Source organism: Homalodisca vitripennis, chromosome X, assembly GCF_021130785.1.
Source record: "Homalodisca vitripennis isolate AUS2020 chromosome X, UT_GWSS_2.1, whole genome shotgun sequence".
Taxonomy (NCBI): Eukaryota; Metazoa; Arthropoda; class Insecta; order Hemiptera; family Cicadellidae; genus Homalodisca; species Homalodisca vitripennis.
This window is the reverse complement of record NC_060215.1, coordinates 153167904-153312082: the sequence shown is the minus strand read 5'-3', so window position 1 is coordinate 153312082 and position 144179 is coordinate 153167904.

The following is a 144179-nucleotide window of genomic DNA, read 5'->3' as shown; positions in this document are numbered from 1 at the left end:
GTTATGTTAACATATCAAGTTTTGTCTTCTGTAAAATACTATGCAATTGATTTATGCTTAGTATTGACAAGGTTGATATGGTCACATATCATGTTTTTGCTTTTGGACAAACATATGGTTTCAAAAAAGCTATACTTTCACAACATGTGTTAGGTGGTTGTATACAATCAGCATCATTAATCTATGTCAGTTTTTATCATTTTATTATAATGCCGTGGAATTGTAGTAAATGTGGTGAGACGCCGTAGAATCGTCAAGGACAGTGATTGTAAAATTGCTGATGATTCAGATGACTCTGATTTTCCGGAAGAACTAGCTGTTGAACAGGCCGGTTGAAGTGAGTTTGCAGTTGGAGACAAAACTACAGGGACACCTGAGCCAGGTAATAAAGAAGCTAATGTTAACAGCAGTTGTGCCTCGTCTAAAAAAAGAAAGAAAGGTGTTAGAGTTCGAGAAGTAGAAAAATCAAAAAAAAAGATCAAGGTTTAAGCTACACAACTCGTACAGGAAAAATAAAACATCCACCGACATTTCACGCTGTTCACGCGTGTTGCAAGAAAAATAAATGTTATAATGTAGTAAAGTCTGAAATCCAAAAAGAAATATTTAATAATTTATATTCCAGTAAGTGTTCGTGACCAAACATTATGTGAAAGAATGGCTATATTACATACAAAACAAGTTACCCAGGCAGACTGAGGTAAAAGTTGTGCTACTCATAACAGGCTTATTACTGTCTCATACTCTGTAATCGTTGATGGTAAAAAAGAAAATTTGTGCAAAACTATGTTTATGGGTGTTTATGAAGTAACAAGAGGAAAAGTAGATATTCTTGCAGAAAAGATTAGGGCTTCTTCTCACGGCATAATTGAAACTGACATGAGAGGTCACCACCAACCACCAAACAAAACTAGTGATGATGAAATTAGTGGCATTCATCAGTTCATTGATATTTACCCAAAGCACAAAAGTCATTATGCAAGACGAGATAGTTCATCAGAAAAATTTTCTTAGCGAGTCATTTAAGTGTAAAAATGTATAGTGAGTATCTGAAAATGCGAGATGAGAATGGCAATGTAAAGTCTGTCTGTTATGACATTTTTCGGAAAGTTTTTAACACCAAAGGGTATAAGTTTAAACAACCTTACATTGATACCTGTAAAACTTGCGATGCTCTCAATGTCAGTAGAAGACATGCTTCAAATATGTTAGAACGTGACTCAATAGATGACAGCCATAAATTACATGTCTTAGAAGCACAGGAAGGTTACGACAAAAAGAGAGAAGACAAAGCTAATGCTAAAGAAAGCGAAAATCAACTAGTCTAAGTATTTGATTTACACCAAGTACTTCCTGTGCCTTACCTTACTACAAATATTGCATATTACAAGAGGTTATTGGCAATGTATAATCTTACAATCCGCGAATGCTCTCTTAATGAATCATCTGAGTGTTATATGTGGAGCGAACTAACGGGTGGTCTGAGCAAATCGCATCCTGCATTTTTAAAAAGATCATAGATCTACCTGATAGTGTTAAGCAAATAGTTACTTACTCAGACACATTTGGCGGCCAAAACCGCTACATAAACAGATCAGTTATGTTTATGTATGCTGTGGCTAAGAAAGATACCCTCAAGGTAATTGATCAAAGGTTTCTTTTACCTGGTCACACACGGCATGAATGTGACAGAGACCATGCATGAATTGAAAGGTCAAAAAAGTGTCTGGCATCATCTGGGACAAAAAGTAACTCAGAAGAAAAGTTGAGAATTATGGTACCCCGAGACTGGTGTCAGTTTGTTAGATCCCTTCCTGGTAAAAAAGTTTTAAAGTGGTTAAAATGAATCGTGATGATTTCAAAGCATTCTCTGCACTTTTGAAGAATAATGTCTTGGTTCATGGAACCACAGACACAGAAAAAAATCCTGTAAACTGGCATAGAATTAAGTGGTTGAGATACACAAAAGAATTTGGTATTGTGTACTTCAAGTACGAACTAAACCCTTTTTCTCCGTTTCGGAAACTGAACCTAATTAGGGACCGAAAAGGCAGGAAGGTTATTGAAGCAGCAGGTCTAACAACACCAAACTGTTATTCAAAAACTCTGGGTATAAACCTGAAGAAAAAGAAAGATCTACTGTCTATATTGGACCTAATAGACAAAGATGTCAACCCTTTTACAGGAATTTACCGACTAATTCACAAGCACGTGAGTTTGACGAGCTTGATGATGAAGACCCTGAAAGTGAATTCGACATTAGCGACCAAAATAAAGGGTGAAGGCTGATTGACCTAGTTCTTTAGGTCAACTAGGAAAGGTTTACTTTAACTGGTTATAGTGTTGTTTTTCATACATTTAATTGACTAATCCGTGAACTTTTAATTTTGAAAATTATATTTAGTAATAGCGTAACGTTTTTCCTTCTTCAGATAAAAGACTGATCCATGACTACTTATTATTCAAATAAGATATTTTTATGACTTTTTATACTCTTATTACATGTTGGCTAACTTACAAAAAAGATCCCATAAAAATATTATAAAAAAGTTTGTTTGTAGCTTATAATACTAATTTTGTTCCTTGAAGTAAGTGTTAAGACTGATTCACTAAGACCTTATATACAAGACAATAAAAAAATGGTATTTTATTTGAATAAACATGCTTTTTATAATTTTGAATTGAGTGTTTTATTGATATTCCTGATTTGCCACTAGTATTAATGTTTATTTTTACAGTTGGCAAAACCTGTTATGTAAACCTTTTTAATATAAACCGTAATTATCTCAGATTATTTTGCATATTTCAGTTAAATTTTGATAACATTAAAAGTGCAATGTGTAAGATACCAAAAAACCACTAAATTTATAAATTTGGGCCAATTTCAGATTTGATTCAGTTATCCAAACTTGAAATGACTCTCCTGTAAAGTTTAATAAAGTCGACATATCAAGCTATGGCTTCTACCCACATAAATATTTTACTAGTGATTTGTGACTACTTTTATGTAACATATATTTTTTCAACAAAAATAAAAATATCATGCAAAGTATTGTTAAAACCGGTAAATTATAAACCAAATTTAAATCAAGTTAATGTATCGATAAATTCCTGATGTCGCAAGGAATGGGCTATATACTTCCATTCAATATCAAAATATTATTTCCTAGTCATTATATATTCAGCATGAAAATAATTTAAACTCATTTATAATAATGTACATTTTGTATTTAATAGTTTTTAACTTGCGGCATCACAAATTACAATATTTTTTCTCGCACTCAATAAAAACCATATGGTTTGGTAATGCAATAATTGTTATAATATACTAAAGATAATATATACTTCAAGTTTGAAAAAGGTATAAATTGATTCTTCTTAACGAATAATAATTCGTACAATTAATCTCTTATCCCAAATACATAGGCTTGGAACTAACATACACGAACAAAAATAAAATTATGACGATAATCATTTCAGATACAAGTACGTAATTAGATTGCGTAACTTGAGCGTTTACTCGTATTAGATAGATTGAAGCCGGAAATCTGATCAAGTTGGCTGTGTCCTATCGGTTTGGTTCAATCCACTCTATCAGCCAGTCAGTGGAGTTTTATTGAGAGTCCAATTTAGTATTAATTAAACCACGGACTGTTAAATTAAACTACAACCTTTACATTCTGTGTTTTTACTAATTATTGACTAAAGAATTGAAACCTAATCATGTAAAAATTAGAAAGTTAATAGTCTGGCGGTTAAATAAATAATGCAGTAAAAACATGGTCCATCTTCTTTTAAAATGGTCGATCCGAATATTGGAACTTACAAGTAAGTAAAATACAACATTGTAATTTTAATTATTATATGACTTGCCTGTAAATAAAGAAAGAACTTATTTTTTCTAGAATTGAACTTGACTTCATTGTTTTTTTTAATCATTATAATATATAAGAATTATTCTTTCGGCTTGTCAAGGTAATCTGTCAGTCTTCCTATAAAACAATAATTTGGACTGAAATGGAGGTCTTACATTAAGTTTGTTTCCTTGGATATAATTGGATTAATCTCAATAAACTTTTAATTTAAATTGTCACTTAACAGGTGGAAACATTTTCCAATTGTAACTGTGAAATTTGCCAAACACCACTTCTCGCCGTATTGTTACTGGTAAACGTTTAGAAGTTTAATTTGCTTTAACTTCGGGAGGTTTGAAACCATTAGAAAACATTTATAAAAACGTCGGAGCAATATAAAGAATGCGGGCAAAAGTAAGCAAACAAATAAATTTTGTCAACTTTAAATTCTCAACTTTTACTAGAACAAATAAGGCATCTCTTTATTTCTGTCAACAAAGTAGTCGACATTACTCATTTGTTTTATTATTTGTTCTATGTATAATTATTGAAAGAGAAATGAGTTATTAGAATGAGTATACATGTGCACAGATATATAAAGGTACGCAATACTCGGTAACTAATTTCCCATAATTGTTTCTACTTAATCAATTTCATTGATGTCATGATAACTAAATATTTACTATCATAATTGAAAACCCTTTCTCTGTAAAAATGAATTAGTAAAGCGGCCTTTTATAATAATTAGTCGAGACATTCAGAGGGAAATACGATACAAGAGCAGTCGTTTAGGGGCCGAGAACCAGTTTGCACTATAAAAGATCACATTCTAGATTATCTTGAAATCGTTAAAGAAATATTTCCTAACAACAAAATCGATCTTCAGCTATATTAGTTTTTGGAAGATCGAAACGGGAGAGTATCAAAATACATAATAAAAATATGAAAAGTTAGTTTTTTTCTAAGATTATATTATCCTAGATAAATACACGAGCCGTTAGGCACATAATAGTTATATCACCGACAGATAACTAGATACTGGGATCGAAAGTCGCCAATTCATGGTCTGTGTACGGCAAGCTGACTTAAAATTAAGTTAATAAGTTGTCTGACGGTTGATAGTAAGCGTGTAAAGATAAGAAAAATATATTCTGAGAAAAAAGATATCTCATACTTGTAACACTTCTGATATCCTCCCATCCTGACCTCCGCCAAAATTAGCTGGTCTAAAGATCAATTTATTTCTTAGAGGAACATGTCTCTATTGATTGCAAGACTAACCACGTTGTGTGTTTATACAATGCAAATTTCTCTCGGCTCCTGGTCTGTTATGTAAGAGTTAAACAATAATAGTTTCAGTAGATTGTTGGTATCATATATTTAGCTTCTCATATAAACCACTTTATAGTTAAATTAATCTATTCATATTGCTAGTAATCAGATCTGTCATAGAAACAAATAAACTGTCGTAAAATAACAATTTAGTTTTGATGTAAGTTTGCGATGACCTAAGCCTTGTTTTTTGCGAAAGTGCGTTCTAGGGCCCAAGAATAGAGTTAATTTGTTTGCGCCTTCTTTCCACAGTTATGAACTTAAGGTCATTCACATTTTTTTTTTATTACTCATCCAAAACTTTAATAGGCTTTTGATTCTAAATTAGTACGTTAAGCAGATAATTACCAGGAATATGAAACTTTATAAATGTCGTTTTATATTTAAATTTTCAAAAACATATTTTGTGTTTTATAAAAATTACCAAGTTACTTTTCAATTTTAATTGAAGTTCTAAAATAGTCCTAAGAATTCTTGTCTTCTTCTTCTCTAACTGAAAAATAGGTGTAGGCCCCTAGTTGAAAATTCCTGGAAATTCAGTCACCAATGCTCGAACGGATAAATAGACACCCTGTATATCTGTATACCGTACCAAATTTATCATCTAACAAAACTTTTGTCATTTTTAAAAACTTTATCTTTGATACAATAATGTTTTTTCTAAAAATTACTGTTAGTTAGAATTCAAGGTCACTCCTCACAGCTTTCATTCATCATATAAAAACAGTTTTAATTTTAAACTGTTTTGTTTTACTCTATCGGTGAAAAGAGCAAGAAATTAAGAACTTTGTCAATTATCATTCCAAACCGGCATGATGCATGCCATAAAAGTATACAAGTTTTGTGTTTATATTTCTACATCATTGAGAACAATATAACCATCCTGTGAAATGCCAGGAAATCATACGACATGGCGGCACTGAGTTCTTTGGCAGTGCTTCACCTTCGTTAGTGCGGGAGTGACGTGTTGTTTGTGCTCGTGACTTCTGTATAGTGACATCGCTTGGGCCATTCTCTCCAGTCTGGACTTCACGCAGTTCGTCATGTATCACTAAATAATTATTTTAACTTCGAGTGTCAGTCCATTGATATATTCTTAGTTTTTATATCGTAGTGTCGTTTTTGCATCTAAAGAAGAGGGTCCATTTCAATCCTATATACGTAGTGATAGACCTTTTTGTGCTGTAACGATGGCAAATGTCCGAAATCCTATTACCCTTTCAATACAATCGACTGCGACACAAAAACGCAATAAACCAATTTGTAAATGTTTCCAGTGGTAAATAGCGTAGCGCGTACAAGCCAGGGTTATTGATGCCGATATAACCGGTTTAGGTGATACATAGCAGAGAGATAAGTCAACTAAGATTAAGTGTTGCAATGTTCACAGTTTGTTTTTATGAAGAGTACTGGAAACCACTTCTTCTGCATCAATATAATCAGCCTACTCCAATTTGAGTTTACCGGAGTTTATGGCTACGTATGAAATATATTATTTAGTTCTATTCTTCTACAAAATATCGACGTAGGCATAAAAACATGTACTATATTAAATTTAGTTTCATTGTAATGTGTTTCACGTTGAAAAGGTGTTCTATTGCGAATGAATTTGAAACGCAGGAAGTAAATGATCAACCTGCACGTCCAGTTGTACAATATCTTTTTACTTTTGGTGATCGCTGTCGAGTTATGTAATGTTGATGAGGTTATGTTTGTGTTTTCAAATACACAAACATAACCTACTAGTTATGTATTACTATTATGTTATAATAGTAATACATAACTTATGTATTACTATTATAAGTTATATTATTCATAAACCTGCTGCTGGCTGTTAAGATTATTTTTAAGTAAATATTCTAAATAAGTTGTACTCCATAAAAATAGCAAAATTCAGCTGAAGTGTACTAACTATGCAAATACTACAAGACGACTTTAGCCTGTTAAAATAAAACAAAACGGGTATGGGGAAAAATCACATAACTGCCGTTTTAAGAAGAAAACGCTAAATAAAACCAAAAGTTATTTTTAATTTTGAAAGATCAATTAGAGAAAGGTTTTATTTCTTAATTTGACATCAAAAGTTTGGAGGTTTGAACCTCTCTCAGTACAAATTAGAGTACGCTCAGAGACAATTTTTAAATTATGTTTTTATGCCATGTTTACTATCAACCTTGAAACTAGTAGGTATAACTTGAAAGTAAAATACATTGGAATACTAGTACTTCCTGAGCTTACGAAGGTGAAAACATTCACTGACGTCAAATATAATGTTATAAACAATATCTTCCTTTCAACCATACTTTTTTGTTTGGAGTGGCCAGATAAAATTCACTAGATATCAGTGAAGTAAGAATTATTATGACGGTTCGTGAGAAGAGATTAAGAGTATATAATCGCAGTAACAAGAATATTGTTTTTTCTTACTGATTTAACTTGGTTTCATGATCCTGTAATTAAAGATGTAATATAACTTATAGGTTACCGGTCTTAACTTGCTAATTGTTTTAATGTACGATAATTCAGAAGTGAAAATACGAGAATCTTGTACTAGCTAATCTATTCAATACCTGTGGTGTCTCAATTCTTGGGGCATAGAACTGAATATTCATATTATTTAAAAAGTTTTATACTGCAGTGCCCTCCACTATCGCTGTGGCATTTCAATTAATTAAAATATTGAAACAGTATTTTTTCCATCATTTGTGCCTTTATTTGGGTGATTAAGAAGGAAGTGTTTCTCCAGCGAAAAAAATACGAGAATAAACCTTGAACTATCATAACCTAAAGCGTCTTTTACTGCCCATGCCAAAACAGAAAAAGGAAGGTCTTGGTTAAATTAAAAGAGATTTCTTTTAATGCTTTAGTGCATATAGTAAAATAAAGCTCTAATTACATTAGCGTAACCGCAATTGATTTCTTGGGTTGCTTTAGTAGATGCAATAAAATAAAACTCTGATAATAATAAATCTTTATTGTGTTCACAATTTAAGCAAATTGTATACAATCGTCAATATACATGTATTAAAATGAATTAAACTAATTAAAATAAATCAATTCAAATGCAAGTAAATTCAGTCATTAAAAAGTTTTCAGGTATGCTGATTACAATTTAGAACAGAACTAAAGGACTAGCCAATTTATTTCAATTAACTTCAAATTTAATCCCAGCGGCTCATCATAAACTCTTCAAACAGAGTAGAAACACTCCTCGACACCAATAGGTTTCTCAATCGAGCTTTGAATTTTTTAGGATCATTTAAATTTTTTATCTCATCAGGGAGCTTATTTATGAACCTTACGCCAACCTCGGATGGTAGACGTTCGAACATGGCAGTTCTGTGCTGTTGAATACGGAAATTGTCCCGGCCTCTAGTCCCGTATTGGTGAACGTCCCTGCCTTGGACCAACTCACACTTGAATCGGCAGTACAGAGCAACCTCAAGGATATAGAGACAGGGCAAAGTCAGTAATTAAAGCTCCCTAAAGGAATTTTTACATGAATCTCTGAATTTCAATTTTGAAATTAGTCGGACCGCTTTCTTTTGAATTCTAAATACTCTTTCAAATTTGTATTTAGAACAGCTGCCCCACAGTCTCAGCCCGTATGTTATATGAGGATATACAAGGCCAAAATAGGCCGTTCTTAGTAAGTCCAAGGAGCAAACTTGGAGAGATTTCGTAAAGCATAAATGCCCGAAGAAACCTTTGAACAGATGCTTTCTATGTGATCGTCCCATGTCAGGCCTCGATCAAGGCAACATCCCTAGGAACTTGGTAGAATCATTTTCCTCTAGGAGGACATCATCCACCATCACAGCAACGCAATCCTCGGGCTCATATTGTCGAAGGCAAAAATTTAACACATTTGATTGGAAACTGTTCGCTCTCAGATTCAATGTTGAGAAATACTGAATACATGAATTCAGTTCTAAAAAAGTATTGATTTCTAATTGGTTCTTTGTTTTAGCTTTGAAACAGAGCGTTGTATCGTCAGCGTATTGAACCATTTTACCTGTTAGGAGCGACGACGAATTCAACCCGTTGACGTACACAAAGAAATAGTACTGGTCCAAGGACAGATCCTTGCGGGACACCATAGGCCATTTTTACCTCTTTTGACAGGGAATTCGCAATCTGCACACACTGGCTCCTATCTCTGAGATAAGGACGAAAGCCATTCGTGCGGCAGACCTCGAACACCACATGTCTTCAACTGGCACAACAATGTCTCATGATGTACACAGCTCGAATGCTTTTGGAAAGATCAAGGAATATGCTTAGCACATGTTCCCGTCTCTCCAGTCCATCGACAACGGTTTCGATTAAAATTTGTGACGGCATCGATAGTGGATTTGTTTTTTCTGGAAGCCGAATTGATGAGAACAAAGAACATCAAAACGCTCAAAGAACCCCTCTAATCTCGACAGAAAAAGCTTTTCAAAATTTTGCTTATGACTGGAAGGATTGAAATAGGACGATAGTTGCTTGCAAGGCAAGGATCGTCTTTTTTGAAAATTGGCGTGACTTTCGCTGTTTTCAGGGTGGAAGGAAAAATGCCTTGAGCGAAAGACATGTTGATCAAATTTTTCAGTGGAGTCAAAATGTGCTTAAAGCAGCGTTTGAGCAGCCACATAGACATGCCGTTAATGTCACATGAATGTTTTGGTTTGCATCTCTGTATCAGACGAGACACCTCCTCCTCACTCACTGGAGACAGTGCCATGGAAGAGACCGGTCCCACGAATGACACTTGGTTGGAGCATTTGAAAGATGGATCGGATAACGCAACCGACGAAAAAAAGCGTTGAATTCACCTGCTACTTTTAATGGATCTGTAATTAATTCATTCTGTATTAAGAGTTTTGGAATTTTATATTGTTTTGATTCATTGGGCTGTGTCGTTAAATTTTTTATGATGCTCCAAGCAGTTGATTATATTACCGTACAAGCAGCTGAGATCCAGGTACAGTGATCCATCCCTTTAATGGGTGCAGTAAAAGAAAACTCTGATTTCATAGGATTCTTTACATAAACTGTACAGAATCGGATAATGTTTGCTGTATAAAATATTAATTATGCTGCCTCGAAACCGCATTAGAAAAAAAAAACTTTCGTTAATACATTTACGCTGCGCAACAATGTCACGCCTGCAATCCGGTTACAGACGATATACGTGCCAAAGTTTTGTTTGTCGGGGATTATGTGGTGTTAACCTCCACACCCAAAACATACATGATCGGCGTATCAGATGTGTACGTTTGAGGTAAAACTAATCTTTTCCCTTTAAAACGTAATTTACCCTCTCCGTACAGTCTCGTACATTGACTAACTGTTATAGACTCTTTGTAAAACCCCACAAGTAATTGTATCTGTAAGGATACATACGTAGCCCTATGATCTATGAACCACATCAAAATTAAATAAATTACAGTTACTGTAAATTACTTTACTGTTTTTATAGATAGCACTTTAACAGTCGATCTAATTACCATCCAATAAATGGTTATAAGTGCATGCATGAGGAGCCTTGTACAGTCATACATTGAAACTAGCCCCGACTCATCAATAAGTTAACTACAGTAGTAAAGCTGTTATGCTGGTTTTTGTAGAATTTAGTACTCGAATAAGTAAACTGGTGTTTTAAATATTCATAAGAAGATATATAATATTATAAACCTCCGGTGCAAACAAGATGATTCAACTTATTGTTTACAATTAAACAAAGTAAGCCAAATGCTGTTCTGTTGTTGATAGTAAATACTAAGGTTTCCTTATTTTGGTTCACAACAACTTATAGAACAAAAAATACCAAACCACAGTGACGCACGTTATTAACGAAACGATCTAATATGAGTATAAAATGCCCTGATTTGATGTAATCCCCCCCCCCCCCGCAGAAACTAATTTGAATCTCATAATGCACAATGTACGATTTCTGTAATCAGATAATATTGTTACCCAATACAGCATTCATTACTGAATACGTACATTTTCACTTTCATCTTTGACATGTGATTGCTTAATGGGAAATGTACATACTCAAACCTTTGAGTGAGTGAATTTACTAAGTTTTTGAACGATTGGCGTAATACAATATATTAAGTAGATATCATGTTTATTTTAGAAAGAGAAAAAGAATTTTTATTTCAATAAAACTTTATTAATGTTAGGTTTAAGAAGTGGCAATGGTAATAGTTTTTAAAATTTTTTGTATACCGTAAATTTTAATTTTGTAATTACAGCTTGTTATGAATCAGATTAGAATTATAGACATTTTAAACATTAATTTAAATAACATACACTAATTACGTACTTTGAATATGTGTTTATAAGGAACTGTACTAGTTGCAGGGGTACTGACCGATATTACTAGACCATTCAACGAAGAAGGGAGATTTATCTTATTATATTTAGCCTACACCATTGAAACTGGCATGGTAAAAGTTTAGGCTTCTGCTTATAAAGTTTTCTTTATGTGGGGATAACAAGAATGGAAACCAACAGTTAACCACAACTTTTATGTGAGCTTTCGAAAATCCTTAAACTTTCTACCTCTAGTAATATGTCTCCGTTTCTACATAACTTCAAATTCGTGTGGTGATGACAGGAACATGAATTTGTATTTGTACCACTGAGGGAGTGTTCAGATAGTCACTTCATATATTTTTATTGCATATTTCCTCTAGAAAGTTAGTCATGAAATATATAAAATTGTAGAATATGTCCGTAGCTCACCAAAATATCATTTCAAATGACTCGAGTGTTAAAACGAACACTAATACACGTTGGTACTAATACTCTATTTTTACGTCGGACCAATTCATCCATTATTATATGTTTTTATAAAGAGGAAATACCATTACATTGAAAGCGCACATCTCCGTTCGCACACCCAAAATATACAATTAGGAAGCGAGCCCCCATGGTGGCGAACGGTATGGCGGATCAGAATTAAACCTAGCAGGAAAGAAAACACCGTGGATGGCGTGCTCAGATTCATTCACTCAACATTCATTTACTTTAGATATTTACCACCAACACAGAGTAGAAAAAATTACATCTTTAACCAAGATAATAAACTTATTTCAATTAATACAACTAAAAAAACTAATTACTACAATTAACCCCAAAATTTCTGTCGACTGTCTCAGGTGCACCTAGATAAATAAAAAAAATTGGAACAGCCATAATTTAAAACAATAACTGCTAATTCCACCCGGTATCCTTCGGCCAAAGGCGGGCTCCTAATGAAAACCAAGAAATAAGACTAAATAGCAATTAAACTAAACTTAAAAACTAAATAACAAAATATAAACTATAATATATGGCAACAATAAAAAAATGCATAAACTAAACAAATACCAGGGTATCACAGATGTTGACTAGGTATTCAGGTCATCATGGAGGCCAGTTTTCCAGCAGATCAGGGGAAACTCTGGAAACAGATGTCTGCGACCACCCATGATGATAAAGCATTAGGAGGGAAGAGTTTACGCCAGCATGTTAGTGGGAAACATAAGAAGGAATAACATTAAAAACTTAAAAAGGTTAAAATTGTATTACAAGCTCTTCCACTAACGTGCAAACATTTCTGAAGTTCCTTGCCACTCTGAAGAGGATGTGCAGAGTGCTCTGAAACAGCACAGTCAGTGCCTTCTGCAGCCACAACTAACAACACTTACATATACTATATAAATACACAACATGAACCAGGGAGAACCGAGCTCAAGACTTAGAACCGACCCAACACCTAGAAGTGTTTATATTGAATAACATTTACAGTAATACTTACAACACTAAGCTTTTCATGTTTCAACGTAAAAACTTACACATTTTCAAAATTTACATTACGTGGAAAATTAAGACATATATCTGTTCCCTAATTGAAATTGTACACAACATCCCTGCAGACAACATTCACGAAAAATCTTAAGAGTCAAATATGTCACGTTCATTTCTGTGAATTCGTTAATACGCTGTAATTTTCTTTTAATGCTCTGTAATTCTCCTTTGGTAATTACAACGTTTTAATTTTATTTCCCTTCCTCCATTTGAATTTTTATACACGTTTTTGGTTTAAAGCCTAGTACACTGACTCGCTGGGACTACCATGTATTCTGAGCGAGTTATCTGACTGATAATACTACTGCTTCCCAGATACAAAAATGATATATGTCGCGTTAAATTTACCATGAATTTCTGAAAATTGTACACTGATGTGCCTTACCTTGTCAGAAGCGTATGGATGTCTCCAGGCCTTTCACAAGTAGGATACTTTTTATTTACAGTGTGTTATTGCCAATTGATTATTTGAAGGGATTGAACTATTTGTAACATTTGGCATCGTTATATGTTGGAAAAATCTTACAAAACTCGGGTATTGAAATCTGTCCTCTTCTTTAGGCTTAAAAAACAAAATACATAAAAAACTGAAATTTAGTTTAATAGAATGCCACTGAAAGGTTTAAGTCATACCTCATTGGTGCAATAATAGCATAAATTACATTCTGGAGAAAGAACTGAAAATATGCTAATGCACAGGAGCCGAGAGCATAAACAACTTATCAAACACATACACATTTAAATCAATTTATATTAAATTAAATTACATAGAGTATGCCCCGCTAGGTAGACCACTACTTATCAGCATGGTCATATTCTAACTAAATAATAGATTTATACGAGCAAGAGCTGTGGAGAAATATTCTACAACTAAAGACACTACGGTGGGGTACTTACCTATAATCATGAATAGTGTAAAAAGCAACAATATAACATATTTTACATATTATGATTCTCTACATAAATTATGTACTACAATAATAACTTATTAATCCTTAATAGTTTATGTTTTAAAAGTAAACAACTGCACACAGTCAGGCCTGGATTAAAACCTTTTTGCGCAGTAGGCCACATTTTTTAATTACGCTCATCAACCTCTACCGAACACCCCCCCCCCTCTATCACTCAGACCCACACTAAAAATAAAATCTTATCTTAACTTTTGATTTTTAAAGCGCGTATTGCTAATATTTTTGAAAGAAACAAATAATTAGTAAGTAGTCTCCGATATCAGGTTGTTGTTAACCCTTACCGTACCAACATTCGGCATCGAGACAGCCCCGGAAGTGATACAGTAGTGTAAACTACCGGCACTGAGAGCGTTAAAAAATAAGGGAATAACGAATATTATAACGAAGATACCATGTACAGTAAATAATGTGTTATTAATCACAATAAATACAATTTGACTTAATCATTGCACTTTAAAATAATATAAAACAAGTACAAACTCAAAACACTTTCTGAGAAGTTTCAAAATTTCTTCTTCTGTGTTATGGTTCACGCAAATAAGTCCATAATTTGGTTGAAGACAACACTTTTGTTATATCGTGTTCGGTGGAAAGGAGAGCGAGAGAATTAGGTTGCGGCTGTTGCATCGTTGACCCGTAATAATTATTATCCTCAACAGGAAAATTACCTTAAACTAAAGAAAAGTTTGTTAAAAACGATTGGAAGAATTTTAAAAATATTGATAATATAAGACTAGTAATAAAAAAAAATTAATTTAATGTTACAATAAAAACTGGGTAAGTTACTTTAGGCTACAATTTATTATTACACTGCATTAATGTCAATTGACAATTAAGTCGTTATCATCATATTTCTCCGTGAACTAAACTTAATATAAATATTAACTTAGGCTGTTCGTATTTTGTTACAGGTCTCTCAGCTAATGCGTTCGTTACTTGGGTAGAGAGAAACGTCCCCAGCAAAATTTCTACATTAGTATAAATTTCCTGTAAGACACTTTCTTTAAGCCATTTGAAGATAGACAGTGGATTTTTTAGTTTCGTTGTTTTTGGTCAAGTATGATTTCAGATGACCAATACTTCAAAACTCAATATTTCAACTATTATGTAAAACATCAACAAGTTGTTTACTCTCAATTTCTAGTTTTTTATCGTTAAAGTCCACAATATTTTGATTGCTCGAAACTTTCTGTAAACTTCTTGTAGACAATCGAACTCATTTTGACCTCGTTGAGTTACCAATTATGGATAAGACTGTATTCAATCTGAAGTTATCTGTTACGGAAAAGCAAACTTCGCCGGCTCGGAACTCCTCACCTTCAAGTTTTCTGGTTGTTTTACGCTTTTCGTAAGGTCATACGTTTTTGTTTTGAAAACGTCTAGTTCTTTGCTTTCATACATATCAAACCTCTGCCTGAGATCTCCAAAGAAATTCATTGGTGACTTGAAAACTTTTTTGACGACTACTAATAACGTCTTCACTTTGAAAACATTTGTTAACTTTATGAGGACTACGGAGAATAGTTCCCAATAACTATGCCATTACAGGTGTTTCTAACTGCATCAATATTTTTACCAGATCTTTTGTTTCCCCCGGGTACGAGTTTCATTTTTTCTATGCCACTCTCCAATTTTTCAAGAGCTTGCATGAATTCAAACAGTTCTTCTTGTAAACCTCTCACAGCGTTATACCTAGCAGATCACCTTGGCGTAGAAAGACTTTTTTTATTAATTTAGTATCTTTGTACTTATCTAATATTGTCCATCTATACGTTGAGCTACAAAAAATTATGCAACTCTAGAAGAAGATTATAGAACTGTACCGCTTCATGGCAGGATCTACTGTGTGAGTACCCACAACGTTTAGAGAATGGGTTTCACAAGGGGCATATGATGCAAGTGGACTGACTTCAAGAATTACTTGTAGACCAGAGCAAATCCAAGATAGGTTTAATGTGATGTCGTAAGATTGCCCGTGGCACTTTAATATGTCCAATCCAAACTATTTACAATAAAACTCCAAGAACCGTTACCATACAAATTATTTGTTTTTGAAAATCTGCGTGTTTATTTGAACTAACCCATTTGTAGATAAGTAATCACGCAATTCATTATTTACAACCTAGTTCGCCGGATCAGGACCATAGAAACATTTTTCGGGATCTAAACTTGTTCCAAGTCTTCATTTTTCTAGGTACTGGAGGAAGATACTTCATCAGTAGAGATGCCACTACTACTTGCACAGATTAAAGTAACAGATTATGTTTAGGTTTGTCCTCTTGTGGTTATAAAGAGTTTTTCAAATGTTCACTGCACTGTTTGAACTCTTCAGATTTAAGTGGGTGAAATGCACTTTTTATGAGCATTACATTTATTTAAAAAGTTTAGCACTCGATAAAGAAGAGTCTCTGAAATAATTACATTTGGTTATTCTAAAGAAGTCATGGGATTACATGCCATCGTACAGAAAGGCTGTGTCAGACCTGTTGTAGAACTAGCTTTTCAGTACATACGGTAGTAGACTGTAACCTATTTTAACAAGTTTAGTAACTGAAAACAAGTTTCAACTTAATTCGCTATAATTATTTTATGAAAAGAAAATTAAAATTTCCAAAATGTAATGTTACGATACGCATTATTTACAATATTATCTAATGTGAATGCGATAGGTAATTATTATCAAAATTAATGGTTATAATTATTGTCATATCATACAACACAAATTCACATACAAATTCATTAAATTGGCCCATAGCTACATCTCTGGTTATCAGTAATATCAAAATAAACCAACAGCAACCTAGAAGAAAATATCAACAATTCACAGAAACAATAATAGTGACACTTCAAGGGACAAAACCATCTGCTAGGTAAAGGGATTTCGATGGCTCGTCTAGTCCCATACCAGTTACCTTCCCCCCTTCATATTGCAGACTACGCAATTCAACTAAACTGCGTAATTCTGCTCTAAAGACAGAGATCAATCCGTTCACTTACTTGTATTAACACTATTTGCCGTGATCTGCGTCCCCCTCGGCTTGCGCCACCCTAGGCCATGGCCTAGGTTGGCCTTATGGGTAATTCGGGCCTTTCCCAAAGAATGTTAATTCTATTGGGTTATATTGTATTCAATTTAATTGTTATGATTATATGGCTATCTATAATAATTTATTCTCTTCGTTTATTGTGAGTGCCAAAATTGATTAAAGTGTATCTCAGTCGTACTTCGTTTTGCACTATAATAAAAATATAATTAAATAAAAAACAAAGCAAACCCAACATGGAAACCAGTTTATTGAAATAGATCGGACAATAATTACGTCGTATCATTAAATGCAAAGACTCCAATATTTATACCTACGTAGAATATACAATTTGCGTTAATGAGAGCCAAACGCTTGTTTCGGAAGATGTCTTGAAATGCTTTAACGGTTCTGAACCTCCAGTCTCAAACGCCAAACCCTGAGATCCACAAAGAAGGAGTCTGGATCCAACCATTTGTCAATGAATACAGGTTAGACCCACGTTTAAAACGTATAAACACGTTGAAACTTTATTTTAATCACTTTTGGATCTACATCTGGTTTAAAGGCCAATATCCAAGGGCAGTACATTTCGGGAGACGGGAAGTTGTGGATAGGGGGACTTCTGAAATATCATTAAGTTTGAAATTACATAGTTTAATTGAAAGGGATATATTACAGTAGAATCTATTACGTCGCACCATTGATGCATCTACTCTACATTCCAGTGTAATTCTCTACACACTGTGCAACCATCTCACACACACCGCCGCACCGCATGATCGACGTCGCACGATTTTGGACAGGCCTATACGATGCTCTAATAGCTAATAGCGATAGCTATTGCAATGAATTTCCGGTGCCAGCAAGCATTCTCCACGCAACTCTTCGGTTCTAATTTACATTTTGAAGTATTTAGTGACGAATTTAATATAGGGTCTCCCTAATTTATTGATTCCTCTATGTGTTCCTTGGGAACACAAATGGCCTCACAAAAATAAGATTAAATGATTATTTAAATGTGTCTTATTGGATTTAGTAGGAAATTACATTAACTTTATTAATTAGCGATGTATTAAGTAAGTTAGAAAACCTTACAAACTGTTTATCAGCCAAACAGTTTTTCCTGAGCCTCAACCTTATTTATTTACTACAGACAACTTTTATACGACCCATATAAGTTATGACCAGGGGCTGCAGTTTTTAGGAGCAAGGAGGTAACAATGACAGTGTAGTTAGAAAATGTTATTTTGCCAAGTTGATCAAATATAAAATTTAGGTGTTGCTGTAGTGGCCATCTAAAATTAGCTGAACGGGCTTTTTACAGTAGGAATAGAGTATTTCCATCTAAAAGATTGTAGAATTTCTCTGTTTTTTCCTTGCTAAACCCAAGAGCCCTTCTGTAAAAAGTTTTAGAAAGCTTCCTTTCAGACATTTGTGACATGTGCCTTGAAGAAAACCCCTAATAAATTTCTATTCAGCAACATCGTTTTTGAAAGAGTTGCAAGCAAACCTCTGTGAGTCACCCATGGTAAACCCACAAATGAAGATTCAATTATTAGACAGTGGTTGAAAAAAATATCTACTGGTTCTTTACTTAAAGCTTTGGGCCTTCCTCTTTTTACATTTACTGCTTCCTGGGACATTCTGTACATTACTTCTGAAAGCCTCATTACGCGTTATTTTGGGACACTAAACTCTCTACTAGCTTTCTTCCACCTTACATTGAATAGCTTTTGCCATTTATTCTGGCTCCAAACTCATTGTTTGCTCATCGTCTTTGCCATACTCTTAAATCATCTTGGATTCTGTAACAGAATACTAAAAGCATAAACAAGCCTTTTCGAGAAAAACAAACTTAAAATTTGGTTGAAAACGAGTAGTCCAGTTTGGGAAACAGTTGGCGATCCAGTTTGAGGCACCTACGTCCTTATTTTACAGTCAGGATATTTACTTAATTTTAACACTGAAACAAACTGGTTTATCCATAAAAAATAACCTTAAACCTTACCTTAAGGAATATACGAGGTATATGTTATTATATAATTACCTTTTTATTTGTACGTAAAGGGTTTAAATAAATGAAGCTCTGAAGCTCACTAATAATTTTGGAACTCACTAAAACAAGTAAAAGCGAACTGGCCGCTGATAACTGAGGCTGGTGATGCGAGCGATCTACTACACAGCGGCAAAACCATAAACTACAATCTGAACCTGTTCCCACTAAAGTTCTGAACACTCCAGAGCCAGGAAGCCAGGGGACGACTTTAGGGTCAGGGGTCCAAATTTGGGTACTCTCGTCTAGTTGTCGCCGGTGACGTTATTAGCGGGGTAACGGTCACGTGACACGAATCACTAGAATAAGAGTTGTAACACAGCACCGCTTAGAGTGGGTAAGCGTTGTTTGCCAGAGTAACCACTCTCCACCACACCTGTTGCGCTGTAACCATTATACTACTACTAGTTGTCGCCGGTGACGTTATTAGCGGGGTAACGGTCACGTGACACGGATCACTAGAATAAGAGTTGTAACACAGCACCGCTTAGAGTGGGTAAGCGTTGTTTAATGCCAGAGTAACCACTCTCCACCGCACTTGTTGCGCTGTAACCATTACACTACTACTAGTTGTCGCCGGTGACGTCATTAGCGGGGTAACGGTCACGTGACACAAACCACTAATGACGTGCTTCAGAGGTAAATGTTTTCGTGATGCACGATGTGAACCGTCCACGTGTAAATACACAATTTATGTAAATAGTGAATAGCTTTCAACAGTTTCTGGAATTTTGAGTGTAGTTGTTTGTTTATACAGGGCGTCAATAAAGTCTCGGAACGGCTTATTATTACTTTAACCATTAAAAATAGAGCTACAAACTTTTAATGTTCCAGGCGAACATAAAAACCATTTAACACCTATTCAGTGGGCTACTATACTCCCACGGGGGTGGTCCGCAGGATGTCAGAGGAAAAGTTTTAATATGAGCATAGGTCGAGTAGCAATTCCACAAACCTGACCTCAAAGGACTGACCCTAACCTAAACGGTGGCTTATTGAAGTTTCAAAACATCGTTAGTAAGAGCGTTTGTATTACTTTCATATTATCTCTAATGAGCAAGTAAAACTATGGCAGAACAAACTTTCACACCAAATTACATTATGTTTATCAACAAAACACAATGTATGAATAATTATTTATTTTTAAGACGCTTTCAGTCAAGTAATGTTCTTTCACAAGTTTATATCCCCCTGGGAGCGTAGCGGTCAACTGAATACGTGTTATAATAGTGATTCGTGTGCATTAACAACATGTAAATCTTCACACTTCTATTTATAATAATTTAAATAATATTAACCTATTACCGACTTTATTGAGACCGTAGGAAACACTTCAGATTTCGTTTTCAAAATATTATGTTGGGTAGTTTATTTCATTTTAAAATAAAAAATTCAATTTTAATAAGTATATTTGAACGTGTACATTTTTGCATATTATACTTAAAGGCTCTATGTCTTTGATGCAAATGTCTAAGCTTTAATTTTATTTATTTATGATGAAATCCAAGGATATGAATATCATTAGTCCATCTTATTACAACTCTTACAACTAAATTAGAAGAATCCATTATGGGATTGATTAGACATTGATAATAATAAGTTTATAAAGTACAAGGATTGGTACTTAAAACTTACACGGTCACAGACAGAATTTGACCCGTCCTGACGCTTTAGATCGTACGGCAATTGGCTCTACAAAAATCAGAGTCATCACTAAAACTATATAATGACGAATACAGAATGAACGCCGAAGGAGTGTAGAATACGATTTATTGCCGATTAAAGCCCATCGACAATTTTATTGGCGGTAAATTCCCCACAGTAAATGTCCTACAGGTAAATAACCGATAAATGCTTCGAATGGCAGACCAATACCGAGACTGTCAATACATACCAAGTTGCTTTGTTACATAAAACTTGTAGTAAAAGTTACAATTTATGATATAGTCAATTTGAAATATTTAGTTTTTATCTCATTGCAAAATGTTTTGTGGTTTCCGTAATTTTACACCCGTGACAGTTAAGAAGAATTTTTTCCTTTCAAACCTAAGATTCATTAATGTAGCTGCAAAGAACATTTAAACAGGCGCTTTTCAGGTGGCATATTAAATATTTGTACGGCTTCTATGCTGTTTTATTACTGTTCTATGGCTTGGAGCAAAATAAATTAGAATGAAGAACCTGCTTTTATTGATGTACTTGCTATAATCGGACTATATTTTATAATATTAAAATTTGACTTGGATTTATAATTTTTAAATCTAAAATTCGTTCTGGGTATGTTCTTTGCTTTTTGTACTAACATGGACCAAACAGAATAGAATTCATATTGCGATTTTACTGCTGTAACTCTATTGAAATACGAACAAATAAATATATTTAACACATGGAGACCATTAATTTATAAGCAATGGGCTTTAGAAATTGAAATTGTTTAATTATTTATTATTCGAACGATGATTTAACCAAACAACAAAATTGACACAGTTAGGGTGTCATGTCCACCCATAAGTCATTCCAACAGTCCTAAGCCTCAGTGGAGTTCTTGTAAAGTAACAACATTTTTTGTTTTCTTCAACCCGATTACTCTTCCTAACATATAGTGTAAATAATAAAATATAATAGACTTTTCTATGCTACCCAAATTCAAATGCAGTGCCTCAGCTATCAGCTAGCGTGGAGATCATAAAGATTCGACAAAATTTGATGAAAGGCATGGAAATGCATTTTTCTTAGTGTCACCCCACCCCACTAGCCTGGGTCAGTGAGGTCTGTGTTTGCTACAGAGAGATTTGAATTTAGTCATTCTTGAGAATATTAGATGTGCAATCATAGGTCTATCGGGTTAAAATTTCGTTTAATTTTACCAAACAAATAAAATTATTTGTTTCAATTCTTATACATTTCTTGCGGAAGCGCTCAAACCGCCTGCCTGCATTTCATGTTCATTAGATATTTAAAAGTGATGGGTGGCATGGTTTTGATATTCTATAACCATAATATATCTTATATGTCTCGTAAAATCTATTTTCTATTTTCATGTTCAGATTTTCTAGACTTTTAGCTCCTTTAAATATAGGTTCCGTTAAAGCAACAGCTTTTTGTAATTAAATAGTAATTATAATGGTCGCTCCAGCTGTTACTCAAATTTAAATCAATCGAGCGAATAAAACCTTTTTAGGATGTATTAAAATTGTTAATCTATGTAACTAACAGTTACGAATAGGGTATTGTAAAGTGCTGTTTTTTCAGCTTGTTCGTATACAAGGGTTTTGTAATGATGTAACTACTGCGAATCCTATTAGACTGCATATAAATGTGTGGTAAACGAGTCAAACTAGTAAGTCATGATTAGTCTCTTCAGAACCATAATTAGCAATTACGCCACCATTTTCCTAATAACACTCTAAACAAACAATTTGGAAATAGCTCACTTAAACTCTAAAGTTCAGAATGTCCTGTATACTTGGTACTCTTTACACGTTTATGAGCAGTATCATTTTTAATACTTTGAACATACATTTCATCCCCTACGATACACACATTTCTTAGCAATATGGTCAATAGCAGTCAAACGGACCGAATGGTGACGACCTTCAGTTCCAAATGAACAATGAGAGATTGCCCGAAATAAACAGTTACTATCACTAATAATGGAAATCACTTCAAAATTGTTGATGGTTGAAGATCCACACTTCATCAAATTAGGATTAGCTGGTGGAGCTACCAGTCGTCTTCTTTTAGAGAAAGAGGGATCAGATATCAGGAAATCAGCATCATCAGGGACAAGTAATTAAATTAGTTCCTTCACTCTACAATTTCAGTTTTTTTACTAAAAAGCGAGCGTCTTTTGTTTTTCTCCAAAACTCATCATTCAAAGTAAAATTTTCACAAAACTTTCTAACCAACTAAAGAAACGTATAAAGTGGCGAGATCACCAACTACATTAAGCTTACATGAATAGCTATTTTAGCTGTATTTCTAAATTTAAAACTTATTGTTTTGTAGTTTGAGGTGTTTAGAAGAAACACTGCCAGAAGATAAACTGGTGCCGTTCTACGGGAAGTGGAAGCGTGGTGAACGAGGCAATTAGCGGAAGTGTTGTGTATGAGCAATCTTTTCCGCTTTTGTTTGCGAAAACCCGATTTTGTTTTATGATTTGCGATCATTTTCCTCGGCGCAGCGTTTATTTATACACAAAGAGATACGTACAATCCACAAACATTCCGACTTTTATGGTTCACAGGCTGGTGAAAGAGAAGTTTTAATTTATGTTCACTCGCAGACAGTCAATTTCACAGTTTAAAAAGACAGACATATGCATATGAATTTATGTAAATAAGTAAATAAATATAACGACATGTTTCGGAAAAAATATAGTAATGGCTAAAGGTTTAATTAGCTTCTACACAAAACCGTGAAGTTCAACATTATACATAAAATAGTAAAGCGAGCAAATACTAATGTATCATATAATTATCTACATATAGTAGTACTTAAGTGAGGGAATATAGTTTTACACAAGCAATAAAAGAACAATAAACTTGCACCATTTGTTCTCGAACATAATTTTCCTAAATATATTTATTTGTAAATAAATTTTTCATCACTACATCAATAACGTTTAAGCATACGTTGGCATTGTCTCTAGCCAATTAAATAATATTCGATTTCAAGCCAATATTTTAAAATTGAAAATAATGATTGTCATTACTAAAGCCAAAGTGGGACAAAATATACATAAACTATTGAGCATGGCATTACCTCGTTTGTGTACAACGGGCGAACCTTTGAGAAGTCTAATTTTTTTACGGTAACCGTCAAAATATTTAAGACCTATAAAGTAATGGAATGTTGTGTTTGGAGTGAAAATTATAATTATTTGTAGAAACCGTGTCACAAATATACAAGGTATATGATGAAATTTAGTATCTCTTTGTGAAGCCGCTCTATTTCTTTGTTAAAGTTTTGTTAGTAACGATGGGAAATTAGAAAGGATTGTAGGATTTTGGACGTTTGCCATTGTTATATGTCTAAACAGTTCAGTACTACATCTCTAGAATTTAAATATATCCTCTTCTTCAGGTTTATACAAGACCCAAAACAATAAAAATCTAAAATTGGAAACATAGGAAATTCCAAGATTCAGTTCCTTATTAGTGCATCACCGGAAGTGACGTGTTGTGACGCTCTTGGCTTCTGTGCAGTGACCTCACTTGCGTTCATTTTTCAGTCTGGACTTCTAGCAGTTAGTTACTTACTAATCATTTTAAGTCTGAGTAGCAATTCGTTTCCACATTTTTTAGGTTTAATGTCTTGGGACATTTTTATCCTGAGGAAGAGGGTACATGAACCCCAGAAACATAGAGTTATAGGTTTGTTTACGTATAACGATCAAATATAACCAATTTTTTACTAAGATTACTTGTGAAAACTTTGCCTAGGGTAAGAATATTAAACAATGTAGTACTGTTACTTATGTTATACAAATAATTTTAACCGTGTTGCGATTTCCTTCCCCAAAAAAATGCCAGGAACCCTAAAGTCCATCAAAACACAAAAAATTTAGGTATTATACGTTTCGACTACAGTTCAGTCATCACAGAGTAAGAAAGTTTAGATGTATCACTTGACACTAGGAAGATACAGAATTTGTTGTTAGCACAACAAATATATATTTTGAATTAATAATTTTAGTTGTTGATATGGCAATTCGTATTATTTATACAAGCCGAAAGCTAAGGCGACGGCGATACAAATGTTCGGAGCTAATTTAAATCACGATTCTTGTTATCTTTTGTTTACAGGTTGAATATATTATTTATTTCAATTAAAAAATCTTTAGAAAATTTACAAATTCTGACTGTTTATATTCTGATTTAATTCTGTATAATTACTCCTATATTTTTAAATCATTATAAATGATAAAATATTGTACTTCGAATACGAACTCATGGAAACGGAACTCGCCGCCATGTTCCCTTTGTAATCCCTAAACAACGTCACTTACAATAATATTTTTTTGAAATCTCAACACGATTTGCTTGTAGGATGAAGATGAAACGCATCTAAGGGCTGTTGTTTGCAGCAGAGTTATGGTACTTAAGGACAAAGTTTGCCTCAAAGCCACTGTGAGTGGACGAAAACTATTGACACAAACGTTAAGCTTCAGAGAAGCCGCATATTTGAGCTTAGCGTTAAGCTGTATAATTTGTCCACTGACTTCTATAAACAAGTGGTCTTCTTATTTAAGCGATAACTTAGTATTTTATAATTACAATAAAATACTGTAATGTTAAATGTATTATTAACTATGCAAAAATTCGTATTACTGTATTAAACTTATCTTTTTTATTGTACCTCAAAATAGTTCTTATTTTTTAAATTAAATGTTATATATACGGTATGTTATGAGTTTGAGTTGATTTTTATTAACACGTTCGCTACCAGGCGGCGCATATTTGCCTACAAGAATTTTAATTTTAGAAATTAAAAAAGTAGAATATAAGAAAATTAAGTAGAAATAAAGTTTATTTTATTTCATGGTACAAAAACACAAATGGGATTCTTTTTACTCTACAAGACATAATACACGACTGTTAACCCATATGTCATAACTATTTTACAAAATAAGTGAACAATTATATAAGTTATTAAATTTACACAAATATTCAGAATGTTCCACGTTACATTATATTTAAGTGCTCACACATTCATAGTCTAATTATTGTGCCACTGGTTATAACAAGTTGGCATGCATAGGCCAAACGGTTTGTTATTTGAGTCTCTGCCAACGGAGCAGGTAGAAAATGTTTGCTTCCTCTTCTGGTTTCTCTCTCTGCAAACATATCTCAGACGTATTTCCAGCTTCACGGGAGTATGGGCAGACTGGGAAGAGTAGCTGGAGCGAGGAATCCTTGGCATGGGCTCTATCTGAATGTAATTTTTTATTACGATGTCCCTGAACTTCAGGTAGATTGTTTTGGTGGCAAGCCTTGAGAAAATGTAGACACCGTTCCACAGGGAGACGTTTAGCAGGTGGAAAAAAAATTTGACGTACCATCGCAGAGACTTTCTGGGAGTGGAATAATACGAGACAATTTGCTCACTGCGATCGATCCCACTCATGCTTTTATTGTAACGGACAACCATGCTAGGCTTCATTGTTTGTTCCCCTCTTTTGTTTGTTACCAACTCCATCTCAGGGCCATTCGATGTTGAAATAGTTAACACATTTCTTTTGTCACGCCACTTCATAACTGAAACATCTCCCTTTTGGCGACTGATAGACTCCCCTTTTCTCAACTTTGTTTGAACCACAACCTCCGGATTACCAGCTCTAGTTGACCTCAAAGTACCACTCATGTTGGTCTTGTTGTTCATGAGATACTCCGCTAACTCAACGCTATTGTAAAAGTTGTCAAGAAAAAGTGTGTGGCCTTTGCCAATGTGGTCTTTCATTAACTTTTTGACCACTTTAAAGGAGTGGCCTTTATCTGTGTCCATCAGAGTCCACTTTTCTTGATAAATTATAATATTTTTAATGTATCCTTTTGATGTAGTCAGCTCTTAAAGTCTTATCCCATATGTTGTTGCTTTATTTTTTATATACTGCCGAAACGACAGTCTTCCTCTAAAGAGGACCATAGCTTCATTCATACAATGAAAGCGACTTACCAGGGCTGTAAACTCTAGTACAGTTTGCTAAGATATGGTTTACTACGTTTTCAATGTTATGCATTCTGTTGTCTGTGTTGTCGGTGTCTGGGTCATAAAACCGTAAGCATCTTAAAATGCATTCAAAACGGTTACGGGACATTGTCCGCCCAAAAGTAGGATGTTCGTATAGGATATCTTTGGACCAATAGTGCTTTATTGACGGTAAGTTTACATTACCCATCAACATGCACAAACCCAAAAACTTTTGCCGAAGCAGCGTCGGTCCACTGGGACAGAAGCATGGTATTACAGAAAATAATACAATCGCTGCCTACGTCACATTGTGTCGAAGCAGCGTCGGTCCACTGGGACAGAAGCATGGTATTACAGCAAATAATACAATAGCTGCCTACGTCACATTGTGTCGAAGCAGCGTCGGTCCACTGGGACAGAAGCATGGTATTACAGCAAATAATACAATCGCTGCCTACGTCACATTGTGTCGAAGCAGCGTCGGTCCACTGGGACAGAAGCATGGTATTACAGAAAATAATACAATCGCTGCCTACGTCACATTGTGTCGAAGCAGCGTCGGTCCACTGGGACAGAAGCATGGTATTACAGCAAATAATACAATAGCTGCCTACGTCACATTGTGCCGAAGCAGCGTCGGTCCACTGGGACAGAAGCATGGCATTACAGCAAATAATACAATCGCTGCCTACGTCACATTGTGTCGAAGCAGCGTCGGTCCACTGGGACAGAAGCATGGTATTACAGAAAATAATACAATCGCTGCCTACGTCACATTGTGTCGAAGCAGCGTCGGTCCACTGGGACAGAAGCATGGTATTACAGCAAATAATACAATAGCTGCCTACGTCACATTGTGCCGAAGCAGCGTCGGTCCACTGGGACAGAAGCATGGCATTAGACCAAATAATAAAACCGCTGCCTACGTCACATCGTGTCGTATTTAACAATTCATCTTTGCGATTGTGTGTATTTTACGCTGATTTAGGTACATAGTGCGATTACATCATATTAGGAGCATATTACATCAAATAATGTTAATTCTTAATTAATGAATTTGAGGGAAAATGCATAAATACACACAAACTTACAGAAACTTTTACTACAAATGTAAATTTGCAGGTAGATAACGTAATATTGTGTCACCGATTGCACGACCTGACTAAGTCCTGACTAAACGTTAAAAGTGGGCAGAATAAATGTAAATTGCAGGTAGATAACGAAGTGTTCTGTTACCGATTGCACGACCTGACTAAGTCCTGACTAAACGTTTAAAATCGGCAGAATAAATATAAATTGCAGGTAGATAACGAAGTGTTCTGTTACCGATTGCACGACCTGACTAAGTCCTGACTAAACGTTTAAAATCGGCAGAATAAATATAAATTGCAGGTAGATAACGAAGTGTTCTGTTACCGATTGCACGACGTGACTAAATTCTGAACGCAAAAAGTAGTCAGACTAAAGATAAATTGCAGGTAGATAACGTAATATACTTTAACTGATTACACTACGTAGCTGGTACCAAGTTCCGATTGAATCTTGAAAAGTTAATTATTGACTTCTCGAAAACTCCACTGATGTCAAATAGGATATCTTTGTTGTCAAGTTTAATCCCCTCTTCACCTCTATTGGACCGGTTTATCTTGTTAATAATTTTTCATTCGTACACTGCTTTACTTCTATATTATTCACCATTATTTTATGAAAACTCATGCTACCTGAATCTAGTTCTAAATTCAGGCTAAATGTACTCGTGAAATTCTGTATCTACGCTTAAAATTTACGTTGAGTATTCGCTTTATTCCGTAACCAAACTTATGACTTTCATCGCAAGGCTCCTTGTTTTGGCCTTAAACAGTATTGAATAAAAATTACTTATTTTACTAGTAAGCTTTAAAGTAATATTAATTCAGAGTTAAAATAATTTGTTCTCAGTGGAAGTTTACTCTGCCAGATTTATAGAATAACAATAACAGCCAGAGTTTATTGACATAATGCATTCATACCCTCCACAATTTGTTAAAAATTCGATCTGCTTCACTGTAGTGATTTGTTTTAAATGGTTAGTTGGATTTATTATCTAAATATGGCTTACATGGTTAAATTAGACATGATATTCTATTGTAATGCAGCGGGAGCAATATAATTGTGTTAGCTAGGACATTAGTATTGAAATCATTTGTAAACAATCACTATGAAATGACTATTAATAATGATACACATTCGTTAAGTAGATCTATCTTGTTTATTTTCATCTAAGAATTAAGGGTTACAAAATAATTTACTGCCATTTTCAAAAGCCTACTAATCTCAGCAAGACAAATATGTTTGAAAGATGAATCTTCTCTGGCGCAAATCTAAAGAAAATATATTTGACAAAATGTGATATTCCTAGGCCACACTTCACATCAATATTCGTGTTTGGTATTTTTTCTTATTTTCTTAACTTGTTCAAAACTTATAATGTACGAATGTAATTTAGATCGTGAACAAATAGACATTACTCGAATTCAATATTTATTTGTAAACTATAAAGTTACAAGTATAACTTAGGGTTAAATAAATATATTAATTTTGATCCATCAAGTAGGTTGTAATTGTAAGAATTTGGAGCAGAAAAGCTAATAAGTTGCTTTTGAGTTTATAAAAGTACCCTTTGTAAAGAGTTCTTTTAATAAAACAGAAATGTAATAAGGACAACACCAGTAAAAGAGACAAGCACATGGAAACAACTCACTCGCTTGTGATGTTTATGAGGATGTTTGAGACAGCGACATCGAGCAGTCCTCATTGTGGATTCAAGTTTCTTCTCTCTTGACTTTTTAATCATTAAGACTGAAAAATTTTCACGACTGAAACATTAATATAAATCTTGTATGTACAATCAGTGTAACTTTAAGGGTGTCCGTCTAGGGAAAATATTTTTTAAATTTTTTTATGTATTCGTGGCTACCAGTTAATTATGATTGATTTGATACATAGTGTCACAATATCCATGTAATACAAATGCTTTTATTTGGCATTTAATACTTAGATGTCACGTCGGTCAACGAAACATGTCCTCCTAACGTTATTGACTGAGTAATATTTTTTAAATATAAATAAACAAATATATATATTTAATGTAGTTATATAGAAATAGTGGAAGATTTAACAAAGAAATGCTATTAAAATGCTTGTGCGTTTACTAGTAAAGAGGTAGGTTGACTTCAAATGCTTTTTACCGAAATATTTATATTTATTAACGTACGCACTCTTCTCTTTAACTAAAATACATGTAGATAAGAATAATATATATCTCAGTTTTTTATTTATGTTCGTACGGCAGTAGTATCTTTCAAAGGGAGGAATGCAAAGTATATACCCTAAAACCTGAACTATAAACAAAAATCTCCTTTACAATTATTTAATTTTATTAAAAACCAATAGATGAGATTCTAACAGAAATAATGTGTCTTCATTGTGTTAAAATTATTAAAATTACATCATACCTGATAAGAACTAAAAAAAGCTTTTTATGTCAAGTAACTACTATTTCTACAAAAGAACAATGAGCATTAATAAAATAACATGCCTTAAATAGCCCTGGCCGAATCATCTTATCTAGTTATTACACTCAGTTACGCTTGGATGTATATTAACTAAAACAACATCTATAAATTTTTGTACTTTATTATAACAGATTTTTCTTGAATATATATTTGTATCACTGAACAAAGAAAAGTCCTATTCTTTTACATTATTTGTGTAAATTTTTTATACGGCTAGCACAGTTAACAACCTAAATATCTATTTTATTTTCCTAGAAACTATTATCACAAGTAATGTTCTCTGATTGTACTTGATAATGGAGCAACTGCGTTACAGTGCCCACATTTAGTCGAGCTCAGATATGGTCTGACTGCATTATAACCTATTTCAATGTTGATAATTGTGTTCTATACTATAATCTTGATGGCACTAGATTTTGATATGCGATGACGGTCGAGTTGTAATATATACAACATTTAAGCAAATTACATTATACCCCAGTGCACAAGGTGTGCGCCTGAGAGGTTAAACATTATCAGACTTCAAGAAAATGACTGTTAAACAGATCAGTTTTGTCACTGCCGAAAGGTCAGTAATATGTTGTCCTGTTGGATATAATTAACATAATGTTTAGTGGGTTACAAAAGATCCGAGTCCTGTCAAGGTCAAATTAACTATGAAAGTTATATTTATCAAAGATATTGAAGACGACACGTACAAATATTCATCGTATTGCTGGACATCTACCTTAATATTGCGAACAAAGAACACACATACTAGTTCTATCGTGTAAGTAAAAGGTTTGATGTAGTTACTATTGAATTATATAAAGTATCATGTATGTCGGAGAAGATGTAAAGTAGGATAAAAGGACCTCGACCCTCAGTGTAACTTCAGTTGAAGAGAACAGTACATTCAGCTAATACCCCAGAGACCGTCTCACCCATAAATACATGGGTTAGGCTAACTATGTCTGTCTCGTGTCCGTCATATTTCAAATAAGAATACACAGTGAAAGGTTTACTCAAATCTGAATTATTGTTGTGTTACAATCAGTTATGTTATTTCACTATATAGCTTTCAAATAGTATTGATTGGTAGAAAACGCATTTTCTTAATAAGGTTTGTGATAATTAAAATAACGATGTTCTTTTAGAGAATTTAAAAACCTAACAAACATAAAACAACTCTGATTTCTATTCTAGGTGAGTGCTAATGAACATTGTACTTGATAATTCACTTTGAACAATAGGTCTGGAATGGATCTGGCTAACTAAGCCACCTTGAACTTTATGAAATTACGATTATCGTAGGTTTTAAAATGTAAAAAAATAACACTTTCTGGAAATGAAGTAATATTACATTTATTTAATTAAGTATAGCAAATTTATATATTATGAGACAAAATTTACAAATATTTCTTGAAGGTTGAGGTAATTATTGCCCAATACGAACGTATACTGTATATATACTTATACTGATGCATTACCTTCCTATTTTATAATAGAAATATAGTTTTCTAAATACAATATTTAACAAAGAAAGTCGGGGACTAGTCAAGAACCCTGTAATCCAAACAAAAAAAGAGATTTATATTGTAGTTAGTTAATAAGGTATCCTCTTTTGAATTATTAACAGAATATGTTGTTTCTAAAACAATCTCTCCAATATTATACATTATATGCAATCAAAGAAGGTAAATACGTGCAATTTAAAAACTTTGTTATTAAATAACCATTGTAAAACAGCAAGTAATTCTACAAAATTTGGTTTTAAAAGTACGATTGTTTCCTACTAATTATGTTTAAAGCAAAATTAAATTCCTAAAAATGTTATTCTTATGAATACTAATGATTTATTAAGTGAAAAATACAATTTTATATTCTTTATATATGTATACAAATCAACATTAAAAGGCTACGTTTACTTTCGGTTGATAAATCAAGCGTTTTTTTTATATATTCACATGACAAAAATATTAGTTTTTAATTTTCTGGTGATGCACCAGAATTCACTCACTCCATTTCAATGATAATTTTCTACATTTAAGGTGGTTTCATTGCATTTTAAATACGTTGTAAGTCATCCGGTAGATAGAATTTACATAGTTTCCCCTGTAAAATAAATAATATTTTTATTACTGCCCATAAAAAACAGAAGGAGTATCACGGTGGTGCGCTAAGTAAAGTCCAACAATGTCTTCTTGGAAAGGGTCGATTATTCTGAGTGTGGTTAAGAGAGTCTAGTTTAGTTTCTATGAACAGGTGTTCTCGTTGTCTCATCAAGTGCACTAGTGAAGACCTCTGTAATTAGACAACTTTGGATAACTGTTGAGTAACCAGACTGAGCTCCTTTGTAGTTCATGTTTCTTTGATGTTGAAGTGATGCAAAGAAATATTATTTGCCAAGTTTTTTGGAGCTCCAGACAGAATTGGACTCCAGATTCTAGGAGTTAATCTGTGCCAGTGTCAGATTTCAAACGCTGCGATGACCGGAAGATAAATTGTAGCCTGACTCAATATTCACATTGATCAGCCCCACACATCACAGCTACGTTATGTGTAGAGTGTCCGGTTTGATTTTATGTTTGCACACTTTTAGATTGTCCTTCTAATACTACCGGAAATTACCCATAAAGGGATATAAGTACTTAAGGTACAGGCTATAAAACCCTAATGCCAGCGTCTGGTAATCAGACCAGAGTGTGCATTTGCCCGCCTTGTCAAAAACTTCCAGACAAGGCAATAAAAGGATTTTCCCTTGTAAGTTATACGAGACGACAGTAATCGTCAGAGTGTTGGTATATCGTTTAGTAAAATCTTATATGCTGTTACAGCAGCTATTATACTATATATAAACCTTTGCAATGCCAGTGTCTGGTCTGATTAGAGATTTAACGTTGATAAAGTGGTGTTTTATCGCTGCTGGACAAGGCACATGCGTTCCGTCTAATTAAGCACAAGTACTCCTGATGGTACTAGGATGTCGTTTCCTCCCTTAATAGTCAACCCACATTCCTACCCTCACAAACTCTATTGCATCACTCAAATATTTCCACCTTTATAAATCTTAAAATTTTAATTTAATCTATTTCTTTAATATTTTTAATTTAATATTTGATTTGAAAGTTTTTGTCATGAAAATATAACAATATGGTGAAGATTATTGGCTTTTATATAATTTATAATGTGATCAAAATTTAACGTCCAAATAACATGTGTGGAATAAAATATCCTTATTGTACAAGAGACGGCTATTTAACATATGCTTAAAATTGCCATTCATAATAACATAACTGATCAGGGTAGGTTCGGTATCAATAAGGTTATAATAATAGTAAGAAAACATTGGCATAATCCTGTCCAATAATATTGGAATGTACACATAGTATAGCTATTAACAGTAAAAGACTAATTAACAATGTGGTGCTTATTAATTGAGCATAAGGCCTAAAAATAGTTTTATTAACTATGAAAAAATGCATTCTTTGAATAATTTCTCTAACATTACATCAAAAAGAAGGCAGGAATTCAGAAGATTGCCATCGTTAACAAAGCAGCGAAGCCAAAGGTTCTAAATCCTTTTTTCCTTTAAATAAAATTTCAGTTTCGTTTTTTTATATACGAGGGCTGATTGTATTGATGTATTTGTTTTATATAATTATAATTATTAATATTGTGTGTGTGTGTGTTTGTGTACGCGCACAAGTGTATATTCACATAATAAACTTTAGAAACCAGACGAATGAAAATAAAATAATGATACAGTATTCATCCCAGCGACCCGTCGTAAACTAATAGACATATTAAAATGTCTTAATTAAGGTTTACACTGTTGGGTCTGTTGACTCACCTGAGATCTCCAGGGAGGTTATTGATTAGCTAAGTGCCTACTTGAGACGGCAAGTGCTTGCAAGCAGTCATTCTATGCTTGTCAGTCATGACGTCATCGGCAGTACAGGATGACATAGAGAATACAGAGGCTGGGTAACGTCAGCAATCCAAGCCCCCGTAGGCAATTGACACAACTCTCTGAGTGTTGACTTGAAAGGATTCTATCAGCTTTCTTTTTTGTATTTCACTTCTACCTCATAGTCTTAAACCGTACACCAGATGAGGATGTTAAGACTGGATAGGCTGGTCCATATACCCAGAGCAGCTTTCTACTATATTGCCTATATTAAAACACGTTCTCAGGTAACTTACGCATTTTCAAGCTTAAAGTGTTTTTTTAGAGGAAGTAACTTTAACAGCATAACATTTGTGTTTTATGTGACTTACTACACATTACAAACGTTTAATTGACCCAATTATTTTGATTTTCTTTGATTTGAACGAAGTGGTTGTTATTGATTTAAATTCCGACGAGTAATAATTATGTCGGGCTCCGGATAATAATAAAATATATAATTTAATATGAAACGATGTGAGTATATATTAAACTACATTTATATTACACTACTGACTTTTCACTTGCATTCGCACAGACATCACGTATATCTTTTATAGTATCATTTATAACTAAGCTGTAGAGGTAGGACGGAATACATTATTACCTATCTCGTTTGGTATTTGGAAATATAACATTGAAAGTAGAAATGCAATCAACAGTACAATACCATATGTTTTATTCTTGGAACTGTTAAATAGCAGAAATTGATGCAGTGTAATGCTTAGTTTAAACAGAGTAGGGAATAATGAATCTTGAGTAGGTAAACAGTCAAACTAGTTTTGTCAGTTTAATTAACAACGATGTGTAATTAGTAGCATACAAGTACCAATTAGTTCATATTCATGCAATAGTTCTGTGGTGTTTTCTTAACGTAAGTTGTGTTTGTGTTCCTTTTATGACTTCTGTGCTGCAATCTATTTTGGGCTTGAAAAATATATTTTTATGTTACATTCATGGACTGTTAAGATACCATCTCTGAATGCATAAACTGTAAAAAATATATCATCATAAAGTGAAACCACAAGCATGGCAATGTTAGGTTTGTAGAGAATTTGTACAAGTTATAGCTTCAGAGATTGAACTGTGGTTTTTAATATAATAAGTAAATGACGTTGCGAGAAATAATATTGAAATACAATTTTTGTAAATTGTTTGTAAATTAAAAAATATAGTGACATTAAGCACACAAGACGGAATTTCAGGGATTTTCCTGGATCGTGTACCTTAGAAAATCATCATGTACCCTAGTACCGAAAAATAACCATATTACGAAAATATATATTTATGTATAGGCATATGCAATATAGCTTGAGCTTGTGCAATATAACACGTAAACTGCCTTAATTTGTAAATTATTCACACAACTTGTCACAAAAGTAGTACTTTCACATAGCTTTTATACGTTTGTTAGGCAGTAAACAACGATAAGTTTAAGATAACGGCCATTCTCATTATATAAAACGTTTTAACTCAAATAACTTCTAAAACAGCTCATACCGATACATGTTCTACATAAACAATAAAATTGTAAAAATTAATAAGTCTACGATTTAAAAAAAGCATTTGTATGGTTGAAAACATTTTTGTCAAAAAAAGTTTTCAAGATTATAGACTCTCTAAATGCTTGAAAGCGTTACAATTGTATTTTAATGCCATCATTTACATTTATTGTAACGTCGGAGTTGTACAAATAAAATACCATAAGTAATAATGGATCTCCAGTTGACATTTATAGATGACAGCCTCTTGTAAAATATATAAGAATTCCTTAATTCCGACTTTGACGGAAGATATATTTTAAATTGGGCCTGGATACAAACTCGCTTAAGTCGTCTACATGAAATGCCAGTAATTTCACATGAAACTTGTTTTATATTCATGGAAGTCTTAAGGGGCTATGAATGTCATATAACCGAAAAGCCCACCAAATATATTTACATAATTATTTTATTAGGTTATATGCACGTATGTTTCCAGTTTTGATTTTTTAATAGCAGTTAAAGCTAAAGTTAGAGGGAATAATACTTTCTAAAATGTCTTTAAAAAATAATTGATTGTTAAAATTTCAAAATTTAGACTGGCGATCAAAAATTATTTTAATACAATAATCTAAATGTTTTGAATTATTCACCAATTCCTTACATAGCACCATATTTATTTGAAACATTTTCTCAAACAATCTATTGTTTTAAATGAAATAAATTAAATTAAATTAATAAATAAAGAACGAGACTATTAAAAGCTTATTGTAATAAAATATTTACACTACTTTTATCTGTTTACAATTTTTTATACTAGAACAACTATTAACATTACTTAAGTTGTTTTCCAGGAAACGTGATTTATATAAAAGCTCTTGACCCTTAAGATCCCAAACAAAACAGTATTTCAAAACCAGAAGCAAAATCTCTGTTGGCCTTTTGGCCAGAATCCAATACTTTCATTTCGTTTGTTCTGTTTTGTTATGTTAGGTGTTGAGATGTACGACTCCTTACAAAAACTTTGACATAGTATTATTAAATTTAATATAATTAATAAACTAAATTAATCGTATTTTATTTATTCTAATACTTCTGATTTCTCCCCATGCTGCCACCACTTCTTGTCTGTCCAAAAGTAATTCTCTCTTTTACGCTGTACATGTACACACTTTTACTTTTAAGCACTTGGTAACACCTATAACCGGTTTATAAATGGTAAATTTAATGTAACTGCCCACGAATTATAAGATTTTATCAGGACATCGGTTTTGCTGTAAGAAGTTCAGATTTATTTGATTGTCATTTATACTGGAGCACTCATTACTCTAAGCTCATAACATATTTCTCAATTATTAGTCTGCTCTGTCTTAACTTGCAATAATATTTCCGGCTCATTTAAGAGTAATTTTTATCGAAATTAGTATAATTATAGCTTGGAAATGTTGTCGGTTTAAATATTTTTAAGTAGTGTGCAACACGGCGATAATCAGATTGGGGATAAACCTGAAAATATGGAAATTCGTACAATTAGTCCAAGTATCATATTGAGTCTTATTTTAAAGCTTAAAGCAGATGTATTTGCACTATACATGGCTTGACACATTGCCTTGACTTATAGTTCTCACCATAACGTTATAAACCTAATAGTCACTAATCAGAATCTCCTAGAGCTACCTATTACTTGATGTAAATTCGAAAGTATTTACGTACTTCGATTTCTTAGATTTTCCATGCCCATAGTTGAATAGTGCATGTTCAGAACGTAAACTGCAGGTTCCTAGTTTGTAATCCACAACAAGGTAATGAACGTACACGCCTAAAATTGACTGCAGAATAATTAGCCTTCAACAAAAACATTACTAATATACATTAGTATACATAAAATAAAAACGTTATTTCTATAACGAAGAGTTGCATGTGCTAGTAGAATCAATTTGCCTAAATTACAAAATTACAATTATCAGCACAAATTTCTACTTAAGTAACAAAGCTCTCAGTGTACACTTGTGGCATATTGATAATTAATTTTGGTCTATCAAAATCAATCTTACTTATCGGAAGTAAAGGTAGTTAAGCTCAGCCACACAAACAATAGGATTATTCAATTTGGATTTTATTGCATCTTATTTTGTACAAGTATTTATTATATTTTATAGATTCTTGATAATATCAGAAACTTATACTACCTATTAAAAACACAATCATTTTAGGAAAAACTTTAGTTTTTTTGCATAGGAATTAATTATTGAAAAATGATGTTTACTGTAATATTTAATCCCTCCAACATAAGCAAATAAATAATTGTTTCCAGATAGAGATAATATATTATAGTCTTCTATATGTAAAAGAGTACTAAGTAGTGATTACATATGAAGTGTAAAATATTTACAGAGTTAGTTTTTGTATCGTGCAGACTTCTGAAACTACAAAATATACTTAGTTTAATGATTGACATTCTATTTCTACAAAAGTGAATATATTTTGTAAATATTTCTTCAAATTGGAATTTAAAAACAACATACAAAAGTTTCTCATACTAATATCTAGTTGGGCATGAGTTCCTATGTCTATCTGTGCACATAAAATCAATCATGTTTATGAACTTATATTTTAGTTTACATTATTATTAAGCGCTTTGATGTTCGTATTTTTTCCTTTTTAATAAAATACACAAAGAAATGGTAAACATTTGTTGTACTCATAATAAATTGAAATAACAAATGTTTGGAGGTTAAGGGTTGAACTTTGTTGTGACAAAAGAAATAAACACAGAAAAAACCTGTCACTCTCTTAGGAATGCAAACTCTTTTGTTTAAAGAAAACACCAGACAGCAAGTGAATTGCTGCACGAGAAACAGATTTAATGAAATTGTATTTTTGTAACTGCTTCTTCGGACAAATTACTCGACTAAATATCAATAGTGCATAACAAGTATTACCTACGGCGTATCAGTCAAAAACCTTTTCTAGATTACTTCTAAATGGTGCAAAATTGAATGTTTCAAGCCACTGTCTTCACAGTTCATGCCTAAAGAGCAATTAATCACTAACGCAAAATAATGAAAATCAGTCTCGAGGTGTTAAAGAATCCATAAGGTTGATATCTTATTTATTCACCTCACTTGCTATTACTTAGTTTTGTTACAAACCTTCACAACATTTCAACATTGTAACTCACTTACGAAGAGCTAAGTGTACAGTATAACTAAACTGCTCGTACTGAGTAAACATAGATGGATATGATACGTCTGCAATGTTGCAGAATGTTAAACTTGCATCCGTATTAAAGAAGAACAATGCAGTGAATATCACGTAGTTATATATCTGATTTTTATTGAAATTAATATTTGTACAATTAAAAGTAATCCATCCAATACATTTTGTCGTATTTGTAGTAGTTCTTCGCCTTGAATAAAAGACTTGGTCAGAACCAACTGAAATAAATACTCTCTTAGTAATAAAAACGAGCTTCCTTCAACAAATATTTAAATATGGATGTTTAAAAGAATTCCATGAATTTTCACTAATTTGAGCAAGCTTATTAAATCTTAAACCTTCTTAACAATGGAATATTCAGCAGTATTTTAGCCATATTTAACAGCTTCAATTAAATATGAAACACTTTCTATTTTGTTTTATTAAATAAAGATTCGTCGAATTAAACGTAAATCGTAAATATGTAATGTATTGTAAACAGACGTATTACTTATGAATTAAAGCACTTTACTTCAACATGAAAATTCTTATATAAATATCCCTTTTCATTAGTAAAATATATATGAGAATCCCACAAAAATACTCGTCACGCTGAGTCCACTTACATTTCCTCCAGTTAATATTCTGGTGGTGCTTTTGTGTGGTATTTGTTGTAATAAAAGACTGAAAAAAAATCTGCTGTGTGATTCATAAAAAGAAAATAGTTTCATATTATATTTATAAACCAATATCGACTGTATAATATTCTGTATCATTAAGCTTTACAGATAAACAACCTTGCGTAATGGAGTCTTCTCGGCTACAGTCTGGTATCTATAACCGTTGTCGAGGTTACCAGATTGTTTCACTAAATATAATTTACACAACTCATGTTACGTAACAAAGTTCACCGATTTAAGCAATGGCAATGTGGAGGGCGGTAGCGCTGGACACAAGCAGCATAGCAATTATTGTGTAAGCGTGAATACTGAAGCCCGACTAAAGACGTTCAGTTACAAGATTATGAACATCACATTAATGGTTGTACTTATGCGTGGACCTGCGCCATCTAGCGGGCCAAGAGTGTTTACAGGTTTTTAAAGTAGATGGTGTGAGTCTAATATTTAGAAAAATCACGAAGTTTGTAATTAATTATTATATTGTTATTGCTAACAGACATTAATTTAAACGAATGTGTAAAAAGAAAAGAGCCTTACTCCCCGTTTTGAACCTTTCGTTTCAAGAACATTAAAACTAAAAAAACAACTGTTCCTAATTTTTTTTATGTTAAAGGGGATATAAAAGAAAACAGAACACTTAGTAAATTGGTAGACATAAATTTCAACTGCTGGACGGCTGAAGTTCCCTGTAAAGTTTTGATATACACGGCGCTAAGGACTCGCCAGATAACTGGATGAAGCAACGTCGAGAGTGACTGCTGCTTCGATGGGTGACCGCTGAGCGATCCTGTCCTTGAAAGTAGCCCGCCTGCCCGGCCATTGGTGGTGTTTGGTAGTCACCTTTAAACCATTTGTTCCAAGGTTACGTTTTTAGATAGGGTTTATTATCCCTTACCTCGCCTGGTAAAATAAAATATTCTTTAACTTTTCTGCCTGGAGCCACATCTGTTATCCTAGCGTGCTTCAGTTGAAGATGATGAGTATTCGTGTCGTGGACAGTGTGACAATGATTAAGGTCACAAAATTAAAGACTTAGGTTAAGGTCACAAGATTAAGGACACATTGGACAAGATTCAAGACAACCGTTTTAATCTTGTCCAATGTAGTGCACTGCTGCAGCGTGTGAGGGTATTCTGGAGCCAAATGTGTTGAATAAAGGCTTGGACAAGCTGTCACCGGTTCAACCTATCGCTTGAAATATATAATAAACATGGTTTAATGCCAGCCGACAGAGTTACTCCTGATAAGAATTCTCCTGAAACAAGCGGGCTGAGGTCTTTGGGATCTGAAGGCAACGGTCTGGAGTTCAACATAGCTTATATCCGTATAGGTAACGTTGAAAAATTCATGAGCTAGGATATGATTACCAACAACTCGATGTAAATGTACTTGATACTTTTGACTGTGCGTTCTCAGAGTCCTTCTTGATGCTAGTGATCAGACGGGATGAAATGAAATGTATCAAATCAATGGTATTTGGATTTGATGTTTATAGATACTGTGAAACTTGGAGAGGGAAGCAGTGATATTTTTGAGTTTTCTAGGCTTTTGCGTTTGACAAAAACATCATTCAATATCGGGAGTTCATAATTTGTGTGCTTTATCAGACAACAATAATATAGTCTTTATCTTTTTAGTTTAAATCAGACTCTCAGATAAAAAATATCGATTTGTAAAGAAGTCACTGATAAGGTATACAGTGTTTAAAAAAATATCTTTAACTGGCAGTTGCCCACGGCTCCTCACGCACTTTAATTTTAAAAACAGTGACACCATGAACCCATTACTTAAATGCCATTCCAAACAATCCTGAGATTAGATTCCTGGTAGTGATTCAAATATATACCAATTTAATGATTTATTTTAGACTTACGTTGTAAAATGGGCTACTGAAATCGAAGAGTGAAATGCTATTATATATCTACCTCTGTATTTTTTCTTCAATTTATCCCTAACATTAATATTTGAGTAATGATATTTTAATGAATAGCGCCAATGAATCCTAATTATAAAAGAAGACTATTGTTGAAGTTCTTAATTTTTCACTTAACACACACACAAACACACATATACATACAGGGTGAGTCAGAAATGTGGTAAAATATTTTAAGACGTTATTGTAGAGCTAGAAATAAGAAAAACATGTTATATGAAGGTAGGTCCGGAAACGCTCCATTAGTTAGTAATGGCTGCCGAAAGATGTTGCTCTGTTTTCAGTTCACCTGGTGAAATTAAGTGATTCTGAAATGTTTTTATTCTTACTTTTTAACTCAAATAAGATGGATTTATAAGTAAAATCACCTTAAAAATCAAATAAAACCACCCTAGAGGTTGTAGTGTGAACATTTTTTTTATAAAAAGTATGAAGTTTGCCAAAAATCTAATAACAAAATACCACCTAAATTTTTTGATGTCCAATAACTTTGTTAATGACCAATAAACAAATTGTATTTCATAATACAGATTGTAGAGAATTTAATCTTGAAAACAACCATAATAAGCAAAGTTAACTAAATGTGTAAAACATTTCAGAATCACTTAATTTCACCAGCTGAACTGAAAACATAGCAAAATCTTTCGGCAGCCATTACTCACTAATGGAGCTTATATATATATATATATATATATATATATATATATATATATATATATATATATATATATATGTGTGTGTGTGTGTGTGTGCTATATATACATATTGTAATAAATCAGAGTAATTTACTGTAGTTGATTAAAATCCCAAAGAAATCAAACCCAGACAAAGAAAAGCTTCTGCACGTATGTAATTTTGTAAAGTGTTACTGGCTTTGAAAGAAAAAGTTTTGACCTTGATTGATTTCACTAGGTATCACCACGCCAATTCGGAAATTGAGGACAACTTGCAATAGAAATATTTCAGGCAAGTAAAATTTATCTTTGATTAACATTAATGCATTAAAACTTTAAAAATCAATTTTAAATGCATTAAATATTTAAAAAATAAATATACACCCTTTTTATTTCCCATCTTATTATTTTATATTTATTTATTATATAAATAAATCAATAAAATTAAATAAATAATGTCTTTATTCAGCAACCGTTCTTCAAAGTTACAGACCCCTATTTACAAGACAACTCTTGTCATAGCATACAAATAAATAATTATCCAAATCTAAAACTTAATAAAATTGCATTAAAATCTTTTTGACATGGTTTTTGAACGAGCGGTAACTAAGGCTCTTCAAGGTAGGGGGCAAATTATTGTATATTTCTGGTCCAAAGTATCTGAAAGCTGTCTTTCCGATGTCTAGACTTATTTCTTGGCAAATAAAGTAGGCCGTCCTGTCGAGTACTACGAGTGTTTATTTCGTGCCTGAAAATAAGCTTGTTCCTGAGATATTCAGGTTTGCCAGTTTGTGAAGAAAAATTTGTATTTAAAAAATATATTACACATTTATATTGCCATATTTATTTTATTTTTGTTGTTTTTTGAATAAAAAATATATTTTACAACAATACTTGTGTTCATTTTACAAACTACATACGAGTATATAGGCTAAACGAGATAAATAAAACAGAACAAGTTTTTAGTTCTTGATACCTTATTTCAATCTCCAAAACGTGGGGCTGCACAAAGTCCAATTTTGTTGTCACTGTTATCTGTGCAAACTTCACAATAGTAAATCGTTGCATTCTTCTTCTTTTGAGTCTTGAAGCTCTTCGGCCCCCCTTCACGAGTCTGTGCTGTTCATTAGGCCTAGGTCGACAGGGCGACGTGGCGTTGGCTGTACTTGAAGGAAGTGTGCTATAATTGTGTCTCTAAAATCCAAATAGGTTATATTACTTCCCCGTTATTACATAGAATGTAGTTGCTATTACAGAAAGATGCATCAAGGATATGGAAAAATATTTTGACATACCAACGAAGTGACTTCCTTGGAGTACTATAATATAAAAATCATTTGATCACTGCGGTCAATTCCACTCATATTCTTGTTACATGAAAGTACCATTGAGGGTTTGGTTATGGTTTCACCTCTTTTGTTAATTGCCTCTTCTGTTCCGCCAGGTTTGCCAATACGATTCCCAGGTTTGCTAATACGATTCCCGCATAACAAAAATAAAAATCCCACGCTCAGACCATGCGACCGGTATATGTGACGGACATTCCCACTGACCGACATGCAACCAGTTGGGAAAGTAGACTGACTGGCAACCAGAAACATTTAGTAATACAATACGTGTGTCACAATACGTGACGTCGGGCTGTAGTTTGTGCCCCGCGAGTCACACATGTGTGACGATGGTCTATGGTATGAATCGGTGCGTCACAAATTCGTGACGTTGGTCTATTTTAAAAGTCCAATTTTGGAGTCGGTAGCGAACGTGTTAAACCAATTACAAAATTGCTATGAAAAGTTTTAGTTATGTACTCAATATAAACTTAATTATCAGCAATAAGCTATTTATATCTGTAAGTCAAATGTATAGATGACTGATTACAAACGAGCAGTAGTAGACATTAAAATTTCAATTGTTATACTGCAATGAGAACTACAGGATATATTTACATTCTAGGTAGCTACAACTGCTCGATATCTATCTAGTTCACACACAGTTGTTTGCTATCGCTCTGGACTCTAATTTATCATACTTAATTGTCAAATTGTTACATATAACTCGTAAATAACTATTAGTTACTATCATATATGGAGTTTGAGCTACAAACAGTAATTTAGGTTAATTCTACAAATTTAAAATTACATAACATATTAATAGCTTAAGTTTGGATCTACGTCTTGAGGAACTTATACTAACTATTAACGTATTAAAGTCCCAGCCAAAGACACTAGTGTACTGTGACATAAACATTTCAAACTATGTACTTGTACTATTTTACTAATAACCAGCTAGATTATTGATTTCTAACTAGTTTCAGCCACAGACCATAGTTTACTCTAGACTGGAAACTATATACATTAACTGAATTGACCGACCCTGTAATTAACATTAATAGATGGAAGTCTAATTAGTTTCTACCACGAGTAGTAATTTACTATTACACCAGACATTAAAGTTTCAATTGACAAACTAAACAGTCAACAACAGACTATAACTAATCCAAGATTAACTAGTAGTCGTTAATGCCTATATATCTTCAACCACAAACAGTAGTTTTTATAGCTCTAGACACAAAATTTTCAATTGTAGGAAGTGCAATCCGTTTACAAGGTGGTCTTGCCAGCTTCTATGCTTCGTAACTGCTCGTTTACGTTCCAAGGTCTAACGAGTAATTTGAATATGTGTATTTGAAAATGTGAGTTTGAAAATTGAATAAGTACAAAACTAAAATGTTACTATTAAATTATTAACTTACTATTGTAGTTTTAATATGTTTTTAGAGTATAAATATCAAAAGTATCGAAACAAGACAAAAGTTAATAAACCTATAAACAATATCACACATTAACCATTGTTACATCTTATATTTTTAAAACACACAAAGGTTTTATATTAATGTAAAAATAACAAAGCACCCCATACATCACGCAGGACATGAGCATTTACAAGAATAATATATAAGACTAGTTTTATAGCAGTTGGAATAATATTACAGTGTTTATACTTTCTTATTTACTTATATATTTGTTTTAATTACCTGGCTGGTTAAAGATTTCAATATTTCTGAAAAAAGTATAACACAATAATCAGAAGAAAGTAATGGGTTATCGATATTTAACTACGTTCAAAAATGTTTAGTGATTCATTAACAGAATTAAGAAGTTGTTTATATTCTTCTAAGCCACTGCAACAATTTTACGCCATAACGTTTTAGTCCCCTGGTAACTATATAAATTCGATATGGGGCTCCATTTGCTGGATAAAAGTGGTTAGTGAAAGGAAAATCAAGTTTTAGAATGTAATACGATACGTTGTCGTCGTTCGGTGTCATAAAAAATCAGCAATGATGGCATCTCGTAGTGACATATTGAATTCTACAATCTGATCTCTTTCTCAGGTGAAAAACTGAACTAACACATAACTACAGTCTGGGTTTGAAACAAACAAATCACAATGCGATGTGACTCACAAAGTCAGGAATCACAACAGATTTGTTGTGTGTCAACTGCATGCATCTCTAAGACATAAACTTGGTAAATCAAATACTAATTACTAAAAGTAAATTAGAAAACCTTTTACATAATACAGACTTACTGTCTTATGATGTTACTGAACGATGCAAACTGCATGAAAATTTTGGTTACCTGGACAACGCTTCCGTCAACAACAACGAACTTTATTTAAATACTATTCAATCAATATACTACATCAATCAATTTCGTTTTAAATTTGTTTAGAGAGGCAATGAGCATGTTAATAGTATAGAGTTTCATCAATATTTTCTGCACACGTTTGTCAAAAGGTTCAATCACCTAATCCTAATAACAGACGGATATTGTTTGCTGGAGTATATCCCTCTTGATATACTCGTATATATGTAGAGAAACAAACTGTTCAGAATTTTCTTGAGTAACGTCCATACAAAAAACTAAAAAAGTGAATAATTATTTATTTTCATACGTCACAAGTAGCCTTGTTGGTCTATCTACGTGGAACAAAAGTAACCAATAAAGAGACACAAGAACTTACATGGCTGGACGCTGGTCTACAATCGGAATCTATTTTACTAATGGACTCCCTTCTAAATAGGTCAATTAATTAACTGAATTTCACCACTCGTCTAAACTGCATTTGAACGAATGAATGTACATTAGTATTTATTCGATGACAGGAAGCTGGTTTGCTTTTCAAGATTTGTATGCATGTAGCTAATATAGACACACGAGAACCTAGATGACCATACACTGCTCTAAAATCCGGCAAATAAAAAACAAAGAAGAGATAGATATAAAGTAATATTTAACTGACAATATACCCAATTCGCTCTCTTGTCAAACGCGTGTAAATTTAACAAATATAAAATATAGAAACTGACATTGTTCTTTATAGGCGCAGGAGTGTAGCATTTAGTTTACTGACAGACTACATTTTGTACAGCTTATTTCAATGGTAATGGAGTCGTCGTTCCACAAAACTTCCATGCATTTAATTTAAATACAACTTTATATTTATTTTTTAACAACGATTTACTGTTTTTCTCTGACACTATCCTTTCTCTACAGTTTTTATTTTACTGTTATTGGTGCTTGAGTAATATTACGAACAAATTAACCAATTTAATGTAATTACCATCACATATTATGTTATAGTTCATATTGAAAACCAATTTAATGGCAGAATTTAATGACTTTGAGCTACGTTTCAATGCTTGTAGTGTATTCACGTTAAAAATAGTATTTTAAGCACTTAAGAGTTTTAGTTTTTTGTAATAAAATATAATATGGTATAAATATATATATATATATATATATATATATATATATATATATATATATATATATATATATACAGATCTAGAAAATTTAAAACATAAGATTTGTAACGTTTCAATATTTTATTTAGAATACGTGTTACATACTTAAAACAATATACCGATATTAAAATGCTCTTTTAACCATTATAAATGTTAAATAGGCTTATAAAACACTCATATAAATATAACAAGCATTAACATTAACATAAACATATCACAAGCATTGCTGTAGCGATCGACGATATCGCAGCAATAGTTGTCAGCATTTTGCTGAATCATCCAACGATATTCAATAATTCATTGAAATCGCCTTCTTTATAGTTTTCTCACCTGAAATTACAACAGTTGAATTATAATGGGGAAGTAAGACTGATATGCGTATACTCACCATTCAATGGATTTCTCATTTCGATATGCAATAAGTTATATATATAATATTTTGATATGAACTTGTATTTTTTATATTTGCATATATGAAATTTGTATATATGAAATTGAAATATTTGTATATATGACGACAACGTATCGTATTACATTCTCAAACTTGATTTTCCTTTCACTAACCACTTTTATCCAGCAAATGGAGCCCCATATGGAATTTATATAGTTAACAGGGGACTAAAACGTTATGGCGTAAAATTGACGCACGCACGCACGAACGCACGCACGCACGAACGCACGCACGCACGCACGCACGCACGCACGCGCGCGCGCGCACACACACACACACACACACACATATATATATATATATATATATATATATATATGAAATAAATAAAACAGTTATAAAATAATTATTTTTGATGATAAGACAGCGGCCATATCTTATACTTATATATATATAAGTATATATGATAATTATACAGGGTGAGTTTTTTAAAGTGATCCAATAGCTAACTTTTTAATTACACGACTTAGCACCACACTTTAAATTTGGAACTTGCTCAATTTTAAGTTTCACTCAGGGATACACTTTCAAATTTTTTGAAGTGGCCGCCATTTTCCTATATGGCGGTCAACTTTAAAATCTCTTATGGAACACCCTGTATTTTATGTTGTTTTTAAATTCTACTCAACAAAATAATACATTTTTGCTTTTGAGAGTTTTTCAATATCTCTAATGGTTCAGGAGATACGTGGACTGGAAGTTTTCATAATTTTTGCCAATATGGTGGCCAACTTTAAAATATTTTATGGAACACCCTGTATTTTATGTTGATTTTATATTCTACACTACAAAATAAGACATTTTTGCGTTTTAGAGTTTTTCTATATCTCTAATGGTTCAGGAGCTACGTGGACTGCAAGTTTTTATCATCAGTCCGAAAAAATCCGAAAACTTACCATAAGTTTTCCATAAGAGATTGTAAAGTTGACCGCCATATTGGAAAATGGCGGCCATCTTCAAAGAATTTGAAAGTGTATCCCTGCGTGAAACTTAAAATTGAGCAAGTTCCAAATTTAAAGTGTGGTGCTAAGTCATGTAATTAAAAAGTTAGCTATTGGATCACTTTAAAAAACTCACCCTGTATATATATATATATATATATATATATATATATATATATATATATATATATATAAGTATAAGATATGGCCGCTGTCTTATCATCAAAAATGAATATTTTAAAACTGTTTTATTTATTTCATGCTGTAATGTTAAATGTGGATTTCCTTAACTCTATTCTTAAATACATCCTGGCAGAATTTTATATCTTTATCAATATAAAATTTAAATTAACTCTGATATTGGGGTGGAATGTATCATATATAAATGGTGTTGGCTCTAAAGCAGTACAAAATCATTGGAATCTTTCTAATTATATTTGTCTTATGTTACATGTACAGTTTGGAGTGAATACATATGGGGCTACAACTACGAGTAAGAAATTGTAGTAATTAGGAGCAAAGAGGCGTAAAATCAGATCACTTTGTTCCAAGTATGTTTTTATTTATATTTGTTCTGAGTTCTCTTTTTTGTTCAGTTAGCAAAAGAGAAACTATGCTAAAGTAAATTTTACCATGCCTGTAGTGCAACACATGCACGGTTCCCAAATTCCGTGCTTACAAATTTTCTTCATTTTTGCTAGTTGTTTTTCACGTTTGTGGTTTTAATCTGCTACTTTAAAATACATTTATTCAAGTATTAATGAACTAATTGTTGTTTGTGCTCTCCACTGTCCGTCTCTAAATTGCTCAATAAAGGAGAAACTAAGAACCATCGTTGTTTCCCTAAACCAATAAAACATCAATTTATATTGAGTGACTGGGAGAAATAAATTATAGAAGGCATAATGTTTACACTGGTATACTCTTAGTTACATTATTATTGACAAAGCTGACTTAAATTTGTAATAAATAGATATATTAAACAAGCATTCAAATACGATTCGGTTTACTATCTAGAACTTTCATTGATTCCTACGAGTGTTATAGTTGAGAAATATAAGTTTCAACTAATTAGTTAAGGTTATAATTTATTAATCCATTCTTTTAAAATCTATATTTTTCAAACATAAGGTCGTTATTTGGTTAAAAAACTAGGCATATAGATATTAGTTGTTTGCAGAATAAATTTAATTTTAATTGTCAAGGTAAATGTACGAAAAAAGTTACTAATGTAGGCCCAGTAGAAAGAAACATTTTTGGTTGAAGTTAATAAAAACTAACCTTTTATCAGTTCAACTCAGTGTGACAAGACGTCTCTAAGAGACTAAAGTTATTGGATTTGTTTCCATCAAAGGTGACTGAAGTAGATTTGATAGCTTGACAGACTCTTATCGTAAGACACAATGTTGCTAGGAATAACGCTAGTGAAACATGCAGATGTTGATTTATTTATTTAAGTTTTTTTCCATTATATTTATATATAATTATATAAATAAATAATAATTATATATAGATATAAATAATCATATATTAGTTATTGAATTCGCCCTTAATCGCCGGGATTCGAACCCGGATCTCTCATTTGCTGCGCGAGTGTGCTACCACTACACCACAGAGCCCTTACATTTTACGATTCAATTATTTTATATTTGGCCGTATCTGTCACATATGCGTTTCGATAACCAAACTAACATATGTCGGAAGAACAAATACATGTGAAAGGACTTGTATTTACATTCATTAAATTTGAATGAATGGCAATAGTCTGATTTAATTTTAATAAACAATAAAATCATTTTTGATTTTTCGTTTATTCTGCGCTCATTTTCAATTCTTAACACCAACATACTTGGATGTTAGTTATTGTTGCTTTAGCTGTTGTTTTTAAAGTAAATAATCCTGAATTTGTATGTATGTAAATACCGTGTTGAATAAGAGACAAATTATAAGCTTCATTTTTGTTATAACATTCACGGTTAAATTTAATAAAAGGTCTTAATCTAAATAATAAGTTTCATAATATCTGTTTTGTAAATTTTCATTACATTTTAGAGAAATCAACTACTAGTCTTTTTCTAAACTCCGGTAAAATAAATCAATTAGCAATTAACAGACTGAAACTGTATAAGATGTTAACATTTTAAAAACTTCTTAGTAGCTCAATTTAATTTAAACGTAATATTTCACTTTGTTATTTATAAACCGCTACCCTGAGATATGCAACGTGTAACAGTTTGTGGCAGAAAATGAACTATGGTTAACTAATGTTTTGCTAGTTTTATATGCGCGTTTCATTAGTAGATCATGTGTTTCAAATAAATATTTGAATACTGCCATTTGGCTTATGCTAACATTTCAGTTAGTTGAACATTGATCATTCAGAATTAATATTAGTTCTGCTATAATTTCAAGTTTTTTTGTAAAATGCTTTGGGTAAAATAAACTGGTACTTTATATTAAAATTATAAAGAAATTATAATCGGAAACTACTAAACAAAAGTATAGCTGCCAACTTGAGTGCCTTTTCTCAAAATGTCCTAAAAACTGATATAAACTTATTATAACAAATCATTCAAGATAGCATGTTTCATAGTACATAAAGTTACGGCAAGCGTTTTTACAATATTAGACACTTAATGACGTTTTTATTGAAAACTTGCGTTTGGATTTTTAATGTTTGGGGAAAAGATTTAATTTTATAAAGAGGAGACATTTTAAATTTTGTAGTTGATCGTAATTCAACAACACTAGTTTATTAACAAGTTTGCTAATATACAAATATTAGCTTTCTACTGCTTCTCCCAACATAACCGTAATAGGTGACAAAATAAATTAAATGTTTTCTTTAGAGTATAAGTCGACAAGCGATCCATGTAAGCAATGTCAGTTTGGTCGCATTTTTTATTCACGGTCATTACTACCTTATGCTGGTAGCAGGATGTTTTCTTTAGAGTATTAGTCGACAAGTGATCCATGTAATCAATGTCAGTTTGGTCGCATTTTTTATTCATGGTTATTACTACCTCCTGATGGTAGCAGGATGTTTTCTTTAAAGTATAAGTCGACAAGCGATCCATGTAATCAATGTCAGTTTGGTCGCATTTTTTATTCATGGTTATTACTACCTCCTGATGGTAGCAGGATGTTTTCTTTAGAGTATAAGTCGACAAGCGATCCATGTAATCAATGTCAGTTTCGTCGCATTTTTTATTCATGGTTATTACTACCTCATGATGGTAGCAGGATGTTTTCTTTAGAGTATAGATCGACAAGCGATCCATGTAAGCAATGACAGTTTGGTCGCATTTTATATATATGGTCATTACTACCTCATGCTGGTAGCAATATGTTTTCTTTAGAGTATAAGTCGACAAGCGATCCATGTAAGCAATGTCAATTTGGTCGCATTTTTTATTCATGGTTATTACTACCTCCTGATGGTAGCAGGATGTTTTCTTTAGAGTATAAGTCGACAAGCGATCCATGTAAGCAATTACAGTTTGGTCGCATTTTATATTCATGGTTATTACTACCTCATGATGGTAGCAGGATGTTTTCTTTAGAGTACAGATCGACAAGCGATCCATGTAAGCAATGACATTTTGGTCGCATTTTATATATATGGTCATTACTACCTCATGCTGGTAGCAGGATGTTTTCTTTAGAGTATAAGTCGACAAGCGATCCATGTAAGTAATGTCAGTTTGGTCGCATTTTTTATTTATGGTCATTCCTACCTCATGCTGGTAGCAGGATGTTTTCTTTAGAGTTTAAGTCTACAAGCGATCCATGCAAGCAATTACAGTTTGGTCGCATTTTATATTCATGGTTATTACTACCTCATGTCAGTAGCAGGATGTTTTCTTCAGAGTATAAGTCGACAAGCGATCCATGTAAGCAATTACAGTTTGGTCGCATTTTATATTCATGGACATTACTACTTCATGTCAGTAGCAGGATGTTTTCTTCAGAGTATAAGTCGACAAGCGATCCATGTAAGCAATGTCAGTTTGGTCGCAATTTATATTCATGGTCATTACTACTTCATGTCAGTAGCGGGATGTTTCCTTCAGAGTATAAGTCGACAAGCGATCCATGCAAGCAATTACAGTTTGGTCGCATTTTATATTCATGGTTATTACTACCTCATGTCGGTAGCAGGATGTTTTCTTCAGAGTATAAGTCGACAAGCGATCCGTGTAAGCAATTACAGTTTGGTCGCATTTTATATTCATGGTCATTACTACTTCATATCGGTAGCAGGATGTTTTCTTTAGAGTATAGTCGACAAGCGATCCATGTAAGCAATGTCAGTTTGGTCGCATTTTATATTCATGGTTATTACTACCTCATGTCGGTAGCAGGATGTTTTCTTCAGAGTATAAGTCGACAAGCGATCCATGTAAGCAATTACAGTTTGGTCGCATTTTATATTCATGGTCATTACTACTTCATGTCGGTAGCAGGATGTTTTCTTTAGAGTATAAGTCGACAAGCGATCCATGTAAGCAATGTCAGTTTGGTCGCATTTTTTCTTCATGGACATCACTACTTCATGTCGGTAGCATGATGTTTTCGGACATTTTCCGTCCTCAGTAATACGAGAAATCAGTTTTACTTTTTCTGTATCACTAACCGATGTCTGAATAGTTCATGTTACATTTAAATCCCTTAAAAACGTTATATAACTAACTTCTGTTATAATTTATAAGCACTAAACTTCTATTTAATCAATCTTAATAGTAAAAAGGATAAGTTCCATTATCAAAAAGCCTCTCTTGCCCTTGTTATTTAGTTTTATATGAAGAATTACTAAATAACTTCGCTTGTCTTGAAATAATAGCAAATAGAATTTTTGTAATCTCTTTATATACAGCACTATCAATGTTAGAAATAAAGTATAATTCGTCCACAATACAAAAAAGAATATTGCATTTGCCGTTTTAAAACTTAGTAAAATACATATCTTTCAGTTAGTGTAGGAGATTTAAAAATTATTGGGTCCAGTATTTACCATCAAATTTGGGAAAAAACATTAGTACTTTATTTAGAAATTGAAGGAGAGCGTTTAAATTTTGTACAATTTGACATATTAAAATGCTGTAGATATGGATCCAATCGAGGAAATCACTATTTATTTATTTAGGATTTGATATTAACACATAACAAATTTTAAATAACAATCTGTAAACGGCGTATTTTAATGATGTTTAGATTACGGAGACTATAGGTTAAAGTTTAAGATTAACTTTCAACTTGTATATTAAAAACTTTACATTTTAGAATAATTAATAAAATGTTATGAAAGAGTTGAAGTGTATATTTGCATACTATCCCTATTTTACATGCATTCGATTAAGTAATATAAACCTTTGAACGACGTAAGTAATAGTAATAGTAAAAGTAATATAATGTGTATTACGACGTTGATATTGAAAAATGTATGTTGATGCATGCGTAACTGGACAGTGGTAGACACAATAATAGTTTAATATAATAGTTTATTACACCTTTCTGAAACAAGAAGATGGAGTTTCACAGTTGTAAAATAGTGTAGATCACTGTTACAAGAAAGTTCTAGGAGAGCTGAAGGTCTGAGTTCCTTGTTTAGTACATTTTGTAGTACTCATGAATCTAAATTTTTGTACCGGTTAAAAATTATTAATTTATTTCTTATTTTTCTACACAATTTTAACACCAATATGTAAGGATGTTTGTTATTATTTTTTAGGTTTTGTTTTGTTTTTCAGAGCTGAAGGACTGAGTTAATTGTTTAGAACAAGTTTACTTGAGTGTTTGAAAACAAAATTTACAAGCTCATTCGTTATTTTCAAAATAAAGCTCACTTTCTATAAAGATTACATCTAGAGGAAATAGACTTGTTAAACCAAATTATTCAGAACATTAAGAATTGGGTTTATGAGATTATTGTAGAAAAACGTTCTACGAAATTCGAAGCATAATAGAAAGTGTAACTAGGATAAACTAGAGAAGAAAACACAGTAACGAGAGATTTACATTTAAAAAATAAACCGACTAAAAACCACCGATGCTGGCTACATACAGAAACACCTTAAATGAGTTCAGTTTCCTTAAATGCATACAGAAGGTATGTCAACATAATCTGTTGTCCCTTCTATAATCCCTCCATCATGCATCGATGGCGATTACATCTCCAATCTGATACCGGGTTGCGTTGGATTTATATAAAACGAACGTTATCAATATAGTCAAATCACAAAACATTGCAGCTAACGATGAAAATATTTTACTTGTACTTTTACACGCTTAATCACAATTCAGTAAAGTTCCAATGAATGAAATCGTTAAAAAGATAAATAAATATATTTGTAACATATACAAAAATTTATCAATATTTCTTTAGTCAACGTATTTTTAAAGGTACTTCCAGGGCCGGATTAAGAAATTACAGTCACCTGGGCTACACCTGTGGTCCGGGCCCTGCGCTTGTGGTTTTTGGGGTATGGAATATCTCCCAATAAAAGGGGAGTCTAGGGGCCCTCCCTCTGGGAAAATTTGATAAATTATGTGATTTTAAATGGAGTTTGCGCTACATAATCTGTATTGTCTGGCCTGAAAATATTAATGCTTTGTCAGTTATAACTAAATCTATAACTCAGGTTAATTAAAACATAGATAAGCCAAAAAAGTATACATAACTTTAAAATTTGAATATAAATAGTAAATTATCAAGAAAATTACAAGTCAATAAGTCATACATTACATGTACAGCAAATCACTTGAGTCACTCCTGCTGAATGGTTTCCGTCTAAGCTTCTCCGCAATGAAGATGTTTATAATTTCCTCATGGTCGACTTGGTGTCAAAATTTCATGTTCTACACTAAGCAATGCCAAACTTCTAGCCTGTCTTCTGACACAAAGGTCTGGAGCCTGTTCTTGATCGGCCTCAGCTTATACAATAATTTCATTGCAGAGCGGTAAGTCGCCGTCAAGGAAAAGTAAATTCTTAACGCCACTTCTAAATTAGGAAAGCAATGTTTTTAGAATTCGAGAAAACGTTCTTGAGAAACCCACTATTATTAAGTGAGGGTTGTAACAGAAACTAACAAATAATCACGAACAAAAATAAGTTCATCAAAGAAAAGTCTAAAAGTTGGGAACCTCTAATACGGAAGCATTAAGTTAATCATAAATGGTTGGTTAATCTTCATCCGATCACGATAATGCTCCATCGCTTCAACTCGCATATAATCATAACCTACAGATGACTGCCATAACCTAAAAGTAAACCGGAATACTTTTAGTTGTAACACTAGTCGCGTAAACCTAGGAACTAAGAGTCGTAATATTAGTCACTATCCGACACTAGCGCTCCCCATGATCGTGAACAGCAACTAATGCCGTGCATATACGTCAGAGCTGGCACTGACACGAAAGTATTAAAACGAACTTCAATGATTTATTATACAAATTTGCTTTTACCTTTCTGCTAAAATGTCATGTTTACTTTCTGTTGTTTTCTAATATACAAAGATATACATATTCCTAATAAAGGCTTAAACCTACGTGTATATTCACTACATTATGTTTTATACCAATTTACAAATGAAAAATGACTTTGTAATGGGATAATAAAGCATCTCATACCGTTACCTCATAGACTTATAACTACGTTCAAACTAAAACACATTGGTTTCGCCTGGTATATACTGTCTCATTTTATTCTACAACCTATGTTTGGATTATATATGCGTAATTGCTTATAGAGTAAAAGATGTATATAACAAGATTGGACGTTCTTTTATTCACACTGTATAGTTATTATGATCGTTTATCTTTAGCTTTTGACAAGAGCATCTCTGTGGTGCATCGTGAACACGTGACTTACAATAACGGCCAACATTTTGGTCACAATAACAAGGTGAATGTTCTCCGAGAGACCGGATGTGACAACGATAAACTACACAATAAGTGTTGCAGCACAACACGTCACGAGCTATAGATGGCTGACTTTACGACAGGCAGAATGTTTCCCTAAGGCTGTCTAAGGCTTGCTTTATGGACATGTGTCGACTTTATTTGTCATTAACTGTGCAATATGCCAATATCTACTTTAGCAATACCGAAGTTGAAAAGTTACGATGATCTGCTAGACATGGAGTTAGCCGGTTAGCGATCTTGTGTTCCAGATATTATAAACTGTATTTTTTTTATCTCCTGTTACATCGATGGCTGCATACCCATTAGCGTTGACCTACAACAGTCTGGTGGAAGGCTGACAAACCACGGAGCTGTAATTTCGGTAAGTAGGCATGTGCAGGTCAGGCCATCCTCAATCTTATTGACAGAGATCTTATTTAAGCCTAACTTTATTTTTGAAAATCTATATTCAGTCACGAATAGTATTTTAATCGATTTTTGAGGTAAATCAAAGTATTTAAATTAAAGAATTAACTTTAACTTAGTTTAACATTTTGAATGACTCTGTGACGAGCGTCTCAGATATAACCTAGGTAAAACGGTTACTGCTGAGTCTATGTCCTAATGCTCGGTACCTGTACTCATCTAACAACCGCATGTTTTTAAAAGTACTGAGACTAAGGGAAAATGGATTGCTTATAAATAAATGTAAACTTTAGTGATCGACCAGATTAGGAAAGTTAAATTAATATGTGTAGTGCTTTATCGCTAAAAGAAAACGCAAAGTGTTTGATTGTTTTAAAATTTTCTGCGGTTGTAACTGAGAAGTGATGAAGTCATTCAGTTTATAGTGGGTTGGGCGAGAGTGCCGGGTAAGTTGATGAAGAAAAACCACTACTTTGCGTCATTGGTTTGTTTACTTATCGCTAAAACTATAGACGATTAAACCTAAACTTTAACTAAACGTTTAAACTACTATTCTGTTACCAAGCAATCCTTAAAATTACTATTTTAAATAGATAATATAAACATTTAAACATTAATTAAAACATTTTATATGTTTAGATTGGCCTTACTTTTTGAAAAAAAACTGCTCTGTGGTAAATTCGAATTTCAAGTTCTCACTCTTACTATAAACTAAATATGACTGTACTGGCTGCAATAAATAGTAATATTTCTATATTTTATCCTCAAATGTTATCCCAGTCTGATTAGACATCTGTCTGCAATGTGAGTTTCTTTAATCTTTAATTTAACCCTAAAACACCAAAATAGTGACTACATAATAATGTACTTGGATAGTTTTACTTTATCAACATATGAATTTTGAATTTTGGAATGAACGTAATAAAAGAATATAAATAGCCTATTAATGATCACATGGTAACTAAAAAGTTCAGTAGTTCTCAGGACGACAGGAGAAATAGGTCTGAAAGTTATATCTTTCTGACCCATCAGCTACTGAAGTTCCCATCTATAGATTTAGTGGTAATTAGTAATGCTAATTTTAAATATATCATGCTTAAACAGAAAACGTAAGGCTCATAGATTGTAATTTTCTTTTATCTGATTGACGAAAGTTATTACTGAATTATATTTAGATCTTCAGGGATCAAACATCCTCAAGGCATGTCCATAACCATCGTGTACGTTAAAGTACAGTCTAGGGTAACGTGGGTTAAGGTTACAAATACTCAGGGTTACATTTATAATTTGTAATCATTAATGATCGAGAGTGACTAGATTATAGACCATATTCATTTAATATTAAACTAATAAATTGATTAAAGTTTTTAGTGTAATATAATGGAGTTGAAGAAATACACGCGCACAAATATGAAAGTCGTACGATGAGTCTTGCCTATAAAAGAGAGAATGTCCTGTCACAGCCAGACATCTCTGGGCTTGTCAAGCTTTGTCCTTTGGTCTGCATTTGATCACAAAGATATCCATTATCTTTGTTTTTAGAATATAAAAAATACCTAACATGATATTAACCATTTGTAGAGTTATATATTGAACAACCTCATAATTATATGCGTGTGTGACGATTTTGATAATTATTTACTGATTAGGCATCGCTGTCGATAAAATTTTAATGGTATGAAAATATCTCTAAAAGGTACTATGTGTCATATTTTATCAATTTAATTTGTACATATATGTTTTATAGTTGTTTAGTGGACTATTCAAGTACAGCTTGAAGGGAGAAAAGCTTTTCTTTATATAATATAATAAAACCATAGGGATAAAGTGAGCCTTGTCAACGAAGGTAAAAAGAGCTACACTTATACAACGATGTATCCCTGCCACACAGAACGGATCACAGGTTCGCATACACCTCTGGACAGTCTATAGGTTGTCACACTGGATATACACAGACTATAGGCACTAGATCAAGTATTTAGACAAGTTTTCACTAACAGTTTGTAATGTAGTTCCTGGGAACAGTGTAAGGGAGAGGGGGGGGTGCATTTGAGAGGTCCGCAACACAAGTTCTGCACATCAAACTAAAACTGAGTTGATAGAATACATGAAAATAGAGGTACAGCACGAATGTGGACCACTAGAGACTGCTGAGCGGTGGTCAAAGAGTGAAACAGTCTACCCTACAACTGCCTCACGGCGCTTCAACTAGAGAATGTCCGGGTCGGTCTAGATGTGATTTGAGAGTGTCGTGGTTATATAGGGCCAATGACAAGCGAGTAACAAGTTCAAGCTCACAACTCACACCACCTGGCAAGTAGTTTTTATATAAACTAATCTATATTAGCAAAATACTTTATAGTTTGTGAGATTATTTCCTATAACAAATTATTATACATTATATATAATATTTAAAAAGTAATATAAGAGATTATGTTCCCGAATTATTAGCTGAATCTAGCCAGGAGATGGTATGCTCGCGCACGATTGTGGAAGAGCGAGCACTCGGTGTTATCACTCGAATGATTCTAGATTAACCAGTGCCAGTGAACTACGGTTACGTAATATCTATCATACTAGATTAAGATATCAAAATATCTGGATAACTAGAACAAAATACAGTTATTGTTCGAATAATTAATACTTAATAATCTGAGTTTAATGCCGCATCATTATAACGTAATATAATATTAATAGTTATAAATCAAAAACTGAAAGAGACTTTCACAATTATGCTATGAATAATTTAACGTAAAACAATTGCTATGGCAGGTGATTTCACAGCATACATATGTGTAAATACCATTCATATATAATTTATATAAATTAATACTTTATTCTTTTTGCTAATGGTCGAGAAATTTTTCTTTAGTAATACAAAAATATTACTTTGCAACATTTCTTAGTATGAAATGTATTTTGTTTATTGTTGGTAGATAATTTTGTGGTACTGTCGTGTTCCATGTATAAAGTAACAATGTTACTATTTTGCTTTTGATTAAGAAAGATATTAATTATTACTTCACACGAAATGTAGCTACTACTATTTAAATGTTTAACGACACTTTAAAGAAATTTTATATATTTTAAGAATTGAAAAGATGAGACGATAAAATAAATATGATTGTACATTGTAATATGCATGTTATATTCTTTAAAATATAGTATAAATATTTCTATTTTCTTCTCAATACAACCAATTTAATGGATGTTAGAACCTACAAATTAATTAATTTGTTAAACTCATATAAATCGTTGCTTGTTACTAGTGTATCCTGCGCATGGCAGCCCACTTATAACCATCTTAGTAATGAGAACGTGGAAAAACATGTGTAGATATTTTTTGTAACATATATTCAGATTAGCTGTTAGTGACTCATATAAATCTTTAAAGAGATGTTGGCGTGTTACCAGTGTCTCCTGAGTTTGACAGCTCACTTATTATAAACATCTTAGTACCGAACACAACGAGGATAAATGTGTAGATATTTTATATAAAATATACTCAGATTAGCTGTTAGTGACTCATATAAATCTTTAAAGAGATTTTGGCGTGTTACCAGCGTCTCCTGAGTTTGACAGCTCACTTATTATAAACAGATTAGTATAGAACACAACGTGAAGTATCATGTGAAAGTATTTTAGGAAAACTATAACTAAAGTAGCTGGCTGTGACACATACAAATCGTCGAAGAGATGTTAGCGTGTTACCAGCGTCTCCTGAGTCTGACATCTCACTTATTATAAACAGATTAGTATAGAACACAACGTGAAGTATCATGTGAAAGTATTTTAGGAAAACTATAACTAAAGTAGCTGGCTGTGACACATACAAATCGTCGAAGAGATGTTAGCGTGTTACCAGCGTCTCCTGAGTCTGACATCTCACTTATTATAAACAGATTAGTATAGAACACAACGTGAAGTATCATGTGAAAGTATTTTAGGAAAACTATAACTAAAGTAGCTGGCTGTGACTCATACAAATCGTCGAAGAGATGTTGGCGTGTTACCAGCGTCTCCTGAGTCTGACAGCTCACTTATCATAAATATCTTAGTACCGAACACAACGTGAAGAATTTTTATACAAAATATACTCAGATTAGCTGTTAGTGACTCATATAAATCGATGAAGATATTTTGGCGTGTTGAAAGCGTTTCCTGTGTCTATCAGCTCACTTATAATAACCATGTTAGTATCCAGCCTATCTTGACATGAGTATTGTATGCAGATTTTCGAGATCACTTACTTTGAGAACCACAAGGAAAAAAACGTGCTACAAAAACTTTGTAATGGAAATGCCTTATGTTTTACCATTTCTTTATGTAGTAATTATTTTAATATCCTTTAATTTTATTGAATGGTACAATATTTAGGATAAAACTGATTAATAATATTTATATTCTTTCTCAAACTCTTTTCATCTCGTTTTTCTGTCGTAATTATGGTCACCTTATGTAAAAGATTGTGCAAATTACTATGCTTTATGTTGGTGATTTAATTTGGCAAACTAACTCTGATTTAACAGTGTATTTAATACAGCAAACAATTAAACCTTTGTTAGTACATATTTCAGATAAGCCTCTTTCTTACTTTTTGTGTTGTATAATACGCATACTATAATCTTGGTATTTATTATTTTAAAACCTTAGGTCGTTAATAGACACAATATAATTTGATATAATATTCATAAACACACACACACACACACACACACACACACACACACAAACACACATACATACTAACCATCTTTGTTGTATAACTTAGATATAATAATTACTTGTATTAAAAAGCTTATTCGAACTGAAATATAATACATATCAATATAGATTAAAATGCAACATCCAGTCAAACATAAGATTTAATAAGACCAAAGAATTATTCTAGTATTAATTTTTGGTTTTGAGTTGAGTATAATGAAATGCACGTTCTCCTGCTCAGATCCTTTTAATATCGTAAATGAAAAATATTTTCAGGAGATTATTTAACTCACACGTTTCTTCTATGAGAAATAGTGAAATAAGTATGAAAATTGAGAGCTACTTGTAGAGACAGAGCTCTCGACCTTCATGAATATTGAATTCCCACAAATGTTTTCATGAGATTGGAAATACCTTTCTGGGATGGTACAACCTTAAAGGTTCTGACTACACCATTTATTGATCAATCATCTATCCATGTATATAAAGTGTTAATCCTCTCCAGGACGGAAGAGAGAGGAGTAGTATTACTAACTACTATAAGTACTTCCCGAGTATCACGTTGTCGGTGGGTAGAAAAAGAGAGTTTGTAAAGAATAATAGAATAAAGAATATTTTTATTATTGTTAGTAAAGTAGTCCTGGCTTCTTTAAAAATAAGTTTCATCAATCTTTCTATCGGGTAGTTAGTAAAACCTAAAGAGCCACATTTTTTATTTCGTTCAATCTTTAAGTTTACTTACAAATTTATTTTATGCCTTTAGACAAGTCTTCCATTATCTAGCTATCTTCTACCTTTCCCTGTTATCTTAATATATAATAACAATTAGGACCGAATCATGAATGTACTTATATATGTAAATAATATCATAATACAAAGACATGTCCGATTGCCATAAAAGTAATAGATTATCCCGTTAATAAGACTTGAAACGGGACTAAAGTGTAACAAATCTGTTAACTTAAAGCTACAATTAGGAGAAAGGCCTTATATTAAAAGTACAGAATACGAGGTTAAACTTTCATTAACTCGGCTGCTTAAAACTTTGAGTGTCTCTAGTGGTAAGATAATTTACAAACTGAAGTTTTAAATATTCATTGAGATTTAGTTACCTTCATTCCGACTTCCAGACTCCACTATTATGTATAACGGCAAGTCTCACTTTCTGTTCCAGACTCTCTTTTACACTGAGTAGCTATAACCAGTATCATATAAAGCAAGGGGTTAGTACTAATATCATATTAGCTAAGTCTTTTTTTAAAGTGTCTATTATTTTGTCTCCAAGACGATATAATTATAATATTGTATCCACCATTAATGTTCATAACAGCTTAGGTTGTCTACGGTATCGTTTTCAACTCGTGGCTTCAATTGAATTGTTATACGAAATCAAGAGTAATGCTTATTGTGGTGTATATTAAAATTCTTCTTTGTTTCTTGTTTGGAATTTTTCCCTAAGAAGAAAATCTAAACTAATATTAATTTAGTTTTTATACGCTTTATTTTAAGACAAGTTTGAACGGTAGAAATGTTTTATATAAGCGTGAATTGTTTTTACTTATACATATATAGTTTGGATATGCGATTTGAATAATTTCTTAATAAATTTGGTTTTTACGCAAACATCTTGCTTTGGCACTAAACGTTAAAAATGACAATGAGGTATAGTTTTTATGGCATGGGTATTTTACATGTGGCATTACAAAACAGCCGATAAGCTGTAGATTACTTTAATTGTATTTTATGTATTAATAGAAAGAGAATGAACTCTAGATCTATCGAGAGATGGAATTGTACTGTTTTGCATTATCAGGACAATGCAAGGAGAGCCTATGAGGTCAAAACTTTTCCACAGATGGATTTTTAGTTTGTGTATTGAAGGAGAACTTGTAAGACCTAAACTTGTCGAGAAATGGGATTTTAGAATGTGTGTTAAATGAGACCTTTGAAGTATAAGCTTTTTGAGAAAAAGAAATTGTTTGTGTATTAAAGAAGAGTCTGTAATGTTTAAACTTTTCGAGGAATGGAATTTTATTTTGTGTTTTAAAGTAAAGCATGTGAAATCTGAACTTTTCTATAAATGGTATTTTATTTTCCGTGCCACAAGAAACTCTATGAGGTATATGAAATTATGTTTATCAGGAACATGTCGATAAACGGTATGTTATTGTTATTTCTGTACATTTAAGTAGAGTCAATGAGCTAATGTGCATTAGAAAGTGGCTATGAGCACATACATCTCGATAATTGGGATATACATTTATTTTATTTAGCAAAGATGGATATTAGTATAATAATATACTCACTTTAAATAGTAACTAGCATAATTGTATAAAAACATTTTAATCCAGGAGGTTTTGTACTAAAAACCGTTGTATAGTGAACATAAACACAACGCAGGAAACAACTGACATACATATTATAGATTATACTCCACACAATATAACATTTCATATCACATCACAACACGATTCTTATATAAAATTATTAAAATAAGTACAAAACAAGGAATTAATTACTTAACACTTCTTGAAGTTATAAAGCATTATCAAAGATTCTCAAACACACTTTAGAGCTAGAGACAGTTAGGTACAATAATTATATAAAAAAGCAATAACATATTACTAAAATCAAAAATTAGGGGATAATGTTTTAGAATGTTATGGGTCGAATATATAATGTAATTTTTTATAGTTGTTGACTGGTAGGAGCACTGTTTCCTGCTTCGTTCATTGAATTACTTAATTACTAGCAAATGTATTTTTACATTATCGTATGGAATTATGTACATTTAAACAATCGAAACTAGTAGAATGGACAACAGAACAGACAAATGTTTATCTTGGTGACGAATCCAAAGTTCCAGGTTCGTGTGATGTGGCATGTTTGTTTCACCAATTAACAACCCTGGTGTACCTTACTGTCTTCTACATGTGCATTCCATCTCTGATGTTCACTTCGAAACCTCCAGGTCTTTTACATATTAACCAGTTTTATAGGTACATTAGTAGCCCACACGGCTTGGTCTCAAACAGTTTGGTAATCTTAATAGCTTAGGTATATAAGCTTAATTGCTTAGGACATTTTTATACTTAAAAACGTATTTAACAGCCGTAGAACAACTAAAAAACTCCTATGCGTGGTATCCTTTGAAACTATTTGTGATAGGATTCGTATCAAAAGATTAGCAGTACAAAATTACACTATTATCAGCACTTTATACGATAATTTTTAAACAAATATATATTACGATATTTTTCTTTGCCAAAATGATAACGAGACAATGAGCTTCAAAAGGATATACTATATTAAGTGTGCAGAAATGTAAATATTACAGCCCCTAATAGGCTTCTATAACGCTCAGCCAAAAATATTAATTTTGTATGTTAAATGTTTTGAACCGAAAACTGTCTTTGTAATGTAATAAAGCACTTAAGAAACCTGGTAAAACATTACGTCGCAGTTTGTAAACTGGGAGCTACAAGTTTGAGGTTCTATCTATAAACTTAGACATTTCTAATTCAATTATTGTAAACTGCTATCTCTACTGCTGTGATCTCGATAAAAGTTATCTGTTGTTCCAGAAAACTCGGAAACTTGAACATTTCGCTCTGTAATAAGAACTTTATAGTTTCATACAATATACCTGTAGAGTATTAATTTATCTACGTTAATGTTTAATATGTTTTAGTAAGTACCGTACTCGTTAATACGATCTATTTAGAATAGTTTACTTTCCTGTTATGTGAGGCGTAAACCTATTGAGGCTGACATTTTATGAAATTAACCCTCTTTTTTCTGGGCACTCATATGGTTTTATTAACAAATATTTCTTACAGCAAGGCCTTTGCTAATCATCCTCTTATAGAATCACTGTGGATATATTTAATTACTGGACATAAATATTTACTTACCATATTAATAAGTGTCTTCATCCCTTTTTCTTATCCAACATTATTACTATTTAAACCTTAGCATAGCTTATTTAAGAAATGTTTCGTTTCATAGTTCTTCTCGAAAAAAGTTGCGTCGAAATAAATTTCAAAAAGATTGTTGTTCTCTGGGTGAACGTGTTGAAGACCTGACAAGATGGTATATATTATATTGCGTAACCTAAATTTAGTTTATAAAATGGTTTATATAGATGTTTAATTGTAAATGGATTTTTGTCATGAGTGAAGAACTAGAAACTCCTTCCACGAGTCAACTTTACAATTACACAAACACACGCGCGCACGTTTCTTACTAATAAAACTAACATAGTTCAGATATTTATCATAAGCTGTTTTATTATCATAATTTGAAACCTCCTAAAGTATTTTGTTTACATGTATGTCTATAAAAGTTTCAATTTATTGTGCGTAAATTAAGGAATGCTCTTATATATAACTTTACAACTAACAAAATATTCTAAAAGATATCAAGAAACATAACAATTAATTTTTTGAAAATAACCTTAACTAGTTACGATACACAACTAAAAGTTAATTTCGTAATAGTTCGTCTTTTATTATTATTGTTAATCTTTGAATAAGAGAACCAAAAGTTTTGTCTTTTATTGATTAACAATTGTTTTATGGCAATCAATTAGCATTCATTTTGCTTCCTTGAAATTTATAAAGAAGTTTAAAATGGTTTTCTAATGTAAAAATTATTAAAAGTATGTTTATATATATAGTGAGTATGATAGGTAAAAACAATATAACTTACTATAATGCTTAAATAAAATTGATATTTACTTATAAAAAAAAACTTATTTCTACTTTTATGAGTTACAGTTTTTAAAGTAAAAATGTAAAAAGGCGCTAACCAAAATTAAATTAGAAGACATGCACAGAAATGTACACTAGGACATAAAAAAACGCTTACTAAATTTCATGATTAGGGACACTGCAGGTTACTCAATAAACCATTTCATATTAAACTCGGAATGAGACTGACGATCAGTGTATACTGCCTGCTGTATGAAATTTACTAAATTCGCTTGCCACTTGTTTCTCTATATACATAATTGCATTATCTATTCGCGGTCTCAGGCCAGTGGCGTGTCTTTCACCGCCGCCACTGTACATTGCAGTGTACCTAAACAATTACACTATGTATGCACCACCTCTACCGGCACGCGTATCCCTTCCGCACAATACATCAAAGTCATTACGCGGTACATGCCGGTAGCTGTCTTTATCGTGAATTACACACAGAATTATTGTTTTGGAAGTTTCTGTTTTGCCAGACATTAACAACTAGTTAAGAGTTGTAACTGGGTCTGTGTATCAATTGCACAAACTAACAACTCTTACAATAAACGGTTACATGGTAACAAAATACCGTAAAATGAACCTCGCTTTAACATTTTAATCAACATTTTAAATCTAAAATATGTACGAGTATACAAATTTTTCAAAAGCATGCATTTCGAATTTTGCATAAAAAACAATATATACAAAATACACGCCTATGATATTTTAATATAATCATTCTATCAATAACTGAAATATGTTTTTAACTTTACGAATATAATATTAGGAGTTTTTTAAATTTTCTAATAATGGTATCATTTATACGTTTGGACCTTACATAAATATTAATCAAACCATATACTAAGATAGTATTAATTCATTTATAATAAAAGATAGCTTCCTGCTTCAATAACCTACAACTGTAAATGCGTTCCACTGCCGTACCTACATTCATTGTAGCAATTGTCTGGAAGCAATTAGTTGTGCATTTACCTAACAAAAGAAAATCTTTAGAGTATAAGTTTAGCTAATTTAGTGTGTATTGCGGTCTATTAAATCAACTATTCATTTATTAATTTATTATTGGGTTTTAAATCCTATTTAAATAATACTTTAGGAATATGCAATTTTGTGTATGTTACTGTCCTTGCCAAACATTGCACTGGTAACTACAATAATCGGTCCCACGAGTTTCCACAATTAGATTGCATGTGGAGGGAGAACTTCCCCGTTGTACAGCCCTTCTTCATAACACAGTCAATGGGGTGGCGCCCTGAAAACTCAAAACAACTTGTGGACAGTTTATATTTGTAAGACCATCTAACTTAGCATCCAGTATCATCCACCCCGCCCTTCTCTACTGAGTAGTGAGTCGGAGCGTTATGTCATAGCGAGGGAACAATAGAAAATCCATTAATAATGTAGGATAATATTCTGTCTCATATTAACACATTGGTAACCAACAATACCAGTATTAAATTTAAGGTTTGTATTTATTTATAAATTAGTTATTTACTGAAATTTCTCACTTTTATACCTATACAAACCTGGATAAATGCATTTGAGTCATAAAAATGACTACGTTTCTGTGGTAAAGTGCATTCTGACTGTAAAATTAACGATCGTAACAAACAACAGTTGCTCTTTTTGTTGTGATGAGAAACACATACACACGTGTTGACGGTATGGCAAGGTGTGTCACTCTTGATGTATGTTTGTTTGTTTACACGTTAAATTAAATTTTACTGATGGGGTATTCATAATATTGCTTTAACAAAATGAAACATTATAGGTAAATATAACTTCCTGATATATTATTTATTTACATTTTAATATTACCCATTTAAACATATCTTTATAACCGATATATACATATACATAATTACGGGATGTTTCTAAAACATCGATACAAAATTTTTGATATTACTTTCTAGACTACGATTCGTCAAAAAGTAAATGAATGCAATGCAAGTCTTTCTGTATTGTTTCATACGCGTTTTTTATAAAAAAAATGATATTCTTAAAAGAAAAAAAGTCTTTATACAGTGTTGTCTTGAGCGACTTGTCCTCTCAATATTTTCTCTTGTTAATAAAGGAACCCCTTACTGGCGCCTCAACAGCGGCTCTATATACTTTCATAGGTTTTTATGTTATGCAGTGCGTTTTTTTTGCATTGTTCTTTGTTTATGATGTTTTCTGAATTCTTGATTACTCTTAACAATGAACTATTGAATTGTTGCAAGTAAAAATGATTATTCTGTTTATTTATCCGTCAGCAATTTTCTGTTTTTGCTGGATTGATTTGTCGGTATTTGTGAAAGAAATAATTACTTTAACACACGAATTTATTATTAACTGTATATAAACAAACGTCTTGGAGAATTTGATTATTCAAAGCTTCGTTTATCACTGTAAATTTAATTTCAGTAGTATTTCGATAACGGGAAGGTACATAACATTTAGTGGGTACAAGTAAGGACAGTTTGAACCATACATATTTTTAATTTCCCTATAAATTGTAATATACTGTTTGCTTGGTATTAGAATAGTGTTTACAATGTTTATTTAAAGTTCTGATTTAACCGCCTTAAATTACCAGCGAGAAGGAAATGAGTTTTTCAGTAAACAAACAAATGACGCAAAGTAGTTGTTTTTCTTCATCAGCTCAAGCGCCACTTTCGCCCAGCCCACCAGAAACTGAATGACGTCATCACTTCTCAGTTACATCTGCGTGATCAACATCAGCGCAGAACATTTCAAGACAATCAACTACTTTATGTTTGCTATTAGTGATAAAACACTGCACAACTTAATATAATTTGTGTTTAACTCTTCCCACAGTACAGTAATTAAATTCAGTATAACTAAAACTCCCCTTACATATATGTTAAGTAAGCAGATAATATTATGTAATATTTTATGTAATATATTAAGGTTTGGCAGATGTTTTCTGTTTCTGTCAGAGATGGTACAAATCATTTTGGAATGGTGAATTGTAGAAACCAATCTAGAAACATCACTAATCTTCTCTCCTATCAAATTGCGTAGTCTTTAGTTTATTAGTTATGTTTCTGATTTGCTGTATAGATTTTGTTAGGCCTGATAGAATCAGACTAATATGGGGTGAAGGCTGTATACTTGGAATTGCTATCATAACGAAAGATATAAGCAGGGCATTAACCAAGAAATTCAAACATGGACCTTATACATAGCACTGCTTCTTATACATTGTATGTTATTAATTAATTAAAAACAAACACTCCAAAAATAAGTCGATTTTAACTCAGCGAGGAATTTCGTTTTCACTGAAAACATCGTCATACACATATTTCTGAAATAAAAATGGTTTTAAGTAACAATAAAACTAATTTAATATTTGAATAAAATGCACGTTATTAAACATACAGTACAATCACTTAAATACAATCAGTTAGAAATTCAAACACCGGGTCTAAGTATGTGTAGTGTATTTGTAAAAATCTGTTATTTCATTAAATTCCTTCAATCAGTGGAAAATGTCTTAAAATCCCAGATTCCTTGCTTACTTAATAATTTTGGTTCTTCCTTATAAAAATCGCTTTGTAAGCACTGATGCATTTTATTTGGTATTTTATCAAATAATTCTAAACAGTCCTTAGAAAGGCCTTGAAGGAATAAAATTGAATTATTATTCGAGTGTTTGTTTCAAATTAAGTAAAGTGGACTATTTAAATATTTAGGTCCATAATAGCAATAGATTCCTAGATGGTGCTTTTTAGAATTAATTTTTTTTAAATTTATTTATATGTGTAAATTCTTTTTAAATGCAACACAAATATGTTGTTGGAAGAGCAATGAAATGTATTGGAAACTACGATAAAGTAGATATTGGCATTATTATAAGCATATGATACAGTTTTATGACAAATAAAGTCGACACATGTCCATAAAGCGAGCCTTAGACAGCCTGAGGGAAACATTCTGCCTGTCGTAAAGTCAGCCATCTACAGCTCGTGACGTGTTGTGCTGCAACACTTATCGTTGTCACATCCGGCCTCTCGGAGAACATTCACCTTGTTATTGTGACCAAAATGTTGGCCGTTATTGTAAGTCACGTGTTCATGATGCACAATAGACGCTAAGAATGAAGAAAACGTACATAAAGTCACATAATAACACATTTACACTTAACTCTTACGCCACATACAATCATCTCACCCAGGTGTGACTATTCAATAACATGATAAAAATAAGATGTAGCTCAGAAGACATAAATATTTAAAAAAATACAGTCAGGATAAGAAGTTTTTATTTTTAAACTAAATTTTAAGTTGTTTTTCTACTCGTTTTGATTGGTATATTGGTTTCACTTGATTATTAGAAACACTTGGGGGAAATATACCAGTTCTTATTTTAAAGAGAACTTATATATTTCTTCTAGTGTTATTAAAAACAGATTATTTTGTCTCAAATGTTAATAACCTTATTATACTATATTGACCTGGGATAGAAACAAACGGAAATTGTAGTGTCCTTTTTAACATCTTTTGTACAATTTGTTAAATTTTTACAAATAATTTTTTGGTAAACTGCTCAACAAATGTTTACTCTTATACTCTGCTCTTTTCTATACTGTATATGCACTCTCCTATATGCAGACTAACTCGCACAGTACAGTGTAGTATAACTTACACGGGAGTGAATAATGCACATTTTTGTGTGAAAAACGTATTTCAAGAAGGGGGAGTAAAGTATAATTATGGATTAAAAACAACCATGTGACAGTAATTAATGAGAACTATAAAAATCAACAATACAAAAAGGAAGGTGGTAAAGTCAGAATTAAAAAAAATAACGCTAATCATGTTAAATCTGTCATAACTTATTTATTATATAGAATATAGATAGAATATAGAGACTTGGCCAGCATTGCTTTAAATGGTCCTATAAGCATGAACGTGACTACAGGAGATATGTTTGGAATTAATAAAGAAAGGAAATTTACAACAATAATTTTTAAGTGAACCGCTTTTCCATGGCTTAACAACCGCAATAATGTCAATCGAACCATAATCTTTATAGGTAGGCAACCGTATATGGTTTCAATAATTTTCTTATACTAAGGCTTTTAAAAGAAATTGGATTATATTCATATAAGTGCATTAATTTATGACAAGAAATTAGCAGAAATGCTTACCTCCAGTACGTGCTGAGGTCCGGAGTTAGAAGATTGAAAGTTTTTTTTAAGGATAGGCCGACCTCATTTTATGCCTTATTCTACCCGTCCTCATGGGCCACTGGACTGTGCGAGGATCTTATCAAGCAGAATAAAGAGGAGAGTTGGTACAGCATTAAGGCCGATAGTACTGATAACAAATGCTAGTGCCACACACGGTATCTCCAAAACCCGGTGCCCACTCCGGCTTTTCCGGTCTGCCTCCGCGCATAGCCGGAGTACCCGCCCTGAACTTCAATTAATTATAAAGTTCAAGTTCAATGCGCGATCGGAAGGTAATAACGGATAATGTTTTTATATCGTTTTTATTCTTAACGCAATAGGCAACTTTTCCGCACTAAAGCGTTTAAAAATAAAAATATTTATTTCGACCCACCCTACTATATATAAATAATTTTATTAACTAAGCCTCAAGGTAAATGTAAAAAATGAAAACTTAGTTGAGGTCTCTACGTTTTATATTTTAGGTCCGATGATGTCTGATCTACTATAATGTGTTTTATGTGTACAGAATTTCGGCGGAAATTATTAAACTTAATAAATATAATTTTAAAATTTAAACAAATATAACACTGCGTATAAGCCGTGTCATTCTCATGAAAAACATTACAGTTTCCTAATTATTCATTTGTAAAACAAAAATATACAACAGATTTGCTAGGTCAACGAATACATACAGACTATTAGAATCAGTCTAACGTAATGCAATTTATGTTTACAAATAAGCAAAAAATTGTTAAATATTCCGAACTTTCATAATCTCAACTTCCTATAAAATGAATACAATATCAAAACAAGTTTTTTGCTCCACGTGATCAAATCTTATAAAAACTGAAAATAATATAATTAAAAAATAACGATAACTTCATCTTTATGATTACAATTAATAACAGATAGTTACATTTTTGCGGTTTTATACGTATTGTGGGGAACTAATACACTCTGAATTAGTAGCGCTCACCACGTAACTCGTCAGATAATACACACTAAAACTAAAAAGACCTCCTCACGAAAACACTTAGTGATTAACTTATCCTTTCCCAGGACTTATTGAATTTACAACTTACCAAGAAATAAGCTCTATGTATGGATTGTATTGGGTATATTGTACGTGGTCTTTTTCATTTAGATTATTGTAATCTTTTGTTGGTTTATAACATCCCAATAATTGTTTATAAACAACAATTAATTATGTCCGTGAGGAAGTCTACTTGTTCTGCAACTGTATTGCAGTGGCGTAAGACTCTCGTTGATGGACAATGGATAAGATTTCTGTTTATGGAATTACGTATTATCTTACCATATTTGCTATATCGCAATCAAGGATACTTAACAGTTGATCTGACACATCCACTCCGACACCGAGTGATATTCACTTACCATCCACTTCTACTCTGACACCATCAAGCAATACAATAATTCCATTTCTAACTCAATAGTAAAATACAGTTATATAAACAGACAATCAACTATTGGAACTTGGAGTATATAGCACTAGATTAACTGCTGCAATAAAAATTATTCCAATCCATTTTTCATTATTAATCTTAGTAACGTAATTATGCACGATGTGCTTTTAATGTTAAATTCGGTAAGCAAACTATCTAATCCTTGGTAGCTAATTCTGAAGTACCTAATTATATTGTAAACACGCAGCTCATTGTGTAATATTTTTACACTCGATGATGTTGTTGTAGGACGGGGAACGGCGGGTATGGGGGAATGTAAATCTTAGAGTTCCATTGTTGCAGTGTACTGTACTGTACACACAGTTTACAATATAACTCAGTTTTTTAACTGCATTGATCGTAGCACAAAGAGTTTAAATGAACTAGAATAGCATTACAATTGGAGTTGCGAGAAAATCTTAATTTCACAGCTTTATTGCTGTGTTACCACAGTACTGTACGTACACTGTAACACATATCTCAGTTTGTATTGTTCGTTACCCAAAACGTTTATTCCAAAAAAATAAACCTGGAATTTTAAACTCAGAAATATAAATTTCAGAGATATATTGTTGTTGTAAGACCCAGTACATTCACTAAAGTGTAGCATTTATCAGTAACTGCAACTTTTTGTAACATTAAATCTTTAAGCTGCCCAGAATAGACCTGAACAGCAAGGTATGGATGAAAACACTTATGTAATGCCCATTGTTGGTGTACAGTATTGTACATACTCTGTAATATAGATTCATTTTTTAACTGTTTAGTTTATAACACTAAATGTGTAAACAATCAAACTTCATGAAATTTTTATAGTTTAATATACAACTAGAGAGCTTAAAATCTTCTAATAACTAATAATTATTTAAAATCCGTAAATACAATATATTTCTTCTAGTAATATTTTTACTTTGTATTATTAACCTCCACAGTGAATAATTTAAGATCTATCAAATTTATGGTGAAAACCTTCATATGCAATAAATGTTCACATAGTGTATTATATGTATCACCATTCGAGGTGGGATCAAACTGGCTGAAATGTTCTCACATTCTGTATAGTAAGTCAAGAACGATAAAATCTGTACCACAATATTTACTTTAACTAACTGGATAAAAAATTATCCTATTTTACCAACGGGACACAATTTATCTTATCTGAAAATTATCTCTAAATTCTCTGTGATTTTTCAGCCATTTAATAACTACAGGCAATAAATAAACGTAAGATAATTACTTAAGATTTTTCGCTAAAGGTTAAAAGATTATTACTACGGAAAAAACATGGGTGTGCTCATCTTTGTTATTGAAACCTGGCAGATTTTACAATTTTGCGCCACAATCCCTGGTTAAAAGTACACCTAAATAATTTATTTGAATTTTTAATACAATATATTAACATTACATACATCTAATTAAAGTGGAAAAATGTTCTTGACGTGTATCTAATAATAAACAATGTCATGTCAGAATAGCGGCTAGCATATTTTAGCATAAATTTTCTTATACATTAATGTATGTTAAAAAAATAAAAACATTTCTTAAGATTTAACAATAACTTGTTGAAGTTATTTCTTTACGTGAAATTATACATCAAGTCCGGGTAGTGAGCATTGCCAATCTATTGGTAGCACAGAGCGGTTCTTGTCTGACTGTAATTTAAAATTTTTGTTTTCAAGATTGTATAAGTTCTTCTGTAAGTTCTGATGCACTTTATTCTTAGATTTTTTCTTCAACAGGTCTCCTTGGAGGGTATTATTCGCCTATATTCTAGCTTGTGAGAATTCTTTGTGGCGTTGTGAAACTTGCTGGTCATCCGGGCATAGGAACATATGACAGTACACACAGGGTATGCCTACTGTAGAACTTGTCATGAGGGGATTTAGTGAGAGTCATAGTCAATTCGTGGTGGGTCTGTCTGCACGGAGCTTCGTGGAGCGTGCACGGCTACATAGTTAAAATATCAAGCATGGTTAGAACTAGAAATGTTGCTCCAAAGTGTTACAGATACCTTTTTAGAACTGTATAGTAGTTGTACACCACTTTGAAAAAGATTACCATATTACAGACGTCTTGAGATAACCAAATAATACTCACTTACTCCCAATGGAATACAGTTGAAACACTCGACTACCGGCGGAACAAATAATACTTCGTAATTTAATAATTATTCATATTTTCACCTTTCTTTATTTTTTTTACTGTAATCATAGAAGCGGCCAAGCGTTTTACGACATATGTACAACACCAACAGCTGGAAGTTTTAGACAGGAATATATAAGTATTATTTCATCTTTACAGTTTTAACATTGTATATTGTGATGATGATGATAAGCAGTGGGTGAACAAGTACATGAACAGTGATATTATTGGTTCTATGTATTTGGGTGAAATTAAAACAATTTATAAAGGCCATACAAAATTAATCCACCTGTTTAAAACTGGTAAGATATTCTGCATCATAGATAGCGGAAATAGGCAGGGGAAACGAACAGAAAGCGGAAGTGACCGGCTGTTTGCCACCACCCATTCCGTTCTTTACATAATAACGAGGGCGATAATCCTTGATGCCTATAGTTTGAGTTTCCCACAATTTTAATTAGTCGCCAGAGTTAGGTCTGGGATGTGGTAATTTACGTTTTAAATATATATAGTTGTTAACAATTGTATAGTTTATTTAGTGTTATTACATAACTTATTGATATAGTTAAGATATTTTCTAGCGCTTGTATCAGAGGCCGCTGCAAATTGTGTATTTCTTATTATATTTCCACGTCGCGCCACATTATACAAAGGTTTGAAAAACGTAAAGATTTTCTGAAATATAGATATCTATAAAATTTTATATTAATCATACACTAATTTGTATTTTATTGAGCCCTGTGGATAAGGTTTAATAACTCACAGTTCCATTACGATGTAAATTATTTTAAATAAGGAACTGAATTGATTTGAATATATGTGAACGCTTTTCAGTGTACGCCCAACAACATGTAAACCTCTATCCTGGCTGCCCTCCAGTGCACACAAGCCGATGTTTCACGCAACCAATAATATTAGGTACTGTTCAATGGCTACAGAAATATCATACGAGGCTCTCGAACCAAAAACGTGGATTTGCGGAGATACAGAGAGCTCAACACCAGGAAAACCTAGCGCGAAATACTATGGAAGATTTGTCCACAACATGCTCTATTCGTCGGATACTTTAACACCAAATGTATTAAAAAGTATCACTGAAAGCATATGAAGAACCAGCATTTCCTTCCTTACAAGATGCAGCTTCCTTAGTCCACTTAGAGGATTCAACAGTGACGAAGATATATAATCGGTGTAAATCAAAGTTTATGCAGAAATTAATGGGATTAAAATCTATTAAATCCTTTATACGTTGTTTGTTACAAATAATTGTTCCGATTTATTTAATTTCTCGATTATTTAACACGAATGTTATCGCATGTTCATGTATTTTTAAGACATATTATTTTATCTGTTACAAGTTTTAATATGTTTTCAAAGTAAAGGAATAATTTCGCATAATATTTATTTCATTTTCTTGTGGCGAAAGTAGTCACTTAGAAACAGTTTCTTAGTTCACTAGAGTTTATGAACTAACAGTGCTATTTTAGTATGTTTCTCCGCGTAGCCTAACATGACTACTTTGTGAACGATTCCCAGAATATTATATTATGATTTGCATTATAAATAAATTATATTTTCTGAAGATAATAGTAATAAAATTCAGGTTATATTGACTGATTTGGCTTCGTATTTCATATATCTACCACGCAATTTAATGAGAAATTCAGACGAGCCGAAGATAACAATTGCGAGAAGCCATAAAAGGGTAGCCTACCTCAGGTTAAATTAATTTATACACACCCGATCTAATTTATAACGATTAATTTACAACGATCGGGTTCCTGGACGTATAATAGTTGGGAAAACTTTAAATTCCGGTTATTCTGGTTGATTTGGATTCGTATACCATACATTTATGATATGTATTCACTGAAAAATTCATAAAACGCTAGTTAAAATTCAAGAGTTAGATTTCGTTAAACAAAATATTATAATATTTATTTTTATCCGTAGCTAATAATATATCGGTGTTGTAATATCCAAAAATGTTAATAACATATGAGGAATTATGAAATGATACGCTTTGAAATATTTTGGAATTTGAACAAATATACCATTTAGGCCTAAATAATTGTGTTCAGCAAATATTAATGTTCAGATACGCAATTTATATCAGCTCAAGTGAGTATTGTATTGAAGTATGAGCATCAATAAAATATTAGTCTCAGCCTTTCAGAGCTAATAATAACTTTGCTTTATGACACCACACTGACTGTGTTCGTGACTCTGTGTGTAGCTGACTAACGTCTTAAACTTCACTTTCTAATATGTCCCGAAATTCTAACTATTGACTTTAAAAATACACCAATGTTATTTTTTTAAGTAATACGTAACTTCATTTACTTAAACATTTCAATCCTCTGGATAACCGTATGTTCTACGGTATAGGCTCGTAAAACATCAGAGAAGAATTTGTTAGAAATCGAAAGAAGTCACTACGAAATAATGGTCTTCGCCAAAATTCTATGGACACCACGAAATCTTGGCTTCTCGATCCTGCCTACAATAGGCCTCAAACCAAATACATTTAAGCCTATATTAAGAAAAAGCAGTGCTACTAGACTATAAATAATCAACCAAACCCTTAGTTCTTCCCAACAACTAAGTAAAATAAAAATGTGAGTATGACTTAACTTTGCCTAATGCTTTTTCCTGTGTTGTAATGTTTTAGGAATTTTGCCTTCGAACTACTTACTTAATACATCTTTTCAATGTCATCCCTCCACGTTGATGACTCGCGCGGGGCGTCATCATCTTGGCTCGACATTACAGCTGTAGTTACTTCACTATTTACAAATTGACTTTATAATGCACTAAAAATAAACGTCTCGCTTGAAAGGACTGTAAGATTATAAATTTATAATACGATAAATATAAAGTTTTGTTACGGACAAGGTTTGCGAGTTAGTAATCGTTGATCTGTCGTACAAAGTGACGCTTATTCCGCTTAGAATTTAGTTCCGAGAACACCGGAAAATATACTAGTAACCAGTAACTACTAGCAGAGAAAATTAACTAAATAACGTGACTACCTGTAAGGAAGAAACAGGTAATCATAGTCTATAATGTGAATGCGTAATCAATAGGTTAGGAAATAAAAGTCGTGGAATCTAACCGGAAGTGGAAATGCCAAGGAAGAATGTACTGAAAGAAGGAAAGTCCGGTGGACAAGTCTCTGAGATGTGCATGTAGTTATAATTAGTAAATAAACAATATAACAAGGATCTGTTCAATCAACAGGAACTGGATACCAGATAGATATTAAACTAGACGATGCAAACAATGTTTTTATCATGAAAGAGTTGATTACAATTTTATTTCGTTTGAAAGGTCCCTCTCATACACGGAAAATAAAAAGGATGGATTTTATATTGGAGTTAAACGAAATTCACTTAAATTATAGAAATAAACGCTCATATGATATTTACAATTTAATTATATTTATACGAGATATCTGGATTTGCAAAAATCAATATAATATGTATTCATCTTGCAAGAAATAAATGTAGACGTCAATGCAATAAACACGAACTTCGTATACCAAAAGTTTTTACTAATTTATTTTTATGTGAAACTTAACTCTAGTTACATCGAATTGTAATAAGAGTAACTTGCTGAAAGGCATAAACCTAATAGTTTATTACGTTACATTGATTACGCCGATTTTATTTCGAAGTCAATTTCTCCCTTCTCCATTGGAAAAAATGAAAATACCGTGTCAACGATAATTACACTTTAATTTATTCTGTATAAGTTTTGATTAGTTTATTTATTTTAAATTAGATCAAACGTTCTTGGAATTTCCTGAGCTTTGGCGAAGCTTGTCTCTAGTACGGCTAGAGAATTTTCACTTATGTCTGTTTGTCCGAACGATATTTAGAAAACGAATTCAATTAAATACATTAGTTATGCATGCAACTTCCTGTCTACATGACGAACATTATGGTGCATTTAAATTCGGGGCATTTGGCTGAGCATTAGTAAAGTCATTATACTGGTCTTATGTTTAACTATGATGGCGACAAGAAAATCGTATAATAAATACATTTGTAAACAAATTCAATACATCCGTAAGTGATTTAAACAGGTGACATGTAGCACATATACCACATACAACATAATTTAAAAGGAACTGGGTGGTTAAATGTAATTTTTTTCAAACATGATTAATATTAAATGCTATATAACTAACAAAAATATGAATTATCATGTGGCTTAAATGTTGCTAAAAACTTAAGTTGTGTTCTATGATGCGTAATTTACTTGACTAGTTATTTTTTCTGTCTGTCCTGCTTGAAATCTCGAGATTGAAATGAGATATAGATTTGAATTTGTACACGAATCAGAGCCCGAATGAATGTTGCGTGCTTGTAACATGTAAACATAAGGCATATTTGTGTGTGTGTGTGTGTGTGTATATATATATATATATATATATATATATATATATATATATATATATATATATATATATATATAGTTTTGTATAGATATACGAACTGGTAGTTAGTTGTATTATTAGTCATAAAACACGTATTACTATAATAACCTTTAAGTAGTGAATATCAAATGGAAATTGAGAGTACACTATTGCTTTGATTCGAATTGTTTGAAATAAAAAAACGTACTTTATTGATGCAGGCTATCAGTAACACCTGTGATTAGGTTTCACGACGGACACTTTACAGAGAACAATAGTTTCTAAATGATAGATATTCACATACACCGAGTGCACTTAGTAGATTGACAGATTTATCCACGTTACTTTCTCCTATTGTTGAAATTGAGCTATGGTCAGACTCCATTGACAATGATGTGGCATATATGATCGTGATTTATCCACGTTACTTTCTCCTATTGTTGAAATTGAGCTATGGTCAGACTCCATTGACAATGATGTGGCATATATGATCGTGATTTATCCACGTTACTTTCTCCTATTGTTGAAATTGAGCTATGGTTACACTCCATTGACAATGATGTGGCATATATGATCGTGATTTATCCACGTTACTTTCTCCTATTGTTGAAATTGAGCTATGGTCAGACTCCATTGACAATGATGTGGCATATATGATCGTGATTTATCCACGTTACTTTCTCCTATTGTTGAAAATTGAGTTATGGTCAGACTCCATTGACAATGATGTGGCATATATGATCGTGATTTATCCACGTTACTTTCTCCTATTGTTGAAATTGAGCTATGGTTAGACTCCATTGACAATGATATGGCATATATGATCGTGATTTATCAGGTATTACTGTTCTGGACTATTGTGCTTGTGGGCCTTAGAACAGTTAAAGGAGTAGTTCCTCAATAAACTAACTGTTTAAGTGTCTTCAGATATAGTGAGTGTATAAATCGGAATTATTGGTCCACTTAGAGTAAAGTTGACACAATAAATGAGTAACTGTATTGTTAATTGGTTGTATTTTTGCTAAGATTATTCAACGAGTATTGTTTTAAAGTGTTTGAATTCTGATTTCAACAACGACAGAACAAAAAAGATTTTTGAGTAGTTTATAATTAGCACGTTTTTAAAGGCCAAATAAATTGACAATACTTTAAAATCGGGCGTATCCCTAATAAGAAAGTGTTATCAGATTGAATATAATGATTTCAAATGTAAATGAATCAGACGTAATTGTAATCACGTAAAAGTTTCAAAAAACAAATGTCAGATGTAGCGGCCTAGCGCTTAGTTGAGAGTAATCTCTAAGCTCCAGGTGTTGATGACAGGCAATTTGTTGTGACATTAACCAAATGTCAGATGTAGCGGCCTAGCGCTTAGTTGAGAGTAACGTCTAAGCTCCAGGTGTTGATGACAGGCAATTTGTTGTGACATTAACCAAATGTCAGATGTAGCGGTCTAGCGCTTAGTTGAGAGTGACCTCTAAGCTCCAGGTGTTGATGACAGGCAATTTGTTGTGACATTAACCAAATGTCAGATGTAGCGGCCTAGCGCTTAGTTGAGAGTAATCTCTAAGCTCCAGGTGTTGATGACAGGCAATTTGTTGTGACATTAACCAAATGTCAGATGTAGCGGCCTAGCGCTTAGTTGAGAGTAATCTCTAAGCTCCAGGTGTTGATGACAGGCAATTTGTTGTGACATTAACCAAATGTCAGATGTAGCGGCCTAGCGCTTAGTTGAGAGTAACGTCTAAGCTCCAGGTGTTGATGACAGGCAATTTGTTGTGACATTAACCAAATGTCAGATGTAGCGGCCTAGCGCTTAGTTGAGAGTGACCTCTAAGCTCCAGGTGTTGATGACAGGCAATTTGCTGTGACATTAACCAAATGTCAGATGTAGCGGCCTAGCGCTTAGTTGAGAGTAACGTCTAAGCTCCAGGTGTTGATGACAGGCAATTTGTTGTGACATTAACCAAATGTCAGATGTAGCGGCCTAGCGCTTAGTTGAGAGTAAGCTCCAGGTGTTGTTGTGACAGACAAATGTTGTTGTGACATTAACCAAATGTCAGATGTAGCGGCCTAGCGCTTAGTTGAGAGTGACCTCTAAGCTCCAGGTGTTGATGACAGGCAATTTGCTGTGACATTAACCAAATGTCAGATGTAGCGGGCCTAGCGCTTAGTTTGAGAGTAACGTCTAAGCTCCAGGTGTTGATGACAGACAATTTGTTGTGAAGTTAACCAAATGACCGCCTTCTTCTCTTACATCTCGTGTAACTCTTTTCGTTTTCATCTTCTCTCTTACTCTCTCTGTGGATCGATCGATAGAGAGGAGGGTTGTCTCTGGTACTTACAAATTTGTTTTCTGTCCTATCTTTCTGACAGACAGCCTGTACTCCACTGCCAGCATGTTTTATTATATAGTAATTATTGACCTTAAACACAATGCAGGAAGATTGGAGATCCAGGCGTTCCATGGTTCGTCTCTGGGAAATAACCCTAACTCGAACTCAGCCGCTTTCTAAACGGATTTCTCGTGTTTTGAAAGTCTATAGGTGCATGAACTCCAGATGTAATCTTCGAAACTCGAGTTCCGCGTGGACATTGATTGTGAGTAACCCCACCGTACTGAAAGCGGTCAATGCGAACTTTTGGACTGTTGCTTAGTGCCCTTGGGAATATCCTCTTTCCCACGAATTTGCTAAATGTGTTAGGTGTCGTCGAGAAGGTGAACTCCATATCCAGGCCAGAGGAAGGTACCGGAGAAGTTGTCTGAAATACATCATAAACACATACACAATTTTCAAGAAATTAAAAATATCGGATTTTCAGGATTTAGACGATGAAAAGTGTTTGAAAATCCCAGTTTTTAAATCTTATTAAGAAGGAAGCAGTGGCTGAAAGAGGGTAAAATGGCCGTTTGGAGCGTACAGCAATTGTACATTACGTACCAAAGTATTATGTGCATGACAAAGTACCTTAGAAGAATGAATCTGACTGTCTTCTTAAACGACTTTCAGATTGTTATAAAGTTTAAACATTTCAAAAACCATAAATTTTTAGAATAAACCCTTAATAACAACTGGAAATCACAAACTCTGGCTTGTACCCCAGCAGCAAACCTTTTGGTATAAATCTAAAAACATTAGACAACAACATGATACTGTTTAAAATATATGCCTCACAAACGTACCTCACTACAATTAGCTATAAAACGACATATTAATTAATACTAAACAAAAGATAAACCGCTTGACCACAAACTCGTACACAGATAGCAAATCTCAACGAATAATTAAAATAAAAGGTAAGAACAAATTACTTGTGTTACTTCTTCATTTGGATTATTAATGGACCACTTACTAGAATTCCCGGTATAGTGACTGTTTTTAAAACATAAAACTAAATATTTACGGAGAGAGCTCACGGTATTTGACTGAATGTCTAACACGAGAGATAGGTAAGATTTCTAGTCAAAACGTTAAATATTTCTTAACCGGAAGTGGATGTTTGACTAATAAATGTACCGGGAGAGTTCATTATCAATATGTTATTGTGCTAACAAATATTATAATTAATTATATATGGTATAACACATGAGTGTGGATAAAAGTTCAAATGTGTTGGCCTAGTCTCTGTGAGCTTCCCGCAATAATCGATAAAATTTTTGTGTAAATATATTAAATATAACTGCAAATCAACTAATGTGAGCTGTTTACGTACTTTCAGCATATATTACGGTTCTGAGTATCGCTCGCCCATTCATCATTTCATGCTGTGCATGTGCTCAAAAATCCCTAAATAAGCTGATAAACTCTGGTGATCTGATGAATTATTGTAAATAACTATTTGAGATATTACAAAATGACATAATATTTCATTATGGCCTTACTTTAAAAACTTCACCTGTTGTTCAATAAACATTGCGTACAGACGTAACATTATTTTATAAGTTCTTCTTTCTTAATGCTTTGTGAAATTTAATTAAATCAGAACCCTTTGTACTGAAATGTAAAAACACACGTAAAAATGTATAAATTATCGCTAAATGTATTTAGTTATTAGTATCTGCTTGGGTTTTGGTATTCATCGATTCGTCACTGGAGAATCCTTAAATGAGTGTAGCAAAGCAACAACCTATAAAGAAGAAACTACTGGTTCTGGCAAAAAATTAAATTTCATTAGTGGAAAAGGCATTATATGCTTATGTTTATATGTAGTACAGAGTGACAGCATTAATCGTTGGAAGTAAAGTATCCCACGAACAGAGAAGGGCTTAAACCAATATTCCATTGTATTTTGTGATATGTTTTCCTTATCTCCATAATTCCTTGTTTTTGTTTCGAGAACATCTTCTATCATCATTTCCACGAACATTGAGATGCACTTAATTAATATTATCACCTTAGTCGATAGGCAAATTGTAAAAGCTGGATAAAGGATAAAGGTTTTCGTATCATTTGTCGAGTGTACCCGGGAAAGCGTTTACAATTAATAGCATAACCACTGGATATATGATTATTGTAAACTTTAATTAATAAATATCCCAAAAACTTGACAGGTCTGCACTGTATATTGTCCTTGGCTTTATTTTAAATACAAATTGCAAAGTTAAAGAATAATTGTCAATAATATAGTAAAATGACTGTACGCAACAGAGATATATTGACAAGGCACGAATACTAATGCGACAAAATAACTACAGACAATAACATCCAGTTATACGCACTTCACCACACACACACTGTACTGTTACCATGACTGTTTTATATTTGAATCCTAACTTGATAATTTGTAGATCTGACTTATTTGGGTTCAAATTTGGGAATTGCTTTGTATTTTGTTACCGTTTCACGAATTTTGGAATAAATTTCATTATTTTCCTTGTGTTTAATAACCTTTTTCACTAAATGATTATCACTGATTTCACAACGTTACTTAATAGTAAGAGACGTCGGCTTGCAAATTAAGATGACATATATCTTAATTTAAAAATAAACCTATATTTTAGGATCGTGACTTTAACTTGAATGAATCTATATGAATTAAGTTTATCTTCTGATTTATAAACATAATCGGCTATTTCTGTGGTGGTTATCGAGCTTAGGAGCATAAAACAGGACTAGTCTCAAGATTACTCACATAATTATATACAACATAATTGACTAATTTAGTTTTATTAAAGGCATTAATTATTTAATTGATTTCTCCAATCTAAGCAATGAAGAAACTGATCTGAGGTGAAACCTCGAAAAATTATAATATTCCTTTTTATTAAATACTTCAAAAATTCTCAATAGTATAAAAATTACAAAATAAGTAGAAAAATTTAGAGAAAATAATTTGAAATCAAGGGCCAAACTTCCAAAGCCGAAGAAGGTAAACCACTTTTGTTGTGTATCGTGGATTGCCGTGGTTTCATTAGGACGTATTATTTCCATAATTTTTTAATCATAATAAATGAATTATTACTCTATTATTGTAATCAGTTCAAAGTACACATAGCTTTCTGCAGTGCGACATATAACATTATTTATAATTTGTATATTTCCGTAACCGTCATTTTCTTCTTCATTTGTGGTTGACCCAAAAATAAAATCTTGACTAATTGAACAACCTCGCAATAAAGATATTAGGTGTATTGTCGGTGCGCAGGTTAGAATAGAATAAATATTCACGTAAGTAAACTATAGTATAGAATTTATTTTAAATGTACAATAAAACAAATATGTAGATTCTACTTTCATATCACCTTTATACCCGCAGTGTAAACGCAGTAGTATAACCACGTAATAATTATTATTTGGATACAAACATTACGTTCCAACAAAGTTACAATTAGAACATCCATATTTTGTAAATTGTGTTAAAAGAGTGTTTCTCATTTTCTTTGTAAACAGCAACTGTGGTCCTATTCCCTTCGTTAAAAAATCAGGACTCTATACTGCTGTGCCATTTTGGAATTTTTATGGCGTCATTGTTACATATGGATGTCATGGTTAATCCGGCACTAAAACCAGAGATTTAACCACAATCAGAGAACCAAAAGAACAAGTAACCCAATTACTGGATATAACGACATATTAAATTATACACGTGTTGAATCTCATCTGTCTTACTGTTAAAATATTAACAGAATCGGTCGTAAATTTCTCTTGTTTATAATTTCTCTTTATATAATATTTCTCTTTCGTACGCTTGTAGTACAAGTTGTTCATAAATCACATTAATAAAAATATTCTCCTAACAATGGAGTTTTAAGTACATTTTAAAATCATATTCACTGTTTTTCTACTGAAAATCTAATAAATATAATATTATATGTCCGTGTTATTATCGAAATATTAACATCAACATGCGCGGGTATTCTGTTTACCGGGTTGTCAATCTCTTCATGAATTTTAACATCCATCATCGATAGAGCACAAAAACCATATTATAGATGTATAATTGCCTAGCCTAAAGTAGTTGAATTATTACTGAAATCATTGTAGCTATTCAATGAAAGTTCATGAAATATTGGAGGAACGTTCAAGAAAATATACATTTAAAAACTAGTTTCAGTCTTCAACATAAGAGACCTGTTTAAGAACTATCTAAAATTCAACCAGAGATCGAAGTATCTTTCAGAGACTACCTCATCTCAGGATTGTTCGAAATGCCAGACAAAACTAATGTGTTCATGCTGTCCCTATTTTTCAAAATGAAATTGCGTGCGGATCTGTAGGTAACTGCTAGTTGAATGTCTTTCTTTTAACACTCTATAAGTTATTAGTACTTTTTTACAAATCGATAATCTTTTTACCTGAGAGTATGATTAAACTTATAAGATAAAGTCCACCGTTATCGATGTCTGAAAAAGAGCAATAATGATGATCTTCCAATACTGAATGATGTTTTTGCAAACCTTTAGTCCTAAACACCAAAAAATGTGTTATTCGTCTATTTTCATGCGATCTAAATATCTATCTACGAGCCAAATACCATTCATTAATACTTTTCGTTTCATCTCGCCAATCCGCCAATCCCCGGCATCAAGGAGAACTCTGAGAACGCGCAATCTAAAGAGTCAAGTACCATTTACATGGAGCTGTTGGTAATCATATCCTGGCTCATGAAGTGTTCGACGTTAACTATACGGATATACGCTATTTTGAACTCCAGACCATTGCCTTCAGATCCGAAAGACCTCACTCAGCCCGCTTGCTTCAGAAGAATTCTTATCAGGAGTAACTCTGACGGCTGCCATTGAACCGCATTTATAACATATTGGAAGCAATAGGTTGAACCGGTGACAGCTTGTTCAAGCCTTTATTCAGCAAATTTGGCTCCAGAATATCCTCACACCCTGCAGCAGTGCACTACATTGGACAAGATTAAGAAGATTTTCTTGAATCTTGTGCTATGTGACCTTAACTTTGTGACCTTAATCATTGTCAAACTGTTCACGACTGGAATATCATCATCTTCCTTGGCATCCTTGGCCCGCTAGATGGCGCAGGCCCTTACTTATGTAAGGGTACAACCACTAATGTTCATAATCTTTTAAATGTTCATCTTTAGTTCGACTTCAGTATTCACGCTTTCACAATAATTGCTATGCTACTTGTGTCCACCGCTACCGCCCTCCACATTGCCACTGTTCAGATCGGTGAACTTTATTACGTAACATTATTATCTAGCGTAACATGAGTTGTGTAAATTATATTTAGTGAAACAATCTGTTAACCTCGACAACGGTTATAGTCGCTTCCATATTAGAGTATAGCCGAAAAGACTTCGTTACGCTGCAAGGTTGTTTATCTGTAAAGGTCAACGATATAGAACATTATACAGTCGATATTGGTCTATATATAATATGAAACTATTTTCTTTTTATGAATCACATTTCAGATTTATTCAGTCTTAATTACAATAAATACTACACAAAAGCACCACCAGAATATTAACTGGAGGAAATGTAAGTTGACTCAGCGTGACGAGTATTACAGTGTGATTCTCATAAATAATTTACAAATGAAAAGAGATATTTATATAAGAATTTTCATGTCGAATAAAGTGCTCCAATTCATAAGTAATACGTCTGTTTACACTACATTACATATTTACGATTTACGTTTAATTTGACGAAACTGTATTTAATAGAACAGTATAGGAAGTGTTTCATATTTAATTGAAGCTGTTAAATATGGCTAAAATACTGCTGAATATTCCATTGTTAACAAGGTTTAAGATTGAATAACCTTGCTCGAATTAGGTAAAATTAGTGGAATTCTTTGAAACATACATATTTAAATCTTCGTTGAAGGAAGCTCGTTTTTATTACTAAGAGAGTATTTATTTCAGTTGGTTCTGACCAAGTTTTTTATTCAAGGCGAAGAACTACTACAAATACGACAAAATGTATTGGATGGATTGCTTTTAATTGTACAAATATTAATTTTAATAAAAATCAGATATATAACTACGTGATATTCACTGCATTGTTCTTCTTTAATACGGATGCAAGTTTAACATTCTCCAATATTACAGGATACTGAGTACGAGCAGTGTAGTTACACTGTACACTGAGCTCTTCGTGAGTGAGTTACAATGTTGAAATGTTGTGAAGGTTTGTAACAAAACTAAGTAAATAGCAAGTGCGGTGAATAGATAAGATATCAACCATATGGATTCGTTAACAACTTGAGACTGATTTTGATTATTTTGCGTTTATGATTACTTGATCTTTAGGAATAAACTCTGAAGACAGTGGCTTGAAACAATCAATTTTGCACTATTTATAAGTGAACTAGAAAAGCTGTTTGGTTGGCACTTCCTATTGATACTTTGTCGAGTAATTTGTCCGGAGATGAAGTTACAAAAATACAATTTCACTTAATCTGTTTCTCGTGCAACAATTCACTTGCTGTCTGGTGTTTTCTTTAAACAAAATAGTTTGCATTCCTAAGAGAATTAATAGTTTTTTAGTGTTTCTTTTATCACGACAAAGTTCAAACTTGTTCAACATTGTTTATATCAATTTATTATGAGTACAACAAATGCTTACATTTATATGTGTATTTTATTCAAAGGAAAAAAAATACGAAACATTAAAGTGCTTAATATTAATGTAAACTAAAATATAAGATCAAAAACATGATTGATTTTATGTGCACAGGTATACATAGAAACTCATACTTTCTTTCTTTAAATTCCAATTCGAATATATATTTACAAAATATACTCACTGTTGTAGAAATAGAATGTCAATGACTAAACAAAGTATATTTTGTAGTTTCCGAAGTTTGCACGATACATAACTAACACTTCACATTTTGTACACTTCATATGGAAGAACTACTAAGTATTCTTTTCCATATAGAAGACTATAATAGTATATCTGTCTGGAAACAATTATTTATTATTAATGAGCTTATTCTGGGGCGATTAAAAATTACAGTAAACATTATTCTATGATAAGTAAATCACATGCACACAAAAATTAATTTTCAATTGAATTTTTTCATAAAATGATTATGTGTCTATAATAGGTAGTGAATTGTTTGAGATTATCAAAAATCTACACTATATAATAAATAATTGTATAAAGTAAGATGTAATAAAATCCATGTTGAATAAACCTATTATTTTTGTACCCGAGCTTACTTTTAGTAAGTAAGATTAATAGACCAAATTTAATTCTCATTTAAGCCATAAGTGACACACTGAGAGATTTGTTGGTTAAGTAATAATTTTTGTAGATACTTGTATACAGTTACTTCCTATCAGCTGTTTACTTTGTAAATAAAACTAATTGATTCTTCTATCACATGCAACTCTTTGTTATTGAAATTGAGTTTTGATTCCATTTATAGTAACAAATGATTTTGCTGAAGGCTATATAGTTTTGAAGCAGTTTTAGGCGGGTACGTTTATTATTTTGTATTGGATTAAATACTAGGAATTTGTAGTCTGTAGTCGGAATTTTCAGTCTATGTTCAGAAAATTCAACCATTCAAGTATGGACATGAAAAATCTAAGATATCGAAATATTTTAGAAATTAGAAAAAGTACTAAGAGATCATGGCAATCTGTCAATATAAAGGCCATGTATAGTGCAAATCAGACCCGGTGCTAAGGGGAGCAGGGGGGTTCGTAGCAGGGGGCGGCCAAATTGTAGGGGCGGCAAAATTATAGAAGGTCCAGTCGTTGCATTGCAACTGCTGTCTACGCATAATTTAGTTAGTCTACGCGTGAATCGCTTTACTATCGGGTAAAAAATCCAAATACCCGTGTTTGAGAGTCAGTCACAAAATAACTAGCAGAACTACAGTTGCGGGAATTAATTTAAATTTATATTGTTTATTTCTGCATTTATACATATAAAACAAATTATTTACAAATAATAAATTCCAGTTATGTCAGTAACGGTTTTGGGTGGTTTCTAACCTAATTGCAACTTTTAAATTTCATAAATCTGAAACTTGAGATCCCCAATTATGGCCAAATTTTCATACAAGATAGCAACAAATGTACTGTTTTAGTAAGTAATTTTAGAACTATATTGAAACGTTTGTTATTGAAGCACCATCTCAGCTTTTACCCTCGACCGATCGGTTCAAAATATTCTGATCACGTTAAATGGAGCTCTTAAAGTTTAATAAGAGCCCATATAATAATAATTATAATTATAATTATAACAAGCCAGGATAATTCCTGGGCTTGTAATTTTGTAAATCGCTATTAAAAACGTTAAATTTTTTACACATAGTTCAAAGCTCTGTTTATTTACCGCGGCCAGCGCCTGCGCATTTTTAAGTTAACCGGCAGACGACCATAGCAACACCACCCTGGGCAATAAAAATAAGACAACGAAAATCCCTTTTAAAATTCACTGATTCCCTATTCTGTCAAGATAATTTTCTAAAGTTATACTCCCGTCTTCGAATTCATACAAATTTTTGACAGTAATTGTAATTTTTAAATTTAAAAATGCTGATGTTTGAAGAAGCTTTAAATATTTGATACGACATATTTATAGTTTAAGAATAGAATTTTTTAAAAAATAATAATTTGTATTTAATTCTTTATGTTCCTTAAATTTTTTTAAAATTAAATATAAAAATATGTTACAATTGACTTAACAATATATTTTTTTCTCCACATAAAGCTGAGTAACATCTCATTACAAATAGTCCTAACAGGATGTTTAAGTTTGCTTACGTAGGGAAAGGATACTTGGGATGTATAGGACGAGGCCAGCTCTGTACCAACCTTTGCAGTCAAAGTGGGCATAGATAACACACCCTTGTGTCTAGTATAGCTCATTACTGCATATAACACAGTCATCTACCGCAGTAGACGAGACCTATTGATCTACCCTTGAACCCCAATATCTAGACTTTTACCGTTAATGATGTACTGCTGCTCCTGGACATTTACTGAATTGTCATTATTTAAGTGATATGTTTTACTATACCCTGTGTGGGTTAAATCGAAAGGTATAAATCTACCAGAAATGAACCATCCTGGAGACATAGGCGTTGATATATTGTACACTTTTTAGTTTAAAAAAGTGATTTGAAGGCTCTGCGTTATTGAAGCCTATCACTTGGGGGACTGGAAAATATGTATTTCTCTTTACTCGTCTGTCTATCTGTCCGCACGAAGTCTTGAAAACTAACTGCCCTATAGCCTTGATGGCAACGAGAAAATAGAATAAATACATTTTTAAAATTACTGTGTACAATAATTTTATATAAAATAAGTAAAATTTGTATTCATAGAGTTAAACGAAAATTTAATAGACTTTTATGTTAAAAATCGGTAACAGTATTTCACTTCAACACACTCTTTCGTTGTAGTACCTTTACTAGCTCACCCAAACTTTTATTATTGTAACACTTCTTTAAGTCCGTAGTAGGGTTACTAATAAAAAATGTGAATATCATGTAGCAAGATATCTCGAGAAAGATTTTATCTCTAGGCTTTAAATTTGGAATTGCACTTCGTTTGTACATAGACAAGAATGGGTTCTATGGCAGTGGATGCCCAATCATGGGATTAGGCTGAGCGTCATTGAAGTCTATCTCTCAGTAGGCTGACACAATTTCTCTTTTCTCTGAAGGGAGGGTGAAAAAAGTTACTGACTTTATATCTTTATCACTTATCAATCCATACGACATTCATGTATGCGGCGTTAGCTAAGAATGTTACGTGAAACATGGGGTGACGTACTCTTACCTTAATTATATAGGATATCTGAATGACGAAAGACATTTAAATACGATTTTTTTTTATCTTTATGTTTGTTTTCATCTTTCTAATTTTATAAATAAAAATAAATCGTTAAATATGTTTCCAAGCGCAAATATCGAAAACGACTAGGCAAATTCGAATATTGTTTTATAATATTAGTTGGGTATAAAGGTTTCTATGGAGAGAAAATTGGAAAAGATTTCTGGAATACTTTAGAATATGGAGTAATAATTATAATATTTACGAAAAACAATCTAAATTTAACTAACAGAAAACAATTAGGTGAAGCTTAACAAACAGACAGAAACATTTGTTTATACTTAAATTGTAGAAAATACTAACTACACAGTGCTATTAGTATTATGCAGATTGGAAAGGAAAAGTATTATCTAATGTTTATTGCAGATTTCACCTGTGACCAATTAAAGTATCTAATGCATATGAAATACTATTTAAACGTTATTATGAATGCCACATTAATGAACAGAGCTGTGAATGTTTGCCCGTAGAGTACTCGAAGCTGGTCGATTCCTTTGACTTAGTATATGAAATTTTTACTGGGATTTTAGGAAAAAACAGGGGAATGGATACAAATATGCCTCACCGACTCATTCTTTTTTAGACTACAGTCTGAAAAATAACAAATATTCTCTCTCGCAAAGCTTATTATAAACGATTATTTAGAAATTTTAATTGAACATAGTTGAAACAATTGTATATTTTATACCGGAAGAAGAACACAAGCTACAAAATTAGTCTTTTTAAGCTTTTGTATGCATATATTTTCTTGGTCCAGGTGAAAATTTAAAATCAAATATAGTACCAGAAATATGGTAAGCACTTAGACAAGAAGTAAATTTCAACGGCTGAAATAGATACATTTAACCGCAGTAACTTTTCAGTATTACGTATTTATTTTTATTTTCTTGATCTTAAATAGGCAAACCCAATTATGGCATTTGAAATATCTAAGTACGGAAATAGATTACAAGGGTCAGTAATAGACGTTTTGACAAAAGTAGGGCTTGAAAACTACCCTATGTATATATTTTTTTATAAGGACAAGGCAAACTTATCTGTGGCACCGTATTAGATTTTATGAACGGTGGGAATAGGCGCTTTTAGACCGTTCGTTTGTAAACGACCATCCGGCCGTAGACCATCTTTCAACTCTTTCGTAGATTGTTGATATATTCTCGTAATAAAAATAAGATAAACTCAACTAAACACTAGAAATATATTTCCACGGATGTAAATTAAAAGGGTCGAAAGTATATGTTTTAACTAAAGCAGGTTTTTGAGACCTGTTTGTATTTCCTTGATTGGGATATTAGGAAAAGGACTTAACTGTGGCGCCAGAAATTTAATTTAATTAAACCAAAAATATATACTTCAGCACGCGCAAAACCTGAAGTAAGTCAGTACAAATTTTAATTGTCTTTTCAATCTCTTAGCAACTGGCGTTAAAATAATAATTACCAGATATATGCCTACGTTTGAGTGAAACAATTTTCGAAAGATTCTATAATATTACATCATAAATGATTTCACTAAAAAGGACGCTCTTTGATCTAGAAAATTGTGTGCGAAGCCGAGGGTATCTGCTAGTAACTAATATAATAATAATTATTAAGTACTTCTAGAGTATGTACTGTACAAGCTGGTTTATAAGCAGGTTCCACCATGTTAATTGGTGGACAAGGGCGGCAAATTTAGTGCTTTCCCCCCACCCGGTAAAATATGTAGTTACGGCTCTGGTGCAAATACATCTTTTTTAAGCTTTAAAATGGCTAAGACACATGGACTAATTGTAAAAACTTTCCATATCTAGATATAGCGGTTTATCTGCTTATTCCGGTGCTGGACACCACTTTATTATTAAAAAATATTAAAGCCGACAACATTAAGACGTTAAAACTATACTAATTTCTGAGAAAATTACACTAGAAAAAGTCGGAAATATTATTTTGAGTCAAGAATAAACATTCTAAAAGTTTAAACATATTTAATGAGCTTAGAATAATGTGTGCTACAGTGCTAAAGTGTTAAAAACGCCAGGATATATAAGAACTTGCTTTCGAACGCAAAAGCTTAGATTATTACGAGTGTATAGCGTATAAGACATAATTATTTATGAACAGATAAGATGTGGTGGCATTAGTGGGTGAGATAAAGAAGTAATAAAATATACTTATAGATATAATATACTAGTAGAATAACTAATATATATTTAATTCCATGAATTAAAACATCCTGAATTTTAAAACACCGCAGTGCTTAGGAAACGATGTAAAAAATCCCTAACCAGAAAATATTGTTACGACAGAATAGGTTACCATGTATAACTGGTCCCTTTAAACTAAAGGAAATGTTCGTCCAAGTGCTTCCTATCTACAAAAACAAAGCCAGATAATCGCTTGAATCCTTTGTTACAAACAAAACCATCCACCATATTGTGCCCAGATAAACCAGTTACCTAATATTATCGAGAGTTGGGACAAGGAAAACGACACAGACAATTACCAAACATATTGTAATAAATTAATCGGTAAGCAAATATTACCAAATATTCTTAGAAAGTATTACTACTAGATTCTAAATCATTATTACAGCGATAAATACATATTATCAGAATCTTCGTCTGTTCTATAATCTACAGCAGACATAACGATGTTACACATACGTATATACGGGACAGTGACAGTAGAAGCCAAAACACTGCAGCCTACTTCTCTCTCGTGTCGTGATGCGTACTAATTTATAAAACCTGAATGAAAGTCTTGAATCCTTTGTCAGGTTATGTGCAATCTTACCACAGCATTGGTTGCCATATGCAATGCAAAGTATTACTACTAGATTATTCTACACTATAATCTACAGCAGACATAACGATGTTACACATACGTATATACGGGACAGTGACAGTAGAAGCCAAAACACTGCAGCCTACTTCTCTCTCGTGTCGTGATGCGTACTAATTGATAAAACCTAAATAAATATCTTGAATCTTTTGTCAGGTTATGTGCAATCTTACCACAGCATTGGTTGCCATATGCAATGCAAAGTATTACTACTAGATTATTCTACACTATAATCTACAGCAGACATAACGATGTTACACATACGTATATACGGGACAGTGACAGTAGAAGCCAAAACACTGCAGCCTACTTCTCTCTCATGTCGTGATGCGTACTAATTGATACAACCTAAATAAATATCTTGAATCTTTTGTCAGGTTATGTGCAATCTTACCACAGCATTGGTTGCCATATGCAATGCAAAGTATTACTACTAGATTATTCTACAGTATAATCTACAACGGACATAACGATGTTACACATACGTATATACGGGACAGTGACAGTAGAAGCCAAAACACTGCAGCCTACTTCTCTCTCATGTCGTGATGCGTACTAATTTATAAAACCTGAATGAAAGTCTTGAATCCTTTGTCAGGTTATGTGCAATCTTACCACAGCATTGGTTGCCATATGCAATGCAAAGTATTACTACTAGATTATTCTACACTATAATCTACAACGGACATAAACGATGTTACACATACGTATATACGGGACAGTGACAGTAGAAGCCAAAACACTGCAGCCTACTTCTCTCTCATGTCGTGATGCGTACTAATTGATAAAACCTAAATAAATATCTTGAATCTTTTGTCAGGTTATGTGCAATCTTACCACAGCATTGGTTGCCATATGCAATGCAAAGTATTACTACTAGATTATTCTACACTATAATCTACAACGGACTTAACGATGTTACACATACGTATATACGGGACAGTGACAGTAGAAGCCAAAACACTGCAGCCTACTTCTCTCTCGTGTCGTGATGCGTACTAATTGATAAAACCTAAATAAATATCTTGAATCTTTTGTCAGGTTATGTGCAATCTTACCACAGCATTGGTTGCCATATGCAATGCAAAGTATTACTACTAGATTATTCTACACTATAATCTACAACGGACTTAACGATGTTACACATACGTATATACGGGACAGTGACAGTAGAAGCCAAAACACTGCAGCCTACTTCTCTCTCGTGTCGTGATGCGTACTAATTGATAAAACCTAAATAAATATCTTGAATCTTTTGTCAGGTTATGTGCAATCTTACCACAGCATTGGTTGCCATATGCAATGCAAAGTATTACTACTAGATTATTCTACACTATAATCTACAACGGACATAACGATGTTACACATACGTATATACGGGACAGTGACAGTAGAAGCCAAAACACTGCAGCCTACTTCTCCCTCATGTCGTGATGCGTACTAATTGATAAAACCTAAATAAATATCTTGAATTTTTTTGTCAGGTTATGTGCAATCTTACCACAGCATTGGTTGCCATATGCAATGCAAAGTATTAATACTAGATTATTCTACACTATAATCTACAACGGACATAACGATGTTACACATACGTATATACGGGACAGTGACAGTAGAAGCCAAAACACTGCAGCCTACTTCTCTCTCATGTCGTGATGCGTACTAATTTATAAAACCTGAATGAAAGTCTTGAATCCTTTGTCAGGTTATGTGCAATCTTACCACAGCATTGGTTGCCATATGCAATGCAAAGTATTACTACTAGATTATTCTACACTATAATCTACAACGGACATAACGATGTTACACATACGTATATACGGGACAGTGACAGTAGAAGCCAAAACACTGCAGCCTACTTCTCTCTCATGTCGTGATGCGTACTAATTGATAAAACCTAAATAAATATCTTGAATCTTTTGTCAGGTTATGTGCAATCTTACCACAGCATTGGTTGCCATATGCAATGCAAAGTATTACTACTAGATTATTCTACACTATAATCTACAACGGACTTAACGATGTTACACATACGTATATACGGGACAGTGACAGTAGAAGCCAAAACACTGCAGCCTACTTCTCTCTCGTGTCGTGATGCGTACTAATTGATAAAACCTAAATAAATATCTTGAATCTTTTGTCAGGTTATGTGCAATCTTACCACAGCATTGGTTGCCATATGCAATGCAAAGTATTACTACTAGATTATTCTACACTATAATCTACAACGGACTTAACGATGTTACACATACGTATATACGGGACAGTGACAGTAGAAGCCAAAACACTGCAGCCTACTTCTCTCTCGTGTCGTGATGCGTACTAATTGATAAAACCTAAATAAATATCTTGAATCTTTTGTCAGGTTATGTGCAATCTTACCACAGCATTGGTTGCCATATGCAATGCAAAGTATTACTACTAGATTATTCTACACTATAATCTACAACGGACATAACGATGTTACACATACGTATATACGGGACAGTGACAGTAGAAGCCAAAACACTGCAGCCTACTTCTCCCTCATGTCGTGATGCGTACTAATTGATAAAACCTAAATAAATATCTTGAATTTTTTTGTCAGGTTATGTGCAATCTTACCACAGCATTGGTTGCCATATGCAATGCAAAGTATTAATACTAGATTATTCTACACTATAATCTACAACGGACATAACGATGTTACACATACGTATATACGGGACAGTGACAGTAGAAGCCAAAACACTGCAGCCTACTTCTCTCTCATGTCGTGATGCGTACTAATTGATAAAACCTAAATAAATATCTTGAATCTTTTGTCAGGTTATGTGCAATCTTACCACAGCATTGGTTGCCATATGCAATGCAAAGTATTACTACTAGATTATTCTACACTATAATCTACAACGGACATAACGATGTTACACATACGTATATACGGGACAGTGACAGTAGAAGCCAAAACACTGCAGCCTACTTCTCTCTCATGTCGTGATGCGTACTAATTGATAAAACCTAAATAAATATCTTGAATCTTTTGTCAGGTTATGTGCAATGTTACCACAGCATTGGTTGCCATATGCAATGCAAAGTATTACTACTAGATTATTCTACACTATAATCTACAACGGACATAACGATGTTACACATACGTATATACGGGACAGTGACAGTAGAAGCCAAAACACTGCAGCCTACTTCTCTCTCATGTCGTGATGCGTACTAATTTATAAAACCTAAATAAATATTACCAAATATTCTTACAAAGTATAAAGTATTACTACTAGATTCTAAATCATTATTACAGCGATAAATACATATGCAATGCAAAGTATTACTACTAGATTATTCTACACTATAATCTACAACGGACATAACCATGTTACACATACGTATATACGGGACAGTGACAGTAGAAGCCAAAACACTGCAGCCTACTTCTCTCTCGTGTCGTGATGCGTACTAATTTATAAAACCTGAATGAAAATCTTGAATCTTTTGTCAGATTATGTTCAATCTCACATAGCGTTAATGTTAAAGTAACTCATTTTATTTTCCTAAAAAGAGTATGAAGCATCTAGATTTTATACTATCAAAATTATAAACTAATTAAATACATAAATAAAAATTTAAAATTTCTTAATATTTAGCTCTTTATTATTTTCTGTGACTTTCACTTACATATCCATACATTTACACTAGACAACTAAAATTTAAGAATAAAAGAAGGTATGTAAAACGTCTAAAATGTATTAAGTTTTATTAAAGTTAATTGATTTTGAACACAATATGGATTATACTTATACTCTTTGCAAAGAGTGGCAAGCATCTAAGTAAAGCAGGCAAGAGTCTTTTTGGTGTGAAACTATCTCAGTGGCTGAATGCATTGTTTCCTGAGCATCAGTTGAGGGGCCACCCCGGATCAAACTTTATATCACACCAAAACAATTGTGAAACTGCCTCCAGTCCCAGTACCTTTCTCAGCTCTTCACCTGACACATCATGTCCTCTGTCTGACCTGTCTTCTTCTGCATCAAGTCCCTATAATACTACAATCACAACCATCTCTTGTTCTGACAAGGAGCAAACTGACCCCATGGCACTTCCGTCAGCCTCGCCAATATTCTCGGATACTAGCAACTCTTTTTTATAGAATCAGTCCAACAGACTCCGCCTATCAAGATTCTGCACCAAAACATTAAATCAATTTCCAACTAAACTGGTCCTTTAGAAGCTCTGCTACACAGTAGGAATGTCGACATTGCTTGTGTAACCGAGCACTGGCTATCTAAAAACAAATTTACTGCGCTGAGTGTTCAGGGCTATTGGGTGGCGGGTGGCTTCTGCAGATCTGACAGGGTCAGGGGCGGAGTATGTGCTCTGATCAGTGATTCTTCTTCTTTTACCGTTGTAGAAAAGCAGGTTATCTCTCACCTGAACTCACACATTCACATAGTTGAATTAAACACCACTATCATCACCATTTACAGATCCACCAGGGCGATTTTTCATTGTTTTTAAAATGTTTTGAGGAATCGGTTAGAATCCTACATAAACCTGATCTAAGGATATTTGTCTGTGGGGATTTCAATATTCATTTTGATAGGCAATATGATAAGCAGTTTTTACTATTTTCCGACATTTTTCAAAGTTTTTCAATTATAGCTCAGATTTCATTAGTGACCCGCCCATCACCAACCAGTTCATGAATTGATAATATTTTAACTAACATCGAGCCTGACCATGTGACAGCTGAGTGGTCCCTTCCTGTTTGTCTGATCACGAAGCACAGCTTGTTACATGTTTACGGAGAAACATTTCTCGAGATACTGACCACATAGGGCAATCTCATGTTCATTAAGTTAGGTATCATAGCAGTGTTGACGTTTCTGTGAGCTAGAAAGGTATTTCAGCGCAAGATTTGCTGAAGTAAAATCTTGAAATAAATTTTTAACATCGACCCTATATTATTTTTTCCCTATAATTTCATTAATCAAATGATTAAATCTCATATGGTTTTTTACTCAGTTTGTTTATAGAAATTGATTTTGTCTGTTATTTTCGCGTTGCCATCACGGTTACGAATAGAAACTGTATAACAATATAACAGACATGATCGATCACGTAAAAAAGTCAGTGTTGCCCACAAAAAAATTAAAGTTCGTGCAAATTGTAAGATAATTTTTTTAGAAATATCTTGTGGATACCCAGACGGGCAGAAATGACTTTTCCACCTCTGAAATGATGGCATGATGGCAATAAGCTAAGCTTCAATACAACAGCAATATAGCTAGCACTATATAGTAATGCAGGTGACTGTTAAGCTGAAAAATTGAATAAAAAAAGTGTAAAAGAGTTTGATTATTGAATTCCTACGTGTAGAGACTGAAGTCAGGTTTTATCCACGACTCCACGTTAAGAATTTACTGCAAAAGCTTTCCAGTTATTCATTGCAGTTTATAAGGCATTGAAAGAAAAAATCGACACGTTTGGGATTGTTTCAGATTTATTGTATCCTATACCGACATATTATTTTCGATACGAAACAGGAAATAGGTTCGAGTTTTAAATAACTTTTCTAGAACGTGACATGTAATAAATAAAAGTAAATGCAAACACACACTATATCGTTATTACGTATCAAACATGTATTTACACAAAGAAAGTACGAGTACGCTTATTAGATGAAGTGTAATAAGAATCATGTTTGATTATTAATATATCTCATGTGAATAACTTACTTTATTAATTATATTATTTTTTACAATACCATTTCAACGTTTTTGTTCAGAGTCGTACATCTGAACACCTAACATAACAAAACAAAACAAACGCAATGAAAGTATTGGATTCTGGCCAAAAGGCCAACAGAGATTTTGCTTCTGGTTTTGAAATACTGTTTCTTTTGGGATCTTAGGGTCAAGAGCTTTTATATAAATCATATTTCCTGGAAAAAAATTTAAGAAATGTTAATGTTTATCGTAGTCTAACCTATGATAATAAGGTAAAGGCAATGTAAATATTTTATTTAAATTAACTGTAAATGGCCACTTTTATGTTATAATTAATTGAAATCTCCCAATATAATTTATTTGAAAATAACAACACGGTTTTATATAACATGAGTAGGAAAATTGAGAGTATCGATAATTAATCTAAACTAAACAATATCATTTATTTTTATCAGCCCAACACATTCATTGGTAGTAATAGACATCTTAGTGCGTTTGAGAGTTAGCCCATTCTAGAGCCTATTATGTAATTAGCCAATAATTTTCACACAACTTTGAATTTTTATGCTTCAATAAATGTAGTGGATAGGATTATGCACGAATTATGGATTACTCCATATGCATATTTAAACTAATGAAGATATCCGAATAAGTATAAAGAATTTTTACCTGCTAAGTTTATCACTTGGATAGTAGCATTCTTAGAATCGTTAATCAATAGTAATACTGATCATATTTAGACTATAAATATAAATTTTAATATAAATATCTAAATAACGTACAAAACTTCATACTACTTAAATGTAATTCATAAAGCTAGATAAGGAAAAAAACATTAAACTGGTGTGAAACTAATAATTCTTCTCTTTCCATGACGAATTATTAAAAATAAAGATTTGGAAAGTAATATAAACGTTAATTTTTAATGAAATAATTGTGATTACGGTTCTATGAAGTGTAGGGCAATCTCATTAAAATAAAACGAGTAAATTATGAAAAGTGGTCCGCAAATTTTGAATATGTCAATAAACCAACAAAAGTCAAATTTTAGCAGGTTTTTTAACATCACAAACTGTACCGATATTTCATTTTATTATATAGCAGTATTGATAAATGGCTATTCCCTTCCCGAATTTCTTTTAGGTAAGATTGAGTAATTTGAGTCCTAATTTGGATCCTACTTAGAGTAATTCAATTAGAATGATTCGTCTTTGAGTACTTCTGGTTCAAATTCGAGTACAGGTTTTATTCCTACTTTGAGTATTTCTAGTTCGTTTGAGTACTACTTTGAGTTCAAGATTATTCTTCCATTCTTCATGACTTCATAGTTCGTTCTTCTTGCGACTACCGCTGCAATACCGAGTCAGGATGCTGACGCCAAGGCAAGTGAGTCGACACCAACGTCATGGGAAGTCAATTTTGCAGTTTATTAAATAATGAACTAAAATTCCGTAAACCATTTGAAGCACTAGGGTAATTCCTCAGATACAATTTTGGTTCACTATTATTCTATTTTTGTAGCAACGTCGCACAGCTATACATTTGTTTAATATCTAGAATAGGTAAGCTTTATTTGCCACAAATCCTCCTGGACTTTTGTGATCACTCAGATTTTGCGATAAATCTGTGTTTTAGAATAGTAGTGGTTAAAAGAGATCATTGTTTTTTATTTTAGTACAGTTTCTTATGGTTATCAATAATGTATTACATTTGAAAGTTATTACTCGATTTAAAAATAAAAGAATTTGGGGACCAAATTTTTAGCCAAATTGTTGCTTATGATTTAGTTAATCGTTTCGTGAAAGGCAGATCAAGTTTAAAGGATTTATCCTTCCGCTTAAGGATAAAAGCTCTTTTATACTACAGTGATAGTGTGTATAGATAAATATGATTTGTAATGTACTCTTTAAAGTCTGAGATATAAACCTAATATAAACATTGCATGAATTTTAAGATAGATCAAAATTTATACGAAACAGTATCGGAGGCTTAACGACCATCAAGGATTTAACTATAATCCAAGAATCTGAGTTTAAGTGAATCCTGTGGGAAAAATTTTAATATTACTTGAGTCACATTATTTTCGAATTAAAATACTCTTTTACCTTAAAATGTATTGCAAACATACCTTTCACGTTAAAGCTATCTGAATAAATACGTATTTTTAATATATGAATATTTTGAATCTATGCATGTTCAATTAATTATTCAACCTAAACATGATTGTGAGTACATATTTGCCAACGGCTTCTTAGTTGTTTAGCTAATTATAACAGTCCATTGTAAATTCAATATTATTCTTGATTAAATAAATATAGGAACGTTTGCAATGTTTAAACGGTTATTAAATTGAAGTTACTAGTATATTGAACCATTGTTAAAGAGCAAATTTTCAGCAATAAAATTTTAACGTTATTAACAAGTTAAATACATTTTTAATTAGGTTTTTTAGTTCCTGAAAAAATCACTGTGAACAATCACAAGGTCTAGCGAGCGAGATGGCCAATCGATTGTACCACGGCGACCAATCCATTCATTAAATTTGTTATTTGAAAAATCCCTAACTTGGATACCGAAATGTGCTAGGGCAGCAACTTGTTACCAGATGAGCGAGTGAATATTGAAAACAGGATTGTTTCTGACCTCGGGAACTTCTTGTATCAACCGTAAATAACTGTCTGAGTTAACATTTCCTTGAAGAAAATCAGGACCAATCAGCGCAGTACTCGAAATACCTCCCCATACCGTAACACCAGGCACAGTGAGTTCTGCTTGGAGTACGTTATGAGAAATTACATCTGACCAGTGCACGCAGTTATGCCGATTAACGCGTCAATTTAGTTTGAAACATGCCTCATCACACCACAAACTTTATCGCAAGAAATTTGGATAAACCTCTGAGCTGATAACTATTGTCTCACAGAATTCCAATCGCCTATCGGAATCATCCTCGTTAAGTTCTTAGAGTAAATATGGACGGTATCGCTTAAATTTTAATTAATTTAACATTCTCTGTAAGCTTCTTCATGATATTACTAGTTCAGTAGATGCCTTACGAGTCGATTTACTGGGACTGGCTACAAAATCTTTAGCGATTATCTGCAGGTTTTCTTCGTTGCAAATTGATCGTGAACGACCACACCTCGGGGCATTTAAAACGCTTCCTGTATTTTCAAGTTTCTTATATAACTTTCGCATATACTGTCGAGTGGATATCGCGACACCTGGATATTTACCACTAAATTCTTCAATTATTATGCAGTATTTTTATTATGCGTCCACCACAACTGAAGGATGTAAACTCAATGTTGGGTTGTAAACATAAAAAAACACACACACACAAACAAATAACACATGCAAAGAACGTCACTTTACACTAGCCACTGGAAAAGACAACAACGAACTTATTTTGTGTTGCTGCCAACTTAATATTGTTACCAACCTATCGAAACAAATTTTCCTAATTTAAGGGGAAACTGACATATGCGCCACACTTTATAAACGAAAAGGGATCTTCAATGAAGCAGGAGAGACCTATGTCCAAGTATTTCAAGTATTTAAAATTATTCTATGAAAAGTCATAGCACGCCTGTCTGGTCAGACTGCCAAGAAGACATGGTTTTACCTCTAAATCATAAACGATGTACCTTGGAACAATAAAAACCTATGTACCAAGTTTCAAGCCTCTAAGACTTTTCTGTCATAAGTTATCGTACGTGTGTCTGGTCAGACTGCCAAGAAGACATGGTTTTACCTCTAAATCATAAACGATGTTCCTTTGGAACAAGTAAAACCTATGTACCAAGTTTCAAGCCTCTAAGACTTTTCTGTCATGAGTTATCGTACGTGTGTCTGGTCAGACTGCCAAGAAGACATGGTTTTACCTGTAAATCATAAACGATGTACCTTGGAACAATAAAAACCTATGTACCAAGTTTCAAGCCTCTAAGACTTTTCTGTCATGAGTTATCGTACGTGTGTCTGGTCAGACTGCCAAGAAGACATGGTTTTACCTCTAAATCATAAACAATGTTCCTTAGAACAAGAAAAACCTATGTACCAAGTTTCAAGTCTCTAAGACTTTTCTGTCAGGAGTTATCGCACGTCTGTCTGGGCAGATGGAAGGGAAGGCATACGGATTAACCTGTCAAGTTTTACCTCTAAATCAATATCGATCTTCCTGGAACGAAGAGGAACCCATGTTCAAGTTTTAGGTCTCTAGTACTTTTTTATTTAGAGTTTTCAAGTACCTGTCTCGGTAACAACTACATGTCGTGTTATTAGTAAAAGACATGTAGAAAATGGATCAAGTAAAAGAGTTAGCATATTTTTCCCCTCTCCAGCCATTAAGTCACTGGAAACCGACATTCTTAGCTATATCTGTCCGGACTGGTAGTTGAGAAAATAAAGAAAAAAGTAAGGGATACAAGGTCATCTGTAAAGTGGGCTGACAGTCTTCGATTTCTGCTAGGGGCTAAAGAGGGAACAACGGTTTTGGGCTTATTTCTCATTTTATTCTTTATGTATAAACACGGGAAACTTCAAATGTTAACATTTTATAATAATACTAATTAGTTTGGTTTTAGTATATTAACAGTCTATCAAAGTTAAATACCTTAGACACAAAAGTATTTATTTTATCTTATCAGTGAGAATGATTAAAATAGTTTTATTTATTTATCAACTGGTACTGCAGTAAATCAATAATAAACACAAATATTTTGAATAAACTTATACGATGGAAATGTAGAATCTGAGATACATTTTTGTAAAAATCTTCTGTTTATGCAAAACAAAGAGAAATGCTGTTCCTTTATTTTGTATTTCATAGGAAACCCCTGGCATGTTTTATATTGCTAATGTGGCGCTTAAGCTTCTTTGTCCCTTTGTTATCATTATTTTTAAAACATTCGTTGTTTTGCTTTGGAGTCATATTTTTTCCAGTTTTAATACGGTTATTTTACCTTTAGACCTGGAGCCCCTACATATAATTCATTATAATCCGATCCCAATTCCGTGATATCTTACAGCTTACCTATTTTCATTCACTGATGTTTTCCTAAGTACGTAATTAAAAATGTCTCGGATACGCTACATTACGAACAGTAATATCTATTTGGATTATATAACCATGAAGAATATTAATTATTCTGGCTTTTGATTACCTACACAATATTTGCAGTATTTGGTGGCAAGTTGTTCAATTTTTCAGCATGTTTGATTCTCATTTATACAATAAATTTAATAATTACTTCGAATGTGATGTACTCTCAGACACGATCACATAATACATAGAGGCTTAAGGGTTAAGATGTAGTTGAGCTGCTTAGTTTTTTTAGATATAAACTTGATCACTTTGTTGGCCATTCTCGAGCGTGGAAGTAGGCTGAAAAAACAAACAAAAATCAAGGTCTCAGATATTTTTAATTCCTGTTGGCTCCTTACTCTCATCCAAAATATAGATTAATACCTAAATCAATAAAACTGATGAAGAAGTCTAAAAAAGTGTCATCATAATTAAAAGCTGTTAAAAGGCATTTCGAAGAACTATGAGCAAGAGAAAGGTCTTAAAACCCCTTGAATGGTGTTGGTATTCACTAAATGTATATAAAGATTATGTTTACAGTATATAATACTATTCTGATATTTTTATAAGAGATTCCCGAAAAATTAATTGGTATTCTTTTTTGCGGAACTGTTCAAAGTTGCATTTTTATTTAAAAAGGTTATTTTTTACATATTTATTGCTATTAGCCTAAGTAATATTTTGGTCATAGGAAACTTTGTGACTAGCCGAATATTTAAAAACATTGTATGAATACAAGAAATTTTGTGTTTATTTTATAAAGTAATGATTTTATACCTAATATATTTTCATGGAATTTTATGTAGGTACTCTATTTTTAGATAAAACATAAAAAAGGATAATAAATATATAGATAATTGTAATAAAAAACTTATTGTTGATATTTTCATTATATTGTGATATTTACCTAAACATTACTACTTTACATGCACTTCTTTTAATCAGCCAGATCCGAATTCAGATTTTGCAATCGATCAATCGATTTTATTTAGAAAAATAATATTCTATGTCAAACATATCATTTGCTACTTTAGAAAATTTAAATTTGGAAATTGCATAAATATACCAGAACATATATACGAATACGATAATATTTTAGAATATAATTATATTTTTCAAACAATATGTAAATTAAAAAGATAATTTATCAAGAAAGGGTCCGCGAATGTACGAATGATATTTTGCGGCATTTGCCAGTGTTCGAGGTATTATTTTAGTGGTGCATCATTGCATTCTTTTTTTGGACAACCATTCTGATCCGGATTTCGCGGAATATTGCAATATACTGATACAACAGGACAAAGAACACAATTGGAGCATACTAAATTATGTAGGCAAGATTGAAATTTAGTACAAGGTTAAGCAAGAATTGTTGAAGAAAAGTTTACAAATTTAGTTTTATTTGAATATTGTTTGCATTAGAAATGTAGTATTCAACAGTCGGAATAAATATATACTTTAAGATTTAAAATGTGTAGTAAATAAAAGTTCAAGGATGTAGTAGTAATTTAACTTATAATCTGTGCCTTATGTAACAGTACGTGATCCACGTATGCAGAAATTATCAGCAAAGTATTAATTTGGTTTTATTAACTTTCGCTTATAACAGACAATCAGTAAATTTATTGTAATTAAATTATAAAGAAATCAATTTATTTTATTTAAAACAATGCCTTTCAGAGAAAACTTTACGAGACAAATGGTACAATTAAAGCAATTTTAAACTAATTTCAAACATTTAAAATATTGTATAAAGATAATTTATGATATTCCAATTTAAATTTTGAAATTTTAATTGTTTGTTGTTTAGCAATAATTTATTAAAGACATTCTAGGAAGTATTATTCCCTCTATCTTCAGCTTTAAATGCTATTAAACAATTTTAAGGCTGGAAACAGAAGTGCATATAAACCAATAAAAAATAATGTAAATAGATTTAGTGGGATTTTCGCCTACATTAAACTCATAGCTCCTTTAGATAACCTCCATGAATACAGTAGAACAAGTTTCACGTGAAATTACTGGCATTTCATGTAGACGACTTGACCAAGTTTGTAACCAGGCCCAAATTAAAATATATCTTCCGGCTCAGTCGGAAGTAAGGAATTCTTATATTTCACAAGAGCCTGTCATCTATAAATGTCAAACTGGAGATGCATTATTACTTTTGGTATTTCGTTTTCACAACTCTGACATTACAATAAATGTCAATGATGACATGTTAATATAACGTAACACTTTCAAACATTTAGAAAGTCTATAATCTTGAAAACTTTGATTGTTTGACAACAGATTTTCCAATCATACGAATGATTTTGTAAAAACGTGGATTTATTTTGTTACAATTATTTTGAAATAGTTGTTTAAACATATTCATTTATGACGGTTCAACAGTATTCTCCATAATTTTCGAGAGGCCGCAATCTTGAACCTTGGAAATTTATAAACAAAAAAGTAGGATTATAAGTTCATTGCAATAACTTGAAAACTTAAAAAAAGTAATTTTTTATTTATCTAGAGAAATAGAGACAAAACTTTTGCTCGAATGTGAATTGTGAAACTGATCATTAATTAAGACTGATCCAAGCTATGTACTAATACAGTCTATGCACCTTTTTGGTTTGAATCCATTAAAAACTACGGTAGCTATCGCGCTTACAATAATTTCCACAATATTGTTTGATTGTTAAACTTTGTATGTCCTCAATTTGTAACCGTACGTAATATCAAATGATGTCGGAATAAAAATTATTGTAATGACCTAAGAACTCTAACAACAGTTTTGCTTAGCGTCATTATGCAAGCAACTAATAAATAACCATTACTTTTGGCAGAAAACAAATATTCGCTTGAAAAATAATAAATGACAATAAAAGTTCTCTTCTCAAATTGTATTTAGTTAAAAATCAGATAAACTATAAAATCTTGAATAATATCAAATGCAAAATTAAAATAAACTTAGGAAATATAACTAAAAAGTTCTCTACAAAAATTTTAAATTATAATTTACAAAATTATCATTATCAACTTCTATAGTTAACTTTAACGTATTCATTCCCACATAAACAGGATTTCTTGAATTCTTTACTTCTTATAATTTTTTTGTAAACTTATATACATACATTAAATTTCTTTACCTTTTAACATTCCCTAATCGGAAAAGATGAAAAACGACATAGGCTATAATATTTCAATTCTATCTGCTTCATGTCTTACAACGCATTTAAAATGAAATAAAACATCATATCCAGAAAATGTTCAGTGGAAAGGGGTTAGTAAATTCTGGTGCATCAAGATAACATTAAAAACGATTACGTTTGTGATGTGAATAAATAAAATACTTTTGATTTTCTACGCGAAAAAGTAAACATAGACTTTTTTGTTGCTTAGCATTCACATTTAAAGAATATTAAATTATATAATAAATTGAATAAATCATTATTTGGAAAAGTAAAATTTATTCTGTCTGTTCATGCAAATAATATTATCAAGGATTTAATTTTTCTTTAAAACATACTTAGTAGGAACCAATCTTACTTTGAAAGACAAAATGTTATAGTTATACTCGCGGTTTTACAATGGTTATTTAACTACAAAGTTTTAAAATTACACGTATTTACCTTTTTTGGTTTTATACAAGTTATTTTTATGGAGAGATGGTTTTAGCAACGACATGTTCTGTTAATAGTTCAAAAGGGGCTACTTAATTCATAACTAAAATATGAATCTCTTTGTTTCTTCGGAATACAGGGTTCATTACTAGCCACCGACATCCTTTGTTAAATATTCTATTTATAATACTATAGTTATATTATAACATATAAAGGTAATCCATTGGTATAGAGAAATAAATCTTCGTACACGCTTGCATTATGCAATAAGCTCCATGCTTCAGGGGCTATCTGGTTATTCTGTCACAAAATATTTAAATTTGCTATACATAATTAAATAAATGTAATATTATTTTATTTCCATAGAGTTATTTTTATGGAATATTGAAACCTACGATAATCTTAATTTCAAAAAGTTAAAAATGGCTTAACTATAACAGATCCATTCCAAACCTATTGTTAACGGAATTATCAGGTACAATATTCATTCAGCTTTCATATATAATGAAAATAGAGACAGAGTTGGTTTTATGTTTTTTAGGATTTATAATTCTCTAAAAGAGCATTCTTATATTAATGATCAGAGACTACATTAATAAAAGGCGTTTCCGGTAAAAACATTAATGTTTTAATAAAATGGTATTTTTTTGAAAGCTATTGAGTGAAATAACATAACTGATTGTAACACAAAAATAATTCAGATTTAAGCAAACCTTTCACTGTGTTTTTTTATTTGAAATATGACGGGCATGAGACAGACATAGTTAGCCTAAACCATGTATTTATGGGTGAGATAGTCTCTGGGGTAGTAGCTGAATGAACTGTTTTCGTCAATTGAAGTTGATCTAAAGGTCGGGGTCCTTTATCCCACTTTACATCTTCTCCGACATACATGATACTTTATATACTTCAATAGTAACTACATCAAACCTTTTACTTACACAATAGAACTACTGTAGTATGTGTGTTCTTTGTTCGCAATGTCCAGCAATACGATGAATATTTGTACATGTCGTTGTCAATATCTATGATAAATATAACTTTCATAGTTAATTTGACATTTAATGGGCTCAAATCTCTCGTAACCCTAAAATGTATGTTAACTGTACCCGACAAGACAACATTTTACTGATCTTTCGGCAGTGACAGTGACATGTGGTTAACAGTAATTTTCTTCAAGTCTGATAATGTTTAACCTCTCAGGCGCACACATTGTACACTGGGGCATAATGTTATTCGATTAAATGTTGTATATATTACAACACCACCGTCATCGCATATATAAATCTAGTGCCATCAAGATTATAGTATCAAATCAAATCAAATCAAATTCTTTATTGTTCATTGACATGAGACACGCATGGAACATGGTCAGATATTGTAGAATCGACTAATACTAGACAGAAGAATGCAACATCACACATTTAAATAACAGTTAAAAACAGTTTAAAATATAAAATAGTACAACTTAAACTACAAACAATCTAATCTATATCGTCCACTAGGCTGGAGCACCGCTCACCAGTTCGTTAATGGAGTAGAATGCTTGTCTGATTAGGTATTTTTTAAAGTTGTTTTTAAAAGACGTCTCAGTCTCGCACGCTGTGATACTAGAAGGCAAAGCATTAAAGATTTTAGGGCCCATATATGACATTGATTTTTTAAATGTGTTATTATGGTGTTGCGGAATGATTAGAGCATCTCTGTTTCTTGTAGAATACACGTGGTTAAATGATGGGAAGGATTGAAGGTTCTTAAATGTAAATGTGGCAACCGAATGGAACACAATTATCAACATTGAAATAGGTTATTATGCAGTTAGATCATATCTCCGTATCTGAGCTCGGCTAAATGTGGGCACTGCAACGCAGTTGCTCCATTATCAGTTACAATCAGAGAACATTACTTGTGATAATAGTTTCTAGGAAAACAAAAGTGACATTAAAATTGTTAACTGTGCTATCTGAATAAAACTCAAATACATATTCTAAAAGAACAGGATTTTTCATTGCTCAATGATACAAATAAAAATTTATAATAGAGATAGAAATGATTTTCAAGAAAAACATTTTATAACACAATTTGAATTTTATTTAAATTAATGTACATTCTATAGATTACATAACTATTTAATAGGTTCTAGCCAGGGCTATCCAAGGCATGTTATTTTATTAATGTTCATCTTTGTTTTGTAGAAAGAGTAGTTGACTTGACATAAAAAACTTTTCTTTAGTCGTTATCACGTAAGTTATGATTGTAATAATTTTAACACAATGAAGAAACTTTAATTCTAATGAAGGGTACTTAAATTTATAAATATAACTGATTTCGGGTAAAAAGCATTTGAAGTCATCTTAGCTCTTTACTAATAAACTCACTAGTTGGCTATGTTAATAGCATTTTCCTCTTCAAGCTTCTACTATTACTGTATTATTACATTAGTTATAAATGTATTGATAACATACCTCATTCAGTAACGTTAGGAGGACATGTTTGGATTCACGACGTGTCATCTAAGTATTAAATGGTAAATAAAAGCATTTATAGTCCACATATATTGTAACGTCATGTATAAAATCAATCATAATTAACTGTTAGACACCAATACACAAAAAAGGTAATTTGAAGAATATTTGCCCTGTCCTGACACCCTTAAAGTTACATTGATTGTACATACAAGATTAAAATTAATGTTTAATACGTGAACATTTTCCAGTCATGATGATTAAAAGAACTCAAGAGAGAAGAAACTTGAAATCCACAACGAGGACTGCTCAATGTCTCTGACTCAAACATCCTCATAAACATCACAAGCGCATGAGTTGTTTCCATGTGCTTTCTTTGTTTACTCTTGTCTCTTTTACTGGTGTTGTCCTTATTACATTTCCGTTTTATTAAGAGAACTCTTTACAAAGGGTGCTTTTATGAACTCAAAAGCAACTTTTTAGCTTTGCTGCTCCAAATTATTAAAATTATAACCTACTGGATGGATCAAAATTAATATATTTATTTAACCCTAAGTTATACTTGTAACTTTATAGTTTACAAATAAATATTGAATTTGAGTAATGTCTATTTGTTCACGATCTAAATTACATTCGTACATTATAAGTTTTGAACAAGTTAAGAAAATAAGAAAAATACCAAACACGAATATTGATGTGACCTAGGAATATCACATTTTGTCAAATGTGTTTTCTTTAGGTTTGAGAAGATTCATCCTTTAAAATTATTTGTGTTACTGAGATTAGTAAGTTTTTGAAAATGGCTGGAAAATATTTTGGAACCCCTACTTCTTAGATGCAAGTAAACAATATAGAACTACTTGACGAATGAGTATCATTTTTAATGGTCATTCTATAGCGATTGTTTACAAATAATTTTAATACTAATTTCCTAGCCAACACAGCCATCGCTTAAATCTCCCACTGCATTACAATGGAGTATCATATCTCATTGAACCATTTAAGTCATACTTAGATTATAAATGGAACTAAAATATTTTTTCTTTAATCACTATAGTGAACCAGATTGAATTCTTAACAAATTATGTAGAGTATGAATGCATTAAGTTAATAAAACTCTAGGTGTTATTATTATTCCGTAAATATCTCAGATTTAGCTTCCACCGACGTAAACAATGTATTATAGATGAACCTCGCTAGTCCGACATTTGATAATCCAACCTAGTACGTGTTATACTTACAGTATGTAAAACCTAAATTATACATTATGTCTTTAGATGCAATATAATTTTCTGTTTTCTTTTCACAAAATAGCTTCAAAAACATTGGTGGTCAAATAAATCACCGTAGTAATTCATATGGAACTGTCTTCACCTATACTGTTACGTTAATTGAAATATAGCTAAACTTTGGCTAACAGTTGGACGTTTTAGTCAATCTGGCCCTCCGTCACCCAACAACATCGTCGGACTATCAGGATTCAACAGCACCAGGTTTGAGTGGAGTTAACTATTTATTACTGGGCATTCACTGAGAGATCTAATAAAAACAAATGATTAGCAAAATTTACAACTATTTAATGGACTATTATTGTACTAGTATAAAGTAAAATCAATAATCGAACAGTTACCAATGTGGTTGAGGTTTTTTCTGTATTTATTTGTTATTGTTGAATTGTGTGTTTGAGCTCATACCGTTATCTAATGTTATGGCTTGTATAGGAAATTTTAGAAAATATTGTTTGAATCTCTAATACTATTTTTTGGAAATTATTATTATTATCAATGAATGAGTTTAGCCTCCAAACACCGAAAAGTATTAAAAACCAACACTTCGATAATGTCTTGTAGAATGAAGCAATAATTAAGATGGATATGTATGTTGGTATATGTTAGTTATCTGTAAACACACTCTGTACACTGTAATTCTTCTCTAAAAAAGTAAAATCAATGGACATAACCGGTGAAACGTTTTCCCCTATTTTTGAACCTACAACTTTCAGTTGAAAATAGTAGTTGTCATGGATTTCAACCCCATTTGTACAAAACTTGTTGGATAAGTAGGTTTAGATTTAAAAAAAAATATTTTTTAATGTAAAGAAACAAGTAATAAATTTGATCTCTACCTGCAGCAAAATGGATGAAATACGTGTCATCTGCTAAGAACTTTTTATGTAATCGGTATGTACATAGTCAAAGTCAAAGAAATGTCTTATATATTTTACCACTAGGCAATGTTAAGGCAAAGAAGCCGTTACTTACAGTTAACCTGGGGACCAAAGGCTAAGTGGTGACTCCCGAACCACCAACAATGAAGGCATGGGCAGGCGGGCCGCTTGCAAGGACAGGTTCGCTTAGCGGTCAGCCGACAGCCGTTCAAGCAGCATTCACCCTCGGCGTTGCTTGATTCTGTTGCCGTACCCGCTTCAGAAATGTAAGTATTGAGGGGTTAACTTTTTAATTTTTTGAGTTGCCCCCAAATTCCTACATTTTAGAGGGATCCCTTTTTCAAAATCGCCTAATGAAATTTCATTTCCACACTGCACTACTACCCTAAGGATATCGCCTTATATAAACTTTAATTGGTCCTGACTTGTATTTACCTTGTATTTAATTTGTCCTCCAATAAATTAAGTAATTCTCTTATGGCTGCTCTTATATAGCTGTTGTAGCTCAAACAGGTCTATCAATTACCCCCTTTATATGGTGTTAGGATGGCAAATTACCGAACTCCTTAGCTGTGGGTTTACTTTATTTTTTTCACTTAACAATAAATCCATGAATATAAAAGTTTCCGAAAAAGAGAATTTGTTAAGATCTTACAGTCACTGAGACAATGAACTTAGTTGACAACCAGCGGATACAACTTACCGCCCAGCATGCAAAACGTGATTGTGACTTACGTAGTGTATGCCAAAGTTCTGCTAACTGGAAGTACTAAAAAGAGTCTATTTTATCAATGTATATCTGAATTTGACATGGGTTTGAGACAATGGGTTAACTGTTCTATATATACATAGAAAAGAGTATATGGAACTCAAAAGAAGACCACCAGAATCATCTATAAATTAAAAGTCATAGATTCATGAAATACAATAGATTACTTCAGACACAATAGATTTCTAACCCCATTTATGTTTCACAGTGACATGTAATAATGTCTTTATGGTTCACAGAGTCATATAATACTACCTCTAGGGAGTTTGGACTTTTAACTCTATTTATTGTAGCCATCTCTGTTTTCTACGGAATATTCCAATTTTTAAATCTTACAGTAATTGCTGCAATTTATGATTTTTTATCGTTTTTTAATATTGTGTTAAAACGAGTGAATTTAACAGACTACGGCGAGGGAAGGTTAGGAAAGACATAAACGGGTTTAAGCATTTAGAAAGAGTACTCGTAATTCAACCCATAATGTGAATTCTCCCCGGAACACACAAATTACTTTACATGAAAGACTGCCGGAGAACAGTCTTTCATGTAAACCCTTTTGGGGTGAGTTATGTGTTGTTTCGCATAATTTGGCAATAATTGACAACAGATTTAGGGACTTTGGTGCGTTTTATTTTGGAGAAGACTCTAACGTGTTGCATTTTTATTGAAGCTGTCACAAGTCAGTAGGTGTCCGCCAAAAGTAAGTGACAAATTAAAAGTGTTACTTTCTTTTCACGTTTATTTAATTATACCTAATTTCATGTACAAAATGTTTTTACTGATTCACTCATTTTGCAGTTATCGGTATTCCAACCTCTCACCTCTCTACAGTATTAAACAACTTAGAATAAGAATAACTCATAAACAATAAGCACTTATCCGGGTATAACTGAAATGAAGTTGAACAGGAACGTCAATCAAATATCTAAGTCTCACCCACGATGGTTTTTGTCATTAGAGGCAAATTTTCCATGATCAACTTTGTAACGATAGTAAGATGTGTTACGTTTGCCATCGTTATATGTTTCAAAATGTACAACACAACGTTCTGAGTATTGAAATATATCCTCTTCGTCAGGTGGGATGATAATACCCGAAAACCCCAAATAGGATAAAATACACCCAGGCATTGTCACTGCACAGGATGCAAGTCAAGAGCGCTGTCACACGTCACATCCGCACAGGCGAGAGTCGGAGACTTCCAAAGTCTCACACGTGTTGGCCTTTATACAATCCTCACACCTGGGATCCCTCTCCAATCAAGGGGACTCTACGTATTTACCTTTCCGACCGTCTAGAGAAATATCTAATCCTCTTGTGCATTACGACGCCGCTTGTAGAATGATCTGATTTATCACAAATTATAAAGACTTCGTTGAGAAGTCAAAAATTAGAAATTTGCTGAATCCGATACGCTAGTTAGCTTTGACGTTGAAATTCTGTGCACTAATGTAACAGTTCCAGAAACACAAAATCTTGCTTAAAGAATTCTGTGTTTAAAGTGTGTTCTTGACGATGGAAAGAATAGAGGAAGGGATAATAAGGTTTCGGAAACTTGCTATCGTTATATTTTACTAAATATATAACGGAAAGTTTCCAGTATTAAAATCTATCCTTTTCTTCAGGCGGAAATATAATTATAACACAAACAACATAACAAACTTTAAACGAACGAACTAACAACGTTGTTGCTTATGCGCATGCAAAACAAACTCTAAGTTCACTGGATGAGCAAGATCGAGAACAATTTTTGCTCATCTACGATTATAAAATTACAAGTTCCAATGACCACTATTGTTTTGGGCTCTTTACCTCTTATTGTAGATCCTATTTGAGATTTAGAAGTCCTCAGGAAATTTATGTTTAGGCTTCAAAAGATGCTTGAGTGCGGATATGAGGATAGTATAAATAATATAAATTAACTTCGTAACTTATGGTTAAGTGGAATTTCCATTAAATTCATTGTATATAACTAAGTGATAAGAAAATATCTGTTAGTTTTCTCATTAGATAACGTGTATATTTTCGAATCATCCTCTTGTCATTTGGTTCCAAGAGATTAACTGAGATAATAGGTAAACGTGGATGGGTGAGATGTGGGTAAACCCATATATTGTTATAAACAATTGATCATCTTGTTTGAAATGAACAAGAAAACTAGTAAATTGTATACCTAATTGAATTTTGGAGGTTGCGACCCTTAATGTTTTTTACAAGTAGCAACGATTATACATGCAATGTGATCCATACACAACTAAGCACTCATTAGGTTTCGGATTATCGACAGACCAGTGTGATGTTAATGTCACTTTGAAAGCTGTGCACTCAACCCTATTGTACTGACATTGTACACAGTTACGTCTACAGGAACACTAACATGTATGGGTTTTACTAATGGAAATGTAAACTACACAGCAGTTCTAAGAACGTAATTTTACAATACGTTTATAAGCCTTTTTCACGCATTATAATCATATTGAAAATTTAAAGGCATTACATTGTTTGGGAAAACTACTCTGGGTCATGCGAAGAAAGTAGACACTGGAAATGTTAGTTGATTGTACCAGTATTTGTGGACTGGCCGGCTTTACCAGTCATTTCATAGTTGTTTTATAGGTATAGTATGAAGGGATGAAGAATTACAGAGAATTAAACATTTTAAGTTGTAGCGATTACAGCATCAGATGGTTGGACCGAATGCAACTAACGAGTTTTTGTTATTTTTTGTTCATCAGTTAATAGTTAATGCAAGTATTATTGGATGGTTAATACTCAATGTCATCATTTTAGTATTTTAAAAGTAATGGTAGTTTGTAATACTAATCTTTCCAGTAATATTTTTACGCTCTTTTTTAAGAGGTAATGAGTTATTAAAGGTTTCAAAATTAGCAGTCACTAATTTTATTCACTTCATTAAGTATCATATTATTAAACAAAAAAATCTTTTTCCCCAAATATTCTTGCATAATCTATTTATGAGTGGCAAACCATATTTCATGTTTTTTTATTCATAAATGCTTATATTATTTAGGTGTGTTTACTCAGCCTATTAATAAGAGAATTAAGGAGAACCAGATTTGTATTAAACTTCATGAAATGAGTAAAGTATAAATTGATGGAAATAATTTACAAAAAAACTACATAATTCCATAATAAATTTTAATTCATCACTTAAACCGATTACTAGTAAACAATCAATCAATACTCTAATACAGAATATTCAAAACACTGTGTTCAATATACATAAGAATGAATGCGATATAGTATATCAAATATATTGGTACTTAATAACTAATTTGAAATAGGTGTAAAGAAATTTTGCACGTAAAAAGAATGAGTTAAATAGTCTCTAACAAGTATAAGTACAAGGTAAGAGTACACCACACCACATGTCACGTAACAGGCTTCGCTAAGGTTGTGTGCACCAACATTTCAAATTTATGTAGCTCATGTCATTCCTTAAATATATATTATATAAATATTTACATCTCTCTGGGAGACAAAAGAGAAATTGTCTTAGCCTGCTGGGAGACAGGCGTCAATGTCGGTCAGTCAAACTCCATGGTTAGACATGCACCATCATAGACCTCATTCTCATCCATAGAGAAAAGTTTAATGCAAAATGTAAAGTGTAAAACTGAAACCTTTCTCTACATTTCTTGAAATATGTTTTATCCCCATTTTCATGTTTATACTTTTGTTTTGTAGAAGTGTTCAAATAATAAAAGCTGGGTAAAACTGGTGCTTGAAGTAAAATATTTTCACCGACTTTTAACATTGAAATCAATTTCTTTATGCTCTATAAATAAAAGTATCACTTTGTAAAATCTCATACTATTATATACAGTTTGTTTGAAAATGTATTTATTCATTTATTTTATCGTTTCCATCGTGGTTACCCATTAGCCAAATATCACAATATTCGCTAACGCTCAGCCAAATCCAAAGGAGTTACATGTAGCATCATTAAACTCACGGTTGCTTATATAGAAATGAAGCTTTATGTTAATTTTAAAGTCTAGAGGTCAGATCGTTTTCGACAAAAAATGTGGAAAATCAGACAGACAGGCAGACAGAAAAGTTTTGCAGCTCCAAGAGTAATAAATATTCTTCGGTAATGCTCAGCCAATAGTCAGTAATTAAGTACCCTGCATTGTACCAACCGGTTACACCGATACAAAATTTGAAAGCCAAATAATGACTAAATAAATCCAAATTAAGTAAGTATTACTTTTTACTAGTAAACCATAAGTAAAAATTTACTTTTAATATATAAAACTACCACACAGGCCCTAATAGAAACTAAATATTCAATATGTTTTAATAAGTTAATTAAATACCTTGGAGGATATAACCAGGAAATATTGCATTAGGCTAAGCATAAAATGTGGAATACTATTGTATTGGTATCGTAATATATAACAATATTCAAAATAGCAATTGAGGTTAGGAAAAGAATAATGTCAAAATTAATAAACAACTTGTGATTAATCCAAACAGTATAAAAAATATACATGTATTGGTAATTGTTATTTCGTAAATTAATTTGTAGTCTAGCGACTTTCTTCCCACCAAGCGATGTCACACTTCCTGCTCACACCGCTGGAGTCAATAGTTTCAGAGGACTGGCGACAGAGAAGTTTCTTGCCATCTGGAGTCTGTAATCATCTCGGTATTTGAAAAAAGTTTCATTCTTGTCTGAATAACTCGGACACTCTCCTAAGATACATCAAAGGCTTTTAGAGTTAGTTGGCTCTAAAAAGGGTCAGTTTATCTTGCAACTGTGGTGTGTCTGTTACTACAAAATCAAGTTTGGCTATAAAAATATGCTTTATGTAAAATTCATCACTCTTTTAGATAACTTACTTGAATATAAGAAAATTAGAATAATTTTTTATCACTCCAAGTGAAACTACAAGAATTAAAGCAGGAATTTAAAGCAATTTTGTAACTAGGCCCAAATAAAAACTGCTGAAGATGAAAATAGGAAATGTTTACAGTATATGCATGAGTTATACCTTCAGAGAATGATATGTTGCTTATTCATTTATGACAATGAAATTATCAAGAATCAATAATCTTTATTTCCAAAGTACATTATAATCATTTGTTGATAAAAAATATATCAAAAAACGTAGGTCAAAGTTCAATGGATGGATCTCTGAGCTAGTAGCTGAGTTGAGGTTGCCATTAGTAATTAATTAAAGGCAGATGAGCCCGGATACTCCTCTTTCATACTAAAATATATGTAATTCGAATAAATATTAATTGAGTTATGTTTCATAATGAAATGCAATACATTACATTACCAATGCATTACAATACCACAATAAATAAAAAATAAATTAAATTACTTTATAAATTCACACATATATATACATAAATTTACAAACACATACATACCCAAACTTATATACACACATACACACACTACAAGGATCTTAGATACAAAAGATAAATATGATACCATTACACATTGATGCAGTAAAAATACTTAATACATTTTCGAATTTATTAGCCGCTCTACATCAACAATTGTAAAAAGCCAGCATTTCAGCTTGCCTATAAACTTACCCAATGTTTTCGAGAAGGAGACTACGAAAAATAATGTGTTATAGGCTTAGGATCTATTAATGTATAAAAACATTAGTACACTTCTAATTTAGGAAAAGGCAGTTACTCAGTTTAACATTTGTAACCTAATTGAGTAAACGCTTAAATTTCTCTTTGTGTGGCCGCCTCTTTGAAAATACCCTGAGAACCCTATAAAAAATATCGAAGCGGTATTCAAAGCTGAACATAAAGAGGAAATGAATGATCACGCCGATTAGTTCTGAAAAAAACCCTAATGATCTTGATTTGATTTATAATAATAAGTCGAATAATATAATAATAAGCCCCTCCCCAAAATGAAATTAATTTAGTGTATTATAAGTTTAAAAAATCTAATAAATTATGATTCTTAAATGAAGTATAATATTAAAATCACAAGTTAAACATTTGTTTTTTATGAAATTAATTTTATTGCGAAGATAATGGCACTTCCTGAATACATCTGGATTCAGTAAAAATATAAATTTTGTATCGTAAACCGAATGTTTTTTTGCCTAGATTAAGAAATGTATAAGCCCCTGACATGACATCCGTATAAATTCTCGTAAAATGATCATAAATGAGTTTTTTCAAACGATTCTTTATTTAAAGAGTATTCTAGAAAAACTAAGAATTTCACAAAATTGTTTACAAACCCAAAATCGATTACACCACCTTAAGGCATGGTACGAATCCTATATTCAAAAACAGATAGTTCAGCCCATATCAGTTAATTGAACCACATCTACTCAATAAAACATATAAACAATGTAAGTCATTGCTCACCCACAAATACTCTATGAGATTAATGTACTAAATATACCAGTTTACTTCTAACATTGGTGAAAAGAAATAATGTAAGTACAGTTGTTACTGTCTTACTAAACAGGGGTTAATAATGATTGAATTATTCGTTATCCAAAAATATATTGTTTGAAATAAACGTCACGAATTAAAATGTACTAATCACTTAATAAACAATGGGAAATGTGAATGTGTGACTCAATTCATTAATGTTTTAATCTGGCAGTCAATAATGTTTAAATGAATCGCAATTGTCTCCACACACACAAAAAGAAAGAAAGGCGGAGTACCGAGTGGTTACCTAATTTCATCGAAACGCAATTAGTCTACTTGATTAATGTTTTGTAAAAATGCATCGAGACGTAATGACGTGCCACTATATTATATGGGTTCTAAACCTGACTAAGTTTTTTAAGACAGATTGTCGTATTGGTTTTATCTGTAAGAAGTGGGATTTGTGGCATTATTAAACGCGTTTTATTTATTAATTATAAAGAGACTGTGGAAAAGATTATCACTTTTAGTGTACAACATCTTTTTAGAGTAAACTATTAAGTAGTAATAAACGATAAACTTACCTAATACCTACAAGGGTACTTCAATATCAAACCGCACTTCCTGGAGGACGAGTTATAAGACCACTAATGACAACTGACTTTAATGACGTCACGTCATCTATTATCGCTATCGCAGGCATCGAGTTTTCTATACACTTTTCGTCACACTGACTTTAGATTCTACTGCGTTCAGTGAAAAATTGTATCGGGTAAATTTACTTTGTAGAACAAATAAGTAAAAGAGTATAAATATTACTTGATGGAAATTTTCACTATAATAATAAATAAAAAAATACATACATCTATATTGTCCAGTATGACAAAATTAAAAGCTGAACATTTTTGGGTATATAAAATTGAATTTTGGCTACCCAAACATTATAAATATGCAGAATGTTTTAACAGGAACTGAACATGGGAAGATTCATAATGTAATGAGTTCCTAAATTCTAGGATTCTGTAACGACATATGCCGTGTTAAGCATAATCTAATGACATTAAATGGATCTCGTCATGACAGCGTCAATGATTTAACACTATTTTGGAGCATATTATATGAAATCTGTATCATTCAATTGCAATAATCGCAGTATGTACACAAATGAGCGTCAAATACACACAATCGCAAGTGACTAGTTGAATACGGTACAATGCGACGTAGGCAGCGATTGTATTATTTGCTATAATGACGTACTTCTGTCCCAGTGGACCGAAGATGCTTCGGCACTATGTGATGTAGACAGCGATTGTATTATTTGCTCTAATGCCATGCTTCTGTACCAGTGAACCGACGCTGCTTCGGCACTATGTGATGTAGACAGCGATTGTAATATTTGCTCTAATGCCATGCTTCTGTACCAGTGAACCGACGCTGCTTCGGCACTCTGTGACGTAGGCAACGATTGTATTCTTTGCTCTAATGCCATGCTTCTATCCCAGTGGCCCGACGCTGCTTCGGCACTATGTTATGTAAACAGCGAGTGTATTATTTGCTCTAATGCCATGCTTCTGTACCAGTGGACCGACGCTGCTTCGGCACTATGTGATGTAGATAGCGATTGTATTATTTGCTCTAATACCATACTCTCCTTTACCAGTGGCTCGACGCTGCTTTGGCACTATGTGATGTAGACAGCGATTATATTATTTGCTCTAATGCCATGCTTCTGTACCAGTGGACCGACGCTGCTTCGGCACTATGTGATGTAGATAGCGATTGTATTATTTGCTCTAATACCATACTCTCCTTTACCAGTGGCTCGACGCTGCTTTGGCACTATGTGATGTAGACAGCGATTATATTATTTGCTCTAATGCCATGCTTCTGTACCAGTGGCCCGACGCTGCTTCGGCACACTGTGACGTAGGCAGCGATTGTATTATTTGCTCTAATGCCATGCTTCTGTACCAGTGGACCGACGCTGCTTCGGCACTATGTGATGTAGATAGCGATTGTATTATTTGCTCTAATACCATACTCTCCTTTACCAGTGGCTCGACGCTGCTTTGGCACTATGTGATGTAGACAGCGATTATATTATTTGCTCTAATGCCATGCTTCTGTACCAGTGGACCGACGCTGCTTCGGCACTATGTGATGTAGATAGCGATTGTATTATTTGCTCTAATACCATACTCTCCTTTACCAGTGGCTCGACGCTGCTTCGGCACTATGTGATGTAGACAGCGATTGTATTATTTGCTCTAATGCCATGCTTCTGTACCAGTGGCCCGACGCTGCTTCGGTACACTGTGACGTAGGCAGCGATTGTATTATTTGCTCTAATGCCATGCTTCTGTACCAGTGGACCGACGCTGCTTCGGCACTATGTGATGTAGATAGCGATTGTATTATTTGCTCTAATACCATACTCTCCTTTACCAGTGGCTCGACGCTGCTTTGGCACTATGTGATGTAGACAGCGATTATATTATTTGCTCTAATGCCATGCTTCTGTCCCAGTAGACCGACGCTGCTTCGGCACTATGTGATGTAGACAGCGATTGTATTATTTGCTCTAATGCCATGCTTCTGTACCAGTGGACCGACGCTGCTTCGGCACTATGTGATGTAGATAGCGATTGTATTATTTGCTCTAATACCATACTCTCCTTTACCAGTGGCTCGACGCTGCTTTGGCACTATGTGATGTAGACAGCGATTATATTATTTGCTCTAATGCCATGCTTCTGTCCCAGTAGACCGACGCTGCTTCGGCACTATGTGATGTAGACAGCGATTGTATTATTTGCTCTAATGCCATGCTTCTGTACCAGTGGCCCGACGCTGCTTCGGCACACTGTGACGTAGGCAGCGATTGTATTATTTGCTCTAATGCCATGCTTCTGTACCAGTGGACCGACGCTGCTTCGGCAATATGTGATGTAGACAGCGATTATATTATTTGCTCTAATGCCATGCTTCTGTCCCAGTAGACCGACGCTGCTTCGGCACTATGTGATGTAGACAGCGATTGTATTATTTGCTCTAATGCCATGCTTCTGTACCAGTGGCCCGACGCTGCTTCGGCACACTGTGACGTAGGCAGCGATTGTATTATTTGCTCTAATGCCATGCTTCTGTCCCAGTGGATCGTCACTGCTTCGACACAATGTGACTTAGGCAGCGATAGTATTATTTGCTCTAATATGCCATGCTTCTATCCCATTGGACCGACGCTGCTTCGGCAAAATGGCATTAGTGTTCTTCCTACTTATGAAAACATATACCTGAGGATTATCATTATTTTTTTATAAAACTAGCTTATTTATCCTATGTTAAAAGTTTTGTTACTATTGATACATTTTGGAATATGAAATCATCTAAAATTAACCACCGGCCGTACAAACGGGTATAAACATAAATTCCAAGGTCGAATCACATCGACACTCAACATATTATATGAGCAGGTGCGCACAATTTTCAGAGTGGGAAATACTTCTTCCGCATTCTTCCTTATTTCAGGAGCGACCTATGATCAGAACTTTGGTAATAATACTGATTATTTCATCTGTATTACTCAAATGTATTGAAAATAATGTAATGAATTAAAATGAGGTTTAGGTCAAACTCAGAGGTTAATTGTTATTTTTTTTCAATTCGCATCAGCATTGATGTTATTCACGAGCCAAAGCCACCCTTATGGTCTGCCGATTAGATCATAAAATTTTTAATATTCATGATTCACTAATCTTAAAGCTTCTTAGACCACATCCCACATTGGCAAAGGTACAGTTATTTTATATAACTACTTACTATTCATTGAGTTACGGTGATAGAGAAGGCACTTTTACCTATATTTCCTTCATTAATGCAAAATAAATACAATATATTTATAATAACTGGTGATACGAACTACCTCCAAAATGTTTCTTTCACATGTCTTGCTTTTCAAACTGGACTAATAAAATCTGGATTTTAAAATTAAAGTTTTGAAAATGTAAATAGATGAATTAAAACAATAATAAAAAGCAAAACTATAAGCGAATATAGTATGTAAATTAATATAATTCCATCAGTCAACTTGAAAATGAAGATCTTTTGGTCTCTACTCAGGTGTAGTAATTAACACCATTCACACAAAGGGGTGGCTGGTTACCTAAAATCCGACCGCTATTGGTACTGCTACAATGTCCAAGGCATTGTCTCCTTTATAATATAATTTATACCTTGTATACCGCCTGGTAACTGCTTCTTAGTTGATCTTTGGCGAATCCTGTCACTCATGGGGTTGGTTTCATTTCGCCTGTCTGTGGGCGGGAATGAACTGACCTATAGACTTGCCATTTTGCTTGAAGGTTCATTTCTATTACACAATATTGAGTTCAATAGTTTGGCACGTCGCTTCATAGGATTTGGCTGAGCGTATACAATAAAGTTTACAATTATATTGCTACTACAACAGTGTTTCTGTGTGTGTTCAGTGTGTGTGCGTGTGCGTGTGCGTGTGCGTGTGTGGAAAAGATTAAAATAGTTTTTTACACTACCTTATTTTGATGATATCGTTGTAATTGTTTTCCAACTGCTTTTTTATACTTATTAGCCCCTAATTATGTCTTAGCATGACAAAACCCACGAGAAATACAAATTTTACCTTTAACTCTTTATGCTATAAAGTTCTTTAGGAGAATAACACAGATAATTGGATAAGTAACAAACATAACGAGATATAACTTACGTGCCACTAATTGTTAGTTTTACTGAGATACGACTCATTCATCAATTCATAACTAAAGGGAGTATATCAAATGTAATTTTAAAAATACGACCTATTCTGAAAAACAATTACACGATAAGCTTTAATTTTATAATAATAATACATTTCAATAATTATTAACATTTTTAAAGAATATTATTGTAATTATAAATACTAAGTTATCGCTTAAATAAGAAGACCACTTGTTTATAGAAGTCAGTGGACAAATTATACAGCTTAACGCTAAGCTCAAATATGCGGCTTCTCTGAAGTTTAACGTTTGTGTCAATAGTTTTAGTCCACTCACAGTGGCTTTGAGGCAAACTTTGCCCTTAAGTACCATAATTCTGCTGCAAACGTCCCCTAGATGCGTTTCATCTTCATCCTACAAGCAAATTATGTTGAGATTTCAAACAAATATTAATGTAAGTGACGTGGTTTAGGGGTTACAAAGGGAACATGGCGGCGAGTTCCGTTTCCATGAGTTCGTATTCGAAGTACAATATTTTGTCATTTACAACGAATTAAACTTACATATATGAAGTAAATTTTGCGAGTAATTCTACAGAATAAAAACAGAAAATAAACCGACAGAATGTATTTATTATTCTAAAGATACAAAAAAATTAACTATATATATTTAACCTGTATATAACAAATAACGTGTTTATAAAGTGTCTCCAAATTATTTGTATCGCCGCCGCCTTGGCTTTCGGCTTTTATAAGCAATAGCAATCACCAATCCAACAACTAAAATTATGAATATAACATATAATTTGTTTAATATTGCCAAAATTCTAGTATAGTCCTAATGAAAAGTCACACATGCAGATGTTACTATTTGATAACTAAACTGTAGTAAATCAATTTTTTGTGTTTTTGAGGAATCTAGCATTTCTTGCATTGCGTGTGGGAGGAAAGTAGCCTACACCAGGAAAGTGAGCAGTACTGCCCATGCTCATTTTCTTACCCCAAGCAAAGTCTTTAAAAATAAACTTAATATGATATCGGACATTTGTGATCGTTATATGTTAAAGAAACGTATAACTCTACGTTTCAGGGATTGTCTCATCCTCTTCCTCAGGTTGAAAAACGTATAAGACATTAAAAACTAAGAAATGTGGCAATTAATTTCTATTGGAACGTATAATAATTAATAAGTAACTAGATGCAAGCGAGCCAAGAGCACAAACACGACACTTCCGGTAAAGCAATGATAAGGAAGATTCAGTCTCGGTATTTCCTTTGATTTCCATTTTAGTAGTTTAATGCCGTAGGGTATTTTATACATCTGAAGAAGAGGATGTATTTAAATCCACTAAATGTAGTATTAATTTTGATTGGACATATAAAGATGGCAAATGTCCGAAAACATATTATTCTTTGAACCCCCCCTCGTTACTAACAAAACTTTAAACAAAGAAATAGAGTAATTAATACAAATATACTACATTCCCTCATATGCCTTGCATAATTTTAATATAGTTTTTACAAATAACTAACATTTTTCACTGCTAACACAACAATCAGTTACTTTACAAGAACTCGACTATTTTGGTAGTTTAAATTAACTCGATAGTTTTACGTATAGTTTTCACACTTTTGCTATAGCAATAACAATAACTATATTTAAGTTTTTAATATAAGCTTGAAATGGAATATTAAGTAATTGGCTAGGTATAGTACCAACTAATTCTTAAATATGATCCATGTGGTGATGAAAAAGTTGTATTTAGACATGAATATCTTTTGAAGAATGTTGTAAGAGAACAAATGGTACAAATTTCATTGGTACTTTATTTCTTGTTTTATTTATATTCCCTCACTTAAATACTAATATATGAAGATAACTATATATTACACTATAATTTGCTCGCTTTACTACTTTTTGTATAATGTTGTGCTTCAATATTGTATTTGGAAGAGAATTAAACGTTTAAACGATTTTTGTATTTTTTCCGAAACCCATCGGGTACTAATCGTTTGCTTATCTTCATAAATACATAATATGTATTTGAGTGAATATAAATAAAAACTTCTCTTTGACCAGCATGTGAACCATAAAGGTCAGAATGTTTGTGGACTGCATGTATCTCTTTGTGTATAAATGAACGCTGCGCCGAGGGAAATGATCGCAAATCATAAAACAAAATCGGGTTTTGGCAAACAAAAGCAGAGAAGATTGCTCATACACAACACTTCCGCTAGATTGGCTCGTTTCACCACGCTTCCACTTCCGGTAGAGCGGCACTAGTTTATCTTCTGACAGCGTTTCTCCTACACACCTGAAACTACAAAATAAAAACAGTTAAATTTATAACTACAGGTGCAAATAACAATTTATTATTACTATCAAAATATCTAAAGGTATTTTCTTTAATTTTTGGCACTTATTAAAAAAAAACTTATTACAGAGCTTAAAAACAGTGGTTTACACTTATATATATTAATTTAGACATATACAAGCAGTTATAGCCTAATTTGGATAAATTAAATGTATATAAAAACTAAATTATATGTATGTATTATTTTACTAGCCTCTCCACTAGCGGACTAATTACTGTATCTCCGGAACAATTATGTTGATTACGGTTATCTGAAACTATATGTTAACTATTTTGTTTCTTCTACTGCCTAACCGAAATGTACAATTCTGCGTAGTTCATACCGCATATATGTAAATAATATAGCGTGATAGAGAGAATTTAAACATTGTTTGTTTTAGAATTGTAAAAATAACGATATAATGTATCTAGCTATATAGGATACATTGAATGAATGATTCGGTTATACATAATGTAATATGTGTGATAATAAATAATTAATTTTTATACGTAGATAAGTAGACACTATTTGGTGTCAGATGGCCGAAGGTCATTGTTTTCAGAGGAAATAACACAGGTGCAAATATAATTTAGCCCTGTTACAATAAAGGTTACTTTGACCACAGTACGCAGTGTGGAACTGGCAGCTGATATAGGTATTTAAACAGTACCATACTCTGTTTAATGCCAAGTTAATTGTTGAATTTAAAACATATATTTATTATAGTTTTTAAAGTAAAAAAACTGTATGAGAGAAACTAGTTTGAGCTGCAGAAGAGTAGTCAACCAAGATAATTACATGGTTAGTTTCTTTACGGTAAGTGAAATAGGAATGCTATGTAGCAGCGTGGTCACCAGTGGTGCGCGCGCGTAACATACTGGTATAGGTGGAATAGCCTTAACTGAGTTTACAAAGTGAAGAATAAAATCCAGTTCAGTGATTTCAAAATCGGATTAAGCACTCGGTCTGAAAGTGAGTCACGGTCGCACTTTTGCCTTACTGTTTTGTTTAAACTTTATGGTTTCAGTATTAAATGTTGCGTATTAAATACAGCGTGAGCCGTGGCACTTTCCCACACTGGAAAAGAGGAACTATCGTAAAATTGTGTTATTAACATCACTCATGCCTTTCAATAATCCAAATAGCAGAATATTAGCACATTTGTTCCTGAAACAAGTGCCGATAACAAAGCGGCCAAATACTTCAGACTTTGAATACTGTAGGACTTTTTCTGAGTACCATCGACCTTGTACTGCATCGACTCTACCTCTTATTCTGTGGCCAATGAGGACAGGCAGAGTAAGGCTTAAAGAAGATAGGCATATCCTTAAAAAAATTTAATCTAGGCAGTTGTTTCCAGAAAGTATCAAACCAACCATAACTATCCATATAATCTGTGATGGTTATTTATTAAATCCTATTCATGTCCAATATAATTATATATCAATCTAATGTGGATCTTAATTTTTAAGTTAAAAATTGGTGGATAGCGATGTGTAACTGTAATAATTACTAAGAGTTGCGAGGTATTTATACTTTTACCATTGAGTATTCACATAGTTTCTAATTCCAACAAAAAACTGTACCATACTGAGGCCTCGTGCCGTTCAAATCATTTATGAGCGTAATGGGTGGACATAACAACGAAACTGTGTCAATTTAGTATTTGGAAGGAACATCATGAGAATCGCGGTAATTATATCTATAATTGAAATATTTTAAATTTCTGATACCCATACCTCAAGTATGAATGTTTTCGGATCCGTTAAAGTTATTCATTTGTTTGTATTTCAATAGACTTACAGCGGTAAAATTGCAACGAGAATTATATTTCTTTTGTCCATGTTAATACAACAATCCAGAAACGCGCCTGTCTTTTGTATTTATAAATTAGGAATCCCAGTCACATTTTAATATTAAAAATTTAGTTTGATTAAAGCATTTGCAACAATAAAAACAGATTCTTCATTCTAATGTATTTTGCTCCAAGCCATAAAAGGGTAATAACACTGCATGGCACCTGTACAACTGTGTAATATGCCAGATGAAATGGGCCTGTTTAAATGTTCTGCGTATCTACGTTAATGAATCTTTCAAGTTTGAAAAATGAATAAGTCTTCGTAACTGTCACGGGTGTAAATTTACGGAAACAAAATCATGTTTACAATGAGATTAACACTAAATATTTCAAGTTGTCCCTATCACTACATTTAAAACACGTACTTCTGCTACCCCCGATGAGACTGGCGAACACAAAGTGCGCTGATAACAATCCTGCGTTGCAGTGTTGCTAAAAACAATCCTGTGTTGCAGTGTTCCTGATAACAATTCTGCGTTGCAGTGTTGCTGATAAATATTCCACACTTAACGGCAAATGTGTTTATGAAGAGTAACGGTGCTCACACTACAACTTAACATATATGTAACTCTAAGTTGTTATGATGTACTTTAGTTTAGAAATTAGTTCTGTAACTGTTGTTCTTGCTCATCAAAGATAATACGAAAGTAATATTCAAAACTAAATTTGCGCTCTTACTAACTATAGGATGCTTCCTATATTATTGAATTATTTGTAGGAATATTTTTATTTTTAATTAAGAGAATTGTAAACTTATATAATAGTTGAATTGTAAGATTGTGAGCCTTCCAGCAGTGCTGGATTTCTTGTCAATTCGGGTTCAAGGAATGCTAGAAGCTTCCTTTTGTATGTAGGTATTGAGCACAGGTTACATGTCTGGGTTGGATAGGTACCATTCAACACAGACATTGTGTTGCTCAATTTTGATTGGCCAATGTTAGCTTGATTAGATGGTGGGAGGGACTTCTAGATCCTTCCGGTGGCTTCAACCAGGTTTTCAGGGGATTCTTTGCTGTGTGCTCAGAGAGTGTAGACGTATTAAGGTTTAGCCTACTCTTGCCGTTTTGATTTTTCGGGAAGAAGGTTGAGTTTGTTGAGTTGTAAGATTTAAATTTCTTTTCAAAATTTAAAGTAGTGTTTCAATTAAGTAATATATAATAGCCATTTCGGTTACTTGGTGAAGTCTTCTGGAGAAGTGCGAGGTACTGTGAAATTTAGGATTTAATATTGAAATAGAAATTTACTTGATGATATTTTCCTGTTCAATTTGGTTTAATTCAGGAATAATCTACTGAAAAAGAAAAATTTATTTAATCTTCGGAGATTCTATATATATTTAACTAGTTGCTAAATTTAACATTCAAAGCCAAGCGAACAATTCTGGATAATTCAATGATTTGTAAATTGGAAACTTACAGAAAATAAGTAGTTTGAAATTGATAAATTTTTTGACTTTAACTGGTTGGACATTGTCTTGGTTCATTATATTATATTTTAATATTACCTTAATTTGTTTAATTTTTATTTTGAGAAGAAGTATTGTTTTATTATTTATATCATTTTTATATTTGAAGAAGATTATTTTATTTTGAAGTTTAATGAAATTTTTAATTTTGAGTTTTCTGTGGAAAACATTAGCACTGAGAACTAGAAGGATACAATTGTTGAATGACTGACTGATTGTTAATTTTAAGACTGGACTTGTAAAGTTTTGATGAGTTATAAATAAGATTTAAGTGAGAATAAATTAAAAGTAAAGAAAGATAGCTTGGCGTTGCTGTATTATTGATTTCAAATTTTAATTAAAAAATCACTGTTAATTTATACTGAGGTTAATTATTGAATTCCATTGATCTCTCTTATACTAAAACAAAAATAGTTGTAATTGGTTTTATAGTAGATAAGCTTACTATAGACACGTTACATAATTGCGCCACTCTGCTTGGTATAATTGAGCGGTTGATGTGAAGTAGTTTTGAACAGTGATTGGTATTTTGGGTGTGAACTATTAAAGGAAGACATTAAATTAATTGATAAATTATTTTTAATAAAAAAAATTCTGTTAGGAAGAAACTGTAATACAAAGTGAATTTTGTGAACGGTACTGAACTTTAATTAGTGAACGATGTCGCTGAAAGTGGACCTACTTAGTAAAGAAGAACTTTTTATTTGAAATTAAACTTAGGTGTGTTTTTATCCTAAGCCCGTCGGTGGTAGTAGAGTTTATGAAAAAAGATTATGACAACTTATTAAATTAGAGGTAGTAGCCATGTGAAACATCTTAGAGGGATATCAATATACAATGATTATTGTAGAAGATATGAATAAATTCACTTGGTGCCTTCCACTGCGGGAAATAACATCAGGTAATGTGATAAGAGCCTTAGAAAATAGTATTACTTAATAATTACTCATTACCTGAATGTATAGTGGATGACAAACGCAACTTGTTTTAACTACTGAAGAATACAAATTTTTTTATTAAAGGGGGAGGGGAGTGTCTATCTACGAAGTTTAAATCAAGTTTTAATTGGTTATTATTCTGAAAATAAAAGAGGATGGGCTAAAGATTTGGGAAAAATTCAGTTATCACTAAATTGTACATTTAATGAAAGTGTGAAATCAACTCCGTTTTGAACTGTTGTTTTAAATTATAAACCAAATAATAATTTAAGTTTGAGCTGGAATCTGAAGGACTTAATAGATAATGAATTAAAGGGGAAAGAATAAAAAATAAATTAATCAATGCAGTCAGAAATTTGAAGCAACAATGTTTGAAAAATGAGAAATTAAGGAAATATGCTAACAATGTTAGATTTAAGAAGGGTGATATTGTGTATTGTAAAGTTAAGAGAAAGAAGTTGGATGCCATTTACGAAGGACCCTACAAAATTATTGCCGTAATTTCAGATGTCAGTTTTGTGGTGCAAGATTTGAGAGATGCAAACATATATAAGCGAGTTCACAGCATGAAACATGAAGCTGGTAAAACAATGATGGTAAAATGAATATAGGTGTAGAAAGTGTATGGTGTAAATTTCAGGGTAGGACATGGACTGTGAGTCTTTAATACATGAAACTTGTACTATTAATGAATATGTGATAATGTGAGATTTTGATAAACAAACCAATTAGTTATAGATATTGCTAATGTTTTATTAAATCTACATACATGTTACCATATTAGTGAAAGTACAATGAGAAATGTGTGCGGTTGGGTTGGACATGGACTGTGAGTGTTTAATTACATGAAACTTGTACGATTAATGAGTATGTAATAATGTGAGATTTTATAAACAAACCAATTAGTTATAGATATTACTAATGTTTATGAAGTCTACCTACATGTTACTATATGAGTGAAAAGTACAATGAGACATGTGTTTAGTTCACTCATACAGACACACTATATATATTTGGTGAATGTGAATCCTACCCTACCTATTGTAATAACAAGTTTGGATGGAAAAATAATCTGTATTTTGTTGTGAAAATCCCAGGTTGTGGTCTATAACATGAAATGTTCCAACAACCCTGAGTAAAATGTTTACACGGTGAGAGTGAGAAAGAACAAACATGATATTACCTCATTATAAGCACTAAACTAAGATTAAAATAATTAGTGAAAAAGGATACAGCTTATATATAATTGTTACCTGGATTTGTTATCCATAATAACCAAGTAACTAGCACTGAATAAAATTAAAATAAAAAGAATTTAACTTGTATTAATTTGCACCACAATGATTACCAAAATTTTTAAAGAAAGAACATTATTTTAAACAGCACTGCACTGCACAGTTAAAGATGAGAAGAGATGATCTTGTAGAAAGCTTCTTATGGTAAAGATTTGTGCTGTGGATTGATGAAGTTGTTGACTGACGAAATAAATGTATTTATGAAATAACTTAAGCGTTTTGGGGGTATACAAAGAATTGTACTGAGTGAACAAAAAGGGACATTTGATAATTTAACCTTTACATATATACTTTTAAAGGGTTGTAAATAAATGTTTCATAGGAACCATTGCTGAGAACGAGACAAATTCAATACCATGGGAACGAAGTTGTTGAGTGTGGACCAGGTGAAGGAGATGTCCGAGCTGGCCGAGGCACCGCAGTACTACCTTCGGAAGCGACTGTCGATTATCAGTGGGGCCTCACAAAACAAAGGACCGAGATAAGATTGTTAACTGCTCTCGATCAATAACCAGGACCGTTATCTACAGACTTTCCATTTCTAAATTCATCGAAATAGTTAGTTTTAGAATACTTACTTTACATTTAAATTAATGAATTATGTAAAAATATGAATCTTTGTATTTGCTTCAAATTATTTCAAAAATTAATCAAATTGCTTATGCACTGACTAATATTTTATTGATTGTTAAACTAAAGTTGTAATAATTAAATAATTACTTTCAAAGATCTTTTAAAATTTTGATTTAATGATAATAAATATAAAACATCATTGTGTTTGCATCATTTGTATATTGGATCATTGTATTTGCTTAAATTCATTTCAAAAAATTAATCAATTGTTTATGTACTGATTAATGTTGTTATTGATTGTTAAAGTAAACTTGTTATAATTAAATAATTAGTTTTAATGATCTTTAAAACTTTTGACTTAATGATAATAAATTTAAAATAGGTTATTATACTTTATGTACCTTTAAGGTACAAAACAAACTTGGAGAATTAAAGTTTTAAAATTCAAAGATTTGTAACAATAAATAATTTTTTTTAGTAGTCTAATTGATGTTAAGAAAAAATACTATAGATATTTAACATTCATTAATAATTCTTGTTTGTTTTACATTTTAAACTTTGTTTGTAAACATATGTTCATCAGTTTTGGACTTAACCAAACATTAAATGTAAATATTTGATTTATATATAGCTGAATCTGTTAGGTATCAAGATTATAGTGATTCTAAAATATTGATTGTTTTGATGTAGTGTAATTAAATTAACAGAATAAATTATGGTTTTCAATTGAATAATGTTTAGAGAAGTAAACTTAGTGTTTTAAACTGTAAACTTAATTGATGATGTACTAATTTAAATATTCTGAACTTAAATTGAATTTAACTTGTTTTGATTGTAGGTAATTAGGTAAACATATTGTAAGTAATTGTAAGTAAAAACATATTGTAGGAAGAAATTATTCTTTGATCTGCTTGGTTTAAGGGATATTCAAGGTTGAACTTTGTAAGGTGAATGTTGTATATAAAAAAATTTTTTTTTTTTTATTTCTGATAAAAGGTAGGTGAGGTCTAAAGCCTCTTGCTAATTGATGTTAGTAGTTTGTCCTCATTATTACTAAAGCCTCTTGCTAATTGATGTTAGTAGTTTGTCCTCATTATTACTAGAAGCCTTGCTTCTAGCATTGAAGGTAGGGAGGATATAGGATGCTTATTCCTATATTATTGAATTATTTGTAGGAATATTTTTATTTTTAATTAAGAGAATTGTAAACTTATATAATAGTTGAATTGTAAGATTGTGAGCCTTCCAGCAGTGCTGAATTTCTTGTCAATTCGGGTTCAAGGAATGCTAGAAGCTTCCTTTTGTATGTAGGTATTTGAGCACAGGTTACATGTCTGGGTTGGATAGGTACCATTCAACACAAGACATTGTGTTGCTCAATTTTGATTGGCCAATGTTAGCTTGATTAGATGGTGGGAGGGACTTCTAGATCCTTCCGGTGGCTTCAACCAGGTTTTCAGGGGATTCTTTGCTGTGTGCTCAGAGAGTGTAGACGTATTAAGGTTTAGCCTACTCTTGCCGTTTTGATTTTTTCGGGAAGAAGGTTGAGTTTGTTGAGTTGTAAGATTTAAATTTCTTTTCAAAATTTAAAGTAGTGTTTCAATTAAGTAATATATAATAGCCATTTCGGTTACTTGGTGAAGTCTTCTGGAGAAGTGCGAGGTACTGTGAAATTTAGGATTTAATATTGAAATAGAAAATTTACTTGATGATATTTTCCTGTTCAATTTGGTTTAATCAGGAATAATCTACTGAAAAAGAAAATTTATTTAATCTTCTGAGATTCTATATATATTTAACTAGTTGCTAAATTTAACATTCAAAGCCAAGCGAACAATTCTGGATAATTCAATGATTTGTAAATTGGAAACTTACAGAAAATAAGTAGTTTGAAATTGATAAATTTTTGACTTTAACTGGTTAGACATTGTCTTGGTTCATATATTATATTTTAATATTACCTTAATTTGTTTAATTTTTATTTTGAGAAGAAGTATTGTTTTATTATTTATATCATTTTATATTTGAAGAAGATTATTTAATTTTGAAGTTTAATGAAGATTTTAATTTTGAGTTTCTGTGGAAAACATTAGCACTGAGAACTAGAAGGATACAACTGTTGAATGACTGACTGATTGTTAATTTTAAGACTGGACTTGTAAAGTTTTGATGAGTTATAAATAAGATTTAAGTGAGAATAAATTAAAAGTAAAGAAAGATAGCTTGGCGTTGCTGTATTATTGATTTCAAATTTTAATTAAAAAATCACTGTTAATTTATACTGAGGTTAAATTGAATTCCATTGATCTCTCTTATACTAAAACAAAAATAGTTGTAATTGGTTTATAGTAGATAAGCTTACTATAGACACGTTACACTAACGATGTTATAAAACTTTAATAAGCCACCGTTTAGGTTAGGGTCAGGTTTGTGGAATTGCTACTCGACCTACGCTCATATTAAAACTTTTCGTCTGCCACTCTGCGGACCACCCCCGTGGGAGTATAGCAGTCCACTGAATAGGTGTTAAATAGTTTTCGTGTTTACCAACAACATTTAAAGTTTTGTATCTCCCCTCTTTATAAGCATCTACACTTAACATTCGTACTGGAAACTGTTGCTATTGACTATTTATATCAATTGTGTCAATTCTAATACACATTTTACATCGTGCATCACAAATAATCTTCAACTCTGCGACACGTCATTAGTGATCCGTATCACGTGGCCGTTACCCCGCTAATGACGTCACCGGCGACAACTAGTTGTAGTGTAATGGTTACACCGCACCAGCTGTGTTGGAGAGTGGTTAGTCTGGCATTAAACAACGCTTACCAATTCTAAGCGGTGCTGTGTTACAACTCTTATTCTAGTGATCCGTATCACGTGACCTTTACCCTGCTAATGACGTCACTGGCGACAAGTTGGTACACCTGTAAACAAATGGTCAACAGTAAAATATTTAGCTCTATAAAAATATCTAAATTTGTGACACTTCAAGTACATAAACACTATTTTAAAGTTTCGCGGCAAAAGGTTTTAGTGTTTGACATTTCCGGGAAAGCGCCACAGTGCTGCACGCAAGTTAGTTTTCCACATAAAAAACTCTCTCAGTCGTGTTTCTAAATATAGACATTGATAACGCTGTCTGAGGAGTCCGGTTCAGTAGCGTCGTTTGAGTTCGCGCATGCGCACTGAGCGTCCAGGTGCGACACCGGCGGGGACAGGATTCTCCCGCATTTTTCTCTGTTGCTGTGCACAGCGGAACGTCGCTGTGAATTAAACGAACGCCTTCAGTTTTTACTCAGGGAATTTAAGACTGTTTCATGCGGTGATAGCGGCGGCAAAGGTTGAAGGAGTTTCACTTTCCCAAAATTAGCTTGTCCGCCTAGAATCAAGTTAAGCAATTATTCTAATTTATTACCTGTTATGATATTGCCTGGCACTACACACCAGTCTTAGTGTCACATACTCAGCAATTTCAGCCGCAAGAAAATACTGCATTTAAAAATGATGACTCGTAGGGTACGGGGAAACCTAATGCGAGGGGGCCAAGATGAAATGCTCAATCTGAAGGAAGACTTACTAAATGAAGAGGTCATTGATCAAGCCGTCCATCTGTATGGAATATTGAATACAATATCGGATAAATACACAACTGATACCATAGTAAATCTAACCCCCCACCTAATGACTTTATTAAATCGGCTTGATGCAACAATAAAAGCAAAGAATTACCTTACAGGGAATCTTACAGAAATGTATAATGAAATCTATCAACTCAAAAGATGTTTAGAAAATGAAAAGTTGAAACGAAAACAATATTTAGAAGAGTCTCTAGTAATGGAAGGGATGGTTGACACTGAGCTTGCTAAATTGAAAGAAGAAGTTGACAATCTAGAGAAGCAAAAACACGTTTGAAGCACAAATTGTTACATTACAATCCGAACACAATAAATTGGAAATACATTTTAAACTACAAAATGAAAAAAAATGCCAAGAATACTGAAACTTCTGAAAATAAGTCGATCTTTCTAACGCCAAGAAGAATATTCAGACAACAAAATGGACCCTCAAAACGATTTACACTTGAAACATCAAATTAGTTTTCTTCTATGGACAGAGAAAATTCCCCAGCGCAAAATAATCGTCAGGACTGTAAGGTTACTACCAAAGCGCAAGTCCACCGATCTGAAAATGTCCCACCACCATTTGTAACACGAGATCCAAAACACTGTAAAAAATCGTAGTGTTGACGGATACCCAGGGGAAGTATATAAATCCCTACACTCAAGACCTTGTTGGAGACTGTGATGTTTTCGTGGGGAAATCCACGATGGCCAAAATAAAGTTTTTTCATCATATAGAGCCATTACTTGTGGTGTTCCTCAAGGCTCTATTCTTGGTCCTGTATTATTTCTCATTTATGTAAATGATCTTCCAAAAAATTCAACATACCTCAAAGTTACGATGTTTCCTGATGATTGTTCTTTATTGTTCTTTTCTTGTTTCCAATTAATCCCCACATTTGGCTATATCGAATTCAAACATTCAGTTGCAAAGTTTAAATCAGTGGTTAAATTTAAATAAACTTAGATTAAACATCAGCAAAACTAATATCATCCAGTTTCATCTAAGGAACACAAACCAGTTTAATATTCAGTGTCTTATCAAACTAGGAAGCGAGGAAGCCAAGCAAGAAACATCAGTTAAATTTATGGGTTTATATCTCGATAATAGGCTCACATGGAGCGGCCACGTGGAACATGTCTGCAAAAGGCTTCAAACCATGGGATTTGCTCTCAACCGTCTCTCCAAGGTCTGTAGCCAAGATGTTCTACGAACAGTATATTTTTCTCACGTTCATTCGATTTTGAGGTACGGGTTAATGTTCTGAGGTCCATCCAGAGTAGTAAATCGTAATAGAGTATTTGTCCTCCAGAAGTGGTGTTTGCGATTCATCTCAGGACGTAGGAGATTCGAAACTTGTAAACCTCTTTTCGGTGAATTAAAAATACTTACTCTGGAGGGACTGGTGGGGTACGAGCTATGCTCTTTTGTTAAGGGCAATCCAAAGCTTTTTGTAAGCAATGGATACTACCATCAGTATCCGACCAGATCAAGAGAGCTGATATCTGTGGCTGCATATAGTACCAGCGCATTTGAGAGCGGTCCATACCACTTTGGTGCATTGAATATTAAAAATGAGCAAAATATACGTTATTAAAACAAAAAAAAAACAAAAAAAAAAAAAAAAAAAACTAAAGACACACTTTCTTGATAAATGGTTTTACTGTGTAAGAGATTTGTTAGGTTAGATATAGTTTTTAGTATTTGACGTGTAATGTAAAAATGTATTTTGCAGTTACGAATAAACATATTGAATCTTGAAGTAATAGTATAATGGTTACACCGCACCAGCTGTTGTGGAGAGTTGTTAGTCTGGCATTAAACAGTGCTTACCCACTCTAAGCGGTGCTGTGTTACAACTCTTATTCTAGTGATCCGTGTCACGTGACCATTACCCCGTTAATGACGTCACCGGCGTTCATAGTTCTTCAAGCATACATTATTTTTACATAAATTAAAATTGAAAGGCAAGTGTTATGATAAAATTAATAACGACATGTAAAGTAGATCCAATAGAGATATAACAAGATATTGTGTGTTTTACGTGATAATTAAACCAATTACATTTTAATTACTAACAGTTCAAGACGTATAAATCATTATTATTAAAATTATTATTGATTAACTGAATAATATTGTTATCATCGACCATTGACGTTATATTGCAATGGGAAATATCGCCATGTTTTTTGACTAGCGTTTTATTTTTATCTTGATATTTCTAAAAACCATTGAATTATTTTCATAGAGGTAAATTGAATAAATAACAGCTTTTCGAATAAATCAGTCACTTTGCATTATACAAATACATAAAATTAATATAATAATTGGAGTAAACCATATTAGGGTAATTATTTAGTCATTAAAGTGATTACAAAATAGTTAAAATTGAAGCTTAAGTAGTTGTAAAAAATGATAATGGATCTATTCAATAAGTATCGTGATTTGTTTAAAAAATCTAAGATTCTTGCAGATTTCATTCAAAGTACTTTCCGGGAAGTCGGTTTCCGGGATACTGTTGAGAACCATTGTCGTCGTCTCAATGGAGTCGAACAGATATCCTCTGAGCTCCCTTTTCATTCGTGGAAACAACAGTCTGGTGGTGCCCAGGAACCAAGGGCACAAACAACACGTCACTCCAAAACTGCATAAAGTTCACAGACTAGAGATAATGAACCCAAGCGATTTCACTGTGCAGTAAATGGGACAGTTAACAATGTGTGTAAATAGAAACAGATTATACTAAATAAGTTATAAATTGATCTCGGGGGTTTATCTGACCATCTATGATGTATTTTTCTACTCCATTGCATCAAAATATTAGTCTGGATTCTCTAAGATTTGTGAAGATTAGCGGAGCATAATTTCATCAACTCCTCAAATATTTCATTCATTCTAGAAAGAGGTTTTCCAAATATTACCAATTTTACACAGTTTTATTTTACTTTCAACGGTGAAGAGAGCAAGAAATTTAGAACTTCAGTCAATTATCATTCCAAACCACGATGATGCAAGTTTTATTGTTTACACATTTTATGTTTACACATTTACATCGTTGAGACCAATACAACAATCCATTGAATTGCCAGTAAATCATACGACATGCCGACACTGAGTTCCTACGTGGTTCACCTACGTTAGTGCGGGAGTGACGTTTTGTTTGTGCTCTTGATTGCTGTGCAGTGAAATCGCTTGAGTTCATTATCTCTAGTCTGTGAACTTTATGCAGTTTTGGAGTGACGTGTTGTTTATGCTCTTGATTTCTGTGCAGTGACATCGCTTGGGTTCATTATCTCTAGTCTGTGAACTTTATGCAGTTTTGGAGTGACGTGTTGTTTATGCTCTTGATTCCTGTGCAGTGAAATCGCTTGGGTTCATTATCTCCAGTCTGTGAACTTTATGCAGTTTTGGAGTGACGTGTTGTTTATGCTCTTGATTCCTGTGTAGTGAAATCGCTTGGGTTCATTATCTCCAGTCTGTGAACTTTATGCAGTTTTGGAGTGACGTGTTGTTTATGCTCTTGATTCCTGTGTAGTGAAATCGCTTGGGTTCATTATCTCCAGTCTGTGAACTTTATGCAGTTTTGGAGTGACGTGTTGTTTATGCTCTTGATTCCTGTGTAGTGAAATCGCTTGGGTTCATTATCTCCAGTTTGTGAACTTTATGCAGTTTTGGAGTGACGTGTTGTTTATGCTCTTGATTCCTGTGCAGTGAAATCGCTTGGGTTCATTATCTCCAGTCTGTGAACTTTATGCAGTTTTGGAGTGACGTGTTGTTTATGCTCTTGATTCCTGTGTAGTGAAATCGCTTGGGTTCATTATCTCCAGTCTGTGAACTTTATGCAGTTTTGGAGTGACGTGTTGTTTATGCTCTTGATTCCTGTGTAGTGAAATCGCTTGGGTTCATTATCTCCAGTCTGTGAACTTTATGCAGTTTTGGAGTGACGTGTTGTTTATGCTCTTGATTCCTGTGTAGTGAAATCGCTTGGGTTCATTATCTCCAGTTTGTGAACTTTATGCAGTTTTGGAGTGACGTGTTGTTTATGCTCTTGATTCCTGTGTAGTAAAATCGCTTGGGTTCATTATCTCCAGTCTGTGAACTTTATGCAGTTTTGGAGTGACGTGTTGTTTATGCTCTTGATTCCTGTGTAGTGAAATCGCTTGGGTTCATTATCTCCAGTCTGTGAACTTTATGCAGTTTTGGAGTGACGTGTTGTTTATGCTCTTGATTCCTGTGTAGTGAAATCGCTTGGGTTCATTATCTCCAGTCTGTGAACTTTATGCAGTTTTGGAGTGACGTGTTGTTTATGCTCTTGATTCCTGTGTAGTGAAATCGCTTAGGTTCATTATCTCCAATCTGTGAACTTTATGCAGTTTTGGAGTGACGTGTTGTTTATGCTCGTGATTCCTGTGAAGTGAAATCGCTTGGGTTCATTCAGTGCTGCACAGGAATCAAGAATAATAATCAAAATAATAATAAATAAAATAAATAAAATGAATAATAAATAAAATGAATAATAAATAATAAATTTTTAAAAATTTTAAATTATAAATTAAAAAAATAAAAATAATAAATTATCACTATATATATATATATATATATATATATATATATATATATATATATATATATACATTTATCCTTACTCTAATTACCCATTTCTCTTTCAAAAAGTATAATTTAACAGATAGTTAAAAAAATAAGTAATGTCGATTGCGGTGTTGACTTAAATAAAGATATGCCATATTTGTACTACTAAGTTTTGAGAATTTAATATTGACTAAGTTTCTTTGTTTGCTTACTTTTGCCCGCATTCCTTTGTTTAGATTGCTCCGTTGTTCTTAGAACCGTTTTCACTCTCTTTACTTTTGCTATCTAAAATGATAACAAACAGTTGTTTTAACTTATTAATATTGTGTTTATTGTGTATTATTTATAAATATAATATTTGCAGTGAAATTATTGGCGAACATAAATAGTTGTTTAATTAATTATTTAAATTTATTTCAGGTCAGATATAAAGAATGGTCAGGAATCACATTCTAAATTATATCTGACACATTTTAAGGATTAAAATATTGGACTAAGTATATTATAATAATACATTGTACACTTATTTATATTCCATTGACTCTAACATGTCCTTTGTAAACTTACTTTAAATTGCTTCTATTTAAAGTTCGATAAAGAAACAGTTTTGGAATAAAGCTATTTTACCCAATTAATAAAAAAACGTGTAAAACGCTCGAAGTTAAAGCAAATTAATCTTCTAAACGTTTACCAGTAACAATACGGCGAAAAGTGGTGTTTGGCAAAGTTCATAATTACAATTGGAAAACTTTCCCACCTGTTAAGTGGCAATTTAAATTAAAAGTTTATTGAGATTAATCCAATTACATTCAAGGAAACAAACTTAATGTAAGACTTCCATTTCAGTCCAAATTATTGTTTTATAGGTAGACTGACAGACTACCACGACAAGTCAAAAATTTTACTGCAGTATTTATTTAACCACCAAAATGTTATATTTATAATTTTCACATGAAAAAGTATCAGTTCGTTTAAACGATAATTTATAAAGACAAATGAAATGGCTGTAGTTTAATTATTACGAAATTGGACTCTCCATAGAACTCCACTAACGACTGATAAAGTAGATCGAATGAAACCGATAGGACACAGCCAACCTGATCCGATTTCTGGCTTCAATCTATCTAATACGAGTAAAGGACAAAGATACGCAATCTAATTACGTACTTGTATCGGAAATGATTGTTGTTTATTTGTGTTCCTGTAATGTCGGTTCCAAGACTATGTTATAAAACAGTATATTGTACGAATAATAATATATATATATATATATATATATATATATATATATATATATATATATATATATATTTTGAGGTTTCTTTCAACGTTAAAACAAATCCGATGCTTACCGCTGAATCCTAAACACATATTTTTCAATTAGTTATATTATTTCAGTTTTGCTTCTCCAGTAGAAGCGGGCAGGTGTAGCACTCCCTCATGTCCTAATGTCATGAAGATGGATAGGGAGCTGTGTCGTAGTCATGTCACCTTGGATGAAGAGAAGGCCCGCTTAGTTCTAGCTTCTCCAGTAGAAGCGGGCAGGTATAGCACTCCCTCATGTCCTAATGTCATGAAGATGGATAGGGAGCTGTGTCGTAGTCATGTCACCTTGGATGAAGAGAAGGCCCGCTTAGTTCTAGCTTCTCCAGTAGAAGCGGGCAGGTGTAGCACTCCTCATGTCCTAATGTCATTGAGGATGGATAGCGAGCTGTGTCGTAGTCATGTCACCTTGGATGAAGAGAAGGCCCGCTTAGTTCTAGCCTCTCCAGTAGAAGCAGGCAGGTGTAGCACTCCCTCAAATCCTTTATTACACAAGACCTAAAGATCCATCTTTCCGTGACACATCGGTTTTACTGTTCTCAGTGTAAGTGCAACTGGAAGATACTCACCCACAAGTGAACACAATTGGGAGTCGTAGATCAAATTGCAATAAATGTTTTTCATCATATAATAATGCATATATCTACAAGTATTCTTTCCTCCACGTTCGTCCAATCGTATACATTTTATAAAGTATTTAATT